General features: G+C 35.5%; 1 protein-coding gene across 3 annotated transcripts; it reads right to left on the bottom strand.

Annotated features, from left to right (window-relative positions):
- Positions 1-946: 946 nt before the first annotated feature.
- On the bottom strand, positions 947-97,126 carry LOC149065602 (rab11 family-interacting protein 4A-like). 3 transcript variants are annotated; one of them, XM_089253461.1, is made up of 15 exons: positions 96,695-97,126; positions 54,516-54,656; positions 48,237-48,400; positions 46,003-46,068; positions 45,513-45,602; positions 44,888-44,923; positions 44,659-44,776; positions 39,070-39,173; positions 19,460-19,550; positions 16,733-16,782; positions 15,401-15,482; positions 10,524-10,661; positions 3,841-3,975; positions 1,984-2,121; positions 947-1,320 (listed from the first exon to the last, which is right to left on the bottom strand). In XM_089253461.1, the coding sequence occupies exons 1-15, from the start codon at positions 96,827-96,829 to the stop codon at positions 1,201-1,203; spliced, it is 1,608 nt and encodes a 535-aa protein (XP_089109587.1). In that variant the 5' UTR covers positions 96,830-97,126; the 3' UTR covers positions 947-1,200. The 3 variants fall into 3 exon arrangements, with proteins under 3 accessions (XP_089109587.1, XP_089109588.1, XP_089109590.1); XM_089253462.1 differs by lacking the exon at positions 45,513-45,602 and having other exon boundaries at positions 96,695-97,108; XM_089253464.1 differs by lacking the exons at positions 54,516-54,656; positions 96,695-97,126 and adding an exon at positions 49,441-49,467.
- Positions 97,127-106,834: the final 9,708 nt, after the last annotated feature.

A 106,834-nucleotide genomic window follows, 5' to 3' on the forward strand; every position in this document is an offset into this window, starting at 1 on the left:
TCACTGTATTTGTTTTGTGTGTGTATCTCCAAAAATTTAATTACAAATATTTGTACTTGCCATCTTGGTGTATTGATAGGCACGATTGTGCAAATCATTAGTTTGTTTACACAGTGCTAGTTTTGCAGTAAAAACAAGCGCTATGACCGACGTTGACGTTCATTGGGCTTAAAAATTTAATCATTTGCATACTTGGTATAAAACAATTTGCATGTGAAATTTTGAGATGATCAGATTATTTTTTAGGGGTGCTTTGTTTTTTTTGCAAAAGAGTGCATTAAAAGCATGGTTTTCAATAATTTTTTTTTTCATGAGGCACAGTCAATCCACCTCAGTCATTATCAACGTATAATTATTTAAAAAATTTTATAAATTTTCATATTCGTATAAAAATTATATTTTATGTAAACACAGTAGTTTAAAAAAAGTTCATGCATCCCAATATTTTGATTGCAATGACAAAAAATATAAATTTATTTAATTTGTCACGCTTGATTATGAACCAGACTGTTGAAGTGTTTCTGAAACAACAAAAAACCATCTTCAAAGTAATGGTTTTTTTTTCACCACTTAGCTTTTCAACCTATGAGCCTGCTGTTATTGCTGATGTTTTATTACCAATCTTCAATACCAGTTTCATTGCATTTACTTTGTTGCCATAGGCTTGGTTACCACATGGCCAAGTTTAAGACCACTGGATAGTCTCAGACAAAAATCTCCCCCATCTCTTTCATATATATATATATATAAATCATTAAGATTCGAAACTGAATTAATGCTTCACTTTCCCTTTATAACTATAGATGAAAGCATTTACTGTAACAAAAATATTAAGATTCTGAATTGAAAATAAGCCTTTTTTTGGGAGGGGAGATATTTTTATGTTGTTTAGTATGTTGAGCAAAATTAGTAACATTGATGACGAAATAAAAATAACAAAACAAAATAATTTTTTTTCTTTTTTATTAAATAGTCTATACACAAGAGGAACAGCATATCAGGACAACTAATGTCCCTTGACAACAGATCACATGTAAAAGAACATTCAACAATAACAATTTTTCACTGTGGTCCGATGAATCTATCTCTTTATAATTTCCCTCCATGACTTTTAAAAGTTAAAAAACATCTCAGTATAAAGCCCTAATATTTTTTATAATAGCATTAAAACAGGTGATCACAATGGTCTGTCATTTTCATTCATGCATTTTTGACTTCTAAGAGCTGAGGATGGTTTTCCAAAATAGTCAATAATATTCCATCTATATATGCTCTCAACTTTGCATTAACTTCCTTCTGTTCACGTAGAGCATTTGTTATCTAATGAAGAAAACAGAAAAAAATTATGAAAATTAAACTAAGCAAAACAAAGTTCTGTAACAAAAACTTTTTTCTTTTATCAATTCAAATACAATGACAATTCACCTGAATGTTTACATGAAGTAACTACAAGTTAATTTTTGTAATACTGTATATATTTCAATATTTATTTAGATCATCCTTATATATCCTTATATAGGTAGTATTGAAAATATGAGTGACTTGATTAAAATATTGCTGAGCAATCATTAATATAAAAAAATTTAACTGAGCATATATGTCCACAAATGTCTGCTTTCAGCTAGAGTATTCACGCACTTTGATAATATCAAACTCTTCAGCACAATGTCACTATATATCGCAAACAAATTAAATAGTTTCAACTCCTTAATGGAGAATCTTATTACTTTTCATGAAATAATTCTTTTCAAGATTATTATAGGTTCAGCACTTTGCAAATATGAAAGACATTATTATAGCTAAGAGAAAGCTTATAACATTTTAAACTTATAGCATTTCATTGAAAAGCAATGACAAAAACTTGAGAGTATCAGTAATTCATGAGTACTTTAGAGAACTTGTTCTTAAACTGATGAAGTTTAACAGATACTGATTACTACATTGATACAGATACTAATAACTTTTGAAGATCTTTTTACTGACCTCATCTTTGGTTAAATTCTCAAATTCATCTGCTAAAGAAACGCCATGCTGATGCAGCAGTGAGCGCCCTTCTTGAAGACTTGTGCTCAACAACTGAGCATGTAACTCTTCATTTGTTTCCAAAATTTGTTTGTTCTCCTAAAATTAAATATATCTTAAAACAATATGTAGCTTTATAGAAAAGGTTAAAAATTTCATAAAAGTGAAATAAAGTTATTTGGTGCATTACCTTGATGCAATATACAAAATATATGTAAATCTCAGCTAAACTTCCCAAAAAAAGTCAAAAAGTGGTTTCTAATGACATCATGATATAGCAGGGCTAGCCTTACCAAACAAGGAACCCAATGCAAGTTTAATCAAAAGACCCTTAATAGGTGAATAATTTTTGCTAATTTGTTATATTATTTGGAATATGCATAACATTTTCATAGTTACAGTGTGGCCCCTTTGTTTCACTATTCAAAATTATTTTTTGATGAATACTGTATTTTTTCTCTTATCCCAATTGCAAGGCCTAATGCTCCCACACCTGTTGCGCACCCATAAGAGTGACTCTGCTTGATAGTCTTTGGAATTCAGTCTTCTTTTTGAAAAAACAAACAATATTTAGTGTAACACTGAATGTAAAAACTATAAAAGATGTTCTTTCATTTTATCTACAAAAAGTATGATGAAGCACTGCCATAGCCAGAAATTTCTTTCTGAAGAGGGAGACTAAAATGACATAAAGTAGTACAGTAAATTCACAGTTTAAAGAAACAGCTTGTTTTTTCAAACTGTACGATGTGAAAAATGTTTTGTCAAATCAAAAGTTTACAAATGGAAAAGACATTTAAAGGAATAGTACATTGTTTGGGACTAAAAGATCAGTTCATAAAATCGAACATAGACTTTAATGTGATTTCATTGGTATATTAGTCATTTTCTCACATCAAGAGCTCCCCCCAGGTATTCTTGGAAGATACAATAATGAATTGGTTTCTTTCAGGCAGAGCCATCCTTAGGAGCATGTGCCAGATGTAGCCACACTGGGCTTCATGCAAAGGGAGGCCAGTGCTGTCTTAACTTAAGGTTAAACATGACCACCATTCTAATTCTTCAAGAAACTGCATGTGTTACACAGCATTTTCCACATGGGCTCACAACATAACTGAATTGATTTGTTTCACCTTTAACGTTTTTTAGTATTTCAAAATTGGGATATTGAGAACATCTGTATACAATACACATAGCTTTTAAACAATCCCCACAGCCAAAAATCCCACGGATTGAGATCGAGCAACCTTGGTAGCCATCCCCCATGGGAGAAGTACAACTATTTAATAGTACCAAGTATTAAATAGCTTCATCATCCTGCAATCAAAAAGAAATGTTGCTGCAACACAAGCTATACCTGAAAACCATGAAATGGTGCACCATCCTGGATATTGTTAAATCGACACATTGTTTTTGCTGCAGTTGTGGAACCAAAAACTTTTGTAGCATATCAAAATACCTGACAGCACTGACAGAACAAATTACTAGACCTCTTTAGAATGTGAATATGCAAATTAGTGCCAAAATTTCCCACCACTTTTCAATTGAAAATTGCACTTTTCTCTATGTAGATTTACCAAATTTTATGATATGTTCAATAAATCACTTGCTAGAAAGCTCTGAACATCTTGTTATTTTATGCCTGCCCTGTACATGTAAGTTTTGTATAGATGTATAGTTTTTCCCCAAATGCTTTATAATAAACCAATTTCAACAAGCAAGTAAAACCTTGTATATCATCAAAAGTAGAGAAGTATGAGAGCCAATAAAGTAAATTAAAAAAAATGCTTATGAATTGATAAAAAACTCTTTGCTTACATCCTTAACTTTACGCAACTCTGTCTCCAACTCTCTGTATTGTGCAGGGAGTTCCAGGAGGCTTGGACTACGAGCTCGTAAATCTAGCTTGCTTTGACGAACACTTTCAAGCTCTTTTGTAAGCTCTTCAACAGCCTTTAAGATGAAAAAAATGAAGTTATGAAATTTCTAAAATCTTACCAGAGAGAGAATCATTTAAGAAAAGTCATGCCCACAGAATTAGCTCAGAATCAGGGTGGTTTTTGATGCAACTAAGGATTAATTTAAGAGAATCTATACCATATAAAAATGTGAATTAATGATATTGCAGTAAAAGTTGCATCAATAACTATCTTAAAGTATTTGAATAAGATTTTATTATTTTTTTAAGCATAGTATTTGAAAATGAGATAAAAAATACTACCAAGTAGTTTCATCATGACTGAATCAACCATTAACATTTCAAAAGTTTAATAAAGGTAAAAAAACTTATTTTTCAATGAAAACAAGTTTTCAAAATTAAATACAGTAGGCTCGCATTCTCGAATCACTTACACCTTTCACTGATGCTGTGCTATGGGCAAAAAAAAAAATCAAACTGGTGATTTAAAAATAATTTTGCATGATTCTTACATCCACCATTATGTACGTATAAGTTTGATTTTTATTTCTATTTGCGAATAAATTTACCTTTGATTGCCAATTCTATTATACAAATTCTTGGAGAATTGTATCTATTAAAAGAGGATATCATTAGCCAAGTTGATTTGCAACACATTACTCTAAGTTAATTCAGGTTCAATTGTACTGATAAGCATTCAACCTTATAAATGTTATGTATTTGTAAGTAAAACGCTCTAAAAAACACGACATTCAGCAATCAAACAAATAAAAAACAATATTTTTTTAAGTGTAGTTTTATTTGACCAGAAGCTATTTCAGACAAATAATAGAGTTCATAAACGAAGGAAAGTTTTTCTAGTAGTTATCAGCTTATCCTCAACACACTCCCTTCACCTAAGTCAGAGTATTGTCATAAATCATTTCAGAATTACAATATCAATATTGATGTTGATTTTTCAAACATTTTGAGTTTTGAAAAAGATTCACAATTTAATGAACACTTCTTTGCACGAATTATTAAGTTAATTAAATCAAGGATCTATGGTATTTTCTCCCCTTGATGTAGCTTATACACGTTAGGCTGTCATAGTTAAGAGTGTTCCTCAATGTTTTATTGGGTATAGTGATGAGCATCTTCAGAAATATTACTATGCCTGTAAAGTAATAAGATAAAATAAAGCCTCTATTTATATATTTGAGTGATTGAGGTTTACAGTCATAAGCAGAGATAGATATGCAAAGATCAACGTTCAGGTGAAATTTCCATCTTGCTTAGTGCTTTAAGACTGCAAATTTTCATTACTTTTGTTCAAACAATAAATTGAATTCAATAAACAGTTAGGCACACACAAAAATCTTAAAACAATTCCAATGTAGACCTATTGAATCCCATTCAGGTTCCACAGAAGCAGTGACAGCTGGTGGATGAAATTGAGTAGGGGAGCATTTAATACTGAAGATTAATTATAAGTATGAATTCTTCCATTGAAATAATATTTATACTATGTCTGCATAGTAGACAGAAAATGATGTTCAACCATTGTGGACATGCAATTAGTCTAACCAAGATTTTCAAAGTTGAAAAAAATGTATACTCCAATTCACAGTTGATATAACTGTTTTCAAAGTTTTTAACTTTTTTCAATAAAGTGAAACCTCTCTTTTATGGACACTCACAGGACAAAAAAATAATTGACCATAAAAGAGGTGTGATCACATCAGGGAAGGGGGGTTCCTGTTGAAACTGTAAAATACAGTACTGACAATAACTGAAATGGTTCTTTGTTTGCAAATGAACAAAAAATTCTGACAATATAAATGTGTTTAAAGGCATGAAAGTACATAATTGTGTATCTGTGCAATAATTAAAATTTCAAAAGAAATATTATACTGAATTTATATCATTTGGAAAAACTGATGAATTGATGTTTCGAGGGTTTTACTGAGTATTCCAACTCCTCTTAACATTGGCCACATGCAGCCAGTGCGCCAGCTATTGGCCCCCATGGTATATATCATTGGCTGGATATCACTTGATAATTTATGGCAATATTTTATTCCATTCTTCGAATGGAAATTTCTCTTAAATTTCATGTCATCACTGACATATAAGCATATTCACGAATAATTTCTTAAATAAAATCTTGTGACGCACACAAAAACGATCCAACAAACCATTTGAAGTTTTGAAATTGATACGAGTCTGAATTCTTATGAAGCTGCTCAAGCTTTTTCATGTGTAATTGATCAGGTAAATTCTTGCTACTTGCAGAAACAAACCAATCATACACAATTGCATCTATGGCAAGTTCTCTGTCTTCGCAAATTTATTTTTCCTAGCTTGGTTTCAGTTTTTCAGCCATTCTTCTTGCCAATGATTCTTTTGCTTCAAAATGGAACATGTGTCCTCCCGACATTTTATTCAATTGCAAGAGCACTAACTCTCATTTTACATTTTTAAATATATTAGATGGCATCAATTTTTTTCTCTTTGAAATCTCTTCTCTTAGTGATAGAAAGTGAGGACTGCTAGAGCTGGCCATACTAAACAGCGAGAAATGATGTAAAATATACAAGCACAACCAGAAAACTGATACCAGAGTTCCCAAACATTAACAAAAACGTCAAGGCAAAATTTCATTGAAAATATCCAAAAATTAGACGATCAATTGGAACTTGTGCTGCCATCTAGTGAGCATAATTCAAAACAAAATTATAATGATTGGTGTCTGTACAGGGGTTCTAGTCCAATGGAATGAATGAAGAAAATCGTGTCTGTGACAGTATCTCAGGGTGACTGTTAATTTGTAAAATAGGTAGCAGCAGAAACAATTATGAACCAGCAACTTGATACTTCCTACTATTATATAAAATATCATTGGCTAGGTACATTATTTATTCACTGCACCTTCATAATGTATAAGAATGGGGAATTCTCTTCCATCCCATTCTCAGCTAAGTTTATTTCTGATGCTCTGTCTGCAAAAATCCAAAGCGGCCAAAATGTATAATTCCAAAAAAAATACATTGCTAAGCCATCCATTTTTTTAATTAGAAGGGAAAAACAAATTTTCTCCTTATATTTCTTTTATATGTTGTAAACATTCATGGAATCATTAATAGAATCATTAATCATTTAATTGTATCAAATAGAGATGTGAGGTGAGAATATTCTCGGAGAACGAGAATATTCTCCTGGATGTAAAAATTGAAGAATAATCGAGAATATTCATTTTTCTTGTAAATAATTTAAATTTTTTTACTAATTTTGTTTATATTGTGAAATATAAATCAGTTTTCATAGCTTGAAACATTTAAAACAAAACAATTTTTGGTGTAATCACCCCGAATGACAACTTTTGGTTCGAGAATATTCTCCACGTCATGATGAGTGTTTGGTTTTAAAAGTTTGGTTGTGAAGATTTTAGAAACCTTTAGATGTTTTAATCTAAAAAAATTATTTTAAAATTAGATAAATTTTCAGAAATAAGTTCACAACAAAAGAAATTAAATCAAAGTTGATTGATAAAGGAAGCTATTCTTATATAATCACCTTCATTCTAAGAACATACAGAACTGTTGGTTTTTGAATGCACAGATACTTATAAATTCTGTATCACTCACATTTCTTTAAAAGTTATGTGATTCAGCCCAGTTGGTTTAATTTTCTGGCTTTCAAACTTCAATATTGTGGTCTACAAACTTCAATATACCCATCTTCTTAACAGAAAGAGAGACAGGGACAGAGAATATTCTCTCAAAGGACTACTATTATAAATTACTAGAGAATATTCTTATCAAAAATAATTATTATTCTCAAGTTATTTATCAAGATTATTTATTATGATACATGTTATTACATATATTCTTGATAATACTCTCTGGAAAGATTTCGGGAACTGAAGAATATTCTCTGGAAGGACTATTATTAACTACTTCAGAATAATTCTTATTATTTTCTCTAAGAATATTTTCCCCAGTGATTTATGAAAGTAGTCCTTCCAGAGAATATTCTCAAGGATATTATATGTAACTATATTATAAATAACAGGAGAATATTCTCATCAAGAACTTATAATATTCTGAAGTTATTTATAATAGTAGTCCTTATAATATATACTTATTTATATATAGTCCTGCTAGGACTATATTCTCGAATATTCTCCTGGATGAGAATATTCTCCGAAAGATTATTCTCGAGAATTTTACATCTCTAGTATCGAATAATTATTAGAACCATTCAGGACATTAAACTATAATTTAATTTAACTCATTAGAGAATTTCAGGTTGATAATTATCAACCTGAAATTCTCTAAAGAGGCGTGTGCCATTATGTGAGAAGCCACTCCTACCAAAAATATTTGTATCTGCTAGATTATGCGAGCATGAACGATGATGTAAATTAGGTCAGGTTGACAAATTGGCTGTGGCAAAGGATGTGCTTTTGTGTAAAAGTCTTCAAAGTTCTCTCCAGCCAGGTACAACTACATGGTTGGTCAGTTGGGGCAAGCACACTGTTCTGCATGTCATGTAATCTTGAAGCAGCTGTTAAATTAAGAATTTAATTATAATTGATCATTTGATCATTTTTGTCGCACCACGGTCATTTCTACAGAAGAGGGCTAACTAGACCTGGACCTACAATTTATTGTCAATTCCGAATGGCAGCCTGTTTTTATACTCAGAGAGGTTGGTGCGCTAACCCCTCAATGTGGGACTCTCTGCAGTAATAATCTTTTTCTGTGATCATGTCTCCATTTCCGTTGTACATGTCAGGAAAGTTTCTCACAAGGACGAACCGGGTATCGAATTTGCAACACCTCTAAACATCCTTTGGTACTTTAGGCGAGTATCTTATCAACCTGGGTGATTGTGCCCAATAAGAACAGTAAAGCCATAAACCTGCCTCAGCAGTTAAAGTGACAGTTGATGAAATAATTCAAGCTCATTAGCAGATTACAACAGAGCACCTGAAGCCCAGCAAGTAAAGGCATAAATACAAGCTCTATCCTTGTCAGACATTGTAATGAATTGTCAGACATTGTCTGACTACTCTCATGAAAGAAATCTTAAGAAACAATTTTCAACCATAACAATTTCATGTCTCTGAATCAATTTATTTTTCCTTAAATGTTGCCTCCAACAGTTTTGTGTGTGTCTTCAGAGCAGTATCCAAAATTTTAAATATTCTCTATTGAAATAAACTTTTTGCCCTTATTATCACTTAAATGAACGGATATCATTTCCTGTAGGCTTACTCTAAGACCAGGAATTTTCTCGTTTGGAAATGAAAAACAAATACATATAGGAAATTAAAAATCGAGAAATCTTGTTGCCAGTCTTTTACGTCACAGCACTGAAACACGAGAAATCTCGTGAGTGGTCGTTCAAGTGTTAACCTGTGAGCATTCGCAATGGGCTTAAGAAACCAGTTTGTCAGGTTAGCATGAGTGCTTTTGGGTTAAAGTATCATGGTATTTTTGGAATATCAAAGCTGTGGTCATAGTCACAATAATATTGATACAGTAATAAATCCTGTGTAACGATATCCTCCATAACACTATTACTTTCTGGTCCAGATGAACTTTCATACATATATAGGAAATATGTTACATATCTATAACAATAAATCCTTTGTAACGATAAATTTAATCTGGTCTTTCAAGTATTGTTATGCAGGCACAGCAACACTATGATTTTATTGGAATTTCACCATGAATTGTAATAGTCAAAAATGCGATTAAGTTTTTGTGACAATTGCCAAGTGAGCAAAAGTTTCTGGGTTTAAAGTGACATATTGTGATAATCAGGGCCATCTTAAGAGCATCATGGGCTCCCGGGCCAAGTGATTTTTTTGAGGCTCTACCTGGCCAATTTTCGAAAAATTCAACTACTTCTCATTTTTCTGAAGCCCCTCTAATCTTGGGGTGCCCGGGTGGGCCCATGCGCAGTGCCGTCTTAAGGCATGGGCCTACCCGGGCGCGGCCCGGGGGCCTCAGGAGAAATGGGGCCTCACAAAAATGGAATCTGGTTGAGATTTTCGAAAATTTGCCGGGTATGACCTCAGAAATATCATTTGGCCCGGGGGCCCATGAAGCTCTTAAGACGGCCCTGCCCATGCATTAAGATAGCGCTGGTGATAACATTAATCATTAGCATTAGAGAGATATCAAGGATAAACTCAAACTGTCCTGTTCATCAATAATCCTTGAATTATTTAACAACTGTCACACAAAAATGTGATTAATGGAGTTGATAACTGCAAATAAAAAAGTCTAAGTCTATATAATAAATAATTTTCATATACAGAGTACTTATTGTAAAAACTATGATCTTAATCTGGTATTGCTAAATGTTTAAAACTTCTCTTTGTTAATTATGCAAAAATTAATTTTCATAAGCTATTGTTTTTAGCCAGGGCCAGATCTTGAATCCTGCAAACTACGCAGCCACAGAAAGCACCAACTGAAGGGGAGGGATGATTTTTTTATCATCAAAATATCATTGGCTTACACTTGAAAATTGTCCAGAACCAGCCCTGTTTTTAACATGAACATTTTTGAGTTGAATCATGACTTACTTTCTTACTGTTGGCAATCTCAGATGCAAAATTTGCTCTTTCATGCCGAATGGCTTCTTGTAATCTTTGATGCTCTTCTCTGAAACTGGTCAATTCTGACTGAGTTTCCAAGAATTTATCTTCAATTGATGTTTTTTCCTAAAAATATGTAAATCATGAGTAAAAATTATAGCAACAAATTTCATCTTCATTACAGAAATCATAAGACTTCAAATACATCATGCATAATACATGATTGCAATTAACCACAGGGGCGGCTTAAATGAGGGTACAAGGGGTGCGGTGCACCCTGGTGGTAGGTTGTAAGGCGGCTTAAGTGAGGGTACAAGGGGTGCGGTGCACCTGGGTGGCAGGTTGTAAGGGCGGCAGCTTGGGCTTTTGTTACACACAAAATTTTTTGAAAGTTTCCAAAAGTACAAATTCACATGACATCATGCTTTTGAGCTATATATACAGATAATGGAGATGTTGAGCAAACTTGAGAAAAAGACAGGGCCTAGGAACGTAATACCAGAAACAAAAATGTACTTTATCACAAGTGGCAAGTATGCATTTTGGTGCTCTCAAACAGTAATTTTTCCGGAACAGTCAAATAAACGCAAAAGAAATAATTCGGTTTTAAACTTGCCCGGTCTTTGAAGCACCAGAAATGCACTTTGAAATAAATTTCTTAATAAAAAAAATGCCTCATTGCACATCATTTTTACAGGATAACTAAGTAATAATGGTTCATCAATAAGTGCTATTTTGTGGATTAAGTTATCTGGAATAATCAAGAATGGTAAAATAATTACGGGCGAGAAAAAATGGTAAGATAACTGTACTGTGAAAACAAAACATTTTCTTCAAAAGTGGGACATATGGTCACGCACATTTTCTTGATATACAATGGTGTGCGGGTTTCTTCTAAAAACATAATAGGTTTATGCCACAGTCCTCTAGGCTTTTGTCCTATCATCCTTCTGCCAGGGTAATCTTTAGGGGTGGCACGTGACGCTTTGCACCCGGTGGCAGTTAAGCTTGAGCTGCCCCTGATTAACCATTTAACAGTTCATCTGGAGTGTACTCGGCAGTATGCTTGTGTTCTTGATTTACAGTGGTACAATAATCATTTTTATATTTCAAAAAATAATAATTAATTTAAATTTTGGCTTAATATAAGCACTCTTTCACATATATTTTATAAAAAAAAATAATTTTCATTTCAATTTCTGAAATAAAAAATATATATATAATATCACAGAGTGGTTCTATCAAAAACAATAATAAAACAATTGTATTCAAACAGTTGAAAGAATAACGATGATTCAGCCATATAGCTAACAAAGTTTTAGAGCAAAACCTCTAAACTGATTTCACTTTTAATGTGTCATTTTGCATGAAAAGTGGCTTCAATATGCTTTGAGAAGATTTAAAACTAAATTTATAACATTCAGCTAAAAAAAATCAAGAATATTGTTTTTTGTTTCTAGAGGTTTAGTTAGTACTACCTCTACTGATTTGGAATTGAAACCAGGGCCATAGTGTACCTTCTCAGGCCCCAGGGCAAACATTTTCTTTCCCTTAAAAAAGAAAAAATTATTTAAAGTAAGTGTTCATTTTTTGTGGGGGGGGGGGCCCATTTGGCTTGGTCCTTGGTTGCCCCAGTCTATTTATGGCCCTGATTGTTCCTTTTCACAAGAATTAATCTTTACATCCACAACAGGTAAAGTGCACTCGTACATGGAGTCTGAGAACCTCTGTGTTGATGTTGTGCAAGTAGCAGAATCATTTAAATCATTTGTGACAAATTTACGTACACATATAATGTCTATACATTTGCATTTCCTCATTATATTACATATACATTTTGATTTACATTAATATAATGAGAAAATACAAATCCTCTGTTAACACAAGCTGTGGAAAAAATCTAGCATTGTCTTGTACAAACAGTTACTTGTTATACAGGAAATTGATTCAGAACTAATGGGCAAAACTTTGAGTGATAGAACACATTTAAAAAACAAATTGCTATACAATGCATGGTCTCAATGCAAGCAGTGAACTGCTAGACAGCACTGTTATTGCCAGCATAAATAACAAATTTTGCCACTTATCATGGATTGCAGAAGGAATGAAAAGGCGGACATGTATTTCATGTATGGTACTGTGGAATGCCCCAGATGCCAGGAGACTGCACCAGGAATGTTTTCTGACAAAACATGTGATAGAATGAAAACCTTTGAGAGATTTCACTGTGTCTGTGCAAAACAGAGTTCTTGTGATGTTCTCATACTTCTAACATGGCTTCTATCTTGCACACCACTGACCTAGGAACTCGTTTGCAGACACCAGTGAAACCACTCGAAAGTTATTGATCTGGAATGTAACTTATTGGAAAACGCTCCTGGTAGTATTTAGGTTTCCAAAGCATTCCAGTCAGCAGTACCATACATGAAATGTATGTCCTTTTTTTCAGATTCTTGAAACTACCTATTTCTTCTGCAATACATGATAGAAATGACAATTAAGAGGCAAAACCAGTGTTTTATGCATTTCATGACAGCACCGTCTACCAGTTCACTGCTTGCATTCCCACTGTGCATTGTATGACAAAAATTTCTTGTTTAGATGTGTTTTATAACTTCATAAAGTTTTGCGGATGAATCACACTGTATATGTGACAAAATAAAAATGAGAAAATTGATAGTGACAAGATTGTTATTCACTCTAAAACCAATGCATTTCCAAAAGTATTTGAAGAACAACAAACTTTAACATTACATAAACATTCATCTGTATTTACATCTCTTATCTGTTACAGCATTTCTAATTAAGCTCAGGACCAACTTTTAAAAAAGTACAGCACACGTGTTTTTATGCCAAAAAAAGTTTTTGATAATTTTTAATTGTTCTTTTTTCATGTTTTAGATTGTTTTAGTACTTTTTCCCACAGTCAAACAGTCAAAATACAAATACAAGGCCACAACAAGGAGGTGGCTGAAAAAAAATGGCCATAACAAATATGGATGTCATATATTTTCAAAACACAGCAAAACAATTTATAGTGCAATTATAAAAACTATATATATACATAAAATATAATACACTGCTCACAAAAAATATTTGTGATAGTCTTATCTGGGTATGGATAGCTTTTTGATTTACCCAATATATTTATCACATTTCTTTTTAAACCTTTGAGAGATTGCATTGTGTCTATGCAAAACAGTTCTTGTGGGGTTATCATACTTCTAACACATCTTGAATCGTACACTACGTTAACACAGGAACTCGTTTTGTCAATTGTATTAGAATTCACTATTCCATTTATTCTCAACTCTACTAGAGAAAAGTTCACTGCGACACCACAATCTGGAGTTACTGATAGATACTGGTGCCCCCTTGTCGAACCAGTTGATTGACAGTATTATTAATTCATGGTCCATATGCTATCCATCCCATAGAGAATTTTGAACACTTCTATCATGTCCCCTTGTCAAACCAGACACGACCCAGGCTCTGTCCCTTCCGAGATGTAAGCCCTTTACCTATGTGGTTTGGGTCGTGCTGTGGAGTAACCCCTGACACGTGTTCTTGCACTGTAAGGATATTCAAGAAATCAAGTCTCTCTTCATAGCTAAGCCTTGTGTACCAACAAGAGCGCACATAGCTCTTCTCTGCATCCCCTCCCCCAATCAAGTCTATATCCCTCTGTAGGTAAGGTCTCCAAACCCTAATGGCATGACTTCAGTCCAGGATGAACTAATCTCCGGAAAAGTAGAAGAATCACTTTAGGAGAACGTGAAGACACCTTCAAAAAAATATTTGCTTGTATTAACTGAATTCTAATTTGACTGCTAGTGAAAAAATGTGAAATTTGTAACATAATTAAATAGCAAACAAAACAAGGTTTTAGAAATGCTCGTATCATCTGTGATCTTATATCAACTTTGCTCGTACTAAACAAGTTTGACTGTACATACATTTAAAACACCACCAATTATTTAGGGCTTTCAGTGTTTATACGTGTGTACTTATATATACAGCTATAAAATGGAGACCATAAAGTTAGAATGTTACCTAGTATTAACTAGATAATAAAAGCATCAAACAAAGGAAAACAGAAAAATTTAGAGACCTATCTTCAGCAATAAATTCAAAATAGTCGATGATAATATATACAGTTGTTACCTAAGTTATGAGTTCAATTCAATCCTGAAAGTTACTCATATCATGGAAAACTTGTGCATGAGAATCTTGAACAAAACTTCCCATTAAAATTAACAGAGATCTTTCACTTTTTTCCATATCGTATAACATCAACACTCCAATTAGTGGATGGTTTAGTACAGTTTATTATATTTGAAATAAAAGCAGCTTTGCTTACTAGACAAATTGTTCAATATTCCTGTCAGTTTTGATTTATTCAAAGCACTTTTGTGAGAATTTTCATGTTTGGAAGAAACTTTTTATTGTACATTTCAAGCTCATAAATAAAACATTAGTTTGCAAGTTACAGCATTTTCAACAAATAGTGTTTACTGAGAATTCGGATTACTCAACAAGTTTTGACACACTCAGATCATGGTACCACTGTCTATAGACTATGTATATATCATCAACTACTTTCAGTCTACTGTATTTATTGTGCTGTAAGACTTCTACACAATCATAATTTTAGCATTAAATGCACAATTTCTATAAATTATTTTCAACTACCCATTAACATTACTAATGTGCTTTCTTAGTTATTTCTTTTTCACGTGAAGCTTTATTAATCCATTTGAGGATTGCAGATCTTAGAAACAAAGCAAGAACCAAGCAAAAAGTATATACAAACAAACCTATCATTATGGCTCTAATATTCATATATCACTAAGCTTCAGACTTACTTCTTTTAATTTCTCCATCTGCGCCTGAATTCTAATTTTTTCTTCACTAAGGTGCATATATTCTTGTTGTAAAGTGAAAAATCTAAATGAATCAAAGAGAAATGAATACTCAACATTATTATGATCATCAGCAGTATTTTCTCAACAGAATATAAGCATCTAAACTGCATTATCATTTACACACAACCTAAGAAATATGATTAGCGCAACAATGCAGGAAACAATGTTTTAAAAAAATTGTCTTGAACTAGGGGAACCAGTCTGACAAACTAGTACTGTAATAACTCAAAATTAATTAAATTGATGATCTGTTAAACTGATGGTTAACACATTATCTATTTTGCCAGAAGTTGTAGTCTCTTTATCTTTGCCATGAATATAACCACAAATATTACATAGCATAATGAACACAGAGTTGAACCTATATATTGCTGCTCCAACATGAGGATACATGGAATACATGAGGAAAATACTTTTTCTGAACAAGATTATTATTTATTATTGATTGGGAGTAAGGAAAATTCTCAAAACATATTTCTGTTTTAATTTCATCTTTGTTTGTATTTGTATCTTATCAAAGCCAATAAACATTAAATATCAAATCATAATATGTATCTCAGTTTAATAGAATAATATCATTCTTTTTACTAATCATAATGCTTTTACTGTGGTTCTCAAAGTGAGCATCATGACTCCTGGGACATCACAGCAAGCTACTAACATTAATGAGTGCCTATTCAGTGCTTCCAAGTGGTTCTTTTTTTTTACTATTGTGGGGAATCATATAAACAGTGTCATAGCAAGGGAGCCACAAGTGACAAAAGTTTGAGAACCACTGCTTTAACCTCTTCATGGCTACATTTAATTTTAATGTTATGCTTTTAGTTGACAAAATGTTGAATATACAAAACTTTTTATCAAATCAAACACTGAAAAAACAGTTATTTTTACTTAATAATAGAAATACTGAATTATAAACTGAATTTTATCAGTCACTTTCATGCCTCAAGAAAGTTATGATAGTCTTTAAAATTAATATGGAATTTCAATGCATCATAGTTGTTGCAAAGCAATAATCACTAATCATGAATTTTTCTCGCGATAGTTTCATAAATTTAAAAATGTATGACAATTTTAGCTTGTTTTTTGAAATACTCATGAAAATGATTGCTTATAGGAAGCAGAATTCATGATGATAAAAATTTTGCTGGATCATAAGATGTTTATTCTGAAATCAAAGCTATACAATAAATGTATGTCAATATTTATAAAATAACTGACTTATTAAATGAAACTTTTGAACCTAGCATGGTAGAATATGTCTTAAATTACCTATTGGCATATTGTTCAACTTCATGCTTGCTCTCACGTTCATGACGAGCCTGTAATATAAGAAAAATCAAGTCAGAACATCTTAACATGCTTATAGCTTTAACATCATTAACACAGAGTAGTCAATACAATTCATAAGAGCAAGCATTCAGTATCAGGTTAAATAAGAATGTCATAATTGAGCTACATCTGCTTATTACCCTCATGAGCACTAGTGAGTTATGCAATACATACAGCGTGGAGGGGGATCTGAGGTCCAGTTCCCCCTGAAATGGGAGAAAATGACTAGTATATATGGGAATAACATAATTAAGTCTATTATTCTATTACTGTGTCCAGTGTCATCTTAATGCATGGTGCCCACCCGGGAACGGTCCACGGGTCCTTCAAGAGAAGAAGGGCCTCAGGAAAATTAGACATAGTTGAATTTTTTGAGAATTTGCCAGGTACGGCCTCAGAAAAATCAACTTTGCCCAGGCGCCCATGATACTCTTAAGACGGCCCTGCCTTCCCAGCCTGAAAAAGATTTCTGGCTATGGCCATCTAAGCAGCATCGTGGTAAAAGTTTTAATAATGCAATAGATCAGATAAAAAGAATATCTTCCATTTTTTTTTCTTAACTAATCTTGATCTCTTCAAAAGGGAAAAACCATGTTCATATATTCACACTAAATCATCCCTCAAAAACCACAAACTCTGTTCAAATTTCAGCTATGAAAGTTCAAGTCTAGAAAAAAGTTATGATAACCAAAGTAATATTTATGAAACTGGTGAGTTTTAGTCATAGGCGGAGATAGACTCGGAAGTCTAGGGGGGCACGGTCATTATTGCTGGGGGGGGGGGCAAGATGATGTTGATTCATCTATACATATATGCATTAGAACTGTCGACTTCACCTTTGATGCTGGGGGGGGGGGGGGTAATGCCCCCCACGCCCCCCCCGTATCTCCGCCCATGGTTTTAGTCACTATTTTCTACTCCCACACACACAAGTTACTTACCTATTCAACTACAGTGGTATCTTGACTAACAAATAACTCAGCTTACAAATATTTTTCAAGGTCATTCATACTCAACTAATGAATACTGATGTGGATGATAAATGTTTGAATGTATGAGCTGACACAGGCTACTTAATTTTTCTTCAAGCAATTATACACATTTCAGCATTTAAACTTTTTCCAGGGGGGGGGGGGGGCAAAGCACATGTACTCAATGTATGCATATATATATATATATATATATTTGTATGTATATATATATATATATACCATTTTTAGTGTGTTTTCAATAGCCGGGGGGCCACTCCCCCTCCCTGCCCCCCTAAATTACGGGCCTGCATTTCAGGTGACTTTGATTGAAGGACTGGTAGATGAACTTTTCGTGCTGGCATGAAGGAAACATTGGAGGGGCTGAAAATTGCTGGTCGTCCTGTATATGCAGGACTCAAACACGTACGCAGGAGGATGAAGGTGCATTGTTTTTTCAGAAATTATCGGGGGGGGGGGCTCAAATGACCTCAGCCCCTATGTTTCGGTTTCCCCCCCCCCCTGGTATGAACCATACTCTAATTCAGCATTGTGCTCCATCCCTCCCACAAAATCGGTTCTTCGTTCACCCAGGGTCCCTACCAGAGGGGAGAGGCGGATATTAAATTATTCATATTAAATTTACTGATCAGGAGTGGAAAAATTTTTTCGAGATGGCCAGCATATGCTATATAACCTTAGCTGACACTGAATACGGCTGTTAGTTATCATCAGGGAAGGAGGGTGAAGTGTCACGGTATAGAATTAAGAAAACAATAGATGAACATCTGAACAGATACAGTCCATACATTATACACTATCGTAGCGTTCCGTAATCGGCCGAAGTCATTCACTTGTGGCCGAATTCCTTCCGACATCGTCCAATCGTAGCATGGCAGCGGACGGAGCAGTAATTATTTTTTCAGTCCGATATAACCTCAGATTGGTCTGTCATGCCGAAATAATAATTTTCATGTGAAAATCAACGGTATTTTTAAGAAAAAGGAATATAATGTTCTCTTTGGTCGACCCACCGAAAGACTCAGGCAATAGGAAGTTATAGAGTTAGGGTATGGACATAGAACAGGCTAGTTGCCGATTCTACAAGTCGACGCCATTATGGATTGGTTCAGAAACATGAAATTCGGGGTTTTTAATCAATCCGTAATGGCGCCGACTTGCAGAAACGGAAACCGGCATGCACTATGTTCCCTTAGGGTACGATTATAGTGCACGCGTTTCAAGAATCGGAAACACGCGTGCACTATAACCGTTATGCTAGCCCTCTAATTAAGCATGGTAATCGGTATTAGGTGGCAAGTAAACATCAATAAAGCTTTTCAAGTTAAGAAATAAATGATATGTCAAATGCAATAAACTGCAAAATGCAACAACTTGATATAAAATGTAGAAGGTAATCGCAGCTATAATGATAGATTATTGAAGAAAAATGTTTCTTCTTTTGGATGAATGCGTTACCCAATTATGTTAGGACGGGACTGCACTATAAGTTTGATAAAATATTTTTACAAAACTTGAAAAAAAAACAACCAATAACCCTATTGGTTACATTCGCGCGAATGTAACCGATACGTTTATTGGTTGCATTTTTCAAGTTTTATAAAAGAACTTTTCTAAAACTTTCACAGTGTAATGCTGGTCTTATTAATGCTAATGTACTATCGTAAATTAAACTTACCATAATCTCACGAAACTGTTTCTGTTCTTCTTTCAGCCTGTCATCTGATCTCAGTTCAAGCTCTTTTAGTTGCTCTTCTAAGCAGTGTATCCTGATATCGTTAAAAAAAATTCAAAAAACACTTAAAAAATCAAATTATTGTACATATACTCGTATCATTAAATCCATAAAACACTCTAACATGCCCACGGCCGCAACTGCGGTGAGGGACAGGCAGATCTGGTGCCCCAGGCGCTGAACCGGAGGGGGCACCGAATTCACCCTTCAACACTGCTCCTTCTACATTACAAGGAGCGCAAAAATTCATGCTTGCCCCGGCCGACAAAGTATTTTAGTGACGTCCCTGAACATGCTTGAACGCTTGCTTTGCATAAAATTGGTCGTTGTCGGACGTCGCCTCATACAAAATGCAACGACTTTATTCACGATGTATGCCGTGTAAGTTAGAGTTACTATTATATTACTTTTGCTGGGATACATAATAATTAAATGACTTTTCAATGAGGCATTCATTTTCACCTTGGCTTTTATATGCACACTAGGGCTAACTAGACCAGTACTACTTTCAAACCAATTTTGAAACTACAAAACTTCATAGAAAAGCGTGGTCGAAAGTATTACAACCAGTTACATCCAGGAGACAAAAAAATTAAGACCATACTTTTCTAAAAAAGAAAAAAAAAAAGTCTAATAACACCCCACTAGATATTAGAGAAAACCTTGAAATGACCCTTCCCATTTTTAAGTATAAAGATGGTTTCGCGGGATTCTCATAATCCGGAAGTGGAAAAAGGTGTTAGAGGGATTTTATCGTTATCTCTTTGTCAAATAACAATACAAAATAACAATATACAGATTTTTTTCCTTATCGCAAAACGTGGTGAATAAAGGAAAGATAGCACATACAATCATGATACAATTGACATTGGTCCAGTGAAAGAAAATCCCATTCAATAAAAATGTAGTAGCTAGTTCTGTGCTTTGGAGACCATACCTACAGAGGGACATAGACTTGGTTGAAGGGGTGCAGAGAAGAACTACGCGTGTCCTTGGCATACGGGGATTGAGTTATGAAGAGAGACTTCATTTTTTGAATATGTTTACATCGGAAGAACGCAGGTGTCGGGGAGATCGAAGTGTTCAAAATTTTCAACGGGATGGATAGGATGAACCACGAATTATTAATACGCCATCAATCGACTACTGCTGCTTTGACAAGGGGACACCAGTATCGATTGGTAAGGGACAGTTCTAGTTTGTGGTGTCACAGGGAATTATGCATGGGCATTGTATAAGATTTCATCATGTATATATTGTTTGTAATTGCATTTTTAATTGGGTTGCGGAATTTTAATATGACATCCATATTTGTTATGGGCATCTTTTTCTCAGCCACCTCGTTGGGCATTTTGCCTGTTGTGACCTTGTATTTGTTAGAGATGTTCGCTTATATCAGGTTATTTTCCAGAGAGGGTTATAACTGGAATATATTATTCTCTATATGATGACATTCTCGATGTCTAAATTTGCTCGAGATTTTTATTTTGCCCAACAAATTTTCATTAGTTTGACTAACAAAAAAATAAAAATACACAATTTCACTAAAGTTAATATCATTTCTCGGCATAAACACCACAGCGTGGAAAATGGGAACTAGACATTATCGCGAGATAAACATAAGAGCCGAAACTTTTCACGATAAAATTCGATTCTGGCGTAAAGACACGTGTAAAATCAATTTTTTTTCCAGAAACAAACAGTATAGTATTTATTAGAAAAAAATAACTGTGCTGAATAATATGTAATAACCGTATTTCTTGGAATAAGCTCTGCATGTGCGTATCCGCAGCAATATGAAAAAAAACCAGGGAAATATATCCGAGCTCTTGACGTAAGCTAGCGACGCATCGGCGTATCCACCGCAATTTCCAGGATAAAATTTGATTTCTCCATGTAATTAGTTTTCTTCTATTCTACAAAAATATTTGATATAAAATGCTTGCTAAATGCCCACAACCACAGGTAAATATTTGAAATTTGCTTTAGTAAGTTGATACTTCAATGTTTTACGTTAATATTCAGTCAATTTTTTTGGAGATAATGTTTTGTGAAACAAAAATCTCTCAACGTAGGCCCCGCGCCATTGTAATGCGCCAAGTCTCAAAGATTACGTTTCCAAAAATACGCCACATCAGCGTCAGCAGCGCAACTAGTAAATTTACATTTTGGAAAACGTAAGTGCCTCGGAGTTTACACCGAGAAATACGCCTTAAAAGCTGATGATACTATTAGAAACCTATATGATAGAAATATATATTGCATTTCCAACCCCCCCCCTCCCCCTGTTAGTTAAATTCAAAGCATCTCAACGGTGGTGCATCTATCACTAACTATTATACTTCTGCGCTGCAGCATGATGATAATTCAAGTTGAAGGGCTCATACGGAAATACATGAATGATATATATTGTGTTTGGCCACTCTGTAGACATTAGGGCTTTAGGTTTATATACAATGGGAAATATCAAGATATCATGGATTTTTTATGGTTCTGTTCTGAATAGAAGTCGGTCGGTATTCCGTTTCAATGTAAAGAAACAAAGTCTGAAAGAAAAGAATCCATTAGCCAGTGTTGATGGCCACAAGTCGCAACAACATCTATAAAGTAATGAGAAGTACGGTGAATGACTCCAAGTCATTTCGTTTTGGGTGGAGGGACCAAAAAAGTCACACGAATCGTGACTATTCAATCTAATCTAGTATCTACCAAAGAAATTTCGATTAGGAACACAGCCTTAAAAAAGCAATAACAGCCGAACCTGATGAGAAATTCAGTTCGTTTAATTTACACACAATACGAGTTCTTCAGAAAGATTTTTGACAAGTTACAGGGTCCTGAGAAATGAGATATTAGATCAAAGAAAAGATGGAACACTTTTTTTTTCTTTTTTTTTTTGGACCTAGAAGGGAAAAAAAGTCAATAACTTGTCAGATTCTTGTAATAACAGGATTTTCAAAAAGCAGAAGCGAAAATAGCTAGCATTTTTCGATACGAAGAGTAAAAAAAACACGAGGCTTTTTTATACTCGTATTCAAGCTATCGACATCTATTTGAAATACGCGCCGTTATGCGAAAAACAAAACTACTTAGTCATGGAGAATTGGTTTTCAGTTTTGGGGCGAGGAAGTCGTGTAGAAAATGAATTCAAAACTACTAAAAAATTCCGATCACATTTGGCAGAGTCTTGTTAGGAGAAAAACTCTCCATGGTAAGACAAAAATTTGTTCACGTATGAACGGGCACGCCATCAACTAGTCTTCCATTCATGTATAAATAAATAGCAATCGTAATTAGAATGTCATATCAATGTAAATATCAGCGAAATTTATCGAAAGATCGTGATTTATATCTCACGAATCAAATCAATTATCATCAGTTTATTTGGCTTTATTGAGCTTTCCTAATTTTTTTTTACGGTTGCTGGCATGTAATAAATTTTGTTCTGTAATTAAAGTTCGGCTGTAATGATAACAGTGTAACAGTCAAAAACCAGAACTTATTAATAGCTCTACGCGTCTTCTTGGTTACATTTAGTTAAAGTAAGAAAAACCAGCCACTTTTTTTATATACGTAGCTTTAAGATTTAATTTTTTCCCCAGACGTTACTGGCAGGACCGGCTCAGGCATTCGGCGATCCACTGAGGAAACAACTTCGCGGACTTCTACAATATTTTTGTGTGCTCAAATTAATAAGGTATAAATGGATTGACAAAACTTATAATAAGATTCGTTAATTACGAAATTGATAAGTTTAAACTAGAGCTTCGTTAAGAAGTGAGATAAAATACGTAATGGATTCATTTTGATAATATAATTAATCTGGCCTGAATATTTTGTGGCTCGGTGAGGCAGTCTGACTCTGAACTCAATGCATGCGCACCAAGTGAAAATTTTGTATTTTTAAAATTTTTCTGATTCCTTATCTTCTTCCGCGAGCAAACTTATCCAATTATGATTTTGATTGAAAAAATGATGAGATTTTTTTCAAATGAACACAGAAATCAGGCAATATACAAATTCTATGAAAATTCAAGAAACTATGGTAGATAGGTACAACATAACTTAAATTTACTACAATACTGAAATTGCTGATCCTCTCTGTCGATAATTAGAGTTCTAAACTTTCAGTAAAATCTTAAAATTGATATAAAAAAATTAAGTAATCATCTAATAACAGGTTTTGCAAACCGCACGCAATTATTGCGTTTACTTTCGTATTATTGGAAAATTATCACAAATGCTACAATGGGCTTTCCATTTTTTAGAATCTACTCTTGTCACTCGATGCGATATCAGAACCATTTTATAACCACCGGAAAAGAATTATACAAAAAAGTGCGATGTAATTTTAAACCCCCCCCCCCTTCTTTAAGATCAGAAAATATAGCAGTTTCGATTTCTACAGCGCGATATGCATACTCATGAAATTCAATTCATTTAAATTACTAAAAATCCAGAAGTCACTTATTAACAGTGATATTGAAGTATAACTTTCAGTGGATTACCGATAAAAAAATCTGGTTTAATCAAACTTAAAATTAATATAACCAATCAAAATACACTGATATAAATGTTAAAATAATTGTTTCAGTACATGCAATATTTCGAATACGTAATAAAACATACCATCGCACCGTTCCGTCGTATGTTTCAAACCTCATCTTGAGACATGATCAGAAACGCAACAACATTCAACATCGATATTTATTTCTGCGCATGTCGGTGGAAAAGAAACTTGGTCGCCGTAAAAGAAAAATAAATAAATAAAAATGTATGAAGTCCAGTCAGAATCTAACTAATAACAGCCCCCGGAGGGAACAGGGCAAGCGTTTTTACGACTACCTGATGGCCCCCGTCAACAATAACATCAACAGGCAAGTCGCCGTAAAATCCCATGGGAAAAAACGACTTTCCTATGTCGAACACTCGGCATATAGTAAACACGAAACTCACGTTGTCGAAAACGCCCAAACCAGACCATTTTCAGCGCACGGTGAAAAAAAAAACAGAAACCACCAAGAGAAGTTTCTTGGCGAATCGGCGCTAAAAAAGAACGCCGATTCACGTTTTCATCACACTTGGCGAGATTCTCATTTTTTAGCACAAATTATTTTTTTCATGACAATTAGCATATATCTAAGAGAAAAATTGTCTTTTACATCCGGGACGTCGTAACGGAAACCGACACACAAAAGCACGTGGGATTGATCCGATAATGACTCATACGTACGAACGTACTAAGCGAATTTTATATTACCGGAAATGATACGAGAAACACAACACCGACCACGATTGCAGCATTTTCTGTAAAAAATTACTGTTTTTTTTTTGTTTTTTTTTAAATACTACCCATAATCCATAGAGAATTACGAAACGAAAAATTATTCATTCGGAATGGATCGAATTCAACAAGTGAAAGTAAATGCGAGATACAATCAATCTCGGTTAAAACATCTCTGCATGCCCCCCCCCCCGCCCGACTTTTCACGGGCCCTTCCATAGTAAATTAATAGCCTGATAAAACAAAAAAAATGACGTTAAAATTGTCCCGGGCTCCACAGCTGAAGCCCTGTAAGCCCCACCCTTGTAGGGGGTGATGCATCTCTGTAATAACGTCCATCCTAAGCGTATTTACAGGGTAGGGAGGGCAAATTTGAGGAATGTGTGGTAAAGAAAATTAGACTAGAATTGGAGAAAAGCGGCAAAATTTGTATAGCCCAATCGCGGTAGAACCATAAACCCGTTTCTGCCTAGAGCAGTGTTTCTCAACCGCCGGGCCCTGATATCATTCATACCGGGCCGCGAGTGATTAGCCGTTTCATTTTCCCTCAATCATTTTCCTTTGATCGTTTGTTTGACCGGACCTTCGACTCACAAAAATGAATGAAACCGGGCCGTGGGCTTGGAAAGGTTGAGAATCACTGGCTAGAAGGAAGAGACTGAGAGAGAGCGCGTCACAGTAAGTGATTGACCAAACGAGTGAGATAGTGTTTTCCACCATGTGAGGAACCAAAACAGTGTGCAACCAATACAGTGACGAAGAGAGCGACAGTGACAGGAGAGTGTACAAGCATAGGAGTGACCATGAGTAATTCAAAGACAGAGGCGTATTTAAAGGGGCGGAAGCAAATCTGGCAATAGCCCAGGGCGACAAAGTTGAGGAGTGAGTGGTCAATAAAAATCAGACTATAATGGGAGAAGGGGGGACAAAACCGTAAATCTGCCTCGTACGTCAATAATTGGTGATTCTGGCCGATTTTTATTGAGTAACGTTATAACGTTGTATATAACGTTAATTAACGTTGCTTATAACGATGCTTGGTGATGCAAAAAAGATTTATTGCATGTTTGGCATCCCCGATTTGCTTATTGACATGACCCTTACAGGGGACATCCCCGTATTTTTCTATAATTTTATCCTTTCCGACTTTTTTCTTGTAGAAATATATATCCCGTTCTTTTCTGTTTTTTTTCCAGCAAAACTTAGTTTAACCTTCTATGGTTCACCCTCACAAAAACATTAAAATTTGTTTTTTAGAAAATACTGGTGTGAACGTGAGCTGTTAGCATATTTTTGATTAAAACAATACATCACCACATTAATTGAACCAATAAGAATGGATTTTTTAATTAGCTAAAATGGTTAATTGCGGTAAAATACATCTTGCATTGATTTTAATGTTATTTATAAGCAGATTAAAAATCTCGCTCAGCAAAGTTGAATAGTTTAAACTTGAACTTTATTTTCAATCCCCTAATTTTGAGCAATTTTATAAATCTCTGAACACGTATAATTTCAACAGCTTAAAAAAAAATGACACTAACAAGTAATCCAATCTTTCTAGATGCAAAAAGTATTGTATTTGTATAGCCGTATTTTTTTTTATTGAAATGACACTTAAAGATGCATTTCCTAAAATACCAAAAAAAAAAATATATGGAGAAAAGAAATTGGTCTATTTATAAGCCATAACTGGGAATTTCGTTGACAATTGGTAACATTTTTTTGGGCGGGAATTGATGGCCCGTGCTTATTATCCCAATTTTCCGCATTTTTCTCAATAAAATATGGTCACCGTGATTGTTGTGAAAATTGATTTTTCATATTTAAACGGTTCTTGAAAATGTCAACTTAGGCTATGACAACACCTCGGTTATAACGACAAAATTTCACGGAATCTTCGAGTTTTCGTTATCTTTTTCAGACCCGAGCATTCATTTTTTTGGAATTTTCTAAATGCTCTTTTGCATTTTTGATACTTAAAAAATGCATTAAAAACAGAAATGTCAGCAAATCTTTATTTTGTCAAATTTTCAACTTTTTTATTATTTTCGTGAAGAAATAATTACCTTCGTTCAAACTTTTTCAGCTAAGATGATGCAGGGTATATTCATCTTCACGTGCAATTTCTTAAAGAATTTATTGCTAAACTTTATGTAATAAATCCACTTTTCCTCTGGAGGCACTTTCTCCTGGAAGCTATCTTAAAAAAAACCCTGAAAGTTCAACTTTAAGTACTGCCCTATAACGAGAGCCCTAAAGTTCATATCACCATATTTCTAACTCAAAACTTATGAAATTCTTTAAGCCCGGGGTAAACTCCCTGAAGTCAAAAGAAAATATTCTACAACGAGGAAAAAGCAACCCACATATTTGTGGCACCAGGGTCTGAAAGGGTATAACTGAATTTGACTGTATACAAGTGAAAAAAATGGGTTTTTTTGGAAGAAAACAGCACTCTAACTCTCATTTCTTGACCCGAATCTTATACGTTGAATAACATACACAGAATTTTCCAGATAGTTTTGTTTGAAGATCTCTTTAACAATCTTTATTTGCGTGACGATAATGACAGCCAATTTTGCATACTCTTTTCACACAAATGCTTTCCATACGTTTCGGTCTGGCGAATTCTTTTGAAGAAACTGGTGTTCTACATATTCCTCACAAATATATGAATATTTTTCAAGAGGATATAAAGTATCGTCTTTACAGTAGTACATTTCTACGAGAAAATAAGTTCGATTTCGCAACGTAAAAGCAAATAAAAGAACACTGAAGTAACGTGTTTTTATGTACAATAGAGAAAAACACTTTCTTTTTCCTCTCATATATTTGCTTTCGCTTCATAATTTACAACAAAGAATAACGTGTGACCCACAAACCAGACACGTTAGAAAACCTGAGAATTGGTTTTCTTTTCCCATCCAACAATCGAAAATGTCGAATGCAGACACCAAATTTGTCACAGGGTCGGATCCCGCGCGGTCAAAAGACACGAATTTCCATTAGAGGTGCTGAAAAATATAAAACCATAATACATATATATTGTAGATAACCTGTACTCTTTGAGCATATAAAGCTATCTACAATTATTATTATGGCGGAAGACCGCTTTTAATAATAAGCGAAGTATTTTCTTTTTATAAAAAAAGGATACACGCAGTTTTAGCAATAATATGCGTCACAAAAGAGCATATTCGTGTACACAAAAATGTCCATTCCGACGCGATATCGCGTCCTTCATCAGATGTCACGATCTGATGAGCATCAATTACACTGACCACACGAAAAGGCCATCGTTTATAACAATTATCCGAAAAAAAAATTTATTCAAATCTCATGAAAATACGGTCTAGTTTAATTTCACTGACGGCTTTCACTGCGTGTTTCATACAAAAAACGATTTTATTTCATGGGGGGAAAAATAAAACTGTATAAAGAAAATATTTGAGAGGAATATTTATATAATATAAACATATTTCTTACAACGCAATTTGTAAATTATGAAAATTACCTTCATTCCCAATTCCAGTAAAAATTATGAATCAAAATAAGCTTAGTTAAAAAAATAGTAAATTGGAAAAAAAAAGGAAATTGGGGAAGCTAACACTCACTGGAAAATACGGCAATGTCCCATATATAGGGTAATACCACAAACATGATATTTTCTTTCAAGACAAACATTGTCTAAATGGGATGAGCTGTTAATTTTACGATTCTTTTTGGGGGGAAAAGCCATAAAAACAGAAGCAAAAGTGATGAAGATGTGTCGTTATATCCGAGGTCGTTGCGTTTTCATTGACGTTATAAGCAAAGTTTATTAACATTATTCTTTATGAGAATCAGTTCGGACAGCCAATTATTAACGTTATAGCCGAGGGCTCGTTACAACCGAGTTTGACTGCAGGTATTTCTTTGAAAACAAGTGGAATTCGCCTTTCTTCTATATATGAGACACAGTGGACTAATGCACCTTCAATTACCGGGCCCTGACATAATTCATACCGAGCCGCGAGTGATCAGCCGTTTCATTTCTCCTCATTCATTTTCCATTGGTCTTGTGTTTGACCGGGCCTTCAATTCACAAAATTGAATGAAACCGGGCCGCGGTCTTGCAAAGGTTGAAAACCACTGCATTAGTCAGTCACGACTGGTTACTTAAATAACATATTTGAGAGAATTCAAAAAATTGAGCATTAATTTAGCATGTTTTTCTTTGTAATTAATGCAAATTTCCAATTAATAGAACTTTTCAATATAAAAATTAATTTAATAAAAAATTGGTAATTTTTTTAATTTTAACTATTTTTTTTAATTATTTCTGTTCACGGTCATCAAAAAAAAAATTAAGATTTAAAATCGAGACAAAATTTCTTAAAATTTAATTTTTTAAAAGTTATAAAAAATCAAATTTTTCTTTTGTAAGCAAATTTTAAAAAATACCATGGCGCTCATTGAACTTTTTGAGAGAGAGATTCCCAAAAATTTTCATTTCATACAAAAATTTGCATGAAAATTACTTGGAAATTTTTTTTTTAAGCAAAGCGTCGCGCAAACGCAACAGTAGTCAGAAAAAATGGGTTAATACTGTATATAATCCCTTAAAACTTTTCTCCTCTGAATATTTCAACGCGTGCAAGTTAAAGGGTTAAATTTCCACAAAAATAAGCATTAAAGATATGTGAAATATTCTATCAGCATAGGATAGCAAAAATATGTGAACCAAATTCCAAATAAACCAATGGTTAAATAATATTTTTTTTAATGGCATTTCTAATAGAACATAGTTTTTCACCACGACAAAAAGGTAGGAGACTCCATTAAAAGCCATAAATTTTCGGATTTGCTAAGGTTTATAGAATCAGTGATTGCGTCACTGATTCAACAGGTTTTTGCCAATACTTGCGATGATATCATCGTTTTTCGGTTACGTTATCGAATTACACCTTCTTAAAGAAAATTCCACCTCGTTGAAGACGAAACCCGTTCAATTAGCCACTTGCGATTCAAAAGACGTTTCCGGTGACTCACAACATGGATGCAATTAGAGCAGCTCCGCGCAACTTTCACCATCACGTTCTACAACTAACACACAAACCCGGCACGTATTTTACTCGTTTTATTTTAATGAGCACGTCCATCACCGAACAGAATCTGGACAATCACGTAAAGTTAGTTACCTTGTCGAATCGGCAACAAATAATAGGTCTCTCTCTCTCAGCAATCGAGTAGCTCAATGAATGATCAAATAACGAACGCGAGAGACGTTTATCGGTTTCGTTTTAGATCTCATTCAATAGGTCTCGAGATAACCTGGTAATAAATGATGGTGACGAAGACAAGCAACGTATCCGCCTTTCTTAAACACGTGAACGTAACTAGAGGATTCTATTCATTCCTGGTACCCTCGAATCCCACTTTGTACTTTTTTCTAAATGGCATGTTTGATTAACCTAGGTTGCCTCCATTCAACACAGTCAGAGATGGATTTATGGTTTTGCCGCATGTGGGCCATACAAATTTGACCGCCCTTCTGTCTTTCTTGGCTAATTTTCTTGACCATTCATTCCTCAAATATGCCGCATCTCCGAACTTGCCAACCTGGGAACACTGGCGCTCCAACGTAAATACGCCTTTGTCTCAGTCATTTTTTTGGTCACTCACGTGCTTGCACACTTTCTAGGTCACTCGCTGACCTATTCCCTCGCTTTCTAAATCACTCTTATGGTCATTGAACTGCTTGCGCATTGTCTAGATCACTTTTCAGTCACTGACTGACCTGGTCCCTGCTCTTTAGGTCCCTCTTGTCATTCCCATTCTTGTACACTGTTTTGGTCATTCATATTCTTGCACATTCTTTCAGTCGATCACCGATCTACTCCTGTCTAGGTCACTCTTTTGGTTATTCAAATGCTTGCACACTTTGTTCCTGTTTTCTAGTTCACTCGTCATTCCCCTACTCGCACTGTTTAGGTCAGCCATATACTTGCACACTCTTACGGTCGCTCACCGACCTTGTTCCTCTCTCTCTTATGATCATTCACATGCTTGCACTATAAGTCACACTTTTGTTCGTTTACTGGCTTAGTCCCCCGCTCTCTGGGCACCAGCAAGTTTGTGGTTTTGCCGGCCATCTCCCATTCTACTTCAATTTTCTTTTTTTTGACCACTAATTCCTCAAATATTTTGCCACTTCGGACTATATAGCCTGCTTAGCCTCCCCCCCCCCCCGTAAATACGTATCTGTCAACAGTGTTTTAGATTTTTTTTCCAGCGGCTCAAAACGACGAAATCATTCTCAAAAAATCTAAGAATTGCTTCTATCGTGCGTTTCCGCTTGAATGTTCGCTAATGTAACCAAGTAACCCGGTGGACTTGGTGTATAGTTATAGTCATCATTCTGGATTAACGCTTCGACAATACGGAAGAATATCTCAAAAGCTATATTTTCTAACAACGGTCCTATAACCATATATTTTCGAAAATTGCTCACGTTTGCGTCAAATTTCGCCCCTAACAAACAAAAAAATCTCTATCTTGGCAGAAAAAGCCCTTGGCATAAAGAGATTTCGGATTTCACGCACCAATTATCAGAAGGCATCTTATATAAGTATGCGTTTTTCTGTTCTGGTTTCTTTTTTTTGCAGTGATTTTTAACATGTGAGATATCTACAAAATCTACCGAAAAATCATGCAAATCACTCATAGCGGTGGATATCATAATCCCTTACGAATTTTCGGACTAAAGCCCTTCTCTTCCGGTTTCGGAACCGTTTTGGAAGAGTACATTCGACTAAAATTCTTAGGAATAGAAAGAATATCATGATGAAGATGAAAAATATTGAATAATTCAAACGCCGTATAATTTTGAATTATTCATTCACATTCGTCAAACACAATCCAATGTCACTTCTGTGCTTTTCTCAAGTTCGGAAACAAATACTATTATCGATCTTTTGTTGCCTTGATATTCCCGACAACGGATCAGATTTAACGCTGAGAAAATATCAAATGTGAGAAAATATAGATACAAAAAACTAGTGAGTAAGTAACGGATGAAAAGATTAAATAACATTTTCCCAAACATCCAAAAACACACTTATATTCAAATCGAATATTTGTAAGTAAATGCTTATTGATTCGCCAGTTCTTCGAAAATGTTACGCCATGTAATATTCTCATCTATAGGGTAAAAAACTCCGATTACGGCGTATATTCAAGATAGAAATGAGCTCCATAGAGGAAAAGTCATTAGCCTGGCTGTATGAGAACTTGGTAAAAGCATGTTCAAGTTCTCATGCATGTGCTTTTTCCTCATGCAACAAAGAAACGAACAATTGACCCTGCCACCCACGCGTGGAGAACGACTTCTTCGGGAAAAAGCGTGAGCTCTCTAGTCAAATGTAGCATCAAGCAACCATGCGCGTTATACACATACACGAGAGAGAGAAGCAGCAAGCACTTCGTCCGAAGCGATTTGACCAAATTCGTGACCCCCAGTGGCGTGACGTCGTCAAATTCTACACGTGAGTCAATCAAGTAGCTATGGTTACCAGTTACTAGAATCATTGTTAGTAAAAGTATATTTTGAAAGAAATGGGGCAACGCGACGCTTTTATAAACAGCACCCTTCAAGTTCATTTTGGGCAGTGGGGCACACGAAAATGTTACAGACACGCAGATGCTAACCCATCATACGGAGTCGAATGAACTATAAACGCATTAATAAACACGATTCCGACTCGAAAATGACACCGACTACCCTTTTTTTGTAGAAAGTCAATGCGAATGATATCCAAAAGTTACAACGATTCATATGAAATGCAGTGCCACCTCAACGTCATGGCCCCTCAGGTAAAATGACGTTCTTTGCCCCCGTATTTAGCTGGAAACAAAAGCTTACATATTTACTTAAATTAGCAAATCATGACACCAGATCTCATCATAAAGATCTCCCTACTGACATCATGCTCAACGCCATGCAAGTAATGATGGCCCTGATTCTATGCGGGACAAGCATTTCAACAGCATCAGGAGCCCCCACCTGGCTTGAAGTGCCTGTATATCAATTTACATATTATTATCGAAAGAAATAGCATCAGATTTCATTATCATAGGAACCCCATACGCACGCGAGGCCCCTAAGGGCGTTAAGACCTGGTTCTATGGGCAGTTCTGCTTCATTCCGAAAGTGTGTGTGTGTGTGTGTACGGTCACAATTTTCTCCCAACATATTTCAAGACTATATTAAGAAATATATGAAGTAATATTTTCAATAATATATCAGGCCTTGTAAAATCCCAGGCGTAATGTCACCATGCTGACTAAAAAATTGGTAGTGGGGTCTAAAATGTTTTATACGTGATTCTGAATTGGCGTTTGAGGATGACATAAAACATTTGGAATTTATATCAGTGTGTTTACTAGCATAGAAAGGGGTCATTAGCCATAGGCGTAAAAGTGTATCCGGCCCAAGGGCCTGCGCGAGCTATCATATCCATAATACCCTATGTAAATATTGGATTTGAGCCCCCCCCCCAAATATTTGTGAGCCCTCTCAATATTTACAATAACTAGCCTATGGTCATAAGTCCCATTCACGTTACATAAACAGTATTTGGGCAATATTTATTTAAACAAAATATGTGATTGGCTTTCATGAAATTTGTCTGTCACCTAATTTTATTCCGATTTGTCAAGCCCCGGATTTGGGTTTGTTTTTTGGAACCTTCACAAAATTCGGAATCTGAAAAAAGGTCCCTTGACAAAATACAAATTAACGAAACCATAAATTTGGCATATCATTTCTTTTGTGATAAATTAACTATACATCGTTTCGCTTTCCAGAAAAACTTACTTTTCACAAAATTAATAACCAACTTAATAAAAACAAGACCTTACAAAAAGTCTAAACAGACCCCTTGATATTAAAAAGCTTCATTTATGCATATCATCTTAATTTTTCTTACAGTACTTTGTAGCCCTCCCTAGCACCTACCATGGATCCTCTTCAACTATATCTGCACCCGTGCCCTCCCCCCCTTTTGGAATATCGCAGGAATGCTTGGAATTAAGAAACACCTGTGTAAATTATCTTCACTTACATAAATTCTCGTAAATGCTAAAGTTTCACGCTTCAGATACGGAAAACATGACAACACACGTAAAAACGTAAAACTCAAAATTCCGCCCGACTGAACAGCAACCAAGAACTATTCTGTAATCGCAAGACTTTAAGGTATCAACCGTTTCTTTTTTACGTAATATTGTCGGATCGCGGAATCCATCAGACCAATAACTCTAAACACAGTATCAAGGCAAATGGACTGTGAAAACGACAGAACAGAATTCACAAAGTTATTCTCTTCTTAATGATAGACAACCGGGAGGCGCGATTTGCTAGATGAAAAAAAGAAATTCTATTACTTTTTTGCCATTTCTTTAGATATTTTTCAGAGTTTCATTATGCATCATCATCACAATACTGCAACATTTTAAAAGTCCCATCACGAACCTCGCAAAATTTTAAAAAAGAAAGTAAGACTGAACCAAGAATTTACAATCCAGAAGCCTTTTTGGCACTCTTTCACATGCTAATGGATCCTAAAGCTAGTCCTTGTATGAACCGGTTTCCTTAAACTCTAAAAACACTTCATTGTTTTTAAAAGAGGTTATTGTTTAGACATAATTTTTTTTCCTATAGTGTTCCGCTTCTATTATGTCTCTGCACGGTACGGACTTTTATGAATGTATCATTAAGTTAGTGTCTTTTCAAATCTTTCGGAAGTTTACGTCTAATAAGATACAGACACCAAAGGGCTCTACAAATAATACCGATAATTTATATTCTTTTAAAGAAAGACTATTACAGCATTTCTCAACCTTTCTAAATCCCAAGGACTAATAAAATCTCTAAAACAATTCGACGGATACATACATAACTTACAACACGTCTAATGCGAAAAATACGGGACATTGTTGTACGTAGGAGAATTATTAAGTCAGTCACAAAAGGTAATTAAAAAATAAATTACAGTGATAATCATTTCAAAACTATATTTCCTCTCAACATAATCTCCACCAATATTTATGAACTTATCCCATCGCTTTATCAGTGCCCCAATACCAGCTGCATAAAATCCTTTGGGTTGATGTTTCAGCCACATTAGGGCTTGATCCTGAACCTCTTTATCATCTGCATCAATAAGTGTTTGCCTCCAAGATGGTTTTTTAGTGGACTAAACAGATGAAAATCGCTTGGGGCTAAATCAATGCTGTAAGGTGTGGATGTTGAAGAAATTTCCAACCAAATTTTTGAATTGTCTTCTGTGATAGGCGAGCTGTATGTCGATCAGCCCGAATCAATTCCTCCACCTGCTGCACTGTCTGTTCTGCCTGAAGCAAAATGGGACGCCCACTTCGATCATTGTCACGAATTTTTGAGGCCTTGAGAAAATTTCTCGACCCACTTGTGCATTGCTTTCCGCAATAAACAACTTCTCTCCATGAACAGGAAAAAAAAATTTGTGAAAATTTTTTGCGTCAAGTCCTTTTGCCCACAAAAATCCGACAACAGCATGTTGCTCCTTTATCGTACACCATCGCCATTTCGAAACTGAATTACACACACGTGCGAATGCTACGAGTTGATATGACATGAATATCATAAAGCTGGATATATATATATAATGCTGTCACCTATATTAACATTGTTTGAAAAAGTAGTGTTTTTCACTCTACTTCAAGATATCATATCAATTTGCAACTTAATTAATGACTCATCCTCGTATTTTTGTACGTTACGACTTTTTATACAATTGTCCCTTTTTTTCCAAATTTTTTAACTAAAATCGTGAATGAATACCTTGTAAATCCTATTATAATAATTATGATTACAAATATAATTTCACGTTTTTGTCACATTGAACGCTTTTTCCGGGAATTACAAAATTCACTGCCAGTTCCAATAACCCTTCATTTTTGTGCTCACTTGAAATTTTCAACCATTTCAGAAACAATTGCAGGGTTCCTAGGAAAATCTGTTTGATTATTTCCCCGACCAAAACTCAACAAGAATGGAATGCACTGTAATTCAAAAATCTTAATTTTCAAATTTCGAATTTTTGTTTTTCCGCGTTCGTTTTTTCCCTTCACAGAAGTTTTCCCAGACTTTTATCAAATACTTGCATATTTCCCTGACTTTTCCCAAATATTTAAAATTTTCCCCTGATCATTTTTCATTTCCTTGACTTTCCGTGATTTTCTTTGACTTCACAGGCCGCTGCGAACCCTAAATTGATTTTTTCGACTTTTGGCGACATTATTTATCACAATTGACAATGTTCCGTATTTCAGAACCCAATATCCCGTATTTTTCTGAATAAAATATGGTCCCCACGTAATGATGGACGTTTTTTCCATGAATTAAATTCATGTTTATTGCGATTTACCTAATCCCTTATTTCCCTATTCTTCGGCAAAATAAGCAGTAATTAGCAAATTTGTCGTTACTTGTTATTTCTTACGGAATTTTTTGGCTACAATTAGCGATATATTTTTTTCGATATAGCTATATCTCGTTCTGCAATTTACTACATTTTCCTGAAGATATGATTACCCTGAGTGTGAAGGTCTAATTTTTGCACCGATTACTAATATTAAATTACAACGACTGAATAATTTTTCGTTCAATTAGAAAAGAGCCGCCCTTAGGGGTTTGCGACAGGTGCGGTCGCACTGTACCCGCGTTTTGGGAAACTGCACTTATGGTAAAATTTCTTTCAAAATTCAGAATTTTCATCACAATTCTGGAATTCTGAATTTTAATAAGTTCTGGAATTGTTTCTTTTATTTACTCTTACTTTTCATGGGTGCTGGAATTATCTGTCAATTATTTTTCAAATTTTTCGTTCATCGATTCTGAATTTTTTTATTAGTTTTAAGACAATTTCTTTCATCACTTCTTAATTTTAAGTGGTGTTCGAATTATTTCTACCATCAATTTCAAATTTTCTTCATTTTGAAATTTTCATTAATTTTTTTTTTTTTGTTAACTCGCATTTAATTTTGTCTATATTTTTTTGTATGGATGCTTTCAGCACCTGTATATTTTGTAAAAATGTATGAATTTTTGGATGACGATTTCCCGGTCCCACGGAATATACAAAAAGTGGGGTACCCGAAATTATTAAGACGCCTCTGGCCCCCCGCTATTATTTTCGCACCGGGACCAGCGTCTTGTAAGGGCGGCCCTGAGTTAGAATTAAAATTGTCCAACACTGCTCTTATTTTGAGGTAATACTTTTTTTTTTTACCCTTCCAAATATACGCATTCAAGCATTAAACTCAGAACTTCTCGAAAACAAAATTATATCGAGATGGGCCTGTCGTTATTCGATACGGTTCTTTGGGGCTGGGTCACACATCTTGAAATTTTTTAACTGTAAGACGGTCGATAGATGTTTATTCTCTGAGCACAAAAATTGACCGTATGCGTAATAGGTGAACTCGTCTGAATACTGGCCATTAGTTCCACCGTCAGAGCGCGCGCGCGCGCACACACACACACGCGGAGCTTCCAAAAAAGAAATGGTGATGGTTTTTAGCCAGTAGCGTATAATTTCTATTTCTCCACCGGTTTTTTATTTTTTATTTTGTGGATGTTTCCGGCGTGTCAAAGAGCCAGTGGTCCTTCCTTCCTTTCACGCTTCTTGCCAATGAGCATGGCCATCGCCATTTTTGGGAGGTCAGTACCCGTCACAGTCCGGTGCTGCTGTCACGACCACATTTACACACGGAGGGTATTTATTCCATGAAATCCGAAAAAGATCAAGAGGCTAATACTTTCCATCCACTGCGTTTCCGATATTTTCACGCGCACGTCCGACGAATATTCAACTCGCGAGCATTACCTTCGAATTACTTTGCATACCGCTAGTCAACACCCAGGGCCTGTTTCTCATATGTTCGGGCCCTGGGTAAGCACAACTTTTCGGGGGCCCTTTATGACAGAGGTGTAAGCAGGAGTAGAGAGACAGGGAGTGCCTATTCTCCCCATGACGACAGAAAATTAAAATATCGAACGATGCCAATTTTGGCACCGAATGGGCCTCTAAAATTGGTGGTCACTGGACACCTACACCACCATCTACAGTAGAAGACCTTCGTGCTCGTGACGTCACTGAAGAAGCCATTTCACCTGTAGCCATTGGATATAGCAGGCCGACGCATGCGATATATTTACCTTTTTTTTGACAGTATATCCAATGAATACAGGTGAAATGGACTTCAGTGACGTCACGCACTTCGCGTGGAGCCCTTCTGCTATAGATGGTGTTGGCACGTACCCTATTTGCTCTAGCTAGAAACGGCCCGGTCAACACCTGTTCAATTCTAACTAAATGAAAAATTATTCGATCGTTGTTATTGATATCAGCAATATCCTTATGGGTTCAAATTAAAAATTATATCTTTATATACTCAGGGTGACCATATCTCATCGAGGAAAATGCAGTAAAATTCCGATACTAAACATGGAGTATCACTAATTGTAGGCGACAAATTTGCTAATTTACAAAATTTCTGAAGAGCGGGGAATTAAAAGACTGAAGAAATTAAAGTAGAACAAAAATTTATTCCACGGAAAAAGTATTCATCATGACTAGGGGATCATATTTCATTGAGATAAAAACACGAGAAACTTTGATCTACTACTAAACCGCACATGCAAAGAAACTTTGATCTTAAATTCGGCAAAATACGAGACGTCGCCAAATGTCACCAAAAACGTTGCTGTGAGTCGACAAAATCACCATTTGTTTCTGAAATGGCTGAAAATTGTCAATGTCCAAATCTGAAACGGCTGGAAATTACGAAAAAGGCGATATGACGGGTTAACGGAACTCTCAGTGAATTGAAATGCAGTTCACCGAAAAAACGTTGAACATGACAAATATTTGAGATAAATATTTATAGCCCTAACTACCATGATGTAATTTGTAAGTTATAAAAGCTATTCACAATTTTAGTAAAGATTAGTGTTACAAATAACCTTTTTTGAAAGAAAAGGGAGGATTGCATAAAAAAAAAGCCGGAGTGAACAAAAATACAGGAATTTACCGTAAAATACGGGGCACCGTTACTAATCATGCTGTAAGTTGGTAGTTCTTGGGTTCAGAAAGATTGAGACTGACCTATTCAGTTTAACAATACGAAAATTTTATTTTTAAAAATGGAGTTAAAACAGTATAAAAACTTTTTTTCTTACTTTGTTTGTAGGACGGCATTCTCTTGTTTGACTTTGGTGTATCTTTCATCCGTATTAGCCTGATGGTCACTCAGGGTGGCCACTTGGTGTTGAAGCTCTTCCACCTGAAAATAGAATGGCAAAGATTGAAATGGATCATCAGTGAAGCAATGAGGCAAACCATCAAATATAAAAGCTCTCGGATATGAAATAACTAAGTAAATATCATGTGTCAGATATATTGATAAATCTATGAATAAATCCAACCTCAAAAAAATCTTAAAACTTTGCTTTGGTCTGAAGAAAATTTTTTTTCATATTTAGTGAGAGAGAGTTAGTTAGCGTTGTTCCAAAAATAACCAGACCCAGTGAACCAAAGTTCCGGAGTCGTAAGAAATGGCGAAGACACCAAAATAAAAAGGGGTTAAAAATGGATTGTTCTTGTTTTTTGGCGTTTTCAGACCAAAAATAAATTCCGTTTTCCCCACGAGATAATCAACAGTACTTACGCTATCAGAAAAAAAAAACCACGCTTCACACGTTAATTTTACACAAGTCTTATGAGGTATTGTCTTTTAAAAAAGGGAATATCAAAAAGCCATTATGCAAAGATTGACAATAAGACGGAACCATAAAAAGATTCAGTGACATATATTCGTGTTAAAAACAATCTTTCGGTGTTTATGACAGTCAAACGCGCTGCTATCTATGCAACCGTAGATAGTATAATAACACCCAAAAATAACTTTTTCTTCGTCTGTTACTGACTTTGGGTGCTTTGGTGATATTATAAATTGATTGTGTGTGTTGATGTTTTCAAACATTACAATGCCACCAGAACTAACACAAACGATAAAAACTAGTCACGCAGAAAGGTACTGCTATCTTCAATTAGCACGTTTAAGCTGTCACTAACGTCAAAAAGCTTGATTTTGGACACGTGCCACTCGAGAAAATAATAAATAAGAAAACGGGTCGAGAGAGACTGTTATACACATAAAAAAAAAAAAAAACCAGTAGTGATTAAAGTGCAATTGATATTCTTGGCGTTAACTCGTTCCTTTTTTTTCCACTTTCTACCTCTGTTCACGACTCTCACCCAGGGCCCGTTGAATTCACAGACATCAACAGGTTAAAAAAACACAACTAAAAGTGAGCGATCCATGGACTTAGATCATCATTAGAGATACGTAAATCTCACATTTTATTGTATTTAAAATCTGCATGCCATCAACAGAAGTCTCTTGGTTGACTCCCGGTCTTTCAAAAAAAAATATTTCGGGGAAACTTCACAATAATAAATTTGGGTTCTCAAAAATGATTTACATGTTATCGCGGCTTCAGATGGACTGGAGCCTTAACTATATTGATTTGTTGATTGAGTGCCAAGTGTAAAATAAAATCATTTATAAGCTTTGTTTATCTGCTGTTGTCTTCAACATAATATTGTTTAAGAGAAGATTTCGAATTAACCGACTGCGCAAGACGGGCGCGAATGGATAATTTGATCCTTCCAAATTATCTTAGCAAAATTGCACCCTATTTTCACTTTAAAAAGTGTCAATTATCAATATTTCACGAAAAAGTAGTAAAAATCAAATTCTAGCTTCATCTCATCTATTTTGTAAATACGGTAGTCTCGATAAGCCAAGAAGACCGAGACCAGACCACCTCGTATTAATGGAAACTCGAATTATCCGAAAAGTAATAGAAAACAATTTTTTTTGGGGGGTACCTGCACTCACCTGTTTTGTCCTTAATTCATCACACAATTGCCGAAAACCATGGCTGGCGCAGTTTGACCTAATTGGTCCTTGAACCAAAAAATATATATATATATACAATCCAAAAACCATGGCTTCTTTATAAGTGAGACTGACAGGGGTTCAAAGCCCAAAAATATGAATGTTTTTTTTTTCTTTATGAAAAATATAAATTTCTTATTGTAAAAGGGATCCTGTGGAAAAAAAGAGCCCTAGACTGAAATTACTAATATTTTGTAAGAAAAAGGAAACAAAAGGAAACTCATAATTGATGGGAAACAGAAAGGCTTTGAAAAAGGAATTTCGAATAATCCGAGCAACTCGGAACCTCGAAATTTCGAGACTCTACTGTAAAAAAAAAAATTACGTATCCCTGACCATCATTTTTGGATCACTTCCTATATCGATTTCGTAGTAGATTTATAAGTAGAAAAATACAAAGGTTGATTTTAAGACCCACGAGTAGGAACCCAGTTAGCTTTTTCCTTCTAGAAAGAAGTCCATCATAATTTTCCATAAGATACGTATTCATAAATGAACCGAATCATTCCTCCACGTGGTGATTTGACCCAAACTAGGGAAAAATCATATATTGCGACCCTACGTGTGGTCATGGTTAACGAACATAATCGAATGCGTTCGTTTCGTTAGTGGTTAATCAAACTATGGATGACCGTGAAGACCCATTTTTCGTCTACGGATAGTGGATGAGAATAGGCAAAAAAAAGGCCAAAAAAAAAAAAAATCACACGAAAAACGGTAGTAGCGGCGTGGGAAAGTCACGCTTTACTGCGATTCTTGTCTTCAAGGGTAAATACTGTAGTAGTACTAATAGTAAACTGGGGTTGGTTTGTTATAGTACAAGGCACACACTTAGTTGGGGGGTTTGGTCGAATGATCAGCAGGTGATGACGGCAGTAGCAGGTTGGAGGGAAAAGGTCACATATATTCCAATACAACCAAACGTTTCAAGTAAAAGAGATCTTCCAGGGGAAGAATAAGATGCTCGTCTCAGAAGAGGAAATGGGGAGCCCGGCTCTGCCAATTGATATACCAAGATTTTATTTTCAAAAATCCAACGCCTGGCAGAACCACCGGAAGCCCAGTAATAATATAGCAAGCTACCGAAAGGAAACAAAGCATTAACAGATGAATTCGGTATCATATCCAATTCTCACGACACTAGAATACTCTCGAAACAGGTGTTGTTCGAGAAGTCAAGATGAAAAAAAATATCATCGGAAGTCACGTGTAACCTATTTGCATCAGATATGTATTAAATTTTTGGAAACCGAAAGTGATTTGTACAAAAAAGTTTTAGAAAAGTAAATGGTCCATTTACAAAATGAATGTGAAGAAAATTTAGCGTTGAACAGAACAATGAATCGATCGATTAATCGAATATTTTGCGTCACTACAGTAGGCCTATATCATTTTAATTGATGCTGTAAAAAATATGTTTTGTTAATTTCACGCATCTATTCGAAACACATGAACAGGAATAGATTAAGAAAGGCTGCCCGCTCTAAGTAATTTAATACGCTGAACATATTTGTCAAATCCTGGGATGTCTTCACTTGAACCAAGTCGTCTTTTTTTGGAAAATCCCTCGATTTAGGGTAAGATTTTGATTTCGAAACTACTTTCGATCAATGTTTATACTGTTGCTTGTTTTCGTAAAAACCAAATTCAATTTTAAAATGAAATAAGTCATAGTTTTCGTTGAATCAAATTGTATTTTCCCATGCCAAAAAAATTAATCAAAATATTGATTCAAATATTTTTAAATACGGTCATTTATCCAAGGGCGCGGTAGCCCAGATGGATAAGATACTCCCCTAAAGTACCAAAGGATGTTTAGAGGTGTCGCGAGTTCGAAACCCGGTTCATCCTTGCCAAAAACGTTTCTGACGCGGGCACAACAAAAACGGCGACACTACCACAGAAAAAGATTACTACAGCAGGGAGTTCCACATCGAGGGGTTAGTGCACCAACCTCAAGTGAGCATAAAAAAAAGGCTGCCGTTTGAAATCGGCAATATGTCTCTAATTAGCCCTAGTGCGCAGAAATTGGCCGTGATGCGACAAAAATTGGCCGTGATGCGACAAAAATGATCAAATGATTTATCTAAAGTTTTATATCTAAGAATGTAATTTAAGACATCCAATCAGCTTCATCAGACACATATCAAGTTAAATTACAAACTCTTTGATTAAATTCTAATCGGTCTGATCGAGTCAATTAACTCAACTAAAATTTTTAATCGCGTTTAACAATTGATCGATTAGCCGGCCCGATTAATCGCTCAATCAGAGACACTAGTGATAAATGATTAAAATTCATGAGCTGCCCGGATGTCACGCGGGGTCAAATGACCAGATCGAATGAAAAAAACCGGTGCGAATCAGTAGTACCAGGCGTAACCCCGTAACCAGCTCTTGACCCATCCCGTATCAAATGACCTCGCAACCCAAAAGTGGAATACACCTTCTCAAATTAATTACTTTTTTTCGAGAGAGAAAGTTGAAGTATCACTTTCATTCAGCCCACATTCAGCCCCATTCAGATAATTCACATTATCAGCCACCTCGTTGGGCATTTTGCCTGTTGTGGCGTTGTATTTGTATTTGTATTTGCGAGAAATTACGCTTTCTAGTACGTTCTCTGAACGTCTAGTAGTTCATCCTTTGATGATTTTATACACCACAAAACAGAAAAAAATATCTTTATTTTTGACCAGTTTTGCGAGTAAGTTATCCATTAAAAAAGCCATACCCGTTCACTATAACCTTAATGATAACAGTTTGAGAGACAATGTGCATTAGGTCTAAATCACTTTCTGGTGCAATCTCTCACTTCCTAGACTTTTATTTCGTCAATACTTTGACTTAATTCAGATACCTGTTATTTTCCCATAATAAGTGAAATTTACTTGAAGCTGTCAAAAGAAAAGAAGAACTCACAGAAAGAAGATAAGTAAGATTCAACACAGCCTATTGTTACAAATGAAATCTCTCAATCTGACAAGACTCTACGAACCATGGAGCGAAGGAAAGTCGTCATATTTAGGCCATAACAGTGAGACGTAATTTGCCGTATAATTGCTTAAAAATTCAGTAAAATGCTAGCTATGACTTCAGACTAAGAATGCTCCATTTATTCTGTTTTTGGAACCTTTATCAGTCAACACGATTTTTGTGCGAGAAAACGTGTGTCTACAAAAAAAAACTCGCTAATTGCAACCATGCGAATCACTCGCGGCAAAAAACGCAATTATTATAAAGTTACAGAAAAAACGCAATCCTGTTTTGCAGTCGGGCATGAAAAATTTCATTTTGTGATAGAGAAAGCCGATGTGAAGTTTTTTGAATTGAACGCAACACCAGAAAAATAAGCAAAAAACTGTTTCAATTGTCATCTTTTTTGCCGAATTTAAATATAGAATAATCAAAAATATGAAAACTTTTGAAGTTTTCACGAGATGAAGTCACGACAATCTACAGCAAATCCGTATTCGTTCTTCGAAAGAGATTATTCACAGTGAATTGAACTATGACTGGCTCTCCGAGATACGATCGAACTCGCATTTTATGCCACGTGCATTCTATCTACTTTTACGGGTTGTTATTAGTTCAATATACTAATCTTTGAGATTCAAATCCATTCAATGATTTGAAATATTTCTTTCACCTATCACGTATGGCTTTTTGACATATTGCAGATCGATTAGCGAGTTGGATTCAATCTTGTTTTGCTATTCGGCCCAGATCAAAATTATGACCGATTAGACTTGAAGATGCCTGAAGGAAAGATGAACATGGAATAGAATCAATAGCAGAACCTTACTTTCTGATTGAGGTCGATGACATCATTCTCCAGTGACATAGGCCCATTTGGAAACAGCTCGTCAGAGCTCTCCGAATTCCTTCTACTGCCATTGCGACTGCTACTCCGAAGCAATTGGCTAAAATTTGAAAAAAAATAACAATCAAGACAACACGAGATTTCTATTGATAATATCATTAGAACAATTTCTTTCTCGTAAGTTATAAAAATAGTTATTATGTCAGCTTACCTGGAAATTGCAGCACTTGATAGTTGACGTTTAGAGCTGGAAAATAATAGAAATACGCTCAAAGAAAATAGAATTCTACAGGTAATGCAGGGCTTGACAAATCGCAAAAAAAAGCTAGGAGTAACCACAATTTTTTAAGAGCCAAAAATTTTACCCGAGAAATAAAAGGTCTAAAATAATGTTTCTTTTAACTTTCCCAGGGCATGGTGACCTTCTTTCATGTTGGCCGATATGCTGATATCAATTCCAAACATTTTGTGCAGTTCTCAGACTCCAATTCAGTAACTACACAAAAAGCATTTTAGACGCTAATACCAATTTTTTAGTCACCATGGTGGCCTGGGATTTGTCAAGCCCTAAGGTAATGTCATAAAATAACTATAGAAGAACTAACTATAGCGAGATAGAAGTTCGTACGCAGACAACTTTTGCAATTTATAAGACAAAATATAATGCTTTGAAGATATACCATCTTCAGGAATCGACACCATAAGCAAGCACGGGTGATCCCCGTTTGATGCACTGCAACGATGTGAAATCATCTGGAACTCGTGTCTTAGCCGAGCATAAACGAAACACACAAAACAACACAGCATGCACAAAAATCTTGAAAAATCCATCTTACCCAGTTCGTTGGAACATCCTGGAGCTACGGCGCCTCCTGTTATTACCACCACCACTGTTACTGCCTGCACTGCTGTTACTCCTTAGGCTGCTGCAACGACGCAACACACGACAACAAAGCTCAGCGGACAAATCACACAAAACGGCACGTAAAGGTATTGCAATTTATATTATTATTTCAGGATTTTTTATTTTTAAAGCAATCAGCCTATTAGTCACAAAGTCTGATATAGCACGAAACGATCGTTTAATACACATGGGAGAACACTTGACAAACATACATATACGCAGTAAATACTACATCATACGATGAAAGCATGCAGAAAAGAATCGCATGATAAAGAGAGGAAACTCACAATTATATCTTTTTATTAGTTTTTTAAACATGTGGGGATATCATAATGTTGCAATCATGGCACTGGATATCATTGCAAGTATTATCCCGAGAATATTTAGATGGACCAATGAAATTGAACAAAAATGTAACTTACTTGTTGAGATCAGTAGGTTTGGCCAAGTGACCTACACAGACATAGCTCTCTTCACCATCGCTTGGACTGTAACAAAAAGACAATTTTTAAAGAAAATTAATATTTAAATAGCCTATATCCTAAATAGAAAGAGCCTGAAATACTTCAAATTTAAGCTCAAATCATAATAAAATTAAGATATGGAGCACACACACACAAACAATTATTTCTTAGCGGGCAATTTTCCAAAACTTCGTCTGAAGAATTGCATCTTCAAGTGATCCAAATCAGTAGTAATCAAATACAAATACAACGCCACAACAGACAAAATGCCCAACGAGGTGGCTAATAAAAAGATGCCCATAAAAATATGGTTGTCATATATTTCAAAAATACAGCAACCCAATTAAAAATGCAATTAACACAAATTATAAACAATATATACACAATATACTTCTTAAAAAGACGAAAGATCAACCTGTGTGGGTGCCATATGTCTCCCCTTGTGGTCCTAGGATATGCCGGGGGGTCACGGGTGAAAATCAAGTGAAAGGGGGAAGCCACGACAGGTGGCTAAGGGGACCACAGAGATTTGTGAAAAAAGAAATTGACTAAAGGAATCTAGTTCTTAAGGGGTCATTCAAGTATTACGTCAGCATCGGGGGAGGAAGGGGGTTTCTGATTTGCTGAGGGGTTTGAAGGTTGCTTACGTCATCAACAACCTTTTTTTGAAAGATATGAAATATTCTAAGCTGCTGACGAAATTTTGCTGATTGAAAGGGGGGGAAGGTCAAAAATGGTTAAAAATTTGCTGACGTAATACTTGAATGGCCCCTAAATGGAATATGTTAGAGAAAAATGTGACTACTACTTTCTACTACCTGGCGCAGGGGTGTGTAGAAATACTTCATTTATAAAATTTCTGTTTATTATAAATTTAGTTTTGGATGAATTCAATAAGTAGAAGATTCTTGCTCCTTAATGAGGGTGGGGAGGGCCTGGATAAGACAAGGGGCCACGAGAAAAAAAATATTATGGTCCAAAGGGGGCAACGGGCTAAAAAAGTAAATGAATACTGATCTAAATAATGAGTATCGTGTTTCTAGCTTGTCGCAGCATGTAGAAATTTATGGCATTTTAGAAAACATAATTCGTGTTATACAAATGTCGCTATATTTATTTTATAATCTCCATCTCACACTGGCTATATTATCGAAAAAAATCATGCATTAAAAACAAACGAAATAAATCATGTCGTGAACGAAAAGCCTTGATGCAAATTATCTGCACGATCGATTATAAACATAAGTTTTCCAAAAAGAAAAAAAAAAACCGACTTCATATATAGTTTCTGTATCAGTAAAATGGACTCGACCCCGGCTGATTTAATGAACTTCGCTCTTCTCATTGTATTAGAGATGATTATCTTAAACGCGAAGCTCTTATGTCATTGAGTATGTATTGCGATCATCGTTCCGGCGGTTTCTTGTCTTACAAAAATAGATTGTGCAAATAATCGTCTACCAACTGGGTAACAACACCTCGGTCACGCACGCATAGTTAAACAGCGCCGAAGCAAGAGCCTACTGTTTTGTAAAAGCCGAATGCACGGAAGCAGCGAAGGTCGGCATTTTATTGAACGTGGACCGAACCTGCATCTTCAATGGCAAAAGAGAATTCGACGAAACTAAGCAATACAACTCTATTGGAATATAAAGATAAATTCTCTTAAATATTTTTGTATACAATAAAAACATTGATTTCAATGAGAAAGAGAAAGCGTATATATTTTTAGAGTCCGCAATTGTTCACCAAACGTTCGTATTTCATTGTTTACCTTCGGAAAAAAAGCACGAAGTTGAAGAAAAAAAAATGAGGTTGCAATTTTTTTCCTAAATCTAAAAACTTTAGTTTTACATTAAACCACGACAAGAGAATAGTGTTGAAATAGTTCTATTGCAAATTCCAACATTAACAAATAGATTTTCCTTGACCATCCTAACTAATGTATATTTCTCACTCACGACTGTATTCGTCCATTATGTTTTGAGGGCATAAATTTCCCAGATGATTCCCTTTACGCATGAAGCATTCATAAATTTCACATTTACAGATACCGTTCTGCATCGAATTTTATTGATGAGAACAGATTATTACTGACGCGGTCCGATGACCATAATACATTTATAAATATCGCCGATTGTATGAAACGATAAAAAATAAAATACTCCGATCCACACAAATTGAATTCTTACCTGTCGTGTTTATCTTCACGAAATGACTCTCGGCTCACGTCACTACCAGTAGCGATAGCACTGTCGTCTTCACAGCCTGGATGGCAAGCTGGAGAGAAATCGTCTTGACCGATTCCTTCTGCAGAGGGACCCGATTCGGACGGAGATCCTATCACAAATTTAGGCTGGAAATGACAAAATATATATTCAATCCCGATTGGAAAGTTAAAGGTTACAAGTAATTCAAAATCAATCATTTGCAAACCGATTACAGTTAGGATAACTCTTTCACGTATGAAATTGACATCGCGTGCTCCATTTACTCTCGTAGATCGTACCATACTGTAGACTACTAAAATAAATTTTCGTTAGAAATATGTGTTATGAGGTCTTATAATGTCTTCCTTCATACAGGTTGAAATTCAAGTCCGTTGCAGCTCAAATAACTTGTGAGGCGTTGGTTATAGAGACATACTTTTAATGAGAAAAAGCATCCAAATACGTCCAAAACGTGCCCGTTTTAGATATGTAATTTATTTTACAGGGAGTCATGTACCGAGATACAAAATTTAATATTTGATGCGGTCACCCCTGTTCTCTACTTTATTTACAAATTTGCTTCTCTGTCTCTTCTGAGCCTAACAACAACAAAAAATGTTTCCAAGCGCAATATTCACAGAGATATTTGAATTCAAAATCAATAAAAATGAAGGAAAACAGCATACGAACAGCTTGAACAAGTTCGTCCCTTATAAGATAGGCTGTTCTTTACCTCACTTTAAACGTTTTTAAATTCAAATATCTCGGCTAATATTGCACTTAAAATTATTGTTTTTTGGGGGTTCAGAAAAGACGGGGAATCAACTTTGTAACTAAATATTAGAAAACAGAGGAACCCTTAAAAAATTTAATTTTATACCTCGGTACACTCCCACACACACATACGGCTTTTAATACAATAAATGGCATATATAAAAATGGGCCAGCGATTCGGATCCTTTTTAGAATTGAAAGATTTCCATCACCAACGGTTCAAGAGTATTTTGAGCTGAAATGAACTTGAATATTCACTCTGTATACAGTAAAACCTGTTTAAGTTGGACACCTACGGTTCCATCAAAATCTGTCCATGTTAGAGCGGTACAAAGAAATGTTTTACATTATCATTAAAAGGCTTTAACTAGTAGAACATGACCAAAAACTAACTTTAGTTACAAGCACTAACCTTTTGAATCATGGGCGAAGATACGGCGTCAAAGCCGACTGATCTAATGCATTAGCGTATATATGAATTGACATCATCATCATTTCCCCCAGCAATCATCGTTCCCCAACCCAGACTTTCAAGTCTATCTCCTATGTTTTGAATTGGTGTTAAGAAAATAATTGTGTACAAAATATCTCTTTAATTAATAACAATATGTTACAATTAAGAAATTTAAATGCAGTAATTAAATACGTCAAATTACTCAATAACTTCTTTTTTCTTATCAATGGTCAACTCCAGTAACTTCGTTTACTCGTAATGCAAAGTTAAAATTAACTTTCACACTTGCATGAAAATCATGCTTCATAATATGTAGAACACTATTCAGGACTGAATAAAAGTTTCAAATGCAGAGAGATTAAAAAACAAAGATCTTAAGAAATAAAGGGATGTACAGGTGCAAGAAAAACCCCACGATCTGACAACACACCCCCATTTTTTAGGTTAACAATGAAGTAGTTTCAATAAATTTGTTTTATGAATCTGCCTGAGAGGTGGGGAAGCCCACCCCTCAAACAACAACAGATAATCAGCAAACAATGAGCTGCTGCTGTCCAAGATAAGAATCCAGAGGGTGTCCAAGATACAAAGTATTGTGGATATGCTTTGATATAGGATTATAGTCCGCTTCATTCAAAACTGTCCAATTTAGGGAGTGTCCTAAGTGACAGGTTATACTGTATTATAGGACAACCCAAAAGTTCTGAGCGTTTTCTTTTCGTAGTTTTGAGCGAAGAAAATTTTACGACTATAGCTCTAAAATGGTATATACAGTCAAATCCCGTTGCAGCCCCGCGATTTAGCGCCAAAAATTTTTAGTGAACAAATCTTCCATATATAAGGATTATATACGTTAATTGGTGATTCGATATAACGCCAAACTCGTTATAGCGCAAGAAACCTGCGAAACAAATGGTGGCATCGAGGTTTGATTGTATTTTCTAAATTACCGAAATATAATTATAATTAGCATATAAATAAAAATGAAAAATGTCCAAACTTTTTTACAAACATTCGGTATGATTTTTTTAGTCACACGTATTATGTCAAGGGGATATGGAAATTCTAAACATGTTAGAAGACGGATGCAAAAGTTCTGGCTGCCTATCCATAGCCTTTTGCATATAATAGACAGAATTCTAGTCGTTTCGGCTTTTCACAAGGCTTCAGAGCTTGCAAGTTATGCAATTTGTATTGCTTGTAAAAGATTTATTTTCTTAACACACATGCCAAACAGTAGGCTGAGGAACTCACATAATGATTATTTTCGACTGACATTATGCAAACGAAAAAACACAGAAAGCCTTCAATTAACTAGACGCCATTTCATTTCTTCGCTATAAAAGCGTCATAAACGACACACCAGCGTCATCGATTGTGCATGATCAAAAACGTGGACATTTTCCCTTGATATCCATTATTTAATTATCATACTATGTTTGTTCCTAATTTTAAAAAATAGATAATTTTGAAAGCAGATGATTCCTTCTGAATCACCCTGTATTTTCCTGCGCGACTTTAAGCAACTTTCCGGTCACCAACAAAATGCTGTCATTGTCAAATTTTGAAGGTTTCAAGTTAAAATATCCGTCTATGATGCTCTCGACACTTTTACTTCAGCGAATAATCTTCCACATAAAAAAGTTTTGAAGGAAGCGAAACTCATGACAATCAGATGATGCTATGTCTGGTCAGTATGGTATGGATGTGATAAAACATACCAATACATCTTATTGAAATGACCAAAAAATATGGATCTTTGTTGTTGCGTTTTAGAACTATTTCCGCACTAAATTTCACGAAATATTTATGAACTATACTTTTAGGAATGATTAAAATCTCTGCTAAATTTCAAGGGGTCAATTTTGGGGGATTTCCGCATTTGCAACAGGTCATCCACTCAGTTCCTATTCCCAACTTCTGGATTTTAATTTTCGGATTCCGAAAGTCAGAATTAGAGTTTTTAGTTTAACTTTCTTTTTTATTAGCAGAATTATCTCTATTTCAAGTGCTGAAAATTCAACTTCCAATCAGTCACCTCGAACATCCTCTATAAATAACCAAAACACATAAATTACGATATAAGATAGACTAGATATCTCAGTAAACTTTCAACTTCCTTGGGTTGCCAAAAAATATAATAAAAAGGCTGAAATATGCGTCAACAAAACTATCCAGAGCTTTCGGAGGACCTAATAGATTTGCATATAGTGAAACCTCGATTTAACGATACTCTGCAGACCAAGAAAAAATATCGTTGCAGAGAGATTGTCGTTTTATCGAAAGGTAACATCAAATTTATGTCATTGTTGGCATCTCTTCTGAATTGGCGTTGTTGGTATCACCATAAAATGCATTTATAAGCATTTGTTCTCAACAAAAAGTTATAATTGATTAATTTATTGATTAATAAAATTCAGTTAGTTGTTCCCCACTGTAAAGTGGTTTATTGCACAGCATTTTTGTGTACTACACAAAGAGTAGCTTCACGACAACTTCATTTACACTTTCAGACGGTAGATAGTGCAAAATACTGATGTTATTGGATACCCTAGAAGGAACAAACGCTGATGAGGGATTTAAAAATATATCGATTTTGAGTTAAATTCCAAACAACATTTGAAAAAAAAAATCGCAGAGGGATTTATCGTTATATCAAGTATCATTGTAGCGAGGTTTCACTGTATTTAATTAGAATTAATTTTGCAGTTGTCTTCTTACCAACGCAAAATTTAACGATACAGCATAAGACAGTTATGTAACTTGTGCCTGTTAAGTTTTTGCATTGGAAATGAACAAAAATATTTATCAAATATGTAAAAGTGTGTAGGGCTTTACATAAAAAAAATACCGACACAACAGTTTGTCCCGGCGACTAAGAAAGTGTAGGCTGAAGTTAATTCAATAAAACTATGCAATGGAAAAATCGTTTCCAATCTCTACTATGAATTCTTAAGCTTTCAAAATAATTATGTTAATCTGATTTTATAGACTTGGAGGACGGTGATAAAATTCTCCCAGAAGTCGCTTTTTTTATTTCCCCTCTTCGTACGTTTATTTCTAAGAAAATTGGATCTCCACGTGATATAGTAATAAGAAAATTTTTCCCGTTGTCACCCTTAGATGCGAATTTCCGGGAAAAAAAAAGGTCAATGCTTCTGTTGACCGTCAGTTGCTTAGTGACCAATGACTTAGTAAAAAAAACTCGACAAATATACCCGAAAGAACCTAAAATTGATCAGTTTACCGTTAAAAATAATAGGTTACGCGATTTACAACATGCGGGGAAAAAAACACGTTGAGAGGTTGAGACCGAACATAAAAATAAAAGTGGTCTCCGGGAATCTTAACAGATTATTTTCCCTTACGGACTTGACATCGGCTTTGCGATACTTGATTGTTATGGAATGCACGTGGAATTCCAGAGAAAACTTACCGATGACTTCAAACAAAGGATGTGATAAAATTTACTCTTTTAGTCTCGGAAAGGAAGAAACATCGAGGATGAACTCCCCCCAGCTGTTAAATTTAGATTATGAGAATAAAAACTTTGAAAAAAGAGAAGCCTTAAGTTCGTCAACCTCCAGTTGAAAGCAGAACAAAAGAGCTCTTTTCTAAGATCTTCAAGCAACTTTCGCTTGTTGTTTGTGTGAACTTATGTGATGAGCCATCAATCTTCTTTCACTGCGCTTGTCTTTTGAATTTTCTCCCTTTCCCGTGTTTTCTACCAAAAATTTTGAGGTCAGATAGAAAAATGCGAGGAGTTCATCATGAATAGTGCGAAAAGTTTAACGTCGAATATCTCAACACCACTACGAAAAAAATACGAGTTCAAAAGTTCCTTGTTGAAAAATTATTAACGTCATTTATCGAGAAGCTGAAGAAAGTTTAATATTTTCTACCAATTTAATGAGTCGGGAATTAGATATACAGGGTGTCCCATAAATTTGGAAGGATTTTAAAACAATTATGAAAAAAAATCAACAAATTGGCGTGCCGGGGTTCCGTTTGCACTCTACGACTTGTCAAAGAGTTGAATTTTTCCGAAATCAAATTCGTTGAAATTTCTGCCGATAACTGGCGATTCATGGTCTTGTTTCCTAAAACTAGGCAAATTTAATCCTTTTGAAAGACGATAGGAATCAACAACTTCTTCCTAGATAGTAGCGAATGCGAATCGAATTACGACTCTGCTCTATTATCTCATGTCTGTTTAAAAGACTGCGATGTTGACACCGGTAGAAACAGGGGCGTAGCCAGAAATTTCGTTCGGGGGGGGGGACCAAAGTGATAGAACAATAGATTTTGCCATCTTTTTCCCTTTTTTTCAGCCATTTTCTCACATTTCGGGGCGGACCAGACCCCAAGTCCCCCCTCGCTACGCCCTTGGGTAGAAAAGGCACATATGGAGAAGTAGCTGCAGTCAATATGTTTTTTCATCTATTTTGTTAACATGGCGTCAAATAATGCCACTCAAAGGCGAGAATTAAAATTTTTTTTCTCTTGTTGAAAAAAAAAAAAATTTCGACACTTGACAAGTCTAAAGGCACACATCCCTGAGCCCGGTAAGTCACTTTGTTGATTTTTAAAATCCGTTCAAATTTATGAGACACCCTGAAAATCATGTTCACAATGATTTTCATTTACAAGATATACGGAAGACTGGATGTTGTGAAGATATTTATTATTTGAGATGTTAATATTTTTTTTTTTTTTAAGGAAGGAAAAAACTCATCTCTGCCTCCACCGGGAGTCGAACCCGGGTCCCTCGATTGCCGGACGAGTGCTCTGACCACTAAGCTACAGAGGAGATAGAGATTTTCCTTCACTAGAGCGTATATATGCCGAACGGAACCGTGCAATGGACGGTGCAACCGATCAGCTAATAGCTCATGGACAACGAGCCACCAGATGGCTATTTTCATTTACATTCGATAATTAAAAAAAATCAGAAAAATATCAATACAGCGATTTTTATGGCTTTCTAACATCACATAGGAGAATTGTTTTTTTCACTTGAAGCGATGACTTACCTTTGGACGGTCTAATAGCTCTTCTAACGAGGGGGCGTTGCTCTTGTTGTGAAGGGCAGCCACCGCCCCCCGACAAAAATCTGGAAATGTGACAACACCGTGGCTATCCGGATCTAAATATTCAATCAACTGCGAGATTTCCTGAAATGAAAGCATTTCACAAAATGAAGCTAAAGTTGATGAAACTAAATGATTTTTGAACTATAAATATTCCATTTACATACTATGTAATTAGGAAAACGTTTTATATAAAACTTGACACACAGTACAATGATTTAGCAGCTGTCGGGTACGGATCCTAGTTAAGTCCTCGAATTTCAACACATTTAGTAGCATACAGTAAAACTATTGAAATTAATTGGCAAATTTATATTCGAAACTTTTCAGTTACAAACCTTTTAAAGACGTATACAGCTGAGTGTGGCAGAACGTTTGTTAACAGAATCTCTCAGAAATCAGCTATCCGCACACTCATTTTTTAAACTCAAACCCTCACATCGGTTTTTACACCCAGAAAATCCATTTCCCATATGGCAGTGATTCCTAAAGTGTGTGTCGCGACCCTGTCGCATTAATGAACCATGGTGGGGAAGGGGGGTCACGAAACAAGTTCGAAAACAATAATATTTTGATAAGAAATTCAATTTCATCTTTCGCAACGTAAATCCGTGGTCTGTCCAGTCAAAATTTGGTCACTCACAATGTAGATCACTCTCTCAGTAGGTCGGTCACTCACTTGATCTCTAGGTCATTCACTTACTAGATAGCTCACTTACCTCCTAGGTCACTCACTTTGTCATTCACTCACTGGGTTACGCATTCTATCATCAACCCACTAGGTCACTCATTCTATCATCAACTCACTAGGTTGCTCACACTGTCATACGCTCAATAACCTTGTTGCTCCCCGACTCACTCATTAACTACTGTATCATTTACTGACTAACTCACGCTCACTCACTCGTGCCGAACTGTTGTCGGTGAATTTTCCGTCGATGAATTATTGGTCGGTGAATTTTCTCAGCGGTGAATTTCCCATAAACCATAAATACCAATTGTAGAGTTCAAAATTTATCTCTTACCATCTTTAGAGGATGGTTCAGTGTGCATCATAATAAATTCATTTGTCTCACAAGAACAATGGAGCAATGCATCGTTATAAGTAGGAGCAATTTTAAATAATGGGGAACTGAACTCAACTTTAGATGCGAGACCGTTAATTTTTCAGGCGTTCGTTCTTTGATCGATTTTGAAGAACGAGGGAACAAGTCGAGTCTCGTAAATTTTCACCCACTCACGTATTACTATCTTCAAAAAGCGAATCACATCCTATTAAATGATTCCGGCAAAATACAGTACATGGCATTATGCCACAAAATAGAAAATACGGCCAAAAATGCACCACCGACCCCCCCCCCCCCAAATACCTAGTTCAAAGAGCGTTTATAGTTTATTTCTGGATCCGTTGTGCAGCAGTTACCGGAAACAAAAAGCGCAAAATGCATTCCTTTTTGCAACTAATTCTTCTAATACTTTTATTATTCTTTTTCTCTGTAGCGAAAATGAAACGAAAGCGTGACGAAATATGTGAGGGGGGTCCAATTATCTGAAGTGCATCGAATGTCCGATTAATGTGTCCAGGATCCACGTTTCGGATGAACGGAATGACAAGATATGGACGAACTGACCTCGAACAGTATCTCAAGCTTGAACACAAGACAAGAACAACGTATGGATTCCGGTCCACTTCCCAGGCACGAGTATAGATTTTATTTAAGATCAATTTTTTATTATATCAATTATCCAAAACTTATCGATTTTTAATGCATTCGGATATTTTGGCAGACATGATTCACCGAGAACAAAAATAATTAAATCCCATCAAAATAAACGCTTCCATTTTACATGTTTACTATACATTTGTTTTTGTTATATACGTTTGAGTGATACGTTTAGTGAATACTATGAATAGTAACCGTGATAAATCCGGTTATTATTCATAGGCGCCGAGCACTTTTGGTAAGGTTGATAAATTTCCCCAAATTAATCACTTACCGGCGATTATGCAAGAACCCAATGGTAATTAATCCAGTAAATTTGATAAGTACTAAAAAAAAATTATCATTTCACCGGCGATTATGCATATGTATTATGCATAACCCGACGCGATGCTTGGGTATTAAATATCCAAACGTTGCGTCATTGGTAAACATGATAAATCGTATTATATATATATATGGTATGCTATACATAATTCATAAATGTATTGTATCATTATAAATTACGATCGTAAAATTTGTTATCATTATATCGGAGAGAGTCCGACTATATTCATCACACATACTAGACTCATTTGGAATTTTTTCATATTTATTAAAAAATTCAGCAATTACACCAGGGAATTGTGCATAATCACATATAAAGGCGATAAAAGTATCAAATTTACCAATGATATCAAGGAAACAGTTATTTTCCGGATATTATGCTGAGGTGAACTCGGAAAGAAAAGTCATCACGTCTCCGCCGGGACACGAACCCAGGCCCTTATCGTGCATAATCGCCGGTAAAAGTGGTAATGTTTTCAGTATTTATCAAATTTACCAACGACGGTTAGGTATTATGCATATTCGCCGGTAAAAGTCATAAATTTATCAAACTTATGATGATGGATAAGTATGTATAATCACCAATTTATATGGCATTTACCGCAACATACACATTTATTTAACTAAGAGCTGTATATGTACGTAAACACAAAATTTAATTTTTTATACGGACTCCCGTCATCTAACTTACAATTAGAAAGTTGCTGCCCTCTCTCTAGTGAGCCCAACAAAAACAATCTGCGTGAGAATCTCGCGCGATAGAAGTGAAACTTCTAGGTTAGACATGACTAGCTTCACCTTAATTGAATTTAGTTTTAATTATTTAAAATTGAATTTAGAAACTTTAAATTTAATTAAATGCCGCAATAATCCCTTCACAAATCCCATGTGTGACAGATTTGTTCACTAAAAATTTCTGACGATAATCGTGGTTGGCTCTAAATCGGGGGGGGGGAGGGGGGAGGGACAGCGCAGCCTATTAGGAGCTGGCACTGTAACGTCACAAAACTTGCATTCGCGTGCGAAATATACTCTCGTACGGCCAAGGGGTGCGTTGTCACGGAGGGGGGGTAGGGGAAGGTAGTAAACTGCCTTTGTCCGACGCAAACTGTCCAAACCAAGCCCTGCCTCCCACTTTATTTTCTTACACGGTGCAAAAAAAAATTAAGCTTTCAGAGATTTATAAAATTTTACAAAAAATTGAGGGGATTAGAAATAAAATTCAAGATAAAAAGTATTCAACTTTGCTAAGCAAGATTTTATCTGTTTATAGACGACATTAAAATCAAGGCAAACTGTATATTTTACCGTCATAATTAACTATTTTAGATAATTTAAAAAATCCGCTCTAATCAATTAAAAATGCGCTAACAGCACCCATTTACATCCGTTTTTGTGAAAAAAAAATTAATACTCCTTTTATGAGGGGTGAACCATAAAGGGTTAAAAGATAATTGGTGTATAAGGACTCAACTTTACACCCTGTATACCGAAATCAACGAAATTTTATTTATGGGCATCTTTTCCTCAGCCACCTCGTTGGGCATTTTGCCTGTTGTGGCCTTGTAGTTGGATTTGCAAACTTTATTTGTACTGTATTCTATTAAGGGGTGTGAAGACCCCTTAAGTCGAATTTTCAAAAATGACTTCAAATAAAATACTAAAAATTTCGTGTCAATCGATTAATTTGTTCTTTCAAAATAAAAGAAAGAAGCAATGAATTATAGTGCAAATGTATACAAGAAAAAAACTGAACGTGATTTTCTCAGATTGCAATTTTTAAGTTTTATCAGTAAGATTTAAAAAGCCTACTACACCAAAAATTCTGAAATTTTGCAGAAATGTTTATTCGACACGTGTTAGTAAAATGAACATCCAACTTGAATATCAGACGATTCGTTAGAATTTTATGAATTTTTAAAGTTTGAAAAATATATAAATTTCAAAAATCTAAAAAAAAAATTTCAACATTTTTTTAAAAATACTTCCCATTATTCAATTGGTAAATCCGAGGTCCATTTATACGTCGAATACACATCTCTGCAACATTTCAGAATTTTTGGTGCAGTAGTTTTTTTTCATCTTACGATTAAACTTAAAAACTACAATCTGAGAAAAACACGTTCAAAGTGTTTTTTCTTGTATACATTTACACACTATATATATAATTCATTACTTCTTTCCTTTATTTTGAAAGAACAAATAAGAGACTGACACGAAATTTTTAGTATTTTATTTGCAATAGAATGAAATATTTTCTGAAGTCATTTTTGAAAATTCGACTTCAGGGGCAGTGACACCCCTTAAATAAATGAAAGATTTTCTGGTACAAATTGAAGGCACCTAGAATAAAAAAAAACTTTATCGTTTCCTTTTTTATTGAAAAACTCGATCAAACAATGAAAAAGCTTGACGTTAGACCGAACTAACGAAATTACGTGGGCTTCGACAACTCTAACGGCACGAACCATTATGGACAAGTATACTTCACTTGCTAATTGGACGGACAAATGAAAGGCGCTTACCACCAGGAAAGCTTGTTGATGGAAAGAGCCTCGGGGTCACGTTTTTGCTGTCCCTTTTCTTACTTACGTAGTTTTATATCACTACTTGGATAGTAATTTACGGAAATGTCAGAACTCAACTAGTCATGGGAGTCCAGTTGAAAAGAAAAATCAAGAAGACCTGGACTTCTGATGAAATAGATCTAGATCTATATTTCTCAACCTATGGTCCGCCAGCAGACTTGATAAACTTAATTCTAACTGAATGAAAAATTATTCAACCTCTGCAATTGATTTTAGAAATATCCATATGGGTTCAAATAAAAATTATACCTTTATACTTGGGTATACGATGATACGTGGGAAATGTCGGGAATTTCGCTCGTACGGGTTACGATAAATACGGGGTACTACTAAATTCAGTCGAAAAATGTCATTTATTGCCTTAAATGCAATTTGCTAATTACTGCTGAAAATGCTGAAGTGTGGGGAGAATGAAGGACTGCCATAAATCCTTTAAAAAAATATATTTCGCGGGGAAAAATGTTCAGATGGTCATATTTAATTGAGAAAAAAACGTTATACTGGGATCTTAAATAGGACAAAATGCGAGACATCGCCAATTGACATCAAAAACGTTGCCAGAAGTAGGCACAATCACCAATTGTTATTAAAATTGCTGAAAACTTGAGGAAAAACACTTTGAACCTAAAAAATACGAGATAAATATTGCTATAATTATTATAATATAATTTATATATTATAAAAACGCTGTGTATTCATGCCCTAAGTAAATATTAAAAATTCAATATTTATTGCATAAAAATTCGTGACCAAAATTAAAGGGATGTCCGTAATATGGGACACAAGTGGTCCGTCAAATTATTTCAGGTTATATTCTACTGGTGCTTGGGTTCAAAAAGTTTGAGAAACGCTGATCTAGTAGAAAACATTCATGACTTCCTACCGTTATCCATAAAAATTTCTCCGAAACTAAATGTACCCGCTATTGTCAATAATTCCAAAGTTATCCATTCATTGGAATTTTAAGATACATTTGTTTTCCTGCTCATGGAATTAGAAGCCAAACAAGAGACTTTGTATGCGATAGTCGAATGTTGAATCAGCTGATAGATCACGTGATTTATCCCAATAGTCACGACTTCCATAGCATGAAGAACCAAAAACGTCCTCATCAAAAAAAAAGCCGGACGTTAGCCAATAAAAATAAGGAAATGCAGGTACTTTTGTGGTTTCCCGACGTGTTTTCTTACTCGCGTGAATACGCTACTCTTTGTAGTTCCTTTCCAACCATCAAAACTCGATTCAGTTGCAACTCCAAAAACATGAAGTGCTCACATGACATATAACACAACCCATGAAAAGCTCTGGAAAAAAAAAATCCGATAGCACGTCTCTGTTCAAACAATTTATCAGTTGTTTATGCAGAAGAATCAGGTCACGATTGCGATTCTCTTTAGACACAATTTCATGCAGTTTTTCATGAATACATTTAACCTATACTTCACACGCGCAAACAACATACATGGCGGATTTACAGAAAGAGAAAAATTCACTTATATTACATATGCATGTAGAAGAACAAAGGTGATTATATGATGAACACTTTCTTTTAATAGGTATTATTCCGAAAAATGCGTGGAACACGTGCATCAAGTCATCGTCCGGAGCCACGAATCCGTAACTATCTTAAGGCAATGACTGAAACTAAATGAGTGTAAAGCTGCATTCTTTCTTTCATTCTTGTCAGGCACTGACCTTCACGTTTTTTGGTTGTTCCAGCATAAAAAAGGTATGAAAGATCACTATCGGTTTCGCAGCTAGGCCGTGACTTGCTTTGTTAAACTCACCGAGTAACCCATTTGTTCACATTAGCAGATCATTCCAGGAGTTACGTAGTACACCCACCATCGAAGATGATTACAGAAATGATAGTTTTCTCCTAGTTATAAATAATACATGTACCTCCAACATCCGTTCATATCATCAAGAGTTCAACCGCTTTTATTAGAACTAAAAATTTTCGATTTTACCCAGGGCCGGACTTGGGCAGGTGTGAAGGGTGCGATCGCATCAGGCCGTAAAACTGAATTCATTTTATTAAAATGATATTACGTATTACATTCAACCAGAATTGCTTCAAAAAGCTAGATCTTGAAGTTCTGTCGATCTATTGATGAAAAATATGTCAATTTATTAACAGACGTACATAGGCCTATGATGGTGAATCAGTGGCCACACATTATTCTTGAATGGGGGTCTTGATTTTTGATAGGACCCCAGACTAAGATTTTTACCTGGCTCCTTGATTTTCAATAAAATTCATTGTTCTAAATATTGGAAAAATATAAGACCAATACCTAAGGCCCCCAGAACAACGTCATCCTTTCCCATGTGGGGAAGGGGGCATGGTCTTAACAGCACCATGAGCCCTCGGAAAGGAGATTCTCTGGATACGTCTCCCTACCACACTTGAGGTCTCAGCCACCCCTATTCAAAATATTTTTTCATGTATTAGGCATTTTGTTTTGCATGTCTCATTTACATGAGGCTCCTATCCACGTGAACTATCCAGTGGGCCTATGCCCATGCGTTAAGACAGCCCTATAAACTGAAACCTCCTCGGAAAGGTTCTTCGACAGACCCGAATTCCGAGTGTTTTAGAGGGCCCCTTAAGTTTGATGATTACAGAAATGGTAGTTTTCTTCTAGTTATAAATAATAAATGTACCTCCAGCATCCGTTAAATATCAGACAGTTCAATTGGGACTAAAAATTTTCAATGATACCCAGGGCCGGACTTGGGATTTTCATCAAATGTTCAAAGCAAAAATTAGTTAATCTCTGGGCCTAATCTCTATCATATCTCTCGTGGGAATGCCGCATGCATATAAATAAAGTATTAGAGAAGGCCACAAAACTGTTCTCGCACCGGGCCGCTAATTGACCAAGCCCGGCCCCGATTATACCTTTTATACGATGCATTAGATCCAATCAGTAATGGTTTGGTTCTGCGTACTTGGGAACAGAAGCGAACTGACAATTGACCTGGGAAAGCTCTTGCCACCAATGAAATATAGCATCGATATGTTTATCTTTCATTTATGTGACATACAGTATAACATGAATTTTTATTCAGCTAAACGTAAGAAAAAATGTTTTTCAAATGCGTCTGAAGTGTTCCAGCATGGATGGAATTCACAAAAAATGTGACCGTCATTATAAAAATGAGACCCAAAAGGCGCTTAAAATACTCAGTTCGAAAAATTACATCTACATGTCTTATGTTGACCAGTGAATATGGGCATAAAATAGCACGAACAACTATGAAAATCATCCACGGGTAACTATACAAAACAGGCCACTCACAACATAAACGGATCTCAAGCTACTGGTAGAACGCAATTTTGTCAAACCTACACACCTAATTTCACGCCCAAGAAACCAGTAACAGCATTTTGCATTTAATTATTTCAAAAAGAGAACTTCTGAAAATTTTTGAAAAGCGAAAAATTCAAAATCCAATCGTTTCCGTAGATCAGTGATTTTTAAACGGTGTGCTTTGAATATATCAAAATTTAAAAATCCCTGTCTTATAAAATTCACTAGGATGTGATATAAGTTCCAAAAATGATTGGAATGTGGAAAATTTTGGGAGTGCTAAAGAAAAACATTGCACACACAAGATTTCTATTTGTAACACGAATAAGCATTCATGGAATCACATGAAAAATGCGAATACCTATGAATTTTAGAATGCTTCACAGTACTTCGTTTTTCATAATGTGTTCGGTTTAAACCTTTCCAAATGAATACTCATGTTCTTTTTGGTGAATTCTCATGGTAATTTCAAATGTGCTAGCCCTGGACAATTTTGTCCACATTCTTCAGTTCTTACAAAAACCTACTACCTAATGGCTTATCAACATTATGCTAGTACTAGAACATCTTTATGCATGTAATTACTCAAATAATTTTCTGAACCTTTTCGTTTGGTTTTACATATTAGATACTTCTTTCCAAGCAAACTCACTCACTCACTCTCACACACACACACTAGGCTATCAGATATTTTTTCCCAACGTAATACTTTTGTTTTCCTTCTATTTTAAATTCGACCAAATTTATACCTAATTTTAACAAGTTGTTCCCGCGAGTCTAACAATCTTATTCCAACAACTTCATTTCATTCATTAGTTTGCAAACGTTTCTTTTAATCATCATGGTTTCCTCGTCCCATTATTACATACTTTATTTACATGGTTGGTATAAAGATGAAACCATTTTTAGATTCATTCCATCTGTTTACATCGAGGAAAATGACTACGTTTAAGCCCAAGAAAAACAAAAGCGTTTTTCACATACTTAAATGATGGGAAAATACACGAAAAAGGGTTTAGCATAAATAGACCGTTTAAAAAACAATCTATACGAAAAAAAACTGTCTTCAAATACTATATTTCCTCTCGGAGAAGAAAAAGCTTACTCTACATGAGTTCTGGTTTTTAGCGTAAAATTTCAAATGAAGATAATCCATTTACCGCTGAAAAAAAACATGGCGGTAAATCGTGAATCTGATTACGACACAGGCCATCTATTACACGGTAAAATGTGAAGCATAAAAACATTCGTGACCAAGAAAAGAACTCATCGCGTTGAAAAAGGTGGAAAATAAAATGATATTGGCCATTCCCCCTTGAGTTGACAACGTAATATTTTCCAGAGTTACTGGGTAATGAGGATAAAAAAAACCGTCGATGCCCTAAAAAATGAACCAAAGCAATTTTTTTTGTATTTTTTAAAATCAATTAATGAAATAATTTTTGAAAAAAAGTGTTTTTAACCCTTTCCACAGCATAGATATCCCTAAACCCCCTGTAAAATGCTGCATCTTTCTTGATAAAGTAGGCTTTCTTCCACAGAGTAATAATACTTTATATCTTAAGTCTATGCTTTCTTCCGATTTTCAGCAGGTGCGAACTAAAAGGGATAGGAAAAAGTGTTTCATTGAGAAATCAACTTTACAACATATCTGGACTTGTCGATGCTAAAATAAAAGGTTTTTAAGGAGGCGAGTTATCTCGTCAATGCCTCTGAGAGGATTAATAAAGTTTCTCGGCCTTCATTTTTCCTCCAAATTCAATGGAAAATCTTGGATAAATATTTAAAATGGCACCAGAAATAAAACGATTGGAAGCCACGGACACTCATAGTTGACATTACCATGGATGCCGAGATGTATCCTTATGCCGGGTTATTTTGGAATCTCATCACTCACTGGCTAAAGATATCCAAAAGTAACGTCTCATAATGAGAGAACCACACACGATTATTTATTATTTTGAGTCGTATTGTGTGTGTGTGTGTGAGGAGGAAAACTCAATTTAATTTTCAGGTTAATAAAGTTGAATGTGAGCACCCTTAGTACCTCTGTAGACATCCAACCGGTGCTCGATCTCTCATCAAACGTTTTTAATAGCATTTTAGGTGTTATTAAATCAACTGCTGCAAACGCTGTTTCAAATAATGTGGGAGGTTGACTTCACATTTCACTCAGTTCGTACAAGGCGTTTAACACGCGTCACTAATTCAAATACAGCTAGCCTAAAGGCCGAAACACTATACTGACGTGACGTGATTATCACGTCAGTTAAGCATGCACTGGACCTTATGTTGCGGCGTCCACATGCTACCACTACTAAAAAACCGCACAGGGGCACCTCGTAAACCTTCCTCCCATAGAATCGGTGCAGCCGGAATGGGCCATGCAGTGTTCGCCAATAGGCATCTACATGCGAGATTCGCGTATCAAAACTCAATTTTACTCCTCCACATCTCAATTTTACTCCTCCACATTTCGTTGAGGAGTGGAAATTATACTCCTACAAATTTTACGTAATTTTTTTTAATAGAGTTATTTGTCATTTGGTAGGAAAAACCTCTCTATTACCTCTTAAAAGTTTGGGGAGGAGTGAAATTACCCTTCAAAATTATACTGTCGGATGACACTGGTGCCATGCACGTGTTGTGTACCATCATCTAGTTCAAGCATATTTTTAACACGTTTAACTGGTGGGGTTTTTCAGCTGTCGACCGTGCGAATGCGTTATTTCAGTAGAAAAAAACTCGGCAATCCCTTATCGACCAGGTGCGGATCCGACGTGTCGGGAGGGACGACTTATAGCGCAGATTCGTTGGATCGTTCCCGTATTTTACGGGACACACAGATTTCCCCATATTATTCAGCTCTTGCAGGGGCAATCACCCCCATCGCCCTCCTCCGGATACGCGCCTAAGCGAAGGCAGGCATCTTCGGCTGCGTATGGAACTGAAGCAGACATCTTCAACTGCAAATGAACGGAGGCAAGCGATGTGTCGGGAGAGGGAACTTCCTGTGTAAGGTCGTTGTATCATCCAGTATTTTACGGGACAGACAAATTTCCCCACATCATTCGGCTCTTGGGACGGGCGATCGCAGACCTCTGGATCCGCGCCTGTTATCGACGCTGCAGCACTCTCATATCTGAAATTATTATTCGATACCTTTTTGCCCGGACACCCTGTATGCTGCGTGGGAAGCAGTCTGGAGCAAAACTTAAGTGTTTATAACTACATGCTTACTGAATAAATATTGGGTAAGTTGCAGAGTACACCACAAAAAAAGATATATGTAAATATGTATAATATACATACACCATTTCCGCTATATATAACTTCTCCCATAATTTTGAAACGCTCATACAATAAAAGAACCGGTTCTTATGAATGGGATTTCCTCTGCAAGTTCTGGCGTAATTTATTTATTTTCGCTTCTTTTGTCTCGATGACTAGGATAGCGAAGGAAATGCTTTGTAATAGTGTTGGCTCAATGCTATTTATCACTGTAGCATTTTATCTTATGCTTAATTTTAATTTAATGTTGTTTTTCCTTTATTCACATTAGCGCCGTGCCTGTTACAAGATGAAAAAAATTGATTTCAAACGAGATTCCGTGTTTCAACGAGGAAATATCGGATACTGTTAATTGTAGCCAAAAATGCAATTTACTACAAATTTGCTAATTATTGCTAAAGAGTAGGGAAATAAAGGACTGCATCAAATCGCAGTAAACAAAAATGTATTTCATGGGGGGAAAAAAACATTCATCACGACTAGAGGTGACGATATTAAGAAAATTAAGAGAAATTCGGATCTTAAATACGGTAAAATATGCCAATTGCCACCAAAAACGTTTCCATAAGTCGCCGAAACTGCTAAAAAGTTACCAGTGGCAGGGAAAGGAAGGGACTGTAGGAAATCGCAGTGAAGTGAAATGTAGTTCATGGAAAAAACGTAAACGTTACAAATGTGAGATTAATATCTATATTCATAGCCATAATTTATAAGTTATGAAAGTTATCTTCATTCACGATTTTAGTAAAGATTACAAAGTTTCGTCGATGAAATCGGGAAATTTTATAAAACAGTCGGAATAGCCAAAAATATCCTCTTCGCTCCTGAGGTACACCTCGTTTCAAATGGTTTTTAATTATTATTTTTCAAAGTCCTGAGGTACATGTATGTGTACCTAACTCAAATGGTCCTAGTAAAGATATCGACCCAAAAATTAATTAAATTTTCTTTATCTTTAAAGAACATTTTGGCATACAATAAACAAAAATCAATCAAAACAAATTTTTCCCTAATAATAAGTTTTGGCTGAGGTGCGAAGAGGTTACAAGAATGCCCCGTAAAATATGAGTAATATTATGGTCACGCAACTCATGCTGTGAGTTGATTGTCTGTCGAATTTTTTTTTAAATTTTACTGCTCCTTGGGTCCGGAAAGGTTAAAACAAACAAAAAATGACATATATCACTAGTTGCGAAAGTGGGGGGGGGGGGGGGGGTTGAGAGAGATTCTTCAAAATGAGAACGTCCGAATAAGAAATTTACTTTATATTTTTACTAACGTTAGTAAAAATATGTGTTCAAACTAAAAAATGCCTCGACTCTCTCGGCTAAACAGTTACTTACCATACATGTATCACATGTGATTTTATCAAATTCTACAATAGATCAAGTTAATATTTATATAGGGAATTCAGAAAGAATCAACAGATTTTGAAATATTTTATATATTTTTAAAAGATAAAAAGACAGAACGATAATTAGGATGTGAATCGAGGGGGGGGGAATGTCAATACATTATATATTGAGAACAATTAATAACGCTAGTGTGTCATTCATGAAGTGAAATCATTGAAAATATTGGGAGGGAACTAAAATCGAGGGCATTAAAACATTACGATGCGCAAGATAAGCATTCCATCCTAACTTGCGGCTCTGTCTATGACACCGTCCTCAAGATTCAAAGCCAAAAATGTGGTAGTTTGAAATCCCATAATAAAACAGCTCTGCCAACTAAATATCGAAAAATAATTTGATTTCATTCATAATTGATTACGGAAATTAAAGCAGATTCATTAATGAAAAAACCAAGGAATGCTCTGGGAGATGGAACAGATGGTCACCTTATATGGGGGAAGGGGGGGGTTCATCGGTAAAATTCTTCTCAAAAGGGAGGAGTCGTGTTTCAAAAAGTTTGGCAAACACTAACTTATACTATTTAAAGGCAATATCAAGAAATACTATGCATATCCGTAACGTGGAACGTCCAAGTCACCAAACAAACCACATCATCAAATAAGAGACTCCTTGTACTTTATTTAACAGAACTGTCACCGTGGGAATAGTCCTCTACTGTCCCGATAAATATAATAATCCGTCGACGTCAACAATGAAAAAAAAATTCTTACAGTATCACATCGAAAGCTTCGCACTATTTACTATGAAAAAAAAAGTCTATAAAATTCGCTTTTTTCTATACTGTATAAAGCAAACGAACTTGTCTAATTAAGATGGCATCAGTACTTGATGTACGAAATATGAAAACAAGAAAGAATAAAGGCGTTTGAAACTAATCAGAGCGGATCCAGCAGAACTTGGGTTCGGTCGGGCGAAGCAGTTTCGATCGAGGAACGAATCTTCAGCTATTGAGTGGCAATCATTCGTTGAAATATGCACCACCGTCTTTAAATGTTGAAGGTCCGTGGGAATTACTAGAAAAGCTGCCGAGAGAGAACTACAAACAAACATTAAACCCGGAAATACCACTACTGCAATATGAAAGGTAAAGAAAAATCATCTAACGGCTGTATTCACCGACAGCGTTTAAACTACAATCGCAGGTTAAAGGATTAGAGATCGACACGGATTGGTTACAATCCTGAATTTAACCAATCTGTTTAGATGTCCAATCATTTCACCTTGTAGTTTAAACTCTGTCGGTGAATACGGCCGTTAGAAGTTAGCATTCAGCTGGATCAGCGTTTCTCAACCTATGGTCCGCGAAGATTGCACAGGTGGTTCGCAGGCAGATAGACTTGATAATTTAACCCTCCAGCCGCGGGCGGTTTTTGAATTTTTCTGTACAAAATTGCGGGGCATTTTTATCCGCTATGTTTTTCCCATTCAGACCCTGGTGCCACAAATACGTGGGTTGTTTTTTCTCACTGCAGAATTTTTTCTTTTGACCTCAGGGAGTTGAGCCTTGACTTAGGGAGTCAGGGAGTTGAGGATTGTGTAAGTTTCAAGTTAGAAATATAGTGAATATGAACTTTGGGGCTTTCATCTCAAACACTTAAAGTAACTTACAGGGGTTTTTTAAGATGCCTTCTAGGTGGAAGTGCCTCCGGGTAAAGTGTGATTACATAAAATTTAGCAACAAAATTCCGAAAAAAAATTGTATGTGAAGATGAATATACCCTGCGTCATCTTGGCTGAAAAAATTTGAGAAACGTGATATTTGCGTTGCCCGCGGCTATAGGGTTAATTATAGTGACTGATATAACGATACTCAGCGGACCAAGAACAAATATCGTTGAAGAGAGGTTATATCGACAAGTAACATTATCATCGGGCGTCACTGTTGTTATATATTATGTCTGAATCGGTGTTGTTATTACCAACATAAAATCCATTTTGAATGTTTATTCACAGCAAAAAATTGTAATTCATTTGTTGAGTAAAATTCAGTTGGTTGTTTTTTACCCTGTAAAGTAGTTTATCGCTCAACACTTTTGTGTACTACACAGACAGTAGCTTCAAGGCAGCATCATTAACACTTTCAAACGGTAGATAGTGCAAAATACCGATGCTATTAGACACCTTCGAAAGAACAAAAACTGGTGAGGAACATAAAAATGTATTGAAGGTGATTTTGAGCACGTATAAAAAATATCGTTGTAGCAGTTTTGAAATGACCTCAAAAATATCGTTATAGAGGGATTTATTGTAGTAAAGGATATAATTGTATCGAGAGGAGTTTAACATTAGACTACACAGGCAATTCCAAACAAGGTTTGAAAAAATATCGTTGTAAAGGGATTTATCGTTGTAGCGAGGTTTCACTGAATAATTAAATTAAAAATTATTCAATTATAATTGATATTAGTAGTATCCTTATGGGTTCAAATAAAAATTAGACCTTCATACTTATTACTATAACTAATAAGTTGCGAAAAATGCGGGGAAATCCTAGTAGTACGATATTGCTAAGTGTAGCCAAAAAATGAAATTTACGACAAATTCCCTAATTGTCACTAAAATTATTGACAAGTAAGGGGGTGAACAAGTGAAGGGCTGCAGCAAATCGCAGTAAACAAAAATGTGTTTCCCGAGAAATTTCCTTCATTACGACTAGATGATCGAGAAAAATACGAAAAATTGGAAACCCCAACATAGCAAAATACGAGACATATGGCAATGTTTTTAGTGACAATTGGCAAAGTCATCAAAATCGCCAATTGTTGATGAAATCAGGAAATTGCCAATATATGACAAATGAAGGGTAACTACGATACGCGAGATGAACAGAGATGAATTATAAGTTATGAAAATCATCTTCAAAAATAAATTACCTTCTAGGTGAGATAATAGAGATGAATAGCACGTTACGGGATATTACTGTGTTATAAGTACTTTATTTCTGCATTTATGTAATAATATCCCATCTTTTCCTTACCAGATAATGGCCCGCCTTTTCGTATACCGTAAACTACGTGATATATGCTCACACTATCCATGCTGTACGTTGTTGGTCTGTCACACTGTATCGGGCATTTTACTGGTCCTTGTGTACAGAAACGTTGAGTAACGAACGCTCTGAGCTAGATGAATCCATACGATACGTAATTTCTTATACTGTATATTAAAAAGAAATACGATAAACATGTTGGGGTAAATCGAGAAGCTATCCATACTTAGAATAAGACAACCATAATATTCTTTATGGGCATTGTATCATGTGTATATATTGTTTATAATTTTTGTGATTGTGTTTATAATTTTTGTGATTGTGTTTATAATTTTTGTGATTGTGTTTATAATTTTTGTGATTGTGTTTATAATTTTTGTGATTGTGTTTATAATTTTTGTGATTGTGTTTATAATTTTTGTGATTGTGTTTATAATTTTTGTGATTGTGTTTATAATTTTTGTGATTGTATTTTTAATTGGGTTGCTGTATTTTTGAAATATATGACATCCATATTTATTATGGGCATCTTTTTCTCAGCCACCTCATTGGGCATTTTGCCTGTTGTGGCGTTGTATTTGTACTTATCCGTTCAGATCTCACACACAGCAGTGCCACTCTGTGTAAAGTTAAAATCAAGCTCACGAGCACAAAATGAATTTTGACGCGGAAAATGATTTAAAATTCACAAAATTCGCGTTGTTCAAAGAATGACAATCAGAACACAGTAATTAAATCATAAACTATTTTCCACACCCGATTTCCGCGTTTTATTCAAATAAAATGTATAATTCTTTTTATCTATTGTACTCATTATATGTGTTTGGCGTGAAAATCACGACCCGGATTCGACACTTTACTTCCCATTACGAAGCTGTTGCTATTCAATTTTATCCACAAACTGGTTTTGTGTAATCGTCTCTGCCCGATTTCTCCTAACCTCACATCATATTCCATACATATATAAAAAAAGTCAACGTCCTCAACAGGTATAATATAAAAAAATAATATTAAAAAAAAAAAGCGAAATCTGTTTTAGTCACAGCGCTCTCAATAAAAGCAGTGCGACGCGTAGGTTCCTTTTACAGCTTACTAGCTCCGTGAAACAGTCACGGGGACATTAAGAGATCCTTGACTTTTCTTTATCATATCCTTCAACTTATATTTTTGGTTGGTCAATCAGTAACGTCCAAACCTACAGCCACACAAACCGGGTAAAGCGACAAAATTCAATTCTCACTTCCACATTTTGAATACTGTATTATAGTCTAGTATTTCGTCAGCACTTGATGAATTCCATTCGTGATATACGGCTGAATGAACATGTCTACCTATGGTCAGCGTTTCATTTTGACAAAGACAGGAAATGGCGTCTTTCAAGGACACGGAAATTACATTTCACACCCTCTACGGAGCGACTATTCCTATAATAGGCTTAAAGAATTAGCTTTGCGCATGAGCAAATACATCCCGGAAAATGGCAGACTCGTGTGAAAAGATCCGAGTAAATTCTATATCATGCAAACATTGAATTCCAATCAACTTATAGAAATCTCCAGAGAAAAGTGTTAATTATTCGAGTTAATGTGGATCAAACCTAACTCGGATAAATTAGCAAATTTTGACCTTAAAGGAAGAAATAATGCCATAAATGGTAGAAATTACGTTTTTGACTATCTTTATTGTAATAAAGATAATAAAATGATCAAATACATATACAGTAGTATTAGGTTACAATAGAGATGAGAGGTGAGAATATTTCTCCCGGATGTAAAAATTGGAGAATGATCGAGAATATTCATTTTTCTTTTAAATAATTTAAATTTTTTTACTAATTTATAGTTTATATCGTGAAATATAAATCAGTTTTCATTGCCTGAAACATTTACAACAAAACAATTTTTGGTATAATCACCCCCAATGACAACTTTTGTTCGAGACATTCGGAATATTCTCCAGGTCATGATGAGAGGGGGTTTAAAATATGCAAATGCATTTGCATATAATCCGGGCTCTAATTATAATACATGTTATTAATATATTCTTGATGATACTCTGGAAAGATTTTGGTGACTGAAGAATATTCTCATCGCGGAGAATATTCAAGAATATTCTCTGGATGGACTATTATTAATAACTTCAGAATAATTCTTATTATTTTCTATAAGAATATTCCCCAGTAATTTATGAAAGTAGCCCTTCAGAGAATATTCTCAAGGATTATATATGTAACTATATTATAAATAACAGGAGAATATTCTCATCAAGAACTTATAAGAATATTCTAAAGTTATTTATAATAGTAGTCCTACCAGAGGATATTCTCGAATATTCTCCTTGATGAGAATATTCTCCGAAAGATTATTCTCGAAAATTTTAGATCTCTAGGTTACAATTTACATGAAATACTATAAATGTGCCGCTACACATGTTCGGGTATACCTGACAGGTAGTGTGTTTGTGCAAGCAAACCGGAACGTGTATGGCGGCTTTAATGTATTTAGAGTTTACATTATTTCGAAGATTAGTTTTACACACATTGCTTTGGAACCAATATATAACCAGAGTTCTTACATGCTGGAGCACCATAGTGTTCTTGAGCAACAAGATATTTGTCTGGTACAAAGTCTTCCAAACTTATTTTCCTCATCAACCGGATAAGAAAACCCATAAAATCCCATGTTGTATCTGTAGCTTTTACCATACTCCTGCTCCGATCCATCACACCCCTTGCCCTAAAGGAAAGATATCGCCCATTTTGGTAAGCGTCTGTACACGTAGTCTCGTTAGCAGTGCCGTATTAAAGAATGGGCTCACCCAGGCACGGCCCGGGGGCATTAAGTGCAGATGATGCTTCATGAAAATGAGATACGATTAAAAATCTCGAGAATAAGCATGCAAATTAGTAGGCACACATTTCTAGCCAAGTAAGGGGGAGCCTCAAAAAAAAATCACTTTGTCTTAGGCTCTTAGATGGCCCTGGTTACAGGCTGCGACACACTTAGAACCAGATTATTGCAACGCAAGGCACTATCTGGCACCTGATCTTTAAAATAAATTTATAAAAAGTACTTTCGGATAACCCGGGTTCTTCATATTAACTTCCAGTATAAACGAGAAAAATACTCTACCGCAACCTTGTGAAAACCAAAACCCCTCATGACAATTAATGCGATTCCATTGGTATTTTCGATATCCATCATTAGGTGCTGTGAATATAAATCAACAAATATTGCTGCAAAAATATATAGTTATTTTTGAAAAAATCAACATCATTCCATAATACACAAACATGAGAATGATCAAGACGGGGAAAATGAAACTATCTAGATATCCAAACAAAAGGAACGCAGATAAAATGTAGTAATTACACTTGTCTGGAAATAAATAAGAAAGCCACTAGAAGTCTTAGAAATGCAATATATAAAAATAATAAAAGCACGAGACAGATAATAACGGCAACTGGTTTAGAAGGTCTCTCGCTCTTCAAACACATGTGGTCGGTCTACACCGAAGCTCAATGAAAAGAGCGACTGTCTTATTAGAGAAGATGTTCTTTCTTTTCTTGAAAGTTTTGTGCGTTTCCACAGCTACGAATTTCAATAGTTCAAGGCAAACAAGGAAGTCGTAAAATACAGTAAGTATGTGGATGGAGGTGGGGTTTATACGTATGTACTACGAAACAGCGACATTAAACTCCGCAAAAAATCTTCTCAATTGACCCATTGGGAGGTCAGATGGATAAAAAGAACTGGCTCCGAGGTCGATTTGCTAACAGACGCCTCCCACACGTCTCTATATGCGGTCTCGTTTCATTTTTTTTTTTTTTTTCCCGACCAATCTAAGATCCTTATGCTGGATTACTGTGAGGTTATTGATACGAGTTTGTTCAAATTAAAAAGGACACTCATTTCTCGTGGAAAATTCCATATTCAAATTCCAATACGGCAGCGTTTCTCAACCGTTCTGAATCCAAGGACCAGTAATGTTTCTGAAACAATTCGATGTACCACTTGCCTCGTATTACGGGACATTCCTGTATTTTTGTTAGGTCCGAATTTTTTTTATACACTTGTCCCGTTTTTTCAACGATGCTTATTTCAGTTTGTAATGTTCACTAAAATCGATAACAAACAGCGTTTTCGTAACTTATGATAATTACAGTTCATAATTTATGGCTATAAATACTATGCAACTCACATATTTGTCAGATTAAGCGTTTTTTCCTCAATTTTTCAGCGGTTTTTGCCATAATTGGGGATTTTACCGACTTGTGGCAACGTTTTTGATGACAATTCATGACGTCCCGTATATATATTTTGCCGTATTTAAGATCCCAATTCCTCTCATCTTTCTCGATGAAATGTGGTCATTTAGTCATTTGAATGTTTTTTCGTCGAATGTTTTTCATCAAATATATTTTTGTTAACTACCACTTAGTAGAAGCCCTTTATTTCCCTATCCTACACTCATTTTAGCGGTAATTAGCAAATTCATCGTACGTATATTGCCTTTTTTGGCTACAATTAGTGATATCCCGTGTTTGGAATCGCTGTTCACCGAATTTTCCTTGATGAGATATGGTGAACCTAAGTATGAAGGTACAATTTTTATTTGAACCCATATGGATATTACTGTTATCAATTACAACTGAATAATTTTTCATTAAGTTAGAATTGAACTATCATGTCTATCTACAGACCACCGATACCATCGTTACGGGCCATAGGTTGAGAAACTCTGCAATACAGTGATATCTCGGCTAACGAACGCCTCGTCTTACGAATACGAATTTAGCTAACGAACATTTTTATTGATATGGATGCATTCGCAAAGATAAAACAGCCGAATTTTAGCGCCAATCATCACATCAGAATTACTGTCACTCGAGCCCGATTAACTCATGTCCACTTCGGAATCTTTTTTCAGATGTACTTCCATTTCTCTTTCTGAAAGTTTTTGAACCATTTCATGTAAAGTGAAAGATTCAGCTAATAGAAAATGCATTGAAAAAAAGGAGCCCACGTTTACACAGCATGCGTTCTTTCAGTGCAGGACTCTGGTGCCAAACTGGACTGTATGGACATTCTAGGAGCTTACGTTTTCCATCTGCATGAATATGATACGCAGAAATGAGCTGCACAAATCGAAAATGGATGTGGAAACATAAGAACTCGACAGAGTTGTGTCAACCAGGGCCGCAACTGGGGTGGGGGGGGGGGGGAACAGGCGGGTCTGGTGCCCCGGGCGCTGGACTAGATGGGACGACAAACTCACGCTTTAACTGGTCCTTCTACATTACCTGTTGGGAGCCAAATTGCCCCGGGTGACAAAGTACATAGTTGCGACCCTTGGTTGCGCACATGGTGTAAAAATAAATAAATCTATCTTCGTGTAAATTCTCATTTATTCAATTTTTAAGCTGTTCATTTTACCCTCCCGTCAGTTTTTATTCTTTATTTTTTTTTTACAGCACTCCTTGGTGCTTAAAAACTTTTCTCTAAATTTTGGGCAGCACCTGGAACGAATGGAAACCTATGGGAAATTGCGCTTCGGCTAATGAACGTGATTCCGAATGAATTATTATCTTCGTTAACCACATAGAGTTTATACTTCGCCATTATACATACGCTTTTGATTGAAGGGTGGCCATAAAACAAGGAATAAAACCATCAACTTCTGTAAGCCATATTATCGAAAGAGATTGTTCATTGTACTTGGAAGATGCTATCGAATAGCATCTTCATACTACATCACCACTTATCTACCATCATGGCCCTCCACATCCTGGAGCAGGGAACCTAGACTAGGATCTTTGACGGGCCCTAAGCTAGACTTTTTGCGGTCCCTTTTATAGTGAATTTATAGCATGAAAAAACAAAAAATGATGGTACTTGTCCCGAGCCCCGGTGCTGGATCCGTTAGCCCCAACTTTGATGGGTCCAACCTGCACTTGAGGCCTAGGTAGGCCATGGGTCGCTAAGCTGATGATGTTGATTTTGAGTCGCGGCTGAAAAAGGTTAACCTTTTATTTGGCAGTGTTGCTCTGAAAAGCAACATGGTTTTCATTATATATTTCAAATAAAGGCATTGTATAGTTTGAGCTCGTTTCGGCATTGATGCTTCTAAGCAACTCCTAAACATTCGATTTTTACTTGTGAGCTGTTCATGAAATTTCAATTGCAAGCAGAATGGTTCAAAGGTACGCGTCTCCTATTTCTTGACAAGCCAAGCAAGAACGATTTTTAATCCTTGCATTTTAGAGGAAAAAATTGTGAGGAAGAGACATATTGACGTGCATTCTTCAACAATGATAGAAAAGTAAGTTGGCAACCAATAAATGACATTTTTAAACTATTCAAACCCATGTAAATCCCATAAATACTGTGTGTTCCCTGAAGTACAACACCCCATATTTTTTTAAATATTGCAATTTTTTTTTTGTCATGTAATAGCATTCAGGGTATCTCATTTACTTAATATGACCCGTCAAAAATTTTCCCCTTCGGTTAATTCAATGGTTGTCAATTAAAGAGTTAAGAACTCCCCCCCCCCCTTCCAATCCGTCCAGCCCAATTAAAATAATTCTGACAAATTTTCCCAAGTTAGCATACGAGTACCACCGCAAGACAGGGGTTTCAAATATTCCTAATGTAACATAGATGGAGAATTATGACCGCAAATGAGTTGCCCTTCAAGCGACTACTCAGTCGCGAGCCATAAGAAATAGGAAAGAAATTTTTGGCGTAAAAAAGAAATAAACCAATTCCTAAGACTGGGTGTGTCTTGTGCACCAAAAGAGCGCTCTCGAGCGAGTATCATTCAAAGCTCCTCGAACACGGCCTACCACAGCTTGAACGCGACTAGTCATTCAACGATCACCTATTGTCTAAAAGAACAAGAATTCCATTTTTTTTTTTTATTCTCGCCAATACCTCGTTTTTGAACAATGTACGGAAGTGAAATCAGAAAGCTTACACCAGACACCAAGGAAAGAAATACATATAAAAAAAAAGAGCAGCACCTAACAGAGATTATATTATTTCAAGCAAGCAGTAACGAGAAACTTGGCAAAGGCATACATACATCAAACATTAATCTTTCCAAAAAAAATGGAAAAGAAATTGCGAAAATAAGGCACAATTTATCCGGTAACGAGAAAATTCCGTGCCGAATGGAAGTTAATCGGATTTACCAAGGCAATATGGTCTCAATACAGGAATAACACGGGCGTACTTCTGTCAGTTATCACTAACGCGGTTTTTTTTTTGGATCATTCTTATTCGATACGTATAAAAGCGTCTTGGATTTTTCTAAGGGACTAAAAATGTGTTTCGAACAATTTTTCTTACGTTACATATCCAATGACAACTCCGTTAATAGTTAATCAAACAAAAACGCTACTCGTGACATAAGTGATATCGATCACTCAATTGACGTACAGCAGCGTTCTCAACCTATGATCCGAAGAAAGACTCCGGGACGCCCTTATCAGACGCGGGGCTAGAGATGTCTAAACAATTTCGGGGGCCCTTACACCGGTACCTAAAAATTCAAACTTTTTTCTTAAATAAATAACGTGATCTTCACGTATAACCAAGAGATCTATCCAAGTCCCATTACAAAATTTACAGAAATGCTGAAAAATGTCCATACAAAAAAAATATAGATGCAATTAAATGTGAATTAACACGAAAATTGATGAACTTAAAACTGATGAAGATTCGGAACTGAAAAAAAGATTTAAATTGATTAAAGAAATAATTGCGAAACAGAAAAAAAAATTAAAACCTAATGAATGAAATCATCTGAGAACTAATGAAAATTTAGGATTTATGTATTAAAAATGAGAGAAAATGATTGAAAGAAATTATTCCAGTATCAAAACAAAATTCAGAATTTATGATGAAAAATGATTCCGGAATTAGTAAAATGTATTATTACAAAATTAGCACTGGACGCTATAGTACTATTGTTCTGTAATACTTCCCAGAATTGATAAAATTTAGAATTTGTGAAAAAAATAATTCAAAATTTCATAGTTGATGCTAACATACCTTATTTACACAAAAAATGTATTTGCTATTATTTTTCACTTCTATTACCGTAAACGCGGGGCCCGATGCGACATCTGTCGCACACCCCAAAGGGCGGCTCTGGGCAGACTTGATGATTTTGATTCTAACTAAATGAAAAATGTTTTTATTGACATTACTCAAATAAAAATTAGACAATACTAAGGGTGGCCATATCGTCTCCCTCATGCTAAAAGCACGAATGTGCAACGTCCTTGGGAAAAAAAAGAACGCGGGAAATGACGTTTGAATGTTTCCTCTACCCGTGTTACTTTATGGAAGTTGTTTTCCTAAAATGTCTTGTAACAATAGGGATACACATTCGCGTTTCAGGCAAAACTTAGATAGCAAAATAAGGAATCCAACCAGCTGTTAAAAAAAGTTAAAATTTGCTCATTCGTCCTTCTAGCATGAGGGGAACGATATCTAATCGAAGAAAATACTGGAAATCGCAATATTAAATACGAAGTAAATTGTAATTTACAATAATGCAATTAATGACAAATTGACTAAAATTTCTGAAGAGTCGGGAAATGAAGGACTGCGGCAAAATTGTCCATGGGCACGCCAGGTTTGCATTGGCACCCGAGAACAGGGCCGGATCTAGAGGCGAAGCAAAAAGGGTCAACTGCCACGGGCGGCAAATTTCAATACTATTTTATGGTAATAAAAAAACTATTCGGCAATAAATTTGGACATATGGACCAGCAAAAAAATTGCAAGCGTGACAGCAGGATCACTGCTCTACAATATCTGCATGCAGGGAACCACATAGTGGAAGGGCTAGAGAACCGAATACCTACTTCAGCCGTAGCAAGCATGAATTTTGCCTCCGTGTAATTTTGAATAAGTGGTCAAAGGAAGAATTTAGCGCCCCCTCTGGTCCATCACCCGACACAACAGATCATCTGCACACCTTCCCCTCTCTTGGCTTGACGGAGAGGCTCTCAAAACCCTTGCTTAGAGGGTTTATTGTTTGAATATCACGGATTGTGCCTGTCTTTGACGGAGTTTTAAGCTGTTCGTTAAGAAGTTAACCTGTTCAGTACCACATAATGAAATTATGAAAAATTTTTGGTAGGCCATTTTAGTTCTAATTAAGGCCTAATAACAAATACAAAAGTTTAAAAAAAATTACAGTCTAACTTGGTTAATTCGAAGCTAAAGGAGACAGCAAAAAAAGTTCGGATTATCCAAAATTCAAATTATCCTACTCATCCATATAACTAGATTTTCCAAGAAATCAAATAGAAGTTGTAGTGCCACTTACTATGCATCTTTCCTCATTGTTGTGATTGGTGTTTGTATAAAACGTAAAACGATCACGAAAACTATAAGCATTTCATTTGTAAATGTAATTTTCATTTTTTTGGATGATCTTAAACATTGTACAAACTCTTTTGTTTTCTAAGATTCTTTTCATCCTCTTCATGAGAAGATTCAACGTGACTTCATTCTCTACTTGAACAATGTCCGTGTCCGTCTGCAAACCGCAATTTTTTTTCCAGAGTTGAACAAGAGTGAGCAAAGTTTGGAAATGATGAATATGTTTCTAAGCTACATTTTATATTCCAAAATAAACGAAAAATAATGCCAGAGACATGACATTAATTCTCTTCAAGCATTTATCAGACAATAAACTGCGATTTCAGCACTCCAGCTTTTAAAGATTACTACGCGCACAAGCTCTTTCATATTTCCCGAGTGCAGTAGTAGCATTTGCATCTGCCATTGGCACGTGATAATAAAGTCATCCAAGAGATCAGATGAAACACCAGCTGCAGTTGGAAGACAAAAGCCGGTGTGTGAAACTGGTAACGAAATCATTTCTTAGAGCCGAAACAAAAGTTCAGATTCTGTTGATTGTAACGTTTCAATTTAGGCTACATGTGGTACATTCTGGAAAACATCAGAAAACCTTGAAGTAAAGAAAGAAATAACTGAAAGAGTTAGCCAGAAATTCTGAAAAATGGAGATATATTTTGGAAAATGAAGTATCTGAATAAAATTTGGAATCAACCAAAACACGAGGAAAAAATTCGAATTAAAAAGGTCATTTCAAAATTGAAATTTAATAGGAAACCCAAGGGCAATTCCTAAAATTCGAGTAATCTGAATTAACTAAGTTCGCTTGCATTTAGTACACAACGATTTAATTAACCTGGTATTTGAAAGCCCCAAAGCTGGATATACCGAAATCTGCGAGGAACGTCGCAGAGCAATCAGCGCTACAGCAGAACAATCTGGAAGAATTTTAAGAAAAGAGTAGAAAACACTATTATGGGAATTTTTACTGCAGAACATTTCCAATCAGCCAAAGGCTCGTTGCAGAACAATGCAAAACATCCTGCTTTGGGACTTGGCAGTTTCGAATGCACTATACGCTTACAATAAAAATAACAACCACCAATTCAAATACGTTGAATAATACATAATAATGAATAATTTCACCACAAAGAACCCCATATAATTTGTTTTATACATTTGTTAAAGAACTTTGATACAAGCAGTGTTTTACTGCATTACACTTTTGTGTGATGCGATAAACACTTTTACAGGGCGAAACATTTAAATGAATTGTATTAATCAATATACATATTTAAAAAAACCAATTGTCCCACACTTGTGCTGTCATCTGGAAATCGTAGTTATAAAAGCCTTTACAATCCAAAATACCAACACTCAACAGCGTATGTAAGGGATGTTACGGAGGTTAAAAAGTTGGTGATACTTTAAAGTACCGTCAGTATTGAAAAGGTTAAAATCAAAATGAAATCAACGTATTTTCATCCCGTTTTGTGGCCCCGGTGAGGCGGCTTTCTTCGCACCTGCCCAAGTCCGGTCCTGGTTGATAGCCACGAATTTTTTTTATTTTTTCTCACATAGAAAATAGATCGCGTATACCTATACGAATCTTTCCCAAAATAATTTACCATGGTCTAGTGATTTGAATCGCCGTAGTCCACAGGAAGAGATTTGCGTTAACCCAGTGCACTGATCAATCTTGGCAATCGAAACTAAAGACCAACTCATCTATAGCGGAAGTTATGCGGTCAAATGTCATGCCCGAATGGATATATTTCTTTTCTCAATTCCCTTATAACAAACAGATTGCGAATTCACTAAAACAACAAACATTAAAAATACATCAAACTCTCAATTAAATATTTTATCGCAATCAGCACTAATGGGTTTTTACTCGTTAAACATTAGAAACTTAAGTATGTATCATTTAACTCAGAAGCTTTATTTGGCCTCAACTTATTAGTGTTTAAATTTACGTAATTAACTTCTTGTGGCGGGTTTGTTATTGAAGAACAGTTGGTTAGTTTAAATGGATTATATCCCCGCAAAACGTTAAAACGGCCATAAAATAGTAACAACGCAAAATGATCACAGGCGGAGCGACAATAATAAAACAAAAGAACATAAAATTTTCGAGACATATATGACACAAACCGCTTCATGCTCGAAGAAACGCGAAAAATAATTCCAAAAAACGCTATCCTCGTTCTATGCTAAAGACAGCATTACCTAAACACAAAAGAAAAAACAAATATGCATTCATAACTGCCTTTCTTAGTTACTGGTAATGTCTTAAGAATATCTGTGTCATACCTCAAATATTCGAACTCTTTATAGTGATTCTCTGTGTAAAGTTTCAATTAACTCCATTATAAGGTTCCATAACTTTTTCCGTATTTTGTATATCTCTCTCTCGTGATTTGTATTTCCTTTTCACAAATTCAGTGCGTGTTTCCGTCAATTTTACTTTCATTTCTCGCTAAGGGCTGCTGCTTCTTTTATGCATTTCCTGCTGTAGACTGGTTGATTATTCGTATAACCTCCGGATAAAACAAAAACTCATCTTGGATTTTCTTTCCTTATCGTATTTAAAGAATCACATTAGTAGAGGTTTTTTCATGAGTGTAGTGGCCTCTTCGATATACAGTTGATCCCGTTTATAACGTTTTTCAAGAAGTCGCAACTAAAAACGTTAAAAGCGGGAAATGGCTACAAGAATTATAAGACAGTTTTTCACCGACCATAGCTTTTTTTGCGTGGTTTTTTTAGTTTATTAACAAACATTACGGTGTATATAGAGATTTAATAGGAAGAAATTATATATTTGTTAATCCATTATATATGTGCGTGTATAATACGGGATGTAGTTTGTAGGGGGAAAAACAATAAATAGAAAAAAATCTTACATTTAAATTGATGTACTTCAATGCATCATTGAACCTAGGATGGCGTTTAACGTGCTGGGAAGCAAATTCAAATTGAATTTTTTTTTTTTTTTTTGCTGCTTAAACTCTCGAAAGCAATCCACAAATTTTTGAGCAATTTTTTTTTTCCTCTACACTTAGAGCTTTTCTTTTTAACATGCTCTGAGACATGCTGACTCGAACCGTGCTCGGCAAAATCTAACATGTTACTGCTTCATTTTCCGAAATTTCAAACGTTATCGTATTTTCTGTTCTGTGAAGAATTAAACCAAAAAAATTCCTTTGTTATGCAGACGACGTCTAACACCACTATGAGAAGATTCATATTTTGGAAGTAGTCATTTTTTGGAATTAATCTGGTGCGACAAATTTGAATAAAACCTCAAAAGAAAAAAAATTGACCCCTTCTGAGAACTTTTTCTATTTTTTATCTGTTAGTCTTCCTATTCAGTGACATAACTTCCATCACCCTGGTGTATGTGAACAGTGGGAAGTATATGCTCCGCACACTATTGTAGGACAAAGTGAGAGAAGAAGAAAAATGTTCAAAATTATTATTATCGTACCTAACCCTTGAAAAAAAGAAAGAAACGTACTTTTCAGTCGATACTTTATGCCGAAAAAATAACCCGTTTTCAAAAAGCCATAAAAGAAAAGCCCCACCTCTAGTTTTCACATAATAATCAAATCAATCGCTAGCACACAAATAATCACCATTTTTTACCTGTGGAAAAAGACGAAAAAGTACGCTGTTTTCAAGGGAGGAAAATCCCCGCTGTGAATTTTTCGTACGTTGTAAGCGGGAATAGCAAAAAAAATTCAAACGTTTTATTCGGGAAAATATAACATTATCAGTATAGGGAAAAAAAGTTAAATTCGTAAAAAATTAGTCGTACTAAGCGGGATCGACTGTATTTATATAAGGGCGTATCTTTCGTCATATTTTCTCTATTTACACTCGACGCATTACTAAATAAAGTTCCATATCGGTATGAAAATACATCTTTACACCGTTTGCGTCTTTACGAGACAGACTTTAACATTTTTTCCTTTACCATCGAGGAAACTTATGAAAATATCAGATACGCCCTATTATCTATGATTTGGTCTTTCACGGGCAATCACCTTGGTGCTTTGGACAACGACGGACCTTTTTCGATATCTATTTTTGCGATCTCGCTCCCATTATTTGTTATTCTCCTCGTCACTTTATGAATACAATTGCTGTAGTTTTTGACTCCGGATCCGATAGTAGCTTCAATTATAACCTTGTAAAACAAGTACAACCTCAGATTTCAAACTCTCAATTCAATTTAATACACCTTATTACCTCGGAGACTTTGGATTTTGGTCGTAACAAAATCTTATACAGAGTCTTTGAGTGCATCATTGCAAGAAACATATTTCACTCTCACTGAGGACATTTGGTGCCAGTCACTGGTTCCTTGAGTTACGTTTTCAAATTGCTTGGAAAATATTTGTTTGCTGATAATGGGACCGAGATCAGCGATCGCAAAAACAAATATCGACAAAAGTCCGTTGTTGTCCAAGACACCAAAGTGATCTCCTGTGAAAATCTAAATCTTGATATTTTTTCATCCGAAAATGAGAAGCGAACTCTTAGCACGGACGTCAAACGTGCGTCAAAGAAGAGTCTTAGGTCCTATACTATTTCCGATTTTTATTGATAACCTAGATCAAGTCGCTGAACTCATGAAAATGCAATTGATGGGGTGCGGGGCCGCAACTAGATACTTTGACACCCGGGGCAAGCCGGAATTTTGACGCCCCCCCCCTGCACGCAATAGAAAGGGGAATTCGGCGGCCCTTCCAGTCCAGCGCCCGGGCAACAGACCCGCCTGCTCCCCCCCCCCCCCCTCCAGTAGCGACACTGGATGGGTGTAGTGCAGAAGACCATCGTTGCTCCAGACCATCTTGAATTCAGCCACAGCACAGCAGATGAATGGAGCATGACTTTTAGCATTAGCAATTGCATAATTTTCATTTTTGTTTTAATATGTTTTAATAACGAGCCGAAAGGTAAAATTATTCCAGATGAAACTGGGATTACTGATTTAGAATCCTTACTGATAAGTAGCTCAAGTTTTCGAACATTATTCTGATTTGATCAAAAAAGCTAAAACAATGCTGGATTGCATACTTGAAAAGATCTCCTCTAAAAAGTCAAGTGCATTTCCCTTCGTTTCCGGTGCTCAGTTATTTCTGATATGGAGCAGGCAGTTATATTTTGGAAGCCATATCTACAGTAGGATATAGACTTGGTTGACGGGGTGCAGAGAAGAGCTACAAGGGCATTTGTCGATATGCTGGGCAGGAGCTTTGAAAGAGAATCTTTGAACATGTTTTCATTGGAATAGGGTAAGTGTCGGAATGGGGGGAGATAAAGTCTAAATCTACAGATTTTCAACTGAATGAACCAGGAACTATTAATACGTTATCCCATGACGCCCCTCGTCAAAAAGAACACCATTTGTAGCTGGTTAAGGACAACATTGGGTTTTTGATGCAGTAAGAAACTCATTTCTAACCGGGTTGAGAAAACATTGGATTGCTTACTTTATGTAGCCGTATAAATTATAACCGACTCGTGCACAAGAAATACGATATATATCCAAGACGGGATAAAGCGAGAAGCTATTCATTCTTAGATGACAACCATATTTTTACGGGCTGTGAATTTTTATTTTCAAAGTTATTACTTTGTTATTTTTCTTGGAAAAAGAGTTACTGTATTCTAGGTTTCTAGGTATGTGTATAAATGATATCCATATTTTGCTATGGGCATTTGTTCATTCCAGGTACCTCGTGGGGCAATTTCACCCGTTCTTGGCAATTGTTAACGATTTCCCGTTCCCGAATTACCGAAAACTTTGTTGGGAAAGTTGCTCGTTTATCGCAGAAAAACCCACAGTGGAAAATAAATTGTAAGTCGAAAAATTAATCTCCAGTTATGACACACTAACACTGCACATAATACGCGCATATATACTAGAGTAATTTTTAACTTATAATTTTAATGGTATTTAAGATCTTTAAAAATCTATTTCACGAAAGCTGATTTCCATCACTTATGGGAAGAAGAATATACTCACTATAAAATATTAAAGGTGCGCTGAGCAGATGAAAACTTGTAAGATTAGCAGTTTAAGTCTTAAGCATTAGAGAGACTAATACTGTATTATTAAAAGAGAAGGAATATTCCCATCATGTAATTAAGTGAGACTAAGATTTCTTCAATTAGCAGGGCCGAATAAAAACGTTTGAAGGCCCTAAACACTTGATGGGTTTTAGTGCCTCCCCGTCCCTAAAAGTATATATCACTCGATATCGAATTTATAAAGGAAAAAAAAATCTTAAATGAAATTTTATATTTCAGAAGTAAAACTAATCTAAGGCAGAATTATGATTTGAATATTTTTAAGCACAGACAGATTTTTAAAGGGGGAGGAGAGACTTTCAACTTGCAAATCGCTGATCCCTTGGGAATACGTGAGGATCACGTTATTGTTATTATTATATCTCTTGGATCGTTTTTGTTTATTTTTGGGACATCTTTGAAAGTTTTTGGAATTTTTCTTTTACATTTTCCAGACAGACCTTAAATTTTTAGACTTTTTTTTCAAAATATTTTAAAAACATTTAAAGATATTTTCTCCCATCGACTGCTTGTTAGGCTTTCATAAAGTGGCTTCAAACGCAACCACTGAATCTTAGCATGGCCGATATTACATTATTTTTGGTGAGCCATAATCATTGGGTACCTTTTCTTCTGATGCATTTTCGAGTTGCAATCTGTTAGCATTTCTTTCACTTCTACGGTACATCGAACTAAAGCGTCTTCATACCTATGCTCTAAGAGTTCTATATCGAACCTAGGCTGTGTAACCTACGAAGAAGCAAAAAAAACCTTTCCTTTTTACACCACGTTATTTGTCCATGTGAGATAGAAGAAAATGGGCTTTCTATGCACTGTCGAGTAATGATATAATTTTGGAGAAGTTATTATTGAAATAAATTCACAACAGAAGCAGTCACAAAAAACAGAAGCAGTTCTGACAACGAGTGTTGAGCAGGTAATACTTTATTCCTTTCAAAAATTCATTTTCAAATGAAGTATTATTTCATTTTTTTATTTGATTTTTTAGTTTTTGCCTAAAAACTTAAGAAGATTATGAGATATTTATACATTTTGTATAAACTCACTGTATGCCATAAGGTTTGGTTAGGCCAGCTTGTGGCAAGAGAAGGCTTGCCACAAAAATGTTCAACATGAATAAAACTATTTGAGAAAATAGTTTCTGGTTATGGGAGAGAATTTAAACATCTTCTAATTTCAATTCAGTGTATTGACAAGTTAAAAACCTGTAAAATAAATTAGTGATGTTCCAAGTGTCTCTCAAGAGATATTCATAAAAATTTTCCCTCAAAGTTAACAAAAAGAAAAGTTTACATTTTTCGAATTTAAATGAAATTTTTGGGGATAAAACTTTTCAAATACAATTCCCAAATATATGGGTCGTCTGGAAACTCTAAATATAAATGAGTTAACTTTATTTTATTAAAATAAGTAGTAATTATGATTACGGGAAACCTTATGTAACCAAAACATCCTGCCCTATAGGCCTGCTTCAGGATGTCGGGGGGACGGGAGAAGGTGCTGTGTTTTAGTTTGATGATTATTAATAATATCTTGATAAACTAAATATAAAAGATTAATTTGGAAATTCTCAAGAAATATTACTTCTCGTTCCCGATAATCCCAAAATATTGGAAATTCGGAAACCGTACTTTTGACCTATTTTATAGCCGTCTACGAGGCTAAATAATAAATTCTACATCACGACTTATACAAAAAATTCGTTTGTTATTCATAATATGTACACAGTAAAAAATACAATCTATTTCAAATACTGTAATCATTTGGGTCCTAAAAATTAACTTTCCGATTAATCACACCGAAAATTAACCGAATAACACATCTAATAAAAGTCGAATTACTTTTTGTTTAAACCACAATGTCGTTTTCCATTTTTTATTTATTTACATCACGCGCTTCAATTTGAAGGACGAACTGATAGTTTCGCATGACATAGTCACGACGCTGCTAATGCTATCTATCACCGATGGTCACACAATTATCTTGACAATGCAGATTTAAAATAAAAGACAATAACCAAAGATATAAGTCAAAAGTCATCTGATAACCAGTTTACCAGGTATAGCAATAAAAAGGAAAGGAATAAACAAACAAAACAAAGTCATATTGCTGACACAAAGTGACAGTGATCGGACAGAAACATATCTCGATGAGAATTTTTTTAGAAATCACTAGAGACGGAATTTTTCAGTTGCCGACTGGAAACGTCTCGCACTATTAAATACCAACAGTCAGCAAAACGGAACTCAAGAGCAGCTCGTTTAGAGTATGTTGACTTCAAAGAAGAATGCTACCTGAAATGATCATGTGTTTGCCAAGAGAAAGAAACCGACTAGCTTTAAGTTCGCCTCAGGAAAAAAAGAAATTGATTCATTCACAACTGTTGCTTATGACAATATAACAGTCTGCAAAAATACTTGAACAGCTGCAGATCAACTTTGTATAAATACGTAAAATATATACTCGCATGCGCTGTATCTTTCCTATAACTATTATTGTCATAAAGATTTCAGACTCACTCACGCAAAGTACACAGAATATTATTCACCAACAAGAAAATAAATAACGTAATAACATCAGGTTGCTTATAAATACAGAAGGTCAAACGAATACCTAACAAGGACATCAAAGCCTCATTTTTAGCCAATTCCATATTAACAACTTGTATTACAGTTTGAAGACACTTCCGTTGGAATTTGAACACACGAGAACAAGAAAATCCCCCACTATGGATGAAATCTCTCAAAAAGAAAGCCCTTCGCAATAAACTGAATATAATGAATCATAAAAATGTGTCGACATCGGAACAAGGCCGAAAAATACACACATCCGTCCATGCAGGGCCATAACCATAGCATACCTTCTCGGGGCTCCGGTCCATTTACGACTCTGCGCCCATGATTGAAGAGTAGAAACTCGTGGTTGCTATATAGATGTCTGTTATGCCCCCATCTCCATCGATATGGAAATGTGGTTCTTTCCCGGCCCTAACAATTTCAAACTCTGACTTGAAGGATTGTTTGAGTTAGAAATATGGTGAATATGAACTTTGGGGCCTTCATCAGAGGGCAGCACTTAAAGTTGAACTTTCAGAGGGTTTTTAAGATGGCTTTCTGGAGAAAGTGCCTCCGGGGAAAAGTGTTATTTATTACATAAAATTTAGCAATAAAATTCTCGAAAAAATTGTATGTGAAGATGCTGCATCATTTTGGCTGAAAAAATTTGAATGAAGTGAATTATTTCTACACAAAAAAAATTGAAAAAATAAGGTTTTGCTTAAATTTTTTGAGTATCAAAACTTCAAAAAACTCTATGAAAATTTCAAAAAAATGAATGCTCGGGTCTGAAAGGGCTAAGGGTTCCTCATAGAAATCATTGCCTACCACTGAGGCAACATCATCAATTTAGACCTTTTACGTCGACTATATGTCAAAACATATCATAGAGAGGTTTTTCTCACGGTTTTCAGTTTTCAAGATTACACATGACCCTGTTTCCTCGAATTTCTCAGGTGCAGAATAATAATGAAAACATACCCTCATGGCTAAAAAAAATCTACGTCTGTCTCTTTTCAAATAAAAATCATTCGAGCCTTAAAAATAGTATTTCACGTGCATCAGTTCTCTCGAAAATAGTAGCATTTGGATAGCATTTTCATATCGAGCTTTACGACCGATTCAAAAAAACACTGATGGCTATTCCGTGATATGTTTCTTTCCCACGTAAATATTATTTTATATGATTCGTTCTGTATCGAATTAGATTCCTTATGTGGACCGTTTCTTGAAAAAATTCAACCCGGATACCTAACTTGGGGTTTCACAGTTCGATGGCCGCTGTTTTTTTTTTTGGGAGCATCAGTTATGAAGATATAAATTTTTCCATGCTCGAATGCCATCAAATCCATTATCCAAATTTCCGTTTTTCTAAATGACCGTCAGTAAATATCTTCAACTTTCCAAATACAAAAAAAACCACCACAGTCATTAGATAAACCTCAGATGCGATATTTTCACTGCAACTAAATGGCAACCACGAGCTAAAATTACTAGTCTAACCAAACAACAGTAATTCAGATGAGAACAATGCTCAGCGAACCGCTAAATTACCATAAGAGCTACTATTAGTCGCAAAATGGATGAAAAAAAGGGTCGAGCGCATTCCTTTAAAAACAGTAGAAATAAAATCTCAATGGGAGATTCTGCTCTTCCTTTAAAAAGTTATTCATTCAGATTCTTCATCCAAACAATTTAGTTACGAACGAAACGGGATGCTCAACGGATAAATAGAAACTACGCAATGTTGATGATCAATTAGTTCGACAGAATGGTGAGTGGGTTACTGGAGCATGATCTTTGTTTTTTAAACAAACCAGTACTGTTCACAAGACTGCTTTTTTTTTTCTCTCACAATCATATCGAGTGCACGGCAATAATATAAAAGCTTTATTGTCACGCACCTTTGTACAAACGAATAGGAAAATGACTGGATTAATTCTGAACCAAATCCACAAACAGAAAGCAATTAAATATAAGATCGGATTATTATATAAAGAGTTCTTTGAACTTGTTTCATTGAAATTTGGTAGTGAAATTTCCTTGAGAGACATGAATCCTACAATCTCAATGGGCTACATCCACGGTTAATATACATGGGACTGTTGTAGCAAATAAATAAACCTTGAGGAGGAAGGTGTCTTCAATGTTCAATGCATTATACTGTATCAAAACTCATTTTTTTCCTCTTATTCGATAATAAAATAGTTGAAACACGTATCATCCAGCTATTTCCTGCCTATCACGAAAGGAAAAAGACTCGACTCGGCAGCTGAGCTAACAAAAACAGCCTATGAATTAAAACGTTGGAATTATATAAATCAGATAATCACACGCACGCGATTTTGCTAAAAGAGATCCCAAATGAAGCTGAATGAAAAAGGAAACTAAAACCAAACTTATTCACGGGACACAATCCACACGTGTTTTGAAATATTCATGGAGATTATTTGAGGAGCTTATTTTCAAAAGGGGACATTTTCACTTTTGCTAAATTTACAATAGAAGTAACTTTACAAAAGTAGAAAATTGCCCAACGGGTAGCATATATGAATTATTCTAGTCCAGGGTTATTCAAACTTTTTTTTATTCGTGAGTAACATGCCTAGCGTCATAAAAACAGCACCCATATGGCGACTATGGCATAAGCTTAAAATTAGACCAGCCTAATATGATTTTTTTGAACGTAACTTGATTGAACGAAAATCGGGCACAATAATCGATTTTTCTTGGATGCTTTAGTGAGCACAGCGATGTCCGCTAGAAACAGGTTGAAGGATGCTGTTTAGTCTAATACAGTATTTCTTAGCCTTTATATGGCTATGAGCCCCTTCAGACCATATTTTATTCTGGTGTAGTCCCTGCTTTATCTAGGAGCAGAGGTGGATTTATATTTTTGCCGACCCTCTCCTATTCTAGTCTAATTTTCTTGACTACCTATTCTCCAAATTTGCCGCCCGCTCAGCCCTCTTTAAATATGTCTGTTTGGCAGCGAGAACGTTTCTACTAATTAATTTAATGAGTAGTTTTATAGTAAACTAAAATTTTATAAATAAGGTCGATCTCTAGACCCAGTGCAGTGATTTTCTCTCTTGATAGAGTTCTATGCAGGTCGTCTCAACATCGAAGACTCCCAAGCAAAGTGATGTTCCAGAAGCCCGTACTTAGCTAAAGGTAACAGCTTATATATTTAAAAACTTGTTCACAAAAATGATAGGTTTCGTGGGCCATGCCCCAATAGGCTCATGAGTTAAGATGGCCGATTCTATGGGCAGTTCTGCTGCCTAATGGAAATAAACTCACAATATTTGCACAGCCCAGAGGCTTTATTTCTTCACATCTAAATTTATTTTTTCCCAGCTCTCTGAAGCCTCCTTAACCCCCTGTCATGGTTCCCCTTCCTTAATTTTCACCCGTAGCCCCCTTAGAATATCCCAGGACCGCAAGGGGATCATATAGCCCAAAGTTGAGAACCACTGTTCTAATTAGTAACTCGTCTTCGAGAAAAGTTTCAATAGCTTTCCCGTCAAGAAAATTTTATAGAATTTGGTAATACGTGTTTCCTAGTCCTATAAAGTAACGTTTCTGATTAATTCTAAGGATAAATCGTATTGTTAGCATTTCAAAACACGGCGAATGCTTGCAACTGACATGTGTTCATAACCTCACACCTACACAAATATATTATTTTAGAAAGCTCTGACGAAATATGTATTCACAGTAATTCAAAAAAAAAAAAAAAGACAGTTACGCATCAATATTACCAGTATCGCGCCTGAGAGAACACGCATACGTCACTGTGAAAAGAAAAAAAAACTCAATTGCACCAAGAAAGAATGAAAAATAAAGCATCTGAATAACTTTCTTTAAATAGAATTCTGAAATATTCACCATAACAGTAGCTAAATTTCTGCAATCAAAAACAGAAGTATTTCTTACAGATTTTAGAATATGTTTACTTGTTGGTGGATGGATCCTGCCTATATTTACGAATTTTCTGACGTAGTTGTGTTCCGAAATAGGCAAAGCAATCTGATGTTTGCTAAGTGATTATGATATGAGGGTCATACTGAAATTAATGAGCAAGATTTTTTTTTAAATTTTTTATTTTTTGAGATTTAAGGAAAAAACCTTTATCTTAATGTAGAGCATTTTTTTCACTACCATCAAAAAAATCACCCTGTCTCTGCACGCTTAACAAAAACCCTTTTGGTAGAATTAACTTTCAGTTTCTTGAATTGCATAGCTTTCTAGACGTCATTAGCAGTAATGTTTTTGTCTCACATTTGTTTCTGTACAAAACTAAAGAGATTGCTACGTGAGAGTTTTATTTCAGGTTCTTTATCACCTGCCTAACTTTCCTTCCAATACCTCTGAGGAGAATATTGGTTGATGGTCTTTCTCTAACGTCATGGTCTTCGGCCAATAAAAGTGGCACCTAGAGCCGTCTTAACAGCTTCATAGGCCCCCGGGCAAAGTCATTCTTCTGAGCTTCCCACCCCCAGATAGAAGTACCTGCTTAGCAATATAGATGCATGCGCTCGAAAATTATAATCAGATCTCATTCATTATCATGAGGCCCATTAAGGACTTGCGTTAAAACGGAACTGATGATACAAAGCGGCCACAAACTTTTCGAAAAAATTTCCTGCAATGGAGTGTGTGAGTGTCCTATTCTATGTTTTACTGCAATTTTTTTCGTGATTTTTGTACAGCCTGTCGCTTGATATTCACATCAACCCTTACCTCTTCAATACAAATACAACGCTACAACAGGCAAAATGCCCAACGAGGTGGATGAGAAAAAGATGCCCATAACAAATATTTCTAAAATACAGCAACCCAATTAAAAATGCAATTACAAACAATATATATGTATGATAAAATATTATATAATGCCCATAAAGAATACTTATTGTTGCCTTATTCTAAGTATGGATAGCCATGGTTTCCTAAACTTTTGGTCCATCGCACCCTTTCTTCAAAAATTCTTTCTTCTCATCGCCCCAACCCGAACCAGCCCATAGGATCCTATACTAAACCCTTTACCGCCTCTGGACCATTCCATCGCCCCCAGGGGGCGATATTTCCCACTTTGGGAAACACTGATGTAGGCAGTGTGAGTGCATAAACTTACACAACGAGGTTCATCTCTGATGCAAGTGTTTCCATTTCTGAAACGTTTCTCCCATCTTCTAACAATTTTAGCGTTCATGCATTAATCTGAAGTCTGGAAAGCTGAAGTATTCAATGGATTTCTGCAGTGGAATTCCTTTTTAACATGGAATGCGCAAAACGTTGACAAAACGAAACATCATTGGCAAACAGGGGTGTCGAACGTGTTTCAGATATGTGGGTGCTCGCCTTGAGCTTTATGTGGGAGATTTTAGTTTCTTAATCAATTCTGTGGATGTCGCCTATTATCCGTGCTACAAAATACTGGGAGCACCCTCAGCACCTCCAACTCCGACGCCACAGGTGCTAATCATTTTGTATCATCTGACTATTTACAAAATGCACACTAACGACGTGACAATGCGTCTATCAAATGAAACGAAAATGCTTGCTACACATAGTCAGAAGTCTTGTCTATCCGAAATTCGGGTTCATTTTGTTAAATATAAACGGACTTTTTAACCCTTTAAGCGGCAATTAGAAATCATTAACCCCCCCCCCCCCCATTGAAATGCAATATATTTTTTTAATCAAGTTGATTTTCTTCCGATTTTCAGCAGGTGAAAACTAAGGAGTACGGAGACAAATTTTCCATTAAGAAATCCTTTTTACAAAATATCTAGGCTATGAATGCTAAAATAAGAGGCTTTTATGGAGGCGAGATATCTCGTCATTGCCGCTTAAAAGAGTGAAATAACGGACATGGACAATAGGCTACTTATTAAATACAAGTTAATGGAACCATAAATTTGATATCTCATTTCCTTTCTACAAAATTAACTAGATTACTCCACTTCCCACCAAAATCATGAATCATTTTCATAAAACTAAAACATTCCCATCAAAGCAAGACCCTGTGAAAAAGTATGGACAGATCCCAGATCGCCTATTATGGCCTATTTCAGTGGTTCTCAACCTATTTGAGTTGTAAAACCCTTGTGGGAATCAATTTCTATCACTGAGCCCCACTACACCTATTTACTAAATTTACCGATTTGTCTCATTTTCCTGGAGAGGCAGTGGAGCACCGGTTAGGAAAAACTGGCCCACTGCATAGAGTGGGTGTGCCCCCAACCTTTTTGACTCGAGTAGCCCTTTATAAAATCCATTATGTCAATACCCTTACTTTTTTAATTTATAAAATTTAGGGTTAGGGTTATGGCATAGAGACCACTCATATGATAGGTAAAATAAATTGTATTATTATTACAATAAACCCAGCGCCGTCATTTCAACTTTTTCCGGGGGGGGCAAAGCACATGTACTCAATGTATGTATATATATGTACCATTTTTAGTGTATTTTCAAAAGCCCTCCACTGCCGCCCCGCCCCCCTAAATGACGGGCCTGAATAAACCTCTCACTAAACATCAAGTTTCGCCAAGTTTACACCTAAACCTATCATACCGCAGATTGATTAATAAAACTATTGTAATAATAGAAGCGAATTTGAATCAATGTGCTTATTCAGCTTTCTTTTTAGTTATCAGTAATGCTTCGAAAAGCCAGACGGATGTGTATTTTATTCGATAAGAACACAATTCAGGACATTAAAATAATACGCAATTATCGAAGGCTGTTGATAACGAAGGTTCCAGATATGGGGAATGAATCACTGAAACGCCCCACTTTTTTTGAAATAGTTGTTCTGTATTTTCATTTATTCTCGGTAATATGAAACCATAATTGAAAATTTGAATTGAACACAGTATTATTGAAAATTATCTTTACAAAAATTCGGTTTCTCCCCGTGAAGGCTGTAAATCAGTGTTTCCCATATTGGGCAATATTACCCCCGGGAGCGATGGAATGATCTAAGGGGGTGGTAGAAGACATGAGTTTAGTATAGGATCCCATGAGTTGACTTACTGCCATAAAATCTCGATAATACGAAACCAAAATTGGATAATTGAAAATTATCCTTACAATTCGGTCCCTGTTCATGAAGACTAAATAAGTGTTACCGAAATTGGGCGATATTACCCCCTAGGGGCAGTGCGGTATCCGGGGGGGGGGGCAATAAAAGGTATGGGTTGGCCTGAATTGGAGCGAGGCGCGATGGAACAAATAGTTTGGGGAATTATACGATATGAAGTTAGTCATATGGCATGTAGAACCGCGTTCCAGTTACTGATTGCAATCTGTAATCCAACTCCTAATGAGATCAATCATTTAGCTCCATAGATGCAGAAAAATGCTATACAATGTCTATATAATCTTAAATAATTCACAGACGATTCCCGAAAAAAACACTGGTAATTCTAATGACAAAACTCAAATTAGAGAGGATCTAATTATAAATTTCAATAGCCAAGATCAAGGCTTTATACATATTTTAATTGGGAACAAAACAAAATTTTCAATGGGATGGACCATGAACTTTTAGTACACCGCCAATCGACTGCTTTTACAAGTGGACACCAGTATCGATTGGTGAGGGCCAATGCAAGGCTATGGTGTCGCAGAGAATTTTCCTCTAATAGGGTTGTTAATAAATGGAATAGCTTACCCCCGGAGGTAGTAAATTGTAACACAATTGACACGTTTAAAAAAAAATACGATAAACATGTTTGGGTAAATCGAGAAGCTATCCATACTTGGAATAAGACAACCATAAGTATTCTTTATGGGCATTGTATAATATTTTATCATGTGTATATATTGTTTATAATTTTTTGTTAATTGCACTTTTAATTGGGTTGCTATATTTTTGAAATATATGACATCCATATTTTTATGGGCATCTTTTTCTCAGCCACCTCGTTGGGCATTTTGCCTGTTGTGGCGTTGTATTTGTATGTATATGAAGGTCCGTCATTAGTGGGGGGGTCAAGGGGGCGATTGCCCCCCTTCCGGGCTTTGAAAAATACAATAGAAATAGACAAACAGAGTGTAATATATATATATTGAGTATGTTCTTTGCCCCCCCCCCCCGGAAAAAGTTGAAATGATGGGCACATGATAATCATTTGAAATTTAACTAACATTTCAGTTTAAAAAATAACTTCACGTCAATTGAATTGAATATATTTTGGTCTAACAAGATTAATTTTGCATTTACTCATCAAAATATGTAATTTCAACACTATTTTGAAAGATTGATTGAACATTTTCTGTCAACTGATTTAAAATAGATTGAGGTTTTCGTAAAAATTAATGCAAAATAAATTTGAACCTTGATTACTTGAATTTCATGAGGCATTGATAAATACACGAATCAAATTCATGTTTCACGTTGATGACAGAGAACAAATGAACTCACCTCATCACTTCCTCCAAAACGGTTGTGAATTATTTTCTTGAGATGATCAACAGATATATAACCACATTTCAACTCATCACACAGATCAAAAACTTCACGAAGTTGTCGCACAAATTCCTCGTCTGGTGTAGCCATTGACAACTTCTATACAACTATTAACACATGTTCATCAACGTGCTCTGGATTCGGACGGAATATTTAGAGATCCATCCTCACGCCACCGAGCAACGATTGCCTGTCTGTCACTTTATATATAATACAGAAAACAATTCCCAAGTTTTGAAACCACAACAAAAAAAAAAAAATTGACAAAACAAACAAAAATGCGCGTGAAAAACACAAACACAACACACAACACACACAACACGCGCGCACTTTTGAGAAACTGACAGGCTCTGGCACGCGGTTAATACTGAGCACGTAATAAACTCAGCCTTGGCTTCGTGGAGAAAAAAAAACAAAGTTGATCCACGTTTCGCCAGGTGAGAAAGAGGCGAGATTAAAAACAAAAACTCGCCAAAATTCGATTCACGCCAAAGAGGTGAGCTAATAAACTTTTTTCTTCGCCAAAACTTTTCTTTTTCCTCTTTAAATAAGATTCCTTTTTCATCGCGGAATTATAGGACTGATACTTCTTTCGAAAATTACGTAAAAAAAGGAAAATTCGATTACTTTTTACTGTTAATTATCTAATTATTAAATTTTTTCTGTGTGGTTTATTATCTTTACAGAAAAACACAAATACAGTATCGAATTGAATTACTTCTACAGTACATTACCGAAATTTTAAAAAAGTTAAATATGTATTACTGAAATTCTCTTAAAAATCTCACATTTTTCTTATCAATCTTTTATCATTTTCTTTTTAAGGGGGTTTGTGCACGATCTTGGCTTTCCATGATTTCCTTTTTAAGGGAAACTGTCATGTCTTTAAGGAATATTTAAAAACTTTCTATTCACTTTAAACAGTCAATTTTTTTCTCAAATTATGTGAATATTTTTATATAATTTAACGAGAGCTTTTAGGATTTTTAGAGTCGCTGTTTTTTTTTTTTTAACTTATGCAACATTTTCAAAAATCACCAAACTTTATCGATATTTTGTATTAACAAAATTTTTAAATCATTTTAATGAGAATATCTCTCGTTAAAGCATGTAACACTTCAGTGCTGACAGACACACAAAGTTTTTAAGACATTGGAACAAGTAGTGTTGAAAAAAATGTTATCTGACAAAAACAGTTTTCAGAAAAGAGTATTTTATTGGAAAACATTATTAGCATATACGTAATGCCTGTCAGCGATTAATATTCAAATATTTAAAAAATATTTTTAGTGCAGGTAAAACAAAAACTCGAAGGAAATTTTATATTATTAAAAGAATGAAAAATACATTTCTTTGTGCAGATGCGTGCACACGACCCCTTAGCAATTAATACTTTTATATTATTCTTATAAATTGATTAAATGTATCACGATATTATACAAATACAAAAAGCCACAACAGGCAAAATGCCCAACGAAATGGCTGCGAAAAAGATGCCCATAACACACAAATATGGATGTCATATATTTCTAAAATACAGCAACCCAATTAAAAATGTAATTATAAAAACTAAAAACTATATATACCTACATGATAAAATATTATACAATGCCCATAGAAAATATTTATGGTTGTCTGGTTGTCTTATTCTAAGTATGGATAGCCCAACATTAGAAAATACAGGTTAAATTTTGCCTTCTGAGATTAGCATTGTCACCTGTGATTTACCTACCGTGTTTTCTTTCGACTGAAAAATTTAATCACACTATTTGTGCGTCAAGTCCAATATTTCTCACCCTAGGGGCCGTAAGGTCCCCTTGCGGTCCTGGAACATTTTAAGGCAGTGTTTCCCAAAGTCGGTTGTAATGGTTTAGGGGAGCGGCAGAAGCTATGGGTTGGTTTGAGTTGGGGACGGTGATTGAGAAGAAAAATGAAGAACAAGGTGATATATATATATATATATATATATATATATATATATATAAATGATGGAACAACAAGTTTGAGAAACTATGTTCTAAGGCAGTGTGTGTGTGTGTGTGTGTGTGTGTGTGTGGTTCCCAACCTTTTTTCCTTCCCACACCCCTCTGGATAATACGTCTTTTATCTGTTAGAAAATTAGGTTTCTTTTCTGTAATTGATTACATTAATTATCCAATAATTAATTTCTGGGAATTTTTTTACTTATTATTTAATGTCTTTTCAGCTATGACTAATATTTAATTTTGGCTTAATTTTTTTAAATCAATTCAAAAACGAAACTAAAGAAACTACTATTTGTCTCTTTTTTTTGAGATTTGGAAAAAATATTCATTCAATAGTCCTTCACTTATTGATTCCAACCGCAACAAATATAAATTAATGTTTCTTGGACACGACATTTTCCCTAAGTCATGTTCAAGACAGTATCCAATCTGAGCAAAGCACGCTAATAACAGGAGATACCAATGCAAACAAACCAGAAATAGTTTAGGTAAATAATCGTATTTTTTCACAACCAAAATTTAAAACAAGTACGTCGCTAATCGAAAAAAAACAACTTTTACGGAGAAAATTTCGCGTGACATATTTTTGCGATCGAAAGCCAATAGATAAGGTATCCAAATATTGGTATGATTCATATTTTTTTAGGGACTGAAAAATTCGATTTTTATCATCATTTTAATTTTCCTGAATAATCAGTCAACATGTTGTAATTTTTTTCCATCTCGCACCCATAAAAATGCTCTCCCGCCCCCCCCCCGGTTGCGAACCACTGTTCTAAGGGGACCACAGGTGAAAATCAAATAGAAGGGAAGCCATGACAGGTGGGGTAAGGGAGCCAAAAAAAATTCTGATGTGAAGAAATACATATATCTGTTAAAGGAAATACGGTGGAACAAAAAGTTTGAACACACTTTCAGAATCCAGCAGAACTGCCCATAGACTTAAGCGTAAAGTTATTGGAGAGATTGGGAGGGCTCAAACCCAATAATTCTATACGTATTATGGAGATCGCGTGGCAAGCTAGGGGTCATTCAAGTATTACGTCAGCATCGAGGAGGGGGGAGGGGGTTTCGGATTTGCTGACTTTTGATGACAAGGGGGGGAGAGGGGGTTTGAAGGTTGCTTACGTCATCAACCACCCCTTTTTGAAGATATGAAATATTCTAAGCTGCTGACGAAATTTTGCTGAGAAGGGGGGGAGGGGGTCAAAAATGGCTAAAAATTTGCTTACGTAATACTTGAATGGCCCCCCATGAGGGGAGGGAGGAAAAGGCTTGAGCTTCATGTGCGGAACAAATTTACGGCTATGTCCACAAGACCCAGACATAGCCCATGGGCCTACATGAGGAGATTATGATTTTCGAAAGTATGTATATATGTAGGTTGCTACTTCATCAGAACATAGAACATCATTATTTAACAAAGCCTATGATGTCGAGACGGTCCTGCATAACACTCCCCCCTCCACAAGAAGTGCGCTCTTTGGGGTACATTGTACGCTAACCCAGGGGTCTGGAGCGCAGGGGTTCACTATGAATTTACTAAAAAAAAAACCAATTGAATAACTAGATAAGAGTCCTTGCTGATGTATGATGGTTTCAGTTTTTTCGGAGACACCTCGTGAAACCCCGTATATTGACCATAACAGTTTAATCGAGATTTTTAAAGATTTTTTACCTTAATGGCTTTTAGGATGATGTCCGACAACATTTCAAACATTTGGGCGCGATTAACTTGTATACGGTCCCCTGGTCTAGTGTGTGAGTATTATTTAATTAAATATTTTCCAATATTACTAGTACAGATACCCTTATTAACTCAATTCCTCCATCGAAGCCTATAAAGTGCATTCCGAATCAAAAGCCTCTAAATTGTCTCTTCCCCCACCCCATGAAACTTCGGTGGCTGCCTAGGAAGGCGTGCTTCACAGTTTGGAAACCCCTCAGATAGAATGCGTAAAGATGACGCATTAAATGAAAAAATATTATAAGGCATTATACTATAAAAGTTTGATTAACGTCTTTTTACAAAACTTGCAAATTGCAACCAATGCATTCGGTTACATTCGAATGTAACCAACAAGCTTGTTGGTTGTTTTTTTTTTCAAGTTTTGTAAAAGATCTTTAGTCAAACTTTTTAAAGTGTAATACCAGAGTAGGGCTTGTACGTCATTTGATGATTCCGGAAAATGCTTCTTATTGAAGGCCAGAATTACACTAAAAGTTTTATAAAAGATCTTTTAAAAAACTAAAAACAACCAATTGGTTACATTTACTCGAATGTAACCGATATACTTATTGATTGCATTTTTCAAGTTTTATAAAAGAAATTTTTTAAAACCTTTAAAGTGCAATACCGGCATATCATGTATAAAAAAACATTTTCAAGGAAAAAACGTTAAGAAAGCTAGTTTGTACAAATGCAACGTCTGCTTAAAAAATGCGTAAGGTATTCGTCATAAGCAAAAACATCTGGAGCGAACATACAAAAATTCTATCTATAAAGCGTTTATATGATTTTTTTCGACGAGATATTCCGCACATTGATAATATTTTCTCGCAAGGCAATGCATCACTAATTCATTTTAACGTACATCAACTTTATTTATACAAAGTATTGCTGTTCGTGTATAAAAATCCTGCCTGGCATCTCAGTAGAGCAATTACACAAAGAAGAAATAAAGAATCTATATAATATTACCAAGATTAACAATTTACAAAAAATCTTTATGCTTTCTTGCTCCAAGGTTATGAAATGAGTTTAATACACAACAGGTTTCACTTAATATGTTTAAAAAAGCTATAATAAATTGTGCATTTGATATAGCGGATATTGAACAGTTCATTTTATATTCCACAGTGTATTTGTATAGTCAACAGCAGTTTATCACTTACAAATTACATTCATCAATTTATGAAATCTCAAGAAATGAAGGGGTTGTTTGCTACGATTTTGTAGAAATAAAAATGTCGATTTTTCTCCTCAACGGGGGAACATCCTTGTACATCATCTATAAATCTTTCACACAAATATATTTTTTAAAAATAAACTACGAATTTCATGCTCTAGTGAGTAAGCACACCTCCAGCGCATTGCTATATATAGCAACACAATCCTCTTCGCATTTCTAGGAGTTCGCACCCCTCTTACACGTTTCTAAATGTACGAATTCCCTTCCCCCTTTCGTTCAGTTAAGCATGAAAAAGCCGGGAACCACCAATATGAAACATGCTAATTAGTACACTCTCTTATTCATAATTACTTCTTTTCATTCTCACCAATATAACCCCACTCGTCGTCAAACATACAAAACATTGATCAAACAGTGCTCAAAATTTTCAACGGGATGGATAGAATGGACCATATTAATACGCCGTCAATCGACTGCTTTGACAAGGGGACACCAGCATCGATTAGTAAGGGACAATTCTAGCTTGTGATGTCGCAGGGAATTTTTCTCTAATGGGATTGTTAAGAAATGGAATAGCTTGCCCCCGTGGGTAGTAAATTCTAACACAATTGACACGTTTAAAAAGAAATACGATAACATGTTGGGGTAAATCGAAGCTATCCATACTTAGAATAAGACAAACATAAATATTTTTTATGGGCATTGTATAATATTTTATTATGTATATATAGTTTTTATATACATATACATTGCATTTTTAATTGAGTTGCTGTATTCTAGAAATATAACATCCATATTTGTTATGGGCATCTTTTTCTCAGCCACCTCGTTGGGCATTTTGCTTGTTGTGGCCTTGTATTTGTATTAATTGCATTGTTACGATAGAAAATTTCGACTTTTGTAGAAAGAATACAGTAAAATTATTCTCTGCTAATATATGGACGTTTCAAAGCTTTCTCTAAATAGAAACATAAATACTACTGTTTAGCAGTGCTGTCGCGCAGGGACAGTATCCATTTTGGCGTTCCCCAACCCCCGTAATTTTTTGAGGAAAGAGGGTAAACTCGGCACCCCATTCCTGGTCTAGCGCACGGGACACCAGACCCCCCTGCCCTCCCGTAGCTGCGGCCCTGGGGTTGAGAAAAATGTCTATCGTAATACTAGAAATGTGAAGTTTATCTGTACAAGTATCCGGTCATGGTTTCTTTTTTCTTGTTGCTGCGTTTGCAATAGAAAATCTGTTTAAAAAATAGTAGGCTACAGTGCTCTTGATAGTCCAGCCGCGTGCTAGCCTGACTCGTCCAGTAATCTCTAGAGTTTCTTACTCGGGTTTTCTTCGAGCATAAGAGGGAAAATGTCACCATGTCTGTGCGCAGAAGTTATTTAAATGGGCTTTTACAATAGACTTCCAGTAATCCGGCACACCCTGGTCAGATAAGTGCCGGATTAGTGAGTCTACTGTACAAGAAATGTAATAGAAAAAATTGGCCTAATGAACAACGGTAGCACATGGCATCTCTCACGCGTACAAATTTTAGAGGGAAAAAAAAATTATTCGAAATGAAACATAGCAGCACATACACGCAACATACGATTTTAGGTAAAATAAAAATTAAAAGTAATAAATATCAAATGACATATTTAAAATTTTACGGACACGATTGGCATTAACGAAAATGTTATGCATAAATTGTTTTTCGAAGTTGTTGTTGAATTTTATAGAAAATTAAAATTTTGTAGAATATATCAAAATTGTGAATTATGTCAATGGTAGAGAGTTTTCAATTCTTAGACCAAATCAAATAATACGTCAATTACAGTCGAATCCCAATAACGAACTCCAAGAGACCGGAGAAATCACTTCGTTATAACGAAATTTCGTTATAAAGGAAATCATTTTTTTTGCATTGTTCCTATGTAAACTTATCTGGTGGATTAAAAAGTGTTCGTTAAAACGAGATTTTCGTTATAACGGTATTCGTTAAAACGGGATTCGACTGCGTAGAATCAAAGTATGACGTTCACGCCATGACAAATTCTACGTTAGAGCACCAAGAAATTTGTACTAATTGATCATCGCCACGAAGTTTGACAAATGTGTGCTATAAACGGGAACCTTCTCCGAAAACAGATAAGTCTTGTGTTTTTTCTATAGTAAAATTATAACAATGTATTATTATGGGAAAAATAAGGGTATAACGAACTCTTTCTTTTTAAACAATAGTAATGTATCTAAATTACCAAACAAGAAAAACTTGAACCAAAGAAGATTCTATGAAATTCTCTTTGGGACAATGGGTTTAGCAAAAACTCACACTTGTCTAATGTCTTCCAGGAAAAAAAAGCATAATCACAATACGTAGTAGTTTTGTACACAGTGTAGTTTACGTGCAGACAAGGAGGTAAGAATCTCCTAGGGCTTCTAATCTCCTTGACTTGCAAATAAGAAAGGACTCGATCCTTGTGAAAACTGTTTCTTCAATTCATCATTTAAATTACCATTTGGAATGCAATTTTGTAAATACCATTCAGAAGGGCGGGATCTCTAAGGCCGGGATTACACTGTAAAAATTTTATAAAAGTAGGTATGAAACTTTTAGTGTAATCTCCGCCTAAGTGACACACGAGTATAATATCTTGGTTACGTGCTCTGTGTGACCAAAAATCCTTTTCTATTGTTCACTTCCACAAGAAACCATCACTCATAATCGTTGCATTATAATTGATTGCTATTCATCTCTGTAATCCATCTATTATAGAGATTATGTAACATTTAGTTAAATATGTGAATGGAAGCAAAAAATCTTTTTTTTCCGTTTTTTAAAAATAATTTATATATTTTTTATACCGTTCACATCATGAACTAAATTAAGTTTCTTCAAAATTCGAATTTGCCATTAAGTCGAATTATTTGCAAATTAGAATTTTGAAGAGACCTAATTTAGTTCACCGAAAAGAAAACTTGGAAATAATGAAAAGTCACCAAAAATTGAGTGTTTACGTCAAATACCGTCAAGATTATAGCGTTTTCAAAATCAAAAAACGTCAAAATGACTGCTCAGGTCGTTCTAATGTTACGGGATGATTTTTTAAAGAGAGGAATTATTTGTTAATAAAAACCACAGAAACAACTCTATATTTAAAAATAACCTAAAATTCGAAAAAGTTTGTTTTCACAGGAGTGAACCTCCTTTGGAGGAGTAAAATTGAATTTTGATGTGTGAATCACGCATCTAAAAGCGTATTGGCAAACACTGATTGTGACCGAAGCCAAACGTCGTATAAATCCCATAAAGGAAATATTTAAGGCGGTCGTATAAACGGTATCCACTGTGTTCCTATAGTTCCACCTATATTAGTAGTATGGGGGAAATTTTAATACAAAGGAAGAAAGTATAAATCTATTCGAAAGATTGCTCTATTCATTCACCAAGAGTATGTCCTTGAATATCACAAAAGAAAGTATTTGTCCAAGTAAAGAACGGAGAGGGATTTGATCGCACAGAGCATGGACATGCAAGGTGTGACAATACAATTCTGTGAATGTAAAGTTTGCTCTACATACACACTAACAAACGATTAATAATAACGATATAACAATCAGGCGTAAGCAGAATTTTCTCAATGGGGGTTTGAATTTTTTTTTCTTCTCAAGGAGGGGTTACGTTTTTTCCTGCAAAATAGCACTATAATCTCGGCTTGAAGGGGGGGGGGGGGTTAGAACCCCAACCTCCCTTTGCGTACGCCAATGGTAACAATAACAACTGCTGCCATTCAGAGCCGGATTAAGTACTCAAACTATTCGAGAGAAAACCCACCTATCTATATACAGGGTGCAACATGAATGACATTTCTGAGTACTATATACGTTATTTGGATATTTTTTCTAATAGGAAGTATGCCTCTAGGATCAACTGTTCCCCAGTAAAATACCGTACGGACCGTCTTTAAGAGTATCATAGGCCCCCTGGACAAGTGATTTTTCTGAGGCCCTACCTGGAAAATTCTCGAAAATTTCAATGGCGCTTGTCATTTTGTGAGGCCCTTATTCTCTTGAGGTGCCCGGGTGGGCTCATGCGTTAAGATGGCACTGATGCATGCACTGTTACCTATGCATAGGGTTACTAGCATGGCCCCCACATCCGGGAGTAGGGCCCTTAGGCTGTGATCTTTCACGGGCCCCCCGGTCAGACTTCTCACGGGGCCCTTCTATAGTTCATGTATGCGTCAAAAAACAAAAAATTATGAGAATTATCCCGGGCCCTGTCAGCCCCCGCCTTGTGGGGGCCATGGTTACTAGATTTGTAACCTGAGAAAGGAGGACGCCTGCTCACACATTATTCGTAACGTCACTTTCCCTAATTTTTACAATAGATTTGCCCACTATTGTGACAAAAAAGGAATCCTTAAGAACCGTAGACCACTATTTCCTATATTGCTGAATGGAAGAGGTAACACTTCTCTCCCTCAAGGGTGTCTTAACGGCATCAGAGCATCAGAATCCCCCCACCCCCGAGTACACTCACTATCAAAATTTTGACCAGATCTCATTTTCATGAGGCCCTTTCTGCACTTGAGGCCCCCGCTGGATCATGCCTGGGTGGGCCATAAATTAAGATATGGAACTGCCCCCCTCTCAGAAACAGAATTCGCTGTTAGTGAGCAAACAATGGTATTCTCAAAATGGATGTTGCTGTTCTCTTCTTTCAGAGCTCTATCTTTCATATTATCCTGGAGCAAGCTAGGTCATGGTACAATAGCATCTGCCCTGCTTGAAGGCAATTTGTGTATTTTGGAAATTTCGACGGCGAATAATGAAAGTGTGTGAACATGGGCGGAAAAAAACACTCATGTTAAGAAAGATATGTTCCCAGAGTGAAAAAAAAATGTACATATCCCCCAGTAAAAAACAATTCCAGAAACCTGAAAAGGACGACGAACGGGTGAATTTTCTGTAACATACGACGCGCTTGAAATGACATTAAAAAAAGAATGTCTGCATGGTCCCCCCCCCCATCCTGGAGCGGGACCCCCAGGCTCGGATTTTTCACGGGCCCCTTCTGTAGTTAATTTATAGCGTGAAAAAGCAAAAAATGATAACTGTCCCGAGCCCTGTCGCCCCCCCCCCCATGTGGGAGCCATGGATGTCTAGTAACCCTAACTATGCACCATGTATATAAAATAATGTCCTGACTGAC

This window comes from Pholcus phalangioides, unplaced genomic scaffold, assembly GCF_987345545.1.
Source record: "Pholcus phalangioides strain wild (caught in Gottingen) unplaced genomic scaffold, Ppha-v1.0 ptg000039l_1, whole genome shotgun sequence".
In the NCBI taxonomy this organism is placed as follows: Eukaryota; Metazoa; Arthropoda; class Arachnida; order Araneae; family Pholcidae; genus Pholcus; species Pholcus phalangioides.

Excerpts from the sequence above, each read along its gene's own strand:
- LOC149065602 (XM_089253461.1), bottom strand. The coding sequence starts at position 96,829 with ATGGCTACACCAGACGAGGAATTTGTGCGACAACTTCGTGAAGTTTTT. Across the intron at positions 15,483-16,732 it reads GTTGAACAATATGCCAATAG|ATTTTTCACTTTACAACAAG; the intron begins GTAATTTAAGAC and ends TGATTCATTTAG. Across the intron at positions 3,976-10,523 it reads AGATTGCCAACAGTAAGAAA|GCTGTTGAAGAGCTTACAAA; the intron begins GTAAGTCATGAT and ends TTCATCTTAAAG.